General features: G+C 32.7%; 1 protein-coding gene across 1 annotated transcript; it reads left to right on the plus strand.

The window, feature by feature from the left end:
• The first annotated feature begins 697 nt into the window (after nt 1–697).
• Nucleotides 698–115,463, plus strand: LOC137925179 (zinc finger protein castor homolog 1-like). Its single transcript, XM_068768575.1, has 27 exons — nt 698–765; nt 80,743–80,823; nt 81,101–82,022; nt 82,094–82,253; nt 82,873–83,011; nt 83,229–83,333; nt 84,034–84,100; nt 102,233–102,317; nt 103,068–103,194; nt 104,200–104,340; nt 104,920–105,121; nt 105,616–105,838; nt 106,486–106,618; nt 106,698–106,840; nt 107,179–107,329; nt 107,737–108,141; nt 108,226–108,327; nt 108,468–108,987; nt 109,462–109,811; nt 110,311–110,424; nt 110,741–110,889; nt 111,409–111,534; nt 111,640–111,759; nt 112,488–112,583; nt 113,312–113,400; nt 113,828–113,977; nt 114,611–115,463. Exons 3-27 carry the CDS (start codon nt 81,149–81,151, stop codon nt 114,766–114,768), a joined length of 4,929 nt encoding a protein of 1,642 aa, XP_068624676.1. The 5' UTR covers nt 698–765; nt 80,743–80,823; nt 81,101–81,148; the 3' UTR covers nt 114,769–115,463.
• Nucleotides 115,464–126,570: the final 11,107 nt, after the last annotated feature.

Genomic DNA, 126,570 nt, shown 5'->3' on the forward strand with positions numbered 1-126,570 from the left:
TGGCGTGCGGTCGCTCCACGAGTAAGCCCGGACGCGTCGCCGAATTTCCTGGAGCGCGGGAAAACTCGACAACTTTTTTCGCACCCGAATTTCATACATAACAAAACGAACGAACGAACGCACCCGCGGATCCGATTATTTTCAATAACACCAGCCGTTGTTTATTATTATGATTCTTACAAATTAAACCGCGTATTGTTTTAAATATTTCGACATTGTCGGAATACTATTGTGCGACTCATTAATTGTTTGATGTTTCGCTGCGTAGGGCCCGGCGGTGCCGAATTGGGTTTGCATATTTGTCGGATATAAACATTACTGATAATTTTCGCGGAGGAGCCGAGCGTGGTTTTTACGAATGTTTTTGCCTGTGCCCAGTGGTGGGGGAAGGGTGGGGCCTCCGCTGACTCGTCCCTCTCTATCGGGTATTTTGATTTAGTTTCCGAGACTTACGTGGATGTGGCAATTTTTTTCAGTCGCGTGTGTTAAGCGCGCGCGGCTGCTATATCTTAAGTGTTCGGATAAATCTTTGACTTTCGTTATTTCTTCCGCGTCTCATTTCCACGAGCTTTATTTTTCAGGCTTAAGCTAGAGCTTAATATTAAAAGAGAACTTTTTGCGTTCGGAAAACTGTGAAAGTGCACTTTGCTGTGAGTGAGAACAAAGTTTGGATTTTGTTTGTGATAAATAGAAAAGAAAAACATTGTGTACTCTAACTTTTTTGGTACCTGAATTTTCGTTCAAATTTGGATGTCTTAGCATAAGGTGAGTTTTAAGAAATATATTTATGTTATTAACATATTATTTATAAGTTTACGCTATACGCTGTCCGCGGAGCATAATTTTTTAAAAGCTTTTCATTGGTTTGCATATAAGATTATTAATTTATCACTTACCACTAAAATATCGTTGAAAGCTTCATTTTTATTTTAGTAGTTATTTTAATTAAATACCGATGTAATTAAAACAGTTTAAAAAATTATTAAACATCGTAAATATTATATTTAAACTTTTATTATATAGTCGGGAGCCAAGTTGCCTTTTTCAAACTAGTCTTCAAGCTTTTGTTAGCTTTGTTTATTTTACTATCATAAAATTTGATTATATCTCGCTCTCCCATACACATGAGCAATAATAACGAAACGATAAAGTGAAATGTCATTTAATAATAAATACGATCGGATACAATGCAAGCTTCCAGTTTTTCAATTGCATTCCGTAAGTACTATCGGAAATCTAGATCCGATAAAGGACTATATCTAGAAATTTTGGGGTCGCAGGTCATTCGGCTGTGAGATCATGCCACTTCAATGGTGCGGGACTGTATTCTTAACATTTAGCTGCTAGAAAATACAGTAGTGTCGAAACGTACACGATTTAAACAAACAAACGTTATAACTTAGTGTTTATATAGTAAGTTAATTTTTATTTATTAAACAATACATATTATAAAGATTAGTTATGTTTTATATGTGAACTATATTATTTTATATAGATACTATTTACGATAGTAAAATTACATTAATATTTTTAATCTGTTAAAATTTTTTAATGATTTTAAATTGATTTAATATCAAAGTACCGGGAATTTAAACATTTTTTACCATAATAATATAACATTTTAGTAACATTCTATTAATATAATTGTATTATAAATGTTAAAACTATTTCTACGTTTAATAAATGTATGGATTACAAATTGTTCTTCCGTCAAGCTTTATTATTATTATTATATTTATTTATACATGGTGTTTCATTATATTATTTTGGTATTAAATAATTAGATCTTTTAAAATAGTTTTAATGGTACTCTTGTTTTTAACAATATTTTTAAATGTTACAAACAGTGTTTTTAGGTATTCAATACGTGTATGTTCAAGAAATGCGCAATGTATTTAATAGTATAAAAACTAATAATTAAATAATTTACGTACTAACTTTTGATATTAATGTTATTATTCTTTATTACATATTGTAATGAAGCAAATAAATGTATAACCTGTATAAAGTAAACTAATATTCAATAGCAATTTAATAGATATTAGTATTGAAATATTAATCAAGATTGAAATGTGCAAGTATATATGACTTCGCTATTAAATTTAGGATAATATTTAGACAATATATCAAAGACCAATTAACTAAAGCTAATATAAGGAGAAGTTTGAAATTATTTTTACATTATATTTCAATTCTTTCATATAGTAATATGTCAGTTTTAAATTAAATGTAATTTGCACATAGTTAATATTGATATATACTGTTCCAAGTCCAAAATATTTAACGGTCGCTCTTTGTAACTACAGACGCATTATTTTCTCGCTGTGACTTTCCCTGTAAATTATTTTTTAGTATTACCAGTTCAAAAACAGTGATTAATTAAAAGACAAACTTGTTTAATTAATTAATTGCAAAAGAAAAAAAAAGCGAACTGCGTATATCGCGATTAATATTCGATAAGAGTCAGGCGTAAGTTATTCCCTTACAATTTTTTTTATTAAAAAATTCATTTCTTTTTAAAATTACAGTTGCTCATGGAATTTAAACGAAGTGTAAATGTGGAATATTTGACCACAAAACATAATTATTTTACAATGTTATAGCTAGAGTTTTGAATACGCGCCAATAGTTTTTGTTTATAAAAATGTTGGTTTATACACACAAATAGAGTTACATCAACCTACATTTTAAATCTTTCCTAAGTAAAGTAAACACCGCATTTTATTAATTAATATAACAGAAATGTTTTATCCACTGTACATCCAAGAACAGATTACAGATGTGATTTTATATGTTTGTTTTTCTTATGTATTGCAAAATATTGTCGCCATCTCCGATACATTTTGGCTACTTTTTATTTACAAGTATATTAACAAGTGTATATACAGTACGAGATACATCCCTTTGTAAATTACATAAACCATTGTATATGTTTTGTTAAATATTCTAATTATATCAACAAATTAATGAAAAAACTGCTGCGAATCTTATAGCTTCTGTAATATATAGATATGTCAATAAGGACCTCTTCACGTTATTGTTCAATAATGCATTTGAATTGTGAAAAAGCCTTAAAATTTATTGTATAAAGTACTTCATAGAAACACACATCATATAAGCTGTCAAATGCAATATATACCTATTGTCCTGTTCATCTGAAGTATGTAAAACGAAGGCATGCATATAATATTTGAACGTTGTATGAATATCGTCGTTTTTAATATTCAAATCAACGCAACGTTTATGAATTTCGTAGAAATATTTCGATATGAGCAGCGGTGGACGCCATCAACGTTTTTCCTTTTAAAATATTGCGTTGCTTTTTGATAATTTTTATTTTTGCGTCTACAACTGTATATGTATATCTTAATATAGTTTCAAAATACAAATTTTGGCTTTACGCCACTTTGCGATCTTACTAATAATAGCCGTAAAACCTATAAAGGGGCATATGTATGGCTCATTTATCTACAAAAAGCTTTCACACCTATTTGCAAACAGGCCGCAAAATTGATCATTCAGAAATTTGTAATATAAATTTTGTTTTTTCTTTTGAAAGATGGGAGACCAATAACTTTTGGGAGCATAAAGTTTAAAGGGACAGAGAGTAAATAATAATTTAAAAAATTAAAATTTTGCTACATTATCATGACGTTATTTATTGTCAAAAATTAAAAAAAGTTTTATACAATTACAGAAGGTATATTCAAAGCTACGTATTAGATGGCTTTATATTTTTTGTTATGTATAACGAATTGATATTGAACAAAAAGATCTATGAATATGGTTGTCCATCTGTTAATCCAAATCAATTTAACATATTGTTTTAATAGCCGTTGTCTCACGTTGCTTATTTTCACCGAGAGAGAGAGAAAATAAGGCGATTAAAAAAGCGAATGATGTATATTTTATATAAAATATTTAAGAAGTTTACGACTATTCTAACGTAAGCACGCGCACAGGCGGCAAATAACTTTATCTCTGATCATAAAGTACAGTTTAATATCTAGTCACTAAATAAAACCTTGTATTTCAAAGTGACAAGGACAAAAATTAGCTGTACTAGCTTTGTAAATGTCGGAAGACGCGGGCCGCTTCTAAAACAATATACTATATATATCTATGCAATTGATATACGAAGCAGGAGATATACGAATAAAACTAACCGATGTAGCCAAGCGGTAAGTGGAAGTAGCAGTGGGAGACATGGTGCGCAGAACAGATAGCCGCCAAGGCCTTAAAGTTCTGCAATGGAGCCCATAGACCAGCATGCGTATTGTAAAATGACCAAGATGAATAGACCAGCTTATTAAGCTGGTGGCTTCTAACTATCAGTCTATCAATGAGTGCTATGTCCAACAGTGGACGTTCTAGTGCTAAAAGGATGACGACGTAATAAACTATAATAGCAGTAGATAGGTTAACGTTTATTGTGTTAGAAACGATATAAATATGGATATTTAAATAAATAAAAAGAGTTTTAGAATCGGTGTAGAAGTATTGTGTATCTATTAGAACTATTAGTGGGCAGCCGTTGAGATATCGTTAATGCTTAAACAACGGGCAGTTCTATCAACAATGTTCAAAAAAAGGGTCCACGGCGTGTCCGGCGAGCGTGTCTTACGCTTGTGACCAATTGATTACGGCACCCGGCTGGCTACACTCGCGCTTTATACAAAGAGAAATTTGAAACGTATTATAAGCGAATTGTATTGGAAAATCAACTAAGTAAATTGTATTAGCTGCTAGAAATTTTTTATGAACATCAATGTATATTTTATAACAATGAACAAGTTTCAATTTAAATCATAATACTTTCGAATAATATGTAGTTTTACCTCAAATATTATCTTCATCATCACCCATAGACCTGGAGATAGGGCTCTCGAATAGATTTACAATAAGACTGATGTGAAGCGGACTGCATCCAGTATCTTCCGACAGCCTTAACAAGGTCGTCTTTTCATGTTATAAGTTGTTATATATGGACGTACTACTGCGCGTGCGCGGGTCTGTGTTCTCAAAAACCCTAAGGCTCCGGCAATTATCTGTTCTGTGCGCTATGTGGTCTTCCCACAGGTTCTTTTTCAACTTAATAATACGATAGGCAATTTTGGTTTTTTTTATTCTTACGGAACTATTCACGTGACAAATGAATTATTTAACACAAGTTTTTACGAAATTTACGCTCATTACAAAAATATATATATATAAAATAGTAGTATAGTATTAGTGTATTCTATTTTTAAACTTTCAATCGGGCTTATTGGAACTTATATGTTAAATTGACAGAAAAACTTTGATGCTTCTAAATAAATTTTCCTATATTCCAATTAGAACAATCTTTAAATGGACAGTAAAAACATAATTGGACGTAATAAAAGCATGTCAGATTTACACAATACCAATCCCGTTAATATAAAAATCGAAGACATAATTGCACATGAAATTTATAATTAACTTTTAATAATATATATTTGTCTAATGATATTGTTTAATAGATAAAGCTGCGTTCCTGAGAGCACCGGAATTGACTCGTTGACCTCTAACTTGACAGATGATGCGCGTACTCCTGAACCGATGCGTCGGTAGACAGACGAACGAACTGTTTAGGTTATTATGTTTATTATTATTAAATGTAAAAAAATAATCGATCGTCCAAGATTCACCTTTCACGAGAGCTAACGGAATATGACGCTTGACAAGAAACGAATATTAGAAGTGTGTAAAATAATAAATAGGTGATTCGTAAATAAATCTTCTAAACTAGAATTATATTTTAGATATTATTTTTTCACTCTTTTTTCTTAAACTCTAGCAACATTTACAGTAATAATCTTTTTCTAATTTTAATTATAGACGTTTTCAAGTTGATCATGGTACTTCCTATTGAAATATATTTCACTCGGTATACAGGGTGATTAGTTATATGTATAAGCTTCAACGGGTGAATGTTCAACTCATTTGTCAATAATAATTTTAAAGCAACTGAACACCTATATCCACTCACTCTGTATAAAGTGATTACTCTGAAATATGATACAATAATATTTTTTTTCTGGAATGCGACAGACTAATAATTAATATAAAGTCTGCAGGGAGAGAAAGATATAGAACGGTTTTCATGCATTAGGTTATTTATTATTTCTAAAACTCTTGTTTTTTCATGGGAATTTCCATACACTAATTGACAGTAAATAAGCTATAAATTCCCTCCTTTAAAGCCTATAACTATACACCATGTATAAACAAGTAATGATGTTTCTAAGAATATATATAAAAAAGTAGATTTTTTACTATTCATCTCATATTATTTTTGGTGTATGGCCAGTAATTTGGGTTTACTGTATGAACATACTTAATGACTGCAATATTATCAACAAAAACGTACAAACTGTTCAATAACTTTAATAATTTTGAGGAAAATCAACACCGCGGTACTCGAAGCTTTTTTATGTTTAAATAAGGAAACGATCAATTGGTTTTAAATTAAAATGGAAACTTAATAATATGAAAAAAAAAACAGCTTCTAAGAATTATAAATGAATTATCTATTTATCGTGACCTTTAAGCCAAATAGAGTCCCTGGAAAATTTCAATGACCTAATGTTATGGTAACATAAAATATTTGTTTATCTTTGTATCTGTATGTGATACAATGTGATTATTTATCTGTGACCTAGCGAATTGTTTCCGATTGTTTATTAAGACTGAGTTTGAATAAAAGGTGACAGTCATTGTGTACCTTTTGAATGTGTAAACGTGAAATCTTCTAAATTAGTATCTATTGAATGTTTCTTCTTGAAAAGGTGTCCACATTCGTATTAGCTTCAAACTTCAACTTTCAAAAACACATATAAATCGATTGTTCATATATAGACCCAAAAACAATATATCATTTCTGGACTACGATGTTTTAAAAGTACGTAAAGAATACGTAATGCTATATCATCATCATTTAAGCTGCCGTACGTCCCCAACCTGAGATAGGCCTCCCTTTCATATTTGGAATAGGAACGGTTTGAAGCGGCTTGCATTCAGCGTCTTCTGGCGACTTCAACAAGATCGTCTTTCCATCTTGTAGGAGCACCTTCTACGCAGCGGTTGCCGGTCTATGGTCTCTTTTTCAGAACCCTGGGGCCCTCTGCCCTCTGTGTGGCTATGTCGGTTATGTTCGTTAGTCTACGAATCTCCTTATTCTGGATTCGACCTTGTGAAGTTATATGTTAGAAAAGTTGATTATTATATGGCCGTGGTTCTACTATCGTATATTATATGCAATATATTACAAGTATTAGCTATATATATATATATTATTTTAGATTTGCAGGCTATGCCAGAAATACGTAGGAAAGAGTCAATTCATTATTGTATTTATGGATTTGTACGTGAATAAAATATACTTACGGTTGAATTGCATTATGTTAAGTGATACATTTGTGTCATAAGTGCGTCATACATAAATACAAAGTATACATTGTCAAGTTGCATGCAGCTCCGCGGTATTTACATCCGATAGTCGACGGAAAAATTCGTCCTCAACGAATCAGATGAGGTCGCCGTTCATTCGGTCATCCATTCACCCATCGGTCAGGATTTCGACCGGAAGCGCCTTATCAGGCGGGCGGAGATGACGTCACATCACTACCAAACAATCAATGTGAGCCGAACGTGATTGTTATATAAATAAAAATTATTATTTTTCCACCGACTTCTCCGTAAAACAATGCAAATGTTTGACTTTTGGTACAATAAACGCGGTTCGTAAACATTAACATGTGCGGACGGCGCTTTAATGAAGGGGCATTAAAAAAAAAAGAAATAAAGTTTCGGAACGCAGGCGCGAGCGGCGAACATCGATAATATTCAAATACTCTCACGGTTCTAACTGGAATCGCGTACGTGTATCATATATTGCTTCCAATTGTAATTCCAAAAGGCTTTCCAATAAAAAATACATTTCCTAATTTACTTGGACTCGGACGAATGTTAGTACGGCGTATTGTGTCGGAACAATGGGATTGACTCACGTCACGTGATTCATTCAAATTTCGAACGCTGTTATATCGAAAATCGACGAGTGCGCCGTGGGGCGCTTTAAGCGCTTTCAGCGCACGTTATTCGATTTTCAACTTTCGATAATTTCCTAGCGCGCTCGTTTCACCTCTCATATTGCAACAATGAAAACATTTATTAGAATAATTTGTTAACACATATTTTTATGTCTCCTTTCTAAGATTAGAGACTAGAGATTATTATATTTAAGTCGTCTTTCCACCATGCTTATATAGATATCCTACGCTGCGCTTGCCCATCCTTGGTCTCCAATTCAAAACTTTAAGACAGCAGCAGCCAACAGTACTGCGCGCTGTGGCCACCTTCCTCCCTATTCCCGATTCAATCTCATAGATTGTACATATATGTATAAATAAGTAAAAACTATTATTATGTATAATAAGTCATGTTAATGTAGCAAAACAACTATAGGGTTGCCAATTCTGATATTTACTAATGTCACTGGTGCAACTATTATGATAATTTAGGTTTTCTTAAGAATTGACTTAAGGACTATGCATTTAATAATTTACACTTTTGAGTTGTATAGTATTATATAAATCGATATACAGGATGATTGGTTATGGGTGTAAAAAGGGTGAATGTATAGCTAGCTAATTTGTCAACTGACCTAACACCTATGTATTTACAATCATCAAGTACAGTGTGATTATTCTTAAAAAATTATTTTTACTACTAGAATGCGACTTGCAAATACTCTCTTCCAGTAGAGTCTACATAGAAAGAATGTCAACCATTATCAATTTTAATAATTATTAAATCGATTTTTTTTTTACTATACTATCAATACATGATGTATTAATTCAGAAACCATTGATTTTTTTAATAGGTCGTAACATATATTACTTAAAAGTACATGCTCTACACATTAGCTCCTTTTAAATTGGTACACCTTCTACCAATCACCCTGTAGATATATCTTAGTTTAACATAATATAGTCAGTTATTTTCAAAAGACACAAAAATACATTGAAGGTTAGATTATGGTTCGAAACGAGCGGCCCTTGATACTAAAGGCGAGTTGATTTCACAAAAAGTTGGCGTTTCTTTATGGTCATCAAGGCATAGAGAGACAGTTCCAATGAGTTTCTTACATTTTTAATGATCTTTATTATGCCGTAAACCAATAAGAAGCTAGCTGTCAGTTGGTATGTTTGTAGAAACGAGTAAATCATTTTGAAAATACTAACGCCCGCTCTAATAAGCGTTTTGCTTTTGATTGCGTTTTAAAATACCGTTAAATGTCTATTAATTTGATTTGTGTGCTTTGAGCTAGGATTGCAAAACTGATCGAGATACATACAACAACGTCGTTTTGAGTTGAAAGCTTTTGACCAGATTTTATTATACTCGTATACGTACTATCTGTTAGAAAGTGTTTGTTATTATTGTATCCCGGATATTTGGCCGAAGGATATTTTGCCGACAGACACATCGCGGAAATGCGATAGAGATTTACAACAATAATAATGGTCTGTTTATTTAAAATATTTATGTATAGTCTGGAGGGACAGCTAGTATACAATATATATGAAAGAAGTACATAGTAATTTTTATTATTGTATGTATATCAAGGGTACATTTATATCGAAGTGACTTAGGCGATGAACATCAAATGGAAGTTTGATTTAATTGTAATAATCAATCCTTATGTTAAAAATTAATTTTGAATTAACCAGTAATAACAAACTGCTTTATTTATGCTTTATATCGGACAAATTTCCGTTCTATATTAGTACCTGTAAAGTATGTTAATATTTCATTATGGAATGAATGCAATATTTATAATCAAATATTTATACCGCGAAGCAGCTTATAGTGAAGGAATATTATACAGGAATTAAAAGCTGGTGACACACTGAGCCCTAACTCGCACCTGACTCGTGTCAGGAACCGACCCGACACTACATTCCCAGTTAGGACCGTTAGCGCTTTCCTGCCATTGTCTATGGTGTAGTCCTCCCTAGTCGTGTTGTCATTAACAATGCTTCACTAACAAGGATATTTTATACCTGACATCTATATCATTAAGGATGCGTTGAGTCATTTAAAATATATAACTTCAGAACGGGCTCGAATTCAACTAATGTATATAAATCTTTGTCGAGACACTCAGAAATTTTTTATAGACAGTAAAAAACGTAAAGAATGCGTGGAAAATAGTAAAAACAACGCTTTTCTTTAGTACTAACTCAACAGTTTATTAAAAAACTGATCCCTAATCGTCAAATATATGACGTCACCCAAAAAATTTAATAATTATAAAGGTTATTAATTAATCAAGTAATTATAATTAAAGTCTTGCAATTGTTAAATTACGTATTTACATATATAATCATATTTTCCTTTTTTTTTAATGGCCTGCAACAGGATAATGTCTTTTGACAGTACGAAACCTATTAGAGTAACTGGTTAAATATAAAAGTGTATTTCAATACTTTCGAAAGTTAAGAGAAATTGCCGTAATCTCCTTTTTGGGTTATTGCAATTCTTAACTACTTTGAACTGACTTATTTGTCACATTACAGTATCATTGTACGTTTATAGGCACTTTTTGCTGTCTAGGGACATAAGTTTCGATTTCTCATATACGAAGTGAATGACTTTAGACGTAAAGCTTCTGAGTGGAGAACGTAAAGCTCATTTGTTATCAAAAGGCTTTAAAGCCTTTATATATATTTACAATCAACTTTTATATGTTATCACTGTTATATATGCATTAATCTCTTTTGTAGATTTGTATGCGACTGTTAAACAATGATTAATTTTATATGTGGTCCGAAATGGTTGAAATTCGTGGAAAACTAATTTTCTTAATATGTTATCATTGAGAAAATGTTATTTGTAAAGATATTGATTCCTGGATAAATAGATAAATAAACTTGAAATGAACTATAATTTGTTCTCTCAAATTATTTTACACCCCTTTAAATATATTTACAGTTAACCTTTTTAGAATGATGACTTACTTAACATACCTACAATATTTTTTTTTTCGATTAGTATGGGACTGGTCAATAACTCCTGGCTGTACAAAGTTTGTACTGACAGACAGAAATCACTTATTAATTTTAATATTTAGTAATACGATTTAAGAAAACACTTTTTCTGAATATCCCAAATTCTTATTAAGTTAAGTTAACTATTATTATTTATAATTTCTGAAAACATTGATTATTGGATAGGGTGCGTCATACATTGATTGACAGTATATATATATATATATATATATATATATATATATGTATATATATATATATATATATATATATATATATATATATATATTTTAAGCTTCCACAGACTATATGCCAATCACCATGAATAGACATTAATAAAAAAAAATAATTTTTAAACATAAATTTTAATATGTTAATATATATGCACATATGTATAGTGGGACTAATTTAGCGTATATGTAATTTTTTATCCTTTCTAAGGTAAACAGAAGAATTGCTGCTTAGTAACGAACCCGTCTATAAAGCGAATTCAGCGCTCCGTCCATAAGCGGCCTAATGCCCAGTCCAGGCCATCTATCATGTCCGAAGTACAGGCCCATGTAAGGCCTATTAATTGTTAGTTACAATTGTAAATTGGAGATTTATATGGCTGTAAGATGTATACATTGCTAGTTACAGTGAATTTTGGAATTACTTTTTATTACATTCGTGATTATTCAAGTCAACTATTACTTTTATTTCCGTGATAATAATATTCATCTATTACCATTACTATCCACATAGGATTATTTAGACCACTAAGCGTCATGAGAAGAATGCTGGAAGAGTCCAATTTGATAAAAAACTAGAATCAGATTGACCTCCCCGATAATGGCATCTTTGAACTTACAACTAGGCTTTCAAATCTGAGAAGGGTCCACAGCAAACTCGGATTTTTTGTGGTCACTTTTACAATATTAATGTAGTAGCAGGGCATTTCATTCTCAAGCTTTAATATAAGTACTAAACCAGGCAATTTATTTAAAACTTAGTAAATAATTATTATTACATAAAAGATTTTAACCACGGCAAGTTATAAATAAGAACCCCCCTAGTTATTCAACGAAAATATGAAAAAAATGGCCTGACATTGACATTTATGACATTTACCGATTCAATCTTATGTAAAGAACAATTATTGTTTTTGTGTCAAATTAATTTAAGGTTTGATTCTAAAGCCCTTGTAGACTAGCGAAGATAACAGATTTATTACCTGATCTCGTGTATGTATTTTGCCGAATATCTTTCGAAAATTTTATACGAAAGTATTTATTAACATTAATGTAAGTAAATTTTCGAATGTCATATTAATCGTACAGATGTTGTAATTAAATGCTCGGCATAAATTATAATAAAATACGTGTAAGTAATAAAACATAAAAATTATAACATTACATCATAATAACGCAGGCAAAGTTTTTACGATATTGGAATACATTTATTTACGTTATATCATTATTCGCAAGTGCATGATATATTTTTTGCAAACAGTAAATTTTGTTTTTGGTAAAAATTAATGTTAAACAATAATTCAATTTTGTCATCGTATAATAATTATCATAATAAACAGACACATCGACGACTCGTGAGTCCGACTCGTCCCTTTCTTGTAGTATCGCCGTCCCACACTTCCACACATGCACCCGTTGTTAACCAAATATCAGACAGTTTTCAATCCTTTTTCAATGATATACGTTCTATTTTCCTTTATGCGGGTGTCAAGAAAAGAATTCAGCTGCTCTAACGCAGCCAAGTTAAAATTATAAATAATACAATCAGGATAAGGTTGCAATTTCCATGTATATGGTCCCTTTTCGGATGAAACGCGAAATGGATTATTTTTTTTTAAAAATGGAATTAAGAAGAGACAATAACGTTCATTGTTATTAAAAATGGCGGGCGTGACTCGTTCATATATGATTACATTATACCAATGTTTTATAATTTTTAATTTATTCAAGCTGTTTTAAAAAACGAAATTTATTAAATAGAAATGTATTCGCTAATGAAAGGCAATAAAATATTTCTGATAAAAACAGGAAGCGACACATAGATCTTTCTGCGGCGAATTTGATTAAAAGGAATTGTCAATAAAAACCACGTACTTTGCAGTTTATTTCCTGATTAACAAGTTTGTTTTAGAATAAAAAAACTTAACGGTAATTACGCAATATGCCAAAAATCTACTTTTCTATTCGGCGTCTATTGGCCTTTAATTGTGTCACTTTTTAATTACGCATTCCAAGGTTGAATTGCGATGTATAAAATGTTATAGTTCCTATTAATTCAGTCTATTACGTTACGACTATTTGTTACTGTTTTAAATATAAAGACAACCGTTAGGCCTGGGTTTTAGTTTCGACATACTTATTAAAGTGTATGTCGAAATCTTGTTGTGTTTTATTTTTAAATGTTATAATGGCGACGTGTATTTTAATATTCAATTTAAATTACCTGTTTATGTTGTATAGTAACATGTTTAGCAAAAATAAAATATTATGCTATGCAAATATATAAATCATGTTTATAAAAGCAGTTTTTTTATTGATGGAATTTGACATGACAGTTGAAATATTTTTTGGCGCGAAAAATGACATTTGGAAATAGTTAATGTTTTGATTTAATAAGAACGTTTAAAAGCGTTTAAATATTAATACACGAATATAGTTCTAGTTACTGTAAATACTGCCTATTACGTTAATATTAGTTACTGTTTTAAATATAAAATATAACCATTAGGTGTTTTAATTTTGACATACTAATTAAAATTGTATATCGAAACCTAAAACATAAACGTTACATACATTTACTCGCATGTAATTAAATGCTACAATTGTAATTTATTTTTATGTTTAATTTATGATACCTGTTGTATAGTAACATGTTTGGCAGAATTAAAATATTATGTTATCGAAATATAAAGCTGTCTTAAAGCAAGATTTTTAATTTAGAAAAATTAAATATTTTTTGTGAAAAAAATGATATTTGGAATTGATTTAAAAAATGAATAGACGAATGTTGTTTTACTTCCTATTTATTTTGACTAATACGTTGCTACTATCATTTTTTTTAAATAAAAACATTTAAATTGAAATTTTAAGTTTTATTATCTATATATTGTGTATGCTATGAAAAAATGTTAGGCGTATTTATAAAAGTAGTATTTTTATTTGAAAAAAAAATTGACACGTCACTTCAAATATTTTTGGCGCGTAAATTGACATTAGGATTTTAATCTGTTGACATAAGAAAAAATGTTGAATAAGTTAATAGATGAATGTAGTTCGGTCGTAAATCGTCTCATCATACACAGATTAAAAGTGATTCCGTTAAACGGCGGCAAGGAGGCCGTGGAATGTATTAAGCGCCCAGCATCTCATCTGTCACGGGGACACATAGATTAAAGTGACGTGTCACACGCTTCCACAAAGTTGTGTAGTACGTTGGGAGTAATTTAAATAGAACGATCCCTCAATTGAGGTTAATTCTCGTGTTTAAGGAATATGTGGGGTATAATTAAGACGGCTGACGTATGCTGGAGATGGAACACAATATTATTAGTAAAAATATGATAATTGTTCTAATTCTAGCAATAAGTGACGTCAATTAGATTCATGCATTTTTTATAATCAACTTAATGTTCTATTAAGAATATATTCTCTTGTATTAAGAAGTATATTTTAAATTACCGTAAGGTTTATGAGTTATTTAGGTCTTCTTGATCATCATTTCAGCCATAGGATGTTCACTGTTGAACATGGGACTCCTCATATCTTTCCAAAAGGTCTACATCTAGCCTCTTCCGACGAACTTAACAACGACATCTGTTCGTCCACCTCGTGGTCAGACGTCCTACGCTGCGTTTGACGGTCTCCACACTGTAATCTTAAGGTTAATTACTCGAAGACTTTCGTCTTGAGGCACTGAGGAATATTCGACGAGATGATTCTTAGTTACGTACGCACATAAAATTCTCAAAAAATTCCCCAATACTGCAATTTGATTCATGCGGATTCATTTTCAGTTTCAGATGAATCATGTACCACCGTATCCTCTACAGCCCTATCTATGATAAAGCAACGTGTGAAACTTCATGTAATAAAATGCAAATATGTGTAATAAATATTCATAACCATTAATATATTAATCATCCACCTAAAATTAGATTCATACTGTTCTTGTTACACGATTAACATTTTATAACCATTTAATTGATGCCTATTCAGGTAGATATGCCAAAAAAGCTCATAAGATAAATAAATTTTCATAAGCGTATTCAGAATCCATTAATTCTTCATATAAAACATTTATAGCAAGTTCTTCTTATTATTTTCAAATTTAAAAATACTTTTGCATTTTTAAAGATATTGTTTTAAATGGAACGATACTTCTAGATGTGTATTAACTGTTTAACCAGCCTATTGGTCGTTCATTAAAAGTAAAAAAATCTAAATATGAATTTCGAAATCAACTTGCCGCGTCGCGTTCTAAAACTTTCGAATCGATCCGGAAATTTCAAATTTTAACAGCATAAAGAGCACGTTTGCCGGTTACTTACGTCGGGTGCCGTTCGAAGTTTTTACATGAGCGTGATCCGTCTTTTTGTGAGCATATTCAGATGTGTAATGACCAATCTCCGGGCGTTGAATAAAAAAAAAAGAAAGACATTCGAAGCATTAATGCATCGTTCACTAAACCGTCGGACGCATGCTCTCGCGCATCCTTAGCGCATTAATAAGAAGAATATGAAAGAAGGAATTACAAATACTGGCAGCCCGTAGCTGTGCACTCGCTGTGTCTCACAAAGGGCGAAGTACGTTAAAGCGTTTTATTTCATTTGTCTTTTATTATTCGGAAACAAAGTCGTAAGTACTTTCGTGTAGTTCTGATGAGTAGTATTTTTAAACTTATTTTTAGTGGATTTTATCGCATTTTTTAGCACCGATAATAACTTATAACGAAATGTCGGAAATATTCAAATAAAATATACCGATTTTTTTAAATAACTTTATCGACAAAAACTTTATAAATAAATAAATAAAAGCAGTTTTATATATTTTTCATACAAAATTATTACGTATTTCTTGTAAAAACATTTCGTTAATCAAATCATGTACAAGTATCGTAAAAAAAATGTGAACCAATTGAAATTTACAATTTATCGATAAAACATCTGGACATCGTTAACATCACTAGTACCGCAAGAACAGATACGTTTGACTTTTTGACACATCCCATAGCTTAATTCAACGCGAACAGGAAATTAGGCGGACGCTCACTTTATTCCAAATATGAAATTGAACGGTTTCGGCGTTTAATTTCAATCGCTATCTATTAGTTTTAATTAAATATTCAGCTCGACAAACACGGAGGCGTCCGTGACGCGCAATAAATTCTTTATACATTTTTAATTAAGTTCAAAATATGGTACAGTCTAGTCTGCGCCACACACTCGGGGTCAACACACTTAAAGAATATTAAGACTGACTTAATAAGCCCTCTAGCGAGGAGTACCGCTGTAGGACGCAGATGTCTATTTAAATTGGTCCTATTGAAACCACTCGCAGCGTGGTCACCCATCAATCAATGGGATCATATCTCTACGCCGAAACGAAACCAGCCACGTTTAACATTATGATTTTATAAGTTTGAGTAATATTTTATTCAAATCTTTGGTTGATTGAATGTTTTAGTTAAGACATTGTGCCTTCGTGGCTATTGGTCACCTTTCTAATAAGAAAAATAAACTTGAAGTTACAATTTTTCTATGTAAATGTTTTAAAATATCTATCGAGTAAAAAAGAACGTAATATGATTTGTGGCGTTATCAAGATCTATTCCGACATTCCGCCATCTCCCCACACGCCCGTCATAATCCATCTCGCTGCGTTCGATATTTGAATACACTTGAATTTGGAGCGCGCCCGTAATATGAACTTAGTTCGGTTCGTTTTTCAATTGCTTCACTTATATTTTGAATTTAGAACGACGCGCTTGAGATAAGAATTTAGACTTGTTCCTTTTTTACTTTTCTGACGTCTGAAAATTCGAAATGTTTGTACGCTTTAAATTTTAGATCAACTTTATTAATATTTATGTTTGAACTGCTTGGCCCATTTGTCTTCTATCATCTTTATGTATATTGAAATAAGAAAGTATATTTAGAATGTAACCAACAATGCGCTTAAATTTTGAGTAACTTATATATAACTAGCTTTCTTAGCGTAGCTTGACTTGAGTTTGAACATTAAAAAAAGATTGAGAAAATAAGTATATACAGGCTGTTTGGATTTATCTGTAATAGCTTAAAGCCGTTTTGCTAACGAATGAGCTATCTAAAAATTTTACACTTATAACTAAATAAATTGAATAAAAAAAATCTGGTCAAAAGTTTACAACTGCGTTGTCAGTTTTCTCTCCAATTCCAGCTCAAAGTAAACAATTCAATGTAATAGACATTTAACGGCATTTTAAATCGCAGTCAAAGCCCAAACGCTCGATGTTACGATTTACCATTACATTCAATTAAAGCTTTTTCAGTTTAGAAGCTATTTCAATGTTTATTAAATTATGTAATTTTAAATTATTTAAAAATAGTGTCTTTTATCTTCACATAGACAAGACATATAAATCTATCGTAAGTCGAATAAAGAATTTTTCAATTTGGATTTGAAATTTACATTTATGACTAGGGGAAATCCTGTAAAGTATTTCAATTGTAATTTAGTAGTACAAGTCGCGCTATCGGTGAATGGGGCATCTATTGTATCATTCCACGGCGTATAAAAGGCGATAGAGAAATCGTCGTTTCGCGAATTCCACGCGCGTGTTCCTTACGTAAGCCTTGTGCATGCGAGAGCCGGCACGCGCCATTTTCACGTATTCGCAATAACGCTCGGGGTGGCCGACGCATTCTTTTACGAACGCGGCCGATAGTTAAAAATTGAATTCCATTTACAAAACTCGCCATCTATCGAACGTTATTTGTTTTTTTTTTGTCGATATTGGCATTTTAACGGCCTGCAAATTGAGTTTCTTTGTCACTGGCAACTAATTTTGATTGCAACCGATGTATGTTTACGAAGTATCAAATCATTTTTTTTTAATTATTTAAATTTTATTTTTATAAAATATTAGTAAATCAAATCAACGTTTACTTAATATACACTATTTCCCACAAATCAACGTCAAGCCGTGCGAATTTTATCGTATATAAAAATCTGTCTTTTGTTTATTTAATGAATTTAGAGGACTCAATGATTTATGAACCCTGTAGTGTTCCGTAACTATGATTATGAATCCATACTTTTCAAATTTATATACCCTTTTTTAACGGTTTAACGGTCAAATAAAATTTTATGTATTCATTTTTAAATTTAAGAAATCATGACACAACTGCTTGTTTTTTATACACTTTAAAGAAAAAAAAAAGCTAGTTTTTGTCAATCCGTACACCCATAAATATCAATATATTTAGCTTTAACTGACTGTAAAAATACATCACATTGATTCTTTTAATTAATCTTCTAGGATTAGTAGTCATTATTTGTCTTAATGCACGATTTTGGTTTGACGTTGATTTATAGAATCACTATATTATAATAAAATATTACTATTATGCTAGTCCATATAAGTGTAACTATGAAACAATATAACAAGTAATTATTTTTAAATCACTTTCCATTTATATGAAATATGATTTATGTAAATACATGTTAACATTTCTTATTATAAATTGTGCATCTTGTTGCCGGATATTAAATTGATTCCAAAAATAATAAAACACTACAAAAATAAAACCAGGCGTTTAAAATATAATATAATTAAATAAATATTAATAGAGCGGCAATATTCAACATGGCATTTTACGGCCAGATGCATTTGTCACTTCGCTCGACTCAAAACTCGTAAATCTATGCCGTTTGACACATCAATGTTTTAAATGCGGAAAAATCGATTAATCTTTAAATATCAATGTCGGTAAAATATAAAACCAATCATAAACTTTTTGCAGGCCATGTAATACATCGCTAAGTTCGTTAATTATTCCAAGAAAGGTATTAAAATAAAGAAATACAAAATCCTTCTTTTGATTTACACGTATGTAATATAGAACAGTGGTAGCCCAGTGGTAAAAGACTGAGAATTGCGATAGTAGGTCGCGGGTTATAATCCCGGGATACAATATTATATAATTCATGCTTTGTGCTTTAATTATCTAGGAATGACTCTCTCTCACAAAAAAGTTTCCAGAGGATATGCAGCAGCGTCTTCTGCATACCATAATACCACACTGTTCGATCGCCATCCCGCCTGCAAAGCGTAGAAATTATAGTTTTTCCCTCCTATATATATATATTGGGAGGATGCTATGCCTAGCACTGAGCGTCTATGGGCTGAAACTACGACAATGTCGACGATGTCACGAAGAACTTTGGTTGGCTTGATTATTTATTTAGTCTTTATTGTACTTTAATATGATGTAAAAAAAATGACGAATAAAGCAAAAAATCAAGTACCAAAGTATTGTTCAATAAATTTTAAAAATAACTACATATTGTTTACGTGAATTAAAATTGATTGTTTAAATTACTGTATCTACTCGTTTCTAAATACATTGAACTTTGTAGATGCATTTGTTATGCAGCCAACGCCACGTGTCGGGCGTGCTAACACGTCAAGGGTCACATCTCAAGACAATGCTTATGATGGCTCTGCGGCTCTCAGCGTGGGGGGAGTAATTATTCCCCGCTAGACCTCAGGCCACGCCCGCTATTGTGGCGCTAAATACGAGCTTTCATGGTGACTCTAAAGCTGCATATTTGATACGAACAACCGTAATATATCTTTGGGATCCGTACCATAAAGTCGCAAGCTTTTTGTCGTACTGTATATAAAATTATACTTTATTGGCTGGAGAAAATAGTACGTTCAATATTTCGACACCCACTGTTTATAAAGAACAAAATAAAAACAGTAGTTCATTTCTGAACTGAGATATGTTTATGGAGCTTGACCGTAAAAGCCTCCTCAAATAGGAGCGGTTGGAAGGGACCTGCATCTTGCCTTTTCCAAGGAACTTAACAAAGTCTGTTCACCTTGCGGGTGGACGTTCTTCGCTGCCCGCTTCGTCGTCTCTACTCCACAATTTTAAGGCCCTAGTAGCGATCTGTTCTACATTCTATGTGGCCTGTCGACTGCTACTTCAACTCGTCTATACGCTGGTCAGTGGCGGTAAGTTCCGTTCCTCTACGGTTCTCCTCATTTCTGAGTCGAACTCATAAACAAATTCACAGCATATCTCTCTTTAGGTCGTTGAGGAAGTGTGATCTTGTCAATGAATCCAGGACAGACAGAAGTAAGTCATCCCGTCTTAGACACCAAGGGATATAATAAACCTTTACCTTAAACTAATTGTGTCTTTTCATACATCATTACTTTTATTGATTGTAAAATGAAGCCAGCAAACGTCTTATTATACTTTATAATTCAAATTGTCGAGATCGCGTATGAGAATTGTTAAAAAAAAACAAACAGAAGTTGAGAAATATTATTGCTCATTGTTTTCTTATTCTGTTGCATCTCCATCGACTTCCCGTATATAGAATTCCTTCCATAATCCAATACAGAGATGTATTATAGGCGGTTCGCCATAAAATATTACAAACGGATAACGTTAAAAAAGTGAAATGTTCTAATTTTAAAATTCCACTCGAAACTTTTTAGGCGATTACCTTTCAAACACGCCTGTTCAAAGTCAAACAAATTTAGAGGATTAGAATGAAATTATTGTACACGTGATGCATGAAGCAGATATGGATCAAAAAGTACTGAGAATTTATCTCGTAAGTTAAAACACGGCATCCATCTAACTTATCTCGAGCACTCAAAATGTCTATTTTTAAGCGAAAACTGAAGCAAGTAGCTTCGTCGGACGCCGGTAGGGTTACCATTTTTTAATTTACGAAATGCCAGACATTTTATTACGAATGCCTGTTTCAGAGAAAAAAGCTTTAAAAACTTTATTCATGGCTACATGGAAACAATAAAACGTTTTATTTGTCGCTTGTGCGTAAGCTAGCTACCGCCGACCTGGCTACGTTTACTCATTTATATTACATCGAACTTATAAAAAAACTCATTCTTACAGTTTACTATTTTACCATTTCATGTTATGTAATGGAGAAAGTATTTGACATTATCAACTTGGATCGACTTACACGGTAAAATGATAATTGTTTGGTAAACATTTGTTTTATAGATGTAAAATTTGATGAATTAAAACACGATTAATATTATTTATTTATTTCTTATGTACGTATATATATTAATGTACACAAAATGTAACCATTATAGTTTAAATTTCAAAGGTAATGCTAAACTTTATATCTGATTTTTATTACAGGTACACATGATATCCTGTGAGGTGGTATGGTATGCGAAGCTCAAATATACCTTTAAAGGGTTACCAAAAGATAACATATTTATACTTATAGAACAAAACAGAGAGATAATGAAATTGGACAAAACGATGCTTGCAACAGGTCTTATAAAAAATCTATGGAAAGGTCTACGTCCAGCTGTGGGCATCTTATGGCTGAAATGATGATGTTGGATGTAACTGTATTTTTTGAGTAATGAATTGATAAGTAAAACATTGTAAGTATTTTAAAGTATAATAGCTAATAGAACATAATAAAAAATAATAACGTATTCTGATAAATATTTTTTTGAATAAACTAAACATTTTTATATTATAAATATAAAATTGAAGAGCATAGTAAATTGCAATAATAATATTTAATTAAAAATATCTAATCTTTAGCAACGGATGGTTACTCGTATATTAAAAAGATGGCTGCACGCTTAAATGACATAACATATGTATACAATATACATCCGTAAATCAACTGAGTTTATTATAATTTTCCATTTTCATTAGTTACTAACTAATTTACATAAATTTAACATTCGTAGTCAACTTAAAATGTTCATAATGTTTGGCTTATTATTGAAATAAGAATAAAATAAACATGAAGGATATCTTAGTCAAAGATGTGCGATTGATATGGGTAATCAGGGACATTACCGCATACAAACTGTTATTGAACTAAATTTGTTTCCAGATCTAGGTTTCAGAACCCTACCCAGCTGTCATGTCTAATGTTAAAAAAGTTAAAACTGTCTGAATTATTCTAGGTAGGTAGTATATGCAAAGGTTTAATATATATGATAAAATCAAAATAAAATATTGAAGTAATCGGTAAATTCAGTCTAGCATGGTAACCCTGGGATGCGAGCAAATGTAAAAATTTCATATCTCGAACGGCCGTTACTCGCGGAATGATTGATTTTATTGCTACGAGTTCCTGAATTGATGTTTCGGAATCTCGCATCGGCTTTTTGCCCGTCCGTGTAAATATTCGGCGAATCGGTCCGTGTTCGAGTGATATTGATATAATTACTTGAAAACTTTTTAGTCTCGTCATCGTTTCAGTTGAAAATCGCACTGACTAATCTGTTGGCTGGTGTTTTAATAGAGTTCGTTATGAATTTTATGCAGCGCTAATGTAATTGGTTAACTGCTGGGAGATTGGTGCGGGGTGTAAATCTCAATCAAATCGTCACAGGCTCTTTATTAAAGGATTTACTTACGGGTATTTCTTGTTTCACGCCTCTGACGGTATATAACAAGGATTTTTAACGTGTATTTTTTGTGTAGTATAGTATATATAATATATATCTTATTTGTAGCTTTCGTAGCTTTCTGTCCACGCCGTGTCGGTAAAAAGCTCTTATACTATAGTAAATAATGTTAACTTTAGCGAACATTAATGAACACTATCCAGCACTATTTAAATTATTTTCGAGCTGTGTGGCTTTTTACTAACATTTGAAACTGTATGATAATACTTGAGATAATGTACAGGGTGATTGGTTATTGGTGTAAAAGCTTTAAAAGGGTAAATGTATACCTTATTTACCAACAAAGAGCTTAAAACTCTCGCACCTATTTCCAACCATCCTGTATAAAGGGATCACTCTGAAATGTTCCACATTATTTATTTTTATATTGCAATAACGCAATAAAAAAATGCGACGGGACCATAAATTCGGGCAGAACAAGGCCTGCAAGAACACATAGTAAACAAAAATTAATTTTTATACGTGATAATCCGAATTTTGAAAACGCTAAGCTAGCCAATGTATGGTTTTTGGTATGGGGTTGACCATATATTCGATGACAATAAATGAGATATACATTCATCCCTCTAAAACTTTTACAATCAACACTCTGTATATGATATTTATCATTTAAGTTTATAAATACTAATGATAAATATTTTGATGTATTATTTTAATTTCCTGAAACGAGCCGCCCTTGATTCATATCTGTAAGTTATTTTCCAATAACAGAGGGAAAGTGTGTTATTATTCTAGCACGGTAATCAGTGGACACGTAAATTTTCGATACATTACAAGAAAGTAAATAATGACAGTGTAATCGCTGTGGCGATTGTAACATTTATTTTTAATAGACATTTTCATTAATTAGATAAAAAAAATTATCTGGATTATGTTACTTATCTATATATTTCGTAGTTGTCAATCTAAAATATAAAATTATAGATTGACAATGTCGAACAAGTATAACTTTGTGCGATTGAATAAAAAGGTTCTGGTTAATAAAAAAAACATTTCTGACGTACACGCCTACCACAGTTCGTACTCTTAGCAATGCAGTCTTTTCATTTCAAAATTTTATTAAAACAGCATAATTTATCTAGATTTACTGTAATTATATATAAACTATTGTATTCAACAACTTCTTCGGGTGATTCTGTTTTTAAAATTCAATTGTGGTCAACTGATTTTAAAGGTTTTTAACAATACACTAAAGACGCATAATTGTAATGCTTGCTTTATTGCTACAATATGACAAATGTAAATAAATGGTGATAGGTGTCAAAACTGTGGCTAATGGCTTTAAATATATCATAGTTAACACTAGTCATTTCGCTTCAGCTCTTACTGACAAGCTCATAGACACTTCATGAGTCATAGAAAGTCTAATGCTTGGAATTTCTTTGGGTGGACCTGATCAGAAATGAACAGTTACGTAGAAGAACAAAAGTAATCGTCATAGATCTGTGGATTGGCAAGTTGAAGTGGCAGTGGGCAGCTCATAGCTCACAGAACAGATCACCGCTGAGTCCTCAAGGTTCTGATGATGAGAAGGCATTGTTAATATCGTAGGAAGACCCTGGATGCAGGCCGCTTTCAACTGGTCCCATTGAAAATCTAAGGGCATGGCCTTTGTCAGGCTACGGAAATCTGGAGTGGTGATGATGATGAACGCTTATCATAAACGTCAGATTCAAAATTATCAAACGGCTAAACAAAGGCGATGTTTTTCTTTTACAATAGAAATAGACATAAGTTATCATAAGTAAATTTTGATTTGTTGCGATTCTTCCCGAAATATAATGTTTATTACGTTTTATACTGTAATTTATGAATAACAAACAAATGTAAGGGAAGAATTCTCACACAGCTCACGCAGGCGTACCAGATGTGATACCAATATTGAGACGAAACAGCCGCCACGGACCGGGATGCTGTCGATATGATTTTTTTATTTATTTTCTTAAACGCTTTATGAGTATAGACTGGCAATTGACTGCTTTAGACTGTAATTAATTTCACGTTGATTACCAACAGACATCGATTAATGTAGCGTAAATAAATAGACACTGACTAGGCTCATTGTAATTTGTTTTGAATATTTATAACCAGGGACTGGAAATTCGAAATATTCGCTTAAACTCTGTGTAGTCTTGTTATGAAAAGCACTTCTGTACCAAAGTATATAGATAGATTAGGAGATATGTACATTTTTAATTGTTATTTATATAATTTATTGTACATTTATGTCTGGAAGATAGTCTTACGTGTTAGATAATATGAAATAAACATTGATCAAAATAGATTTGAGTTTCTATTACAGAAATTAATAACAAAAATTTGAATTAAAGAATTGAGAACCCGTCTCCATAATGGCTGAGGAATTTAATTAAAAAAATATATCTAAATAATCTGGTCTGTGTTAATGACAATTATTTTTTTATTAAAAATAATTATAAAAATGAAAAGGTTTTTGAGTAATTTTTTCTACATGATATTGATATTTAATCTGTTATTTTAAGCTGATTATACTCTATCATAATTCACATTGGTATTCGAAATTTAAAATTTTGGATGCGTTTTTAAGAAATCTCATTCGTAATCGTCAAAATATTTCGATAACGTCTATTCGCCAGCGCGTACCGTCTCGTAGAGAACACTTATGCTTTAGTAAATAATGTTAACTTCAGCGAAGTAGACTCGTTGGCGGTGCACGGATAGATCAATCACTCGTTTATATTTAGATCTAGTGAACATTGCATTTCTAAACGCATCTTACGAGCGGATAATAGTCTAGGTGTATTGGCATGAAATATTTTCACAAAAGCAATGATTTAAAAAAAAAACATCCGGAGTTGAAATTTGAATCTATGAACACGTTGTTCAGGAAGATTGATTTATACAGGGAAAATTTATAAAAGTTTGAATAACGTAATGATAATATAGTAACAAAAAGCGTTTTTAAAATGCAAGAAGTAATCCACTATATATTAAAATAAATTATTGTTCACTATCTGCCTGTCCTATTCCAAGAGTTTTAGATACATATATGTAAGCTTTACATTGGTAAATTATAAAGTTCATTAAATTTATAAAAGCAGTAAATATTTTTCGAATTTCAAAAACGCTCTTTATGCAATAAATTTATTTATTTAATTGAAACACCATGTATTAATTGGCAGCAAATGAGCATATACATTTATCACTTTAAAACTTTTACACCTATAATTAATCTCTCTATGTTATACTATTAATTTTTGACATCTTTAAATAAGTCAAATTTTAAATTTTATATTTGTTCATATGGAAGTATGCGATTGAGCTAAGTATGCGGCTTTTATAGCAAAAAGAGCTTGTTGTTGGGCAGGATACTTTTCTAATCCTAACTTTAGAATAGCTCCTTGCTGGTAGTATGTTACGGGGCCTTAACAATAGTTCACGGATTCCGGATCCACGAGTCCTGAGCCCGACGAAGCTGTAGCCAGAAAGGCTAACAGCTAGTAACACCAATCGAATATAGCTTAGGGACCTCGGCGTGGAGGATCGCGAGCGCGTCCAATCACCAGCCGGCTTATGAATTCGGAATTTGCCCGTTTTTAGCCCCGCTCTCATTCCGCGGCGGCAAATTAAAAATGTAAGAATTCTCGCTTGCAGAAGGAATTTATATTTTATTTCATTTCATTAAAATCCGCCATCTTTTGTTTCCCCGGGGCCGTCCCGATCGGAATTCATATTTTTCTGTGTTTTGTTTCAGTTCGCGAGCGGCGTATTGTTTTATTGTTGCGTCCTAAACGCTCCGTTTCGCGTCCCGGGGGGAGTATTAATTATTTTCTTATTTTTGATGAATGCGCCCGTCGAATTTTAAGACGTCTTTTAGTGTCGATTAAGAGCGCAGTTATTATTCTGTTTTAGGGGCTCTATTATGGTTTTCATTTGTCTACGGGGATTGAAAAAACAGTGCGCTGTCAAAGTGACGTTTCGTCTCTGATTACTTTCGTCGAAACTTTTTGATATGCGCTACTATTAAATATTACGTCGTCGTTTAACGGGTGATGGGTATCTCAGTTGAAATAATGGTGGGACTACGTCGTGTGAGTGGCGGGGACTTACGCAAGAGCTTTCCGTCTCCCGGCAACTTCGAAGATTATACATTACTCATCAATCTCAAATAGACTGGGCCAATCTATTGTTACCGTGACATTTAAACGAATTTATAAATGCGGCGTCGTCTAATAAATCCTCTATCTATTTCTATGCTTAATACCGTTTTGCAGTTCATATAAAACGTAAGACCAAGCATAAAAAAAAATATCTACGACTTTGAGGGATATCTAATATCCACCCTCTTGGTGTATAACTTAACCATGTTCATAAACATACTTGATAGTCAAACTTTTAATTATAAGCAACCAACTAGGTAATTACGGAACAGGCTATTATTGCTGGAACTCGCAACATTGCAAAATTATTAATGACATAGAGTTGAATATTGCATTATCCGGCGCGGCGTTGCACCTACTCGTATTTTGAATTTGGAATAGAACGCATTCCTAATTGTTTGTGTCGCGCGTTGGCATTTTGGCATACGCTCTAGCGCTATTGGTCGATGCGTTTTCGTATTTCGAACGTCGCTTTGTATTCGAATTTAGAAAAGCGGATTATTTTGTTTTCTTTATGTCGTTGCACTTCATTGTGTGCTAATGTAATTGTTGCTGGCTGGTTATTGTAGTAAATATGAGCGCTAGGGACGTTACGAATGCCGTTCGGTATCCATACCAACTATCGATCATGTAAGCGGTTCGCCGTACAACATTCTTTTTACATGATAAATGCTTATAAAAATAACTGATAACCATACATAAGCAATAATTACTACTTTTAATCGACTCGAGTTTTCTATTACCCCTTAATGACCACACTAATTATTTTTGGAAATATAAAATATTTTTTGAAGAATTTTAGATATAATTGTTTATAATGAAACAAATATTAATTCTTTCGAATAAGATCTGCTAAGCATGTTTTAAATGAATAGACATTAACATAACAAACTTTTAAATGTATATCTTTACATAGACCACAGCCAGTTTCGGGTTGATTTTACGTAAAAGAGACTGGATAGTTTTTTTTTACAATTTTTACCACAACAATATTAAGCTCAGGTACGTTTATTTTGTATATAATCTTTAATAAAATATTTTTGCTGATATTAAACCAACCGTACGTGTGTATAGCGGGTGTGGTTTTGTTTCCCCGTCTCGCATCGCATCCATAAAGATTACGATGTTGAATTCGTGTTCCCGATGACGTACGGCGCCTTACCAGAGTTGTTTATTAACGTACACCGCTGACGTTTTTCATTATTTTATTACCAATATTCGTGATATATTATGTAAAGAGCTAAATGCTAAATTGTTTTGTCCGACATCTAGATATGATGTACATATATGACGTCGTGTCGATATACTGAAAGAATTTTTATTTTATAGATTACCTGTAAGTTATACACTACATCTCTATGTGCTTTTAAACAAAAATCTACGACCAATGTTAGTTTTTCTTGGCTGTATAATTCCCATGCTATCTCAACAATTTGAACACAAACATCTTATATAAGTTTAATAGGATATATGCTGAGATCATTTCACAATAAATATAATATTGTAGTAAAAACACAATTAATATTAGTTAAGGTTTTAATTTATCCTTTGGTGCTTACATACGAAGGTCTACAACCTATGTTTGTTACCAATGGTAGCATATTGAAACGCGGTCTCTCGTATCGAGTCGCATTGGCGACGTATAAAGGCTACGCTCGGGAATTCTCTATGGGATCGTATCAGAAATGAAGAGATTCAATGAATGAAAGTGACCAACACAGCCTTGGATATGGGCAAGTTAGAATGGTTGTGGCAGGCCACGTGGGACCTAAAGATTTGGGAATGGAGAATATAAACCAGCAAGCGCAGCGTTTAACGTCCACCAACAACGTGGACAGACGACTTTGTTACGTTCGTCGGATAACACTGAATGCAGGCCGATTCAAACCGGTCTTATTGAAAACCTATGGTGGAGGCAAAAGCAAGCTGACATTATACTATTGAAATACCTATGATGATGTACGTAAAGTTTATTTTATTATTTTATCTATTAATACACAAGAAACGAAATACCATACATATGTTTATTATAGATGACGTTAATATTATTGACTCTTATCGTACGTTATTTCATAGAATCGACAATAAAAAGTAATTTTTCTTTACGAGAAAAATGTTTGCGGCATTACAAAGTCAAAACTAAATTCCAATGAATGTGCAAAATAGTCTCCGACTAGTCCTATCTGATACGTCTTTAGCCTGTTTGTCTAGTAAAACAAGTAATTACGATCCCTCACTGTCGCTTGTTGTGGTATTTATTGATAAGGCAAAAACTTAAAAGATCGAAACGTTTTAAAATTGGTTCATTATACGTGTTCCTTATTGTTTCATATTTATATCGGTGTATTGAACATCAATATTATACGCACAATTTTAGTTCTTAATACGAAAAAAAAATGTCAATTAAAATAGAGAAACGTTATTACTGGTTAACGAGGAGGAAAAAAAAACTAAACGGGTTCCTAATTCAAATATCATTCATGCATACGTTTTTAATAAAACAAATTACTTCGTTCCGTTCCATCAATTTAATAAATTGCATTGTATGTTTAAATTAGTACTACAGTGAAGCTTAAATTAATAAATAGCTGTATCATAAAACGGGAAAGATGATTCAGAGTTGCTTCATCGGGAAAACAAAACACAGAATACTTTAGCAAAATTATGTCATGTTGTATATTATACTTATTTGAAACTTTCACAAAGATCCTATACTGGTAATAAAACTTTTCATTTATGAATTTTTTAATCGTTCCTCATGTGTTTATCATCATAATTTCAGTCGTAAGACGTTCACAACTGTACATAGGCCTGTCCTATAGATTTCCAAAAGAATCGGATGCAGCTTACACCTAGTGTCTTTCGACTACCTTAACAGGAAAGTCTGGCTACCTTGTCTGGTAGTTCTATGCTGCATTTGTCGGTTCGTAGTCATCTCTCCAGAATCTTAACACTCCAGGTGTTATTTGTTCTGCGCTATGTGCCACAATGGTTACTTTCGGTTATCTAAGATATCTCATTTCAGATTCGATCTCCTAGAGAAATATATAGCTCTCCTTCATGACTACTTTTTCTGCTGTGAACTTACTAATAAGGCCTGAAGTACGAGACCACGTTTATTGCTAAAACATATTTGTTATGCACTACAAGGAATAGGCCTCCACCAAAGATATATTAAGTTATTATTGAATATCGATAATATTGTTAAATATAACACGTAACAACCCTATAAATTCTTGACGGCTGTGAATCAGAATAATTAATTTTTGCGTTGATATTTGCGTCACATCCATAATTCATTAGGGTTGCTAACTAATTGTAAACTAATGATATATTATTTATGTTTAGGGATTTTAAATAATTTTTTATATGTTTAAGCGAGTGATGACATAGTCAGGACTGAGACCGGTCATAATGGCAATTTATGGGGATGATATTTGCTGTGGGAGTATTTCGGCCGATCAAAACTTATGTACAAGATAATGATTACTTAGCTGACTCGTCTTCAATTATTTTTAATATAATATCTATTTACACGATGTGAATACAATTTGCATAAATATTTATTTATTTAATATTTTCTTTAACAGTACATAACACAGTTTTTTTTAAATTCGTTCCAAATTACTTTATTACGTTTTTATTTTCATTGAGGCGACTGACGCAAAATAATGTGTCAAAGTGTAAAATTCAGACGTGGTATGACGCACTCAATATTTTGTACATGCAACTAGGACATAATAATGCAAGTAAACACAAATTGCATTCGGAACGCATTGTAACGATGCCAAGTAACATATTGCCAAAATTCGGATCCCGTACGGATTTATAGGCTATTTGCGTTTGATATGATTGTCACAGTTATTTTGTTTCGTTTATTTTAATGCGACGTTTATTGCGGGCGTATTTCGGATTAGAAGCTATTGTAATTGACAAATGCTACGTAGATTTATCTGTTCGACATTAATTATACAAAGCTAACCAATGTCCGCGTTCATAGAAGTGAATATCCATCAATATTTATCTTGTTTTAGGAATATAATATTTAGAATACATGTTTTTCTGATTATGGTTTTAATTTATTTTTAATATAATTCCGTAGAGTGCTACCGTAACCGCTTTACCGTGCTTTAGGTAAGTGCGAATCGAGTAGGGACCAAAAAAAGATACTTACCCCCATCTTACCGCGCGCCTAATTTACGTGCGGTATAGAGGTATCGGTTTATCGTCGTTTTCTTATTACTCGTTACATTAATGCTTCCAGACGTACCCACAACTTAGTACTGAAAAAAATTTTTTTAAACTTATTTTCTGGAGTATAATTTTCTGATAAATAATGCCGATTAATAAATAAAAAGTATGAGATAATTTATAGAAAAATGCGTGTTTTTAATCATATAAACATGTTCCAGCAGTATATTTATTCATCTTTACTCAGTGTTATCTCAAGCTTCATTATTGTTTTTTTTTTATTAACAGAAGTATCTTATTCTGAGAAAATTTACAAAATAGTTTATATCGTTATTTTTATACATACTACTACTATATATGAAAGTAACAAAATTATAAAATGATTTCCAAAATATCCTGTACTGGTTTTATTTAAGAAGATGTTCATGATATATTGTTATGCCATTAATGTTTGTCCAAGGATTACTTCGCAGTTATTTGAATTGTCTTTTTCTATTTTTTTAAATAAAAATATATGTTCTAGAATTAAACCTATTCGTCGTGTACGTCAGCTCGAAATAGGGCGCGTTTGCAGCAATTATTTTAGCTCTGTCTTTCTGAAAATTGGCAGCCGTGTGAGATCTTTTGCGAATGGTATTCGGTTGAGAAACCGTTGTGAAGGCGGCCAGCATAAGATGGACCGTGTTGCGCCCCCGAAGCGTCACTCTTTTTATACAATGGAGACAAGGGAGATGTGTCTAGTTTAAATGAACACGATATATAAATAAAGTGCTCTGATATGCGAATAATAGTAAGTTCATCCGTCTCGGTGCGTTCAATGTGGACTTGTGTATTTCATTCTCTCTTATATTAATTAAAATTGCGTCAATTATACAATAGTTTTCGTCGTTATGCTAAAATTATATACAAGTTATTTGAGAATTGATTAGTTTTATACAAACGCTTTTATAAAGCAATTAAAACAATAATAAGATTTCATTAAAACTTTAAAATCTCTTAACATTAGCTTTAAGGTGTAAAATAATGAAAGAGGCACATAAGAAAGCTTCGCTATCGCAAATAATTCCTCTGCGATTTAATACCATAAAGAGAAATCGAACAGAAAAAAGCTGACCAACGCCGTCGCTGGCTGAAAATTTACATTTGTAATCAAAGCCATTAGCGTCTACAATAAACTGCATTGACATGTGGAGGAAAGGGACGGAGCTAGCGCGAGGGAAAGAGGCCGGTAGCGTTAACATAGCCTCGGCAGACACAATAGTGGCGCGTGCGCGGGTCGAGCGAGAGAAATGTATACAGATAGAGTGAGATGTATGTACTTTTGTTTCTTTCGTTAATTTTCAATAAAAGGTGCGTTCAGATATTATGCGTTCGCGAAAAATGCGCGCAGATTTATAGTTTCGCTTTCCGCGTAGTCTATTACTGTGCGTAGCTGAGCCGAATGTTGTGCTCGTTGATTTTCGATGTTGCGATGATATGCAAATGAACGTTATTTATTGATCCTTTTTAACGTTTATTATTTGCATTTTTCATAAAAGTCGTTAACGGCACTCGAGAAAGCTTTTGTTCCTAGCATGCAAATGCACCGGCATGTTCCTCATATGCATTGATTTAAATCTTTTTATTTTACGATTCGTTTAGTATACATAACTTTAAGTTTTAACTTTAGATTACATTCGATTTGTTATCTCTTTAATAACGTAAATATGAACACTAAAATGAAGAATTTATAAGGGATTTAGTTTTACACATTTTGTGCTTGTTTCTGTTTATCATGATAAATATGAACAATTTTATAAATTTATTCATGTTACGATTCACATTGGATCATTTATTCCTTTATTTATGTACATAAGCAGTAAAAATACGTTAAAAGTTGCCGTATCAATAGAGGTTTTGTAAGTGTTCCTTTATAGGTAGCACAACATTTGAAATTTACTATTTACATTATGAAAAAAAAATACAAATTCGGAGAAAAAAGTGATCATACGTAAGAGGAAACACGTGGCTTACGACTTTTAACACCAATAGAGCTTTTAATATGAAAATGTTTTCTCCAGTGCTTCTTCAAGTGAAGTGTTTAAAACTTATCAATTAGCAGTTTTTTTAAGGATACAGTAAATTATTAACATGGATAATACGAAAAGACTTAGAGTCGCGAAAGATTTTAGGCAGGCAACGGTTAAAATATTGTTATAAGAACTGCACTTTCTTTAAGAGAGTGTAATCCACCAATTGTCCGATAATAGTTTCCACGCAGGCTTTCACCATTAATAATGACCACTTGTAAAAAAGTTAATGGAAACTAGAATCAGATTGAGTTTAAATCTACGAGGATTCCCAATATGCTTTGACTCGAGAAGAGTCCACGTCGAATTTGGACAGTTTTTTTTATAATCACTTTAAGAATATTCTTGATAGAGCAATGCATATCCAAGCTTTATTATTACTTAAAATATCCTTCACAGTATAATAGGTTTTTGTTAAATTTATTTAATGATAATTCAGAAACATTACATGTGTGCGTATTGTAATACCTTACATATGTTCCCACAAAAGAGTTAATAATTTTATAAAGCTTAAAGTTATATTTTATTTTTATTTATAGTGCTAAACTTATGAACATCGCTCGTTTTTGTTAATATTTCTATCAACTATGTACAGTCATAGTGGCCAATACGCGTTTTATTTAATGTCACTAAAAAAAAAAAAACTCGACGTAATGTGTAACAAAGTGGTCGGCAGGTGTGCGTGCCCGCCCGCGAATGCAAGAAACTCCGATTAATATGAAATATACAGTACGCGTGCATTAAATTAATATATTATTTTCAATTCAATATATTGTTCGTTGCTAATAATTCGCCTGCTGGCTGTTCGACGTTTGGCACGATGATTCTTCTTTATCCTTGCGTCATTCTCGTCAACTTTGAGGGTTGAAATCTTCACTCGAAAACTGGCTTTTGTTCGTATGATGTTACACCATCAATCTATTAGTCCACGTGTATGGGGCTAGTGGTATCGAGTGGATTTAATCAGACTACCGTATTGGGCTACATTTCAAGGAAGTTGCTACAAGAATATTCATATATCCTCGTTTGTAAAGTTTCATAGGATATATTGTACCGAGCATTTGATTTGAAACATCATATAAAAGAGTATTGATGGCAAAAAACGCCTGAGTTCGATTTTCAGAGCGTGATCTTTTTCGCAGAATGCTCCGACAGCTTGGTATAAGTTCGTAAAATAATATTATAGTACTAAATGCAGTGTTTAGAGTAGCATAATTCGTAATGAACGTCATATTTTTAGCTTTTTTTTAGTTTTCTACTGATGTAGTAATCATCTATTTGATAAATGTACAAAAATATTCTGACAGGACCCACACAATTATGTTAATAACATCTTTAACCTTTACGACTTGTATGTGTTAATGGTACTTAGAGATCCTCACAACCTATCTATCACATTCTTAACTCGTAATTAGTGTTTGAGTCCTATTGAAGACAGGTGACTTGTACAGGAGGAAATACTTCAAAGAAGTTTATTGAAATAATTGAACAATAAATAGTTTTAAAGAATTTTTATTACATTTATTGAAATAGAACCGCCAGTAGTAATTTTTACATTTACTAATAAATATGAATTGTTAAAAATTTTATGATACTATATGTAAAAGTCAGGAATAACTTATATCGTTGTGATACTCTTTTCACTATATTATAACAAAAATTTAAGCAGAAAAAGAGAGAAGCCGTTTTACAGCTTGTTGTGGACTTATAAGTAATTTAGAAATGAAGATCTTTAAAAAAGACAATGCACCGCGCCCTGATATGTTATCGAAAGAATTTTGCTCGACACATAAATTGTGGGATAAATATATCGAAAAATTTTAAATATATTAGGATAGATTATAGTTTGCTTTACTCTAAAATTTCCAGGCACCAGGTCATCGCCATTAAAACTATAGTATGCGAAGGTAAAGGTATTCCTGTAGTTTTAACACAAGGCTATGAAGAAGATTGTAGGGGTTTAGTCGGTAGATGTCTGTTATAATTTCACGGGATTACAAAAGACTACTTCCACGTGGCAAAAAAAAATTACCGCTTATGTACTAATAATCGGGATATTTTCTGTAATATTTGCTATGAGCAGAAATGAAAAATTCAAGATGTTAAATATAAAGTTTCAAAATATCCGGCGTAGTATTTTCTTAAGGTGGCAATTTATTTATTCTAAAATTTGATTAATAAACAATTTAGTAATAGTTAAAATGTTGGGGTAAATTGTACACAAATTTGGTTAGTCAGCAATGACGAAATTGACGAAATAAAAATCATGAAAGCACAATATAAAGTACCGTGTACCTATAAAATAGAAAAAGCAAAACTTGTTATCTCGCGTGAACAGCAAATAACGTAACACGGTGAATTATTCGCAGCACTTAAAACAACAAAACCTTACTACGCAAATAGCCAGACGTCTGCCGCGTGCAATCTACAGACTAGGATACCAAGCGGTGTCCATAGTCTACTGGAAACTCTGGATAAATAAAGAAATCAAAAATGGAACACGACAAAACAGCAATGAAAAAGGAAAAAGAACGAACTAATGTCAATCGTGGTACTTTTTGTAACTTCATATCTCAATTAAATGTAACTATTTGCGTATAAGAGATTTCTACCTTTTGATTCATCATGATATCTATGATACCATAAGGCGTAAAGAATCCTTTTACCGACAATGGGTTTAGGCGGTTTTTTCAAAAATAAGTATTTACTACTGATTTTTAAACTATAGCTCTTACTGGTATAAGACTTGATCAGATATTTTCTATTGACCTGTTAGATATTAACAAAAAAATGTTTTATGCAATTACACGAAAGACCAGTGCGGGAGTAGTCGGTGATATTCTTAACTTTTATAATGAAATCTCTGTAGGTGTTTTTTTTTGTTACAGATAATGTTATTTTCTCTTTGGTAGCTTCAAACGATTTGGAAATCTAAGAGTTTAAATTAAACTTCTTTACATTATTTAATTTAACGCATTGGGCGATCCCTGCATTTCTTGGGTAGTTTAGGTGATCGCTACAGGAAGTAGCTAGGCTCAAGAGCTCTAGAGAGACTTTGGCTCGGACAATCACTTGTATCTCGTTTAGCGTTCCTTTTCTAAAATACGATAGGACCGAATCTCATCTCGATTGCTGACTATTAATTGATTATTCATTACAAACCATAAATTTAATTTATAAATTTTCTTGTACAACTTAATTAATTGTAGGATAGAGGTTAGGGGATTTATGAATAAGTGCTAGAACTTTATATATCTTGCAGAAAGTCAAGATAAAAATTAATAATTTCATCTTAAAGATTCATTATTGCATTAGGTATGTTATGGGAAGATGTTTTATTTCGTTCAATTGATTTATGAATTAAAAAAAAAACTTTCAAATTACGTATCAACATAACAGTAATTTAAAATTTTTTATGTTATAAATATTTTAATAAAACAAATAGTTCCAAATTTCATTCGGAAAGAACAATATTACAAGTATTGATTGAACGCTAACTTCTATATAATCTGTATACAAAGTTTCATGAGCACTATGATAAATCTGTCTTCTATCGATTTGAATTAGGAACGAACGCTTTACTTGTATTTGGAATACGTTTCGCGCCAATTCCGAGACGTGTAAAGTTGACTTAGATTTCAAATATACTAGTTCTATGAGTTAAATGGAATGTGATTTATTGTCACCGTTTATTATATTCCTTGAAATATTTACACATAATACGAACGTATAATGATATAATATTTATTTGATTAATGATTGTCGTGTGGTTTTATGTGAGTCGAGTATGATACTGTCTGGCGAGAATAATATCCACCTAATACTGGTACATAACAAATTGGTTTTATACTGTCATTAAAAAAAAAACAATTGTGAGCGTTTAATTTTCTTTTTTCAAAATGAAAGAAGTTCGTATCTTTTTATTAGGGTTTAACGCTGTTTGCCTTTTTGCTTTTACAGCTTCACCTATTTTAACCTTAACCTTTTTGGAGTAACCATGACATTGTCTTCTTTATTTTTCATTTTTTGGTAGGATTAAGTAATGAACCTTTGAAAAGAAACCTGTCGGTTCAAAGGCTCTAGAAATGGCCGAATTATGATCCAATGAACAGTAGTACATGTAGCGATTTTTTTTCATAACTTGGTTGTTGGTGATTACATTTGGCAAACGAAGTTCATCATCATTTCAGCCGTAAGACGTCCACTACTGGACATATCTAGTCTTCTCTATAGATTTCCATAAAAACCGATTGAAAGCTGATCGAATTCAAAGCCTTCCAACGATGACAAATTCACTTTATGGACGAACGTAACTCGATTATTAATTTATTTTCGTCACTCTATAGTATTAAAAAATCTACAAGTAAAAGACATTATTAAATTTTAAGCATCTGATTTTTATTATTCACAGTTTTTACAACACTTTGATATGCTTTGTATGTTTATAGTCTGTAATACGCACAATGCCGTTGACATCGCAGCCCGTCCAATTTGTGTACAAAAGAGAAAAAATCATCAATTTAAATAATTAATTATAATGACATAAAAGTACAATCACCAATAAAACATCGTAATCTGTTCTCGGCGTTATTTATACATTCACCGAGCGCAGTACACGTAGAAACGTTAGCCGTTAAAGAGCCGCGGTAATCCATACACTTTACTACACGAGTGTCCATAAAATCGTCGTAAACGATTCTCACTGTAATAAACACTGTAGTTTCCCCACTTTGTAACATTCGGTTAGTGTGTAGAGTAGATTTAAACCGGATAAAATTTAATGAAGCTCTATTGTAGTTAATAGTTATCTGAATAATCGTTTTGGTGTATAAAGTGTAGTATAAATAACAAAGGCCTCTGGATTTGTATTAAAATTTTTGATTACATTACAGCCACAATGTGTAAGATCAGCTGATGATAAAGTAAGGCTTGGTCAAGATATGAAAATTGATTTTATATGTCATTGACTAATTCTATCGGTCGTTCGTATGAAGCCACATAACACAGAAGTCACAGTAACTAAACTAGGTAAATAAGGGCTTAGATATTTTAAAGATGTTCGTTCGTTTGTTCTAAATATCTTCAGTGTTCTGTCCATCTCGAACTTAAACGAAATACTTACTAGTAAAGAAGATTTGTGAACGTAGGCTGATAATATCCTTACAGTCATCATCACCATTATCATTTCAGCCGTATTAAATCTATGGCCATCAAGCCTGCAAACGCTGCGAGGGAAGTCCACTCACTAGATGGACAGACGAACCTGCCAATATCGTATGAAGGCGCGGGATGCAGGTTTCTTTCAATCGGCCTTATAGGTATATACCTTCTTCATAGATTTACATTAGAGCCAGTGAGGGCGACCTTTCTTTACCGACCTTAATAAAGTTGTCCGTCCACTTTGAAGACGTTCTATGTCAGGAAGATTCTAAAAATCTTCTTGACCTATAGGAAACTTAATAAATGAAGCGTCTCATTGACTAGAATAAAAATATTGTAGTTACGTAAAGTAATGCGAAGCAAATGTTAAATCCGAGTTGAGAGCGGTCAATTTCAAACGCACCGACACGACTTCGAATCTTAACGAAATCAATATTTGTGACCGTCAACCCCTTTGTCTTTAACAATGGGTTCGCGACTTCCTTCGATCTTATCGGATTAACTTTAAACTCGACATAAGAATGTTCGAGTGAAAAATATTACTCACATATTAATTAATGTATCAATTTTAATGTGTTCATTAAAAAATAATGTCTTCGCGCAAAGTATTTATTGCGGATAACAGGTAGAATATAACTTTGAGTACTTCTTAAAATTTAAGTTATTAACCTATTACGAGTATTTTGCTGAAAGAAATTTCATAAAAGCTTGTTAAGGTATTTTAGTTGTAATACAGATAAAAATAGCGATGTACATTTCTCCTAGTATTCCTAACGCTCCCTTCATCTTTTCACAAATCGAGTTGATGCAAAAATTTTTGAAAATCAAATTTTGATTCAGATTTAAACTGTCTCATTACATATGTATTTGTATAAATAATTATTGCCAAGTACTTTGGATGATTCCATGACCAAGTCCCATGATTCTTGTAAAATATGTTGTATTTAACCGCATTAAACTAATTTAAGATCAAATTTAATTCAAATATTACTTTCGAAAGAATTTGAAACATTCATAATTAAATATGAAACAAAAATGTCAAATATTTAAAAAAAAATGTTTTAAGTACTAACATATAAACGGACACCGAAAATAAATGAATCGTGTTCTAGGACAATGAAAATACCAGAATTATGTAATAAAACACTTTAAAAATATATGTATAGGGAAGAAACGATGTCAATAAATATTTCTCGAGTAAATAACGTTCATCTTACTGCATTCAAGTTTATAAGATGAACATCGGTGAACTTTTTATAAATCATTTGAAGGTTAAACTTAATTCGATTACAGATTTCTTTCAAGCTTCATGATGGAATAGATTGAAAATGACATTTTTATGCTGTTTACATAATTCAAGCAGTTATCGATCTAAATACACGACATTAACAATTAAAGTCGTGTGACATTATCACCTGGCACTTTTTGAACGTGGTCGCTGAGCTAATACGAATCTAACTGCATTGCTTTAAATTTTAAAATTGCGTATAAATTTACCAATGTACTATTTATAATAATATCATTCGTAAACAAATCTAAACTTTAAGCTGTTTGTTTTAAAATATAATTTTAAATGTGTGTTTCTGTGAGAAATACGCTTACGATGTTACAGCTGGTCGAATTTCCCAACTTTTTTAAACTGTCGCTTCTAATGCGTAAGATTATGATCCCGGATCGACGTAACGAATTTATTCAACTGCACATCCTGTAAGTTGACGAGAATACGATGCATTTTATCATCCATTACTCGTTCCGTTAGCATTTCTTGTGGTGTTATTTTTGAGAAGAGCAATTTATAATAAACAATGCGGTTTGGTTGTTCCTAACCACATGTTTCCCTTATTCCTGTGTAAGGGCGTTAACCCGAATTTTTTTCCACGTAACCGATCCTTAATTTTTTTGTTCCGGCGTTTTTATTCTCTTATATAATTGTAAAGGGTTTTGTAGAGATAATGTTGACAAGTCATTTTGATTAATTGTGATATTGGTTTCATAATCTTATTGGAATGTTTTAAGCCAGTATATTTATGCGCGTCTTTATCTTGGTCTGTACACGTTTTAATTATTTTACATAGATGTTAGTATTAGTTATTTACGGGTATACAGGGCTAGTTAACAATATATATTACTTGAAATTAGTTACTACTCAGAAGTTAAAAAAATTATGATTATTTTTACGTCAGGTTTGTTTTTCTTTTCTGTTTTGTCTCTATTTTACAATCCTTAAAACACCAACCACCAACAATTGAAAAATTATCTACAACAAACTTACATGGGCTCTTTTAATTTTTTTGCAACGATATTAATTTTTTTCAAATGTATAAAATTACCTTTTGCATTTATAATTTAAGACACGATTACTTAATAGTAAATGTAACAACAATGTACAACAGAATCTCGTATTGTAAGGTTGAAAGGACTATTGAATGACATACTAATATCATATACATGTTATATACAAGGCGATTGATTATTGATGTACCACCTAGTATCTACATTCATTCTGCGTGAAATGATCACTCTGAAATGTTACATTAATTTTTTTATTGGATTTTAAGAGGCCAGTAACTTCTGACAGGATAAAGTCTGCATGGATAGTAAACGATAATGTGTCGTAGCCTGAAAATTGAAAACGCTTTTTCTTAAGTTATTATGATCACGTATTCATTATTTATTGAAATTTTTTTTGGATAAGATATACCCTACATTAATTGGCAGCAAATGAAAATACGTTTGGTAAAAAAAATAAACTCTTTATAATCTTTCTATTTGTAATATTGATCCACGTTTACTTTTAAACAAACCTTAATGCCTTTTAAATCGCGTCGAACGTTTTATTAAACCCCTTTTTTTAAATTATAAAACACGCTTTGATCAATTCAAATACATAACGACACCCGCATACATATTCTTACTAAAGTAACCCTTTGTCCCGAAATACACCCACATTACCCTCGCCCCAAGTTAAAAATTGTTCCAGAAATATTAAAATAGTCAAAAGAGTTAAAATTAAAAAGGGAGAGTAGAACTAAAAAAAAGTATAATCCCAAAACCAACACAGCTGAACGGATCTTACAATGACTTGTTTGAATTGAATTCTCAAGCAACTTAGCGCTTTGAATCGCTTGATGTTAAACTGACATTTGTTATTCCATTTTTTATGAGATTTTTGGGTCTTATGTGATTTATATCCTTAGACATTGATCTAAAATTATATAAAGATTTAATTTACATCATCATTTATTATTTCAATAGTAAGACATGCACTGGTGGTTAAAGAGCTCCTCTATTCATTTCCAACAGGATCGATCGGAAGCAGTTGGCATCAAGCTTCTTCCGAAGACCTTATCAAAGTCGTTTGTCCACCTTATGCGAGGACGTTCTACCGTCCGTGGTCACCAATCCGGAATATTAAGGCCCCAGCGGCCATTTGGTCTGCGTGATATTTGGGCCACTGCTACTTTGACAAAGTGTGCAAACAAATAAATAAAATAATCAACAAGACAGATGTGTTTGCAATTATAAAAAAATCTGCAAATAGCGTGTAATAATTTCGAGTATGTGTTTATTTAAAATAAGTAAACATTTTAAATCTTTCAAAACGTTCCGCAGTTCGTTACATAGTCAATATAAAAATTAATGCTACGAATGTAATTGCTTTGTTCAAATTCAAATTTCAATTTTTTTTTCCGTATTGAAACATTTTATTGAATTCGATCGAAAAGCATTGGCAACAAAGGAAGCCGCATGACGAGAGCAATTTAAAAATGGTGGGGTTTCGCTTTTAGTTCCAATTTTAAAAAATGAGCCTGCGACGAGTGATTTGACGATTCAAACGGATTGGAGGATATAATACAAGAGAGCGCTATTTAAATTTAAAGGGTTAACATTGTACGCATCCATATTTACGAAATATTCATATTATTTTTGATGTTATATCCGAAATTTATACAAGTTTTAATTTATTGATACCTCACACCTCGATATGTACATATACTTTATACAGATACCATCAGTCAAAACATTATATTATATTTATTGATATATAAATATTTGAATTTGTTTTTATGAATTGATTATTATATTTATATAGTTATTGGTCATGGATGTTAAAAAAATTACGTATTATTAATATAGTAAGTGAAAGCGTTTTTAAAATTAGATTTTCTAAACATTAATATTATTAATGTTTACTGTACCAAAAATAAATTAATGTAAATTACTTTAGAGTAATTTCTTCAGAGAGCTTTTACACCTATAACCAATCACTCTGTGTATTAGAAATTCACTTACCGAAGCTTATTTTATATCACCATAGTTTCATATTAGGCAATAGTGATAATATTACTATCAAATATTTCAATATTTAATTTAACTTGCTCGTCATTTTAAAGATTATCTATCAATATATAGCCGATTTTAACAATTAACCAAGTTGTTACAGTACACATAGAGCCACATGTAAAATGAAATTTGAGCTACCCTCAGTGCACAAACAGATTATAATTGAATAAAAGAATGCGCTCTCGATTCTAAATTTAACAGCGTGAGTGAAAACAGAATTTGTAATGTTCCCATCCACTTGAAAGTATATTACTTTTAAGTAATTTCTCTTGTGTACATAAACCCCTCGTACGCGCACCAAAATAATGCCAACGCACACATCGCACCGGCCGCAGATGTTGATTCCATAAAATAATATTTCATGTAAAGCACTAAACCGTCGAGGGCGGAAGGATTGAGTTCTATTTTTAAAATTTTATAATTCGAAGCTATACTCGCATCGACAAACGGACTCCTGGTACCCTAGCCTTATAATATTTTTACGGCCGCATTCAATTAATTTTTAAAATGGCTTTAAAAATAATTTCTATGTTCATATGCATGTAACAACAAACACCAAGTATACTAAAGTCGTTCAAAGCCGAGTAAAAATTGACCTTTATTCACATACGTGCACATCCCTCGTGGCCATTCATCAATTAAATTTGACGCAGGACCTTGTTACGAAAGGGAATAAAAAAGAAATAAATCTCGGAGCGAGTTTAAAAAGCTTCGTTTCGAAGTAAAGAATGTTGTGTACAATCTCGGTTCGGACAAAAAAGTGACAACGGATAAAAAGAAAACACAACACGGCCAAAGAACAGATTATCAGCGCTAAAAGGGTTGCTCCCGCGCTCTCCTTTTGTTCCTTCCAAATTCAAACTCGGCCTCCGTACAAGGCGCGTTCGAATGCGGATTCTATTTTTGAATATTCTACCGAGAATTTTTAATTAATGCCGCTCGGCTTCGCCTGCATTCGATACTACCAATTTCTTGCGACTTTGCTTGTAAAATATTTTCGATTTATTGTTAAACTTAGGAATTCGCCTGTAAATTAATTAATTTAATTTTTTTAAAACTGATCTCAAATAAATAAAGGAGAACGGTTAGTTTAATTAGTGTTAATTGTCATAGATTGTGTATTTCATTTGTTCAAAATTTGTCACGTAGCCATAAATAGAAATACAAAACGAAATGTCGGACAATGACAAAAAGACGTTGCAGTTTCAATATATCTGTATCGGTTCGCAATTCTTTTTAAATCGACTGCGATACACAATTTTCGCGTTCGATTTCTGCGCTTTTTTTATTTATGCTGTGCGATAATGACGTTTCGCTTTAAGTGCTTTATTTCGATTGCTGATTTTATTTCGATGTTCTCCTTGAAGGTCGGTAGTTTTAGTGATTAATGGTCGAGATATGTGGTGTGCTTTTTAAACGAAATATTGAATTTAATGATTTTTTGTGGAACTCTCCACGATTTGTTCCATCAGTATGCGTCTTTCTGTGTGTACGACGATAGCTTATTTAAAGATACCTCGTGTCTCTCATTGATTATTTTATTCATCGTCACCGTCTTCGTGGATAAATGCCCATTGCAAGTCATGGGCTTCCCCCAAAAATCGCCACGATGACTTTCGCAGATCCAGCGACTTCCCGTGATCTTGATTATTTCATCAGTTCACCTAGTGGGTTTAGCTTGTGGCCACTCTAGAACTTTCTGGGCACAACAGCCGTCACGAGCACGAGCCATGTACTTGCCCACTGCCACTTCCGACGAGCAATTGTTCAATTTTTTTTAAATGCAATTATTTAAATAATATTTACAAAGTTGTTAAGCCCAATGTCATAATCGATTTAGCCATAGACGTCCACTGTTGGGCAAAGGCTTCTTCTATAGATTTTCTACCGGACTGGTTAGAAGCAGCCTGCTTTAAGCGTCTGATAAGAGAGATACATCATACTAAATAAAGTTTTGCCGTACATATACATTTATCATCGATCATCTGTTTTTCTTACAGAACAAGGTTAGACAATCATAATTATAAATGTAGATATATACATAAAAATATCGGGATAAAGTTTAAAATTATTAAAATCATATCAAAATTATTTAAAATTGACATTATTCATGGATCTCGTACATCGACTCTTACGTCTTTAGGCATGATTATCTAGACTTATACAGGATGATTGGATATAAGTGCTAAAGCTTTAAAGTGTAACCAAATATCAACAATTTCAGAAAGTATAAATATTGTAATAATGAGCTTTCGCATACCAATAGAAAAAATAATTAATGTAACTTATTTCAGAGTGATCAGTTTATACAGAGTGATTAGAAATAGGTGTAAAAGCTTTTAAGTTTTGGCTGACCAATGAGTTTAACGGGCGAATTCCCTTTAAATCATTTACACTTATTAGCAATCATACTGCATATTTGTCAACAATACATTTTTAATATAAAATTCACATCGAACATATCATTTGAAACTTCTTGATTAATAAGCAATTTCGTGTTTATTGCCTCAGTCATACTTCAATGAGCCCTTATGAGACCAATAAGTGTTTGATTGTCACAGCTTAGCGGCAAGTTTTGATTACGTGTGACAAAGGACAGTATCTGAGGAGGACCTATGCATGACACACTGTTACACTGTGGCAACTCGTGCACTTATGAGTAACCAATAAGTCGCATTAAGAGGTCACTTAACGCATAGCGTCGACGCAGCCAGCATACGCAAGTCGTTGACCCCGATACGCAAATAGGGACTTCTTATTATGACACCTATAATGGAAAATATAAGTTGAATTTAAAAAAAAAAGGAACAATAACTATATTTATCATGTATAGTGTACGAAATAAAGATTTTTAATAATGGGCTACGGTTGCTATACGTCATTTTGAAGCAATAGTAATCATTCGGCCGTATAATGGCCTCACTTAATATTCCATTTTCGAAAATATTTGAATCGTCATGCTCGTTCTATTCCTTTGTATCGGAACCAATACGGCTGCCGTCGAACGGCTATCAGATTTTAAATTTGGAAGCGATCGATCGGACATTCTTATTTCGTTCTAAATTCAACTTAATTGTTGCGTTCGTTATTTAATAACTCAATCGGGCTTGTCCCCTCATTTCGGTCATTTTAAATGATGACGGGAACATGTTACATGTACATATTTTTATTGCATTTTTAGATTAAGAATAAAATTAAAACATATGAAGACAAATTTAAATTTTGACCCCAAATATAATTAAGAACTTTATTTTTTTTTTACTTATCTTGTTCTTTCTTATTTCCAGGTATTTCGTTCAATCTACACCATGTTTAGAAATTGGACCACAAAAGGTACAAAGAAACGTAAGAATTGTCACGAACTCTTCTGAGAAATGATTTCGATTCCTTATTTGAATTACATTCGCATATATTCATTTACTTGTACTATATTTATAGTATGTATCCGAGAGGTCCCCACATGTAATTTTATTACATTCCCCTTCTTGCGCCATTGAAGTTTATTTTAAAAAATGGAAAGCTGAAAGCGCTCACAAAAATAATTGATGATAGTACCGGACTCACCCCCTTCGTAATCTCATTGCACTCAGGGGTCATGGCGCACACATGGAACTTACAGATAGACTGATAAATGAATCTGTGTGCGACTCACACATAGAAAACAGATAAAAATTTTCAATTTATTAATTTTGTTCTTTAATTTCATTAATCGGCTTAACAAAAAAACATACGGCTATTCATATATTTATATCCAAATAAGATCATTTAATGTGACCTCTTGTGTACATCATGAGAATAAATATGGAAGAGCACAATATCATAGAAACTAGTATCAGATTCAATCTTCTTATGAAACATCCCTCATTTTGAAGCTACGAGAGCTCCAAGAGCGCTTAGATTTGAGAAGTGCCCACTGTAAACTCAATTATATCTATTTATTCAATAATTCACCGTAAATAAATACGTCTTATCATTAGCGTTGACTACAGAATAAGTGTCGTGTGCAATGTCTAATGAATTTGAATTCAGAATTCTTCTCGCACATTCTTTTAAGGTCGTAATATTAAATAGATGCAGTGTGGCCAGCATTAACACATTAATGAGAACGCTGTTACAGGACAGACTAATCGTCACACCTGGCAACAGGCTGACATCTGCACGGTCTCTTATAAGAACAAATCTTGCTTTAATATTCAACAATGTAAGCCAACCATACAATTACATTCGTGAATCGATAGCGATGGGTATTGATATTAAAAACGGTGTTTTTGTTCGAGCGTTGAAACAAAGCGGTCGGTAATTCGTATGAGGTGACTTGCATTTGGTTGGTTCTCTTTGTCCGTCTGTACGTATTCAAGAAACGATGTATCTGTTTAAACTCGTTTTATTCTCATTGGATTATTTCATAATTGTGTACGAGAGATTAGAGTATAGATGTATTCTATGGATGTTTAATTTGGAAATGGATTATTCGATTGGGCAACACGGTTTACACGCCTTAAAGCGTTTAAGTGGTTTCATATTAATGATCACCATATGAAGCTGTGGACGTGGACTGCTCAAGACCGGCGATCTTTAGTAAAGGCCTTGTAGTGGCAATTTATTGTTTGATACGATGCTATATGAAGCTCAATGAAAACGTACGTTGCGTCCCGAATCGAATGCAAGCGGGATTTAAAAAAATATATTTTATAAAAATCTCTACAAAGTGGTGAATAAGTTCCGAAAGTATACCGCATGAATTATTTATAAACAACTTTATACATCTCGGTTAGTTTCGCCGCAAAAGCGTGCGTTTTCGCGGGTGCATTCGTCAAAAAACGCCTTTTATATGAAATTAACATTATTTATGTCGCAGTCTCGAACGGTCGACATCGAAATATGATTGTCAGAGTCTCGAATCACAATTATATTACAGTCTGTGAAAATACATTTTCGTATTTTTTCTCTAAATACGATCAGCGCTGCATTCGCGATCGTTCAAAAACAATATGAAGTTTTCTCACAATTCTTACCAATATTCGGAGTGAATTTAAAGTTTTTTTTTTTAAATCGAAATATTTTGTTGTATCTTTACTTAAAACTTTACATTTGTCAGCAAAAAAGCTTTATTACAGCTTTTGCCAACTACCCCATACAAAGTGATCATTCTGAAAATTTTTACATAAATTTATTTTTCTATTGGAATGCGACAAGTTATTATCTTCTGTTAGTATAAAATCTGCAGGAACAGATAATAAATAATATTTAATTTTAATATGTAGTAATCAGAATTTTGAAAACGATTTTTCTAATTATGTTACATTAATGTTGTTTAATATTTTAAAAATATTGATATTTGGACAGCGTGTATCATACATTATGTACATATATCCTTTTAAAGCTTTTGTACCTATAACGACGCTGAGATACATTTAAGTCACTTTTAAGAACTTGCGTTTAATTTCATCTTATCTCGACGATCGGAATGTGAATAACGAAAAAATGTAATCGATTCTCCATTGGATGCTCACAAAAGTATTTCCACGGAATCACAAGCTATTTATGAATACCATATGCAGTTTGGTAAAAACAGATATTTCCAGCTCAATCCAAAATTTCTCGATGATCGAATCGTGAGATACTTCACAACAATGCCATTATTGTGTTGTTAAAATAACCGACGTCGGGTGTGCTTAGCTTCGGAACCGTTTACGCGGGTTTTTCCTTCCGCCGAGAGTCCTTTTCGTACGAAATAAACGCTGCCTTGACTTAAAATTAACTCATTAACGATCTCCTGAACTGCGCATTCCTAAGAAAATCAAAAGTTAAAACAACGATATGATTGAATTTGAAAATTAATTAACTCATTATTTTGCTCAATACATGCAGTATCATTATTGCGACGCAAGTATGGTTTAATTATTAAAACAGGATTTTAAAATAAAGGAAACATATATGTTACTATACACAGGGTTATTGATTATATATGTAAACTTTACAGGAGTATAGCTCATTTGATGTGATATAATAGTTAGAAGAAACTTTTTCAAAATTCGAATACTACGTATTAAAATTAATATTTTTTTACTATCTACCCCTGCAGAAGCCAGAAGTTATTAACCTGTCGCAAAGGTAAAACAAAGTTATGGAACATATTTCTGAATGTCACGACAGGGTGATTAAAAATTGGTGTAAAAGCTTTCAACCTTTTCGCTGAGAAATTAGTAAATTATTTACAATTTTATAGCTTTCCTTCCTATAACCAAACAGACTGTATATTGAATAGTATATTTTAAACACGTACTGTAGCAGTCACTGTTTTTATAATTTGTATTCTTAATATTGACACAAAAAATATAATGTTAAAGGATGCTATTGTTCGAGCAATATAATATTTTGCCTATCGTACATTGGTATCTGAATTTTTTGTATGTGTTTCCTGGGCCTATGAGTGTTACCGTCCTAAGCCAATAAGCGGATATCGTCACAGCGTTCCAATTATGAATTAAAAAAAAGAACAATCGGGAAATGGCGGCACGTCGCGGCGATAACGCAACGGATTCTAAATTTTAAATAGTTCCATATTCAAACACCGATTTCAAATATGGCGCAAGGCGATTGTTTCCCGTTTTCGCTCGTACTTTAGCTCGGGCGATAGTTTTTAATATGCGGGTTACGCGTGCGTTATTGAAGTTTCACAATGGATCCAAGTGGCAATATGGCGGCTAGAATTGCTGTCCATATAATTGTGATTTCTTTTTTTATGAGCATATTTTATGCTCTACGCGACGACACTTTGAAATATATTTATTACTGCCGTATCGCCAAAAGCGGTAGTTACGACTCTTATACTGTTACAAGGCTTGTTCCCGACGTTTTTCATTGCATGAGGCGCTTATGTTTTTCCTATAAATTAAACTTATATAAAAGACTTCTCTGATATAATGTAACGCATATTATAGATAGCAAACCATCAAGTCCTTTCTTGCCCGTCTTATTATCAAGCATTTAGATCTCCACAAAATGTTGCTAAACAGTTATAAGTAATTTTGGCCACATCGCAGACAACCAAATAACATGGATAAACTACTAGTTGTAGGCAAAATAGGCGGTGAAGAACCTCATGAACGATCACCTATCCGCTAGCCTGGTCAAGACACTATGTACTACTGCCCCGAGGAAAACAGAAGATAGGATCATATGAAAACAACACATACAAATTCGCTAAGGCGACAATCACTAATGAAGAATACGCCAAAATACAGAAGATTCTCTTCAACTGAACTAAGCATACTATTGATCTAATATAAGAAGCTATGGTGTTAACGAGAAAAGTTATCTAGTCACTTCATTAACCACTTTATACATCACTATTTATAATATATCCATTATAATGGTAATCTTAATCTTAAAATACTCGATTATGGGTGTTCCAAACACACTCTGTTATAACAAACTCAACCGATTATTTTAAGTGATGAGTCAAAGATTGACTTTAACAGTTTTACGTTTACATTTTAAACTTATTGCATGATAATTCAGAGCCATTATACTTAAGTTAATTTTAATAATAAAAAAATCTATGTTACTAGTTATTGAATGATAGCAATAGCGATATGCTTTATTATCACTAGAAATTCTTACATCTCTAATAAGATGTTTGTACTAAATTTTGTTTCGTAGTTTGCCCATAGACGCCCGTTACTGTGATTGCTGTGTGGCAATCCTATATAATTAATGTACAAAATGTGAATTATATAAGATTGTTTCCTAGGTATCGAACCCGCTACCTACTATCAAATATCAGTCCTCTGCCGTTTAAATACTACTGTTCAAGATTTGATGATTAAACTCTTTTTTATTAATTTAAAACTTATTAGAAAGTGTTACATAAATTTATTTTAATTATAAAAGCTATATTATTTTTAATTGAACAATAGAAACAACGTTATTATAGTGTAATTTGCCTAGTCATAGTTATTTGTCTAATTTATTTATGAGTAAAAAGTAACTATGTATGTATGCATATTTTGTCATCAAATGAGAGCAAAATTGGCTTTTTTTGACCAGATTCATTTCTGCCTGCCCTAATGGCATTTGCAGGTTCTGCAGTTTCAAGGCGTGGGGGGGAAAAGTAAGCCTATTTTAAGGCAGCGAAGCTCATGGTGCTTAGGCCGCTACATGCTACAGTTGGATTACTAACAATTTCGTAAATAAAATTAAATATTACGTTATACACAATTATTTGACATTGATCTCCTTCGATCAATTTGCACAATAAACTATAATTTCGAAACATATTGAATCTAGTTCGTATGCTGTGGTTAAATTAATTTTCACAACAGCAACACTTGCACAAAGCGCGGTTTCATAGGAAACGTGTCTCATTCTGACTTTGCCGCTAAAGAGTGCACTGTTCGCATACAGCTCACGTACAGTGAAATTTTTCATACAGACAAATATTTTATTACGGCTTTCTATACCGTTAGTAATTTATTCAATATTCATTTATCGACATATGGCTGTTATGTGACATCACTAATTTCTCGGAAATTAATATTAATTTTATTTTGATTTTGGAATCTTTGATAGAATATTTTTAAACTAGCTGCTTCAATAAACTTTATACTGCTAAAATTATTAGCTTGTTGCAGTCTAAATAAAAAAAAAAACTATTAGACGTTTTAATAAAAGAATTATTAAGAACAATAACATAGGTATATTTTATTTGAACCTAAAATCCTTTGTTAAGTTTTGACAGACGTCAAATATTTGACAACTATGGACATGTGTTCCAATTTACTCAAGGGTCTGTAAGAAAAATAAAGTATTCTTTTTTTGTTATTTTCCTCGCATTTTTTAAATTTTTCCGTGACTACTACGAAATATAAAAAGTAATGATTATAAAGGTGCTTATAAAAACATTTGGCGTATCATTTTAGTTTATATATAGGTACGCGTAATTTGATTACTTTGTATAAAGTATATTTAAGAAATACAGTTTAATTTTCATATAAGGAAACGTAAAAAATACAAATTTGTATGTTCCAATGTAAACGCAGTCCCTACAAGCCCTTTACGATACATAATGACCAATTTAATTGCTAACGAAACTTGTAACCCTCCTATCTGAATAAAATTGAACTTAATCCCTATGATAATAAAATTTATTTCCGCGTGTAACGTCCGCGTCCCGCCAGACGTCGCAGCAAATTGCTGACTTCCTCGAAGATTTTTATTTTTATTGATAAAGCGTCTCGGGACAACAATTGGTACGGATTTGGTCGTGAATTGGCTGAATCAGGAACAGGCCACGTGTTGTACCATCGAATTTGTACCCGTACTAAAGAAGCACAGATACGTAGTACATTTGACTTTACTCTGAACAAGTAAACAGAATAAAATAAATAAAAATGATTTTCCTCTTGCATACGCGTCGAGTTTTTATTTCCATTAATTTTCAATGTAAATTGATTTCATATTTAATCATGACATGAATTATTTAGTATTTAGAAAGTTAATTTATACATTACGTATATTTATCTGATAAAACACTTTTGTTATACTTTATACGTGTCTAAAAATCTCTTACTATGTATGTGTATTTAGTTATTGATTCTTTTTAGACTTAGTGCAATGGCTTAAAGACATTCTTTATCAGTCAACCTAAACTGGTGCAGAGAGGAGTTAGTTAGCTGATGTGTGATATCTAAATAATAATACAAAACATACAATACTCTATAGCATATGTATATAATAAATATTACAGTAATATAATTTGTAAATCATATAAAAGACGGAGATATGATATTTAGGCAATACACTAGAGAAAAAGCCTGCACTCAAAGAAACTAACATCTAAGAAACACAACATTATCAACATTTGAAATATATTTTTTATGAACTGTGAATAAATGGCTTCATTCATTCATTTATTCACAATACAAATATATATTACACATTACATATATACCATATTATATTTAATTGAGGAGAAGTTACGTCAATTTTTCTGCAAATAAATATTGAACCTTCTTTTTAAAGATATAACTGTTTGCTATATTAAAAATATAACCTAATGCTTTCATAAATCGAACTTCTCAAATAAAATGATATCTACATTGATAGGCAATGTGGTTAAGTTATATACCGTCTCATAAATTTTATTAGTCGAACCCTCCTTCTGGTGTTTTAATGAACTTCTATTAAGTGTTCTATAAATGGAAACACAAAGATTTATGGCACCGTTAGGCTTCGGTGGTAAATATACGCGTGAGTCTATGGTGTCCAAAAATTAAATATTTAATTATTTCTTTCCGTTTTTGCTTCATATTAAAACTAATTATTATTTCTTATCGCTTATCTCCCTGTAAGGTTGAATGACAGCATAGTTCAAGGTCGCGGTAAATCACTGGATAAGTGAATCGCAAGACCGATTTAAGGGAGGCTTTGAGGGAGGTTTCTTAAGCATCATATGTTATATTTATAAACACACAATTAAATAATCTTATGTTTGAATTATAGCACTTTCTGCATTCATTATTTAAAATTACCACTGCTTACGAAACAAGTTCAGTGGATGGGCAGCAGCATCCTAGTACCACACTGCGAAGCATGGTGCTTATGGTATATCCCCATATAAATATCTTTGGATAAGACCCATGCATTATAGTGGGCATCTATAGCCTGAAACGACGACGACGAAGAAGAATGATTGCTTGTGTGAACTACTCTAGACGAAAACCTGCCATAGAGTTATAAAAAATATCACTAAGTATCTGGATACCTCTAAAATTAATGCATGAAGATGTCTAACCGCCAGCCTGCTTTGATGAGTCATTATCACCATTATTACAGCCGTAGAAAGTCCGTTCATCATCGCTTTTGAAAAACAAATATGCACCAAAAAAAACCGGAAAATTTTAAAAAAGCAAAGAACATTACATTCATTTTCATTGCCTGTTTATTATGGTATATATCGTAAAAAGTGGAAGCTAAATCGATTGTCCCCAAGAATCTTTCAGCAAAACATAATTATTTTTATTGATATTACATGATTGTTAACAAAATTGTTAAACTTTAGCGAAAAGAATAGATTTCAGAATTAAGTTATAAAAGCGTAAACTCAACTCCACAAAGGATTTCTGAACACAGAGTTCAGCAGGCAGTGAGATTTATCAATTAATACGGTATACATTATTAATTGAAAAATCTGTTTCTAAAATCAACTCTTGAATATTGATTTATTTAAAGTAAAAACCTGATAGATCGTAATCCTCCGATCAAAACTATTTTGGGGCTTAGAGTGTCACCCCATTTTTTGAAATAGTGTGCGCGTCAAATTATTCCATCGGATACTGCGTCCACTTATGCAACCCTTCAAAAAAATACAAAATAAAAAAAAGAAAAAACTAAAAAATATTTCACGAAGGGGACTTTTAAAATCGTTATTATAATCTCGGACGCCATTTTGCCTATCGCGTTGGGGACGCGCCCTTCAGTTTTAAATCCTTTTTTCAACAAAAACCCCTTTGATGTTTATGCATTTTGGCAATATCTCCCGCTCGGCTAGATACGCGACATTTGGCCGTTTTGAGGATTTTACAGATGCATATTTTAGATTAAAACTTTAATCGGGGTTGTGATGTTGAATATATGATGATATTAAGTATTTCACTCTTGTGTGTTGTGCGTACATCTGTACTCGGCGTGGGCAATTATTTAGTACTTATTTTGTTCGGCGCGATGACGGGCGACACAGCTCTCCGTTGTCGCTGTAGACTGCAGGACCACAACTTACATCACCACTCGAGCGCCGAGACATAATAACAATCGGCGCTTAACCGACCCCCTATTAATCAACTCATTTGAAAGACAAACATCAAGAAAAAAGACGTGTGGGAAAATGGACGTATCCGTCTCACGCATTCCAAATTCGAATGAATCTGAAAGGCGGGCGAGATATGAAAAGAGAATGAGATTTGAAAATAGAACGCGCCATTAGGAGCGAACACAATGGTCTCATTGGTCGATTTGAAAAAGGAACAATTTGTTAAACGTCAAATATGAAGTTTTTTATTTACGCTGTAATGAAACGCCGCTCGCTATGATGCCTAGTACACATCTTAAAGGTTTTTGTCGGATCATGTCGGTCGTTTTTCATTTGTTTTGTATGTCCGCGTCCGTTACACTTATTAATGTCGAAATTAAAACAAGAATCCGACTAACAGATTGAAATGCCAGAGGCGACAAGATTATTATGTTACTTAAGACGTTCAGTCATGAGCGATGTACTAATTAATAACAGTTCTTTCATGAAAATAGCAACACTTACTTATCCGTAACTAACTGTTCAAATGCAATCAGCCGAAAAAATAATATAATATACAATTTCATATGTAAGATGTGGAGATAGAACACATCGTGAGCCTTTTTTGTGCTCGCTGCCTACGTATTGTCTATACGCTCGTGTATTTAATTTTGTTCCCCGACAGACTTTCTATCTACCAATCGTTTATCGGAGATCAAAAACACAAGCAATGACATGGAACTATCAATATTTCTAATAACTTTTAAAAACAAAGTATTAGTTTCGTATACCGGTGCGGACGCCATATTAATCATTGGAACGAATTTCCGTACATCATGTCATACGGAGTTCGTTTATTAAAAATGTGACGTATCAAGATCAACATCTCGTAGAACGCGATAGATAGTTGCAGGAACTTAACGTGAGAGTGAGACAGATGTGCTGACATTTCAACGGGTCATCAACCCTACGGGCGTCCTGCTCTAACGAGAATTCGAACATTTGATTTGAATTGTTCTTAATTTGAAATATTGGCTCGTTTGATCCGGGCTATGAAGTTTTAAAACGATTCTTTTTTTTTCCAATTCACGAAGTTTGTTAAAATATCTATCGAATCGTATGTTGATATCACGCTTCCGTTTGATGTTCTTAATAGCTCCGGCTATCCATAAAAGAAGAATAAATGGTGGAATAACGTTAAGTAATTTTATATCTTCACAAAGATTAATAATAGCAATCGTTTTCAAATAAAAAGCCCCGCCGCTAAATCGAGATTAAAGAATTCTTTTTTTTTTCTTGCTCGTCGGTTTTATATTTCGAATTGTTGTAACTGGAAAGTTATTTGTTATGAATTATGATGAATATGTTCGCTGGCCACACTGGAAGGTTTCGTGTTTTCTTGCGTATTGAATATTTTATACGGCGCCGTTAAAAGTATGTTTTATGGCTTATAAAAATGTTTATGTTATTTCAGTGTTTGTCGTTGACAATGAGTCGGGGAATAAAAAGCGCTCAGTTATAGATGCGCCCCTAAGCCTCTATTAAAATGCACGGACACAATTCTATTCGAAACAAAAGCTACAAAAATGTTAAGCAGCAAGTATAGGAGAATCATAAGAGGTCATAACTGGTTATTTCGATCCATTTATGGCGATGTAATCCTATTGTGAGATTCAGCTTTTGTACGTGTGCGTGCGCGTGTGTCTGTCCGTTTGTGTGAATACACACGGTTGCGTTAAAATGTGTTCAATCATTAATTTCGCCTGTAATTGAACGAGTTGCGATCTGCGCCCACAAAAAGCCGATGTTTCTGCGAATCCGGGCGAAGTATTAAAGTGTACCGATCGGATGACGGGCCCCGGGCATTGCGAATTTATACGTTCATAAAATACTTTTGTCAAATTTACGCCGGAGTTCCGAATAAAGTGGACGCGGTCGGTGAACGTTGAATTCTTTAACGAAATCATCGTCTACGCTGTTTTTCTGTCGGTTATTATGTCCGAAGTCGAAATACGCGAAAGATATTCTCGCTTTCCATTAACAAGGCGCTACGGCCTCGGGATTCTCACGCCCGTATACGCGCTCCCCGGAGAAAAACTCTGCCGATCGATAAGAAAGCGCGTAGGTACATTGAATGCCGTCGATAATTACTTTAAAAGTGAGCCTCTACCGAAAACGCATTCATCATTTATCTAAACCCGACATCGGGCTACTTGGGGCGACCACTTTTCTATTATTCATTAGCTCATTGTTGTGCGCGGATGGGGGGAGGGGGGGGGGGGAGCGCTGCAGCGACCTGAAATTCGGTAACTGACTTTACATTAATAATTACTTCTCAAAATAATGCTAACTTTGATGCACGACTCCGATAAAAGACCAGTACGGTTGGCATAGCTACCACGATACGAGTTTGTGACACAGAGTAGCGATGTCAGTTAGACAACTTCGTGCGAGTTACGTTTCAAATCACTTGATACGTTATCACTAAGAGATGTATTCATTTTAAAAAGATTTTTAATAATGTTAAAAAAGAAAATTTTTTAAAATTTTAACTTATTCATATTACCTATACTTATCGTACTTTATTCCATCATTTCATAATTTCAGCCGTAAGACGTCCACTGCTAGATTTAAGCCTTAGGTTTCAAATAGGACCGGTTGGTAGCGACCCGCGTTCAGCATCTGCTGACAACTGCAACGTTGTTTATATTAACATCATATTTATATTTAGTGGAGCTTTAACACACGTCTTTATCATTATATACATCTTTCATATTTTTAATTCATATAAGGGCATCTATCAAAAGTCAACGATAAAGAACCAGAAATTGTATTTTTATGTCAACGTTATTGCAATTAAAATCCTCAAATTTGAAGTTTAAAAATAAAGCCACATATACACTAGAGCGCAACACGTTACACCACTTAATCGATATCGTACGATGTCAGAATCGATCACGTAGGATTTACAGGCGGGCGTAGATTAAACAGTTGTTTATTGACGTGACGGGACATCTGTAGACGGCGTGACGCAATGCGTCTTGCTTTAACGAAGTCCGATATCCGATGATTAATGACGCAGTCCGGATAAGACAATATTCGGTCACATTCGGTAATAGCTACTGTCTCGTCTATAAATTTGCGTTAAAAAAATAGTGACTTACTGCAATAAAGTTGCATCAACTAAGTAATCTTAAGAAAAATAAACATAAATATTGTTTTTAAATTTATTTTTTTAAATACACTTATGTTAACAAATTCAAATAGCCAATGGATAATTACAGATAAAGTTACAGGATTGTAGAAGTGTAGTATTGACTTAGTGTATATAATTTAACGAAGGCATCAAAAATCAAATACAAGAACTTTTAGTTATTAAAGCTAAATTACAGCAATATGTAATAAACATATTAATTTATATTTATTTAAGAACATATTTATTAATACTGCATTGTAGTAAGACTTCCACCAAAGTCCGCAGAAGGTGGACAGGTGGAATTTTTCAAGGTCGTCGGGAGACACTGGATGAAGGCTGCTTTGAACCGAAATTATTGGAAATCTATGCGTAAAGCCTAGAATTTTCTAGTCCTTCCCATGAGAATCTTAGCAAGTACTGCGATAATTATTTAAAAAAAAAGGTTTAATTTTTTAATTATTTATAGCCAGTCTACGTTGCTTTTCGTTGCTAACGGTACGGCACGCGTTCTGAGAACACTTTAGTCACGGCCATTGCAAATATAACGATTTTTGTCAACCATATCTTACGATAATTAGACAATCGCGAAGTTAGATATAATCTATGCGAAATAGCAAAACACTGTCACATTTACATAGAAAATATAGACTGTATGGTTATAAGATTTGATATATCTTATTATATCAGGTACTGTTACACTGTAAGGAAACAAGATAGACTTTTTACTTACTGCACATATATTAAAACTTGTTATATTAATTGCTTGTATTGACCGCAAGTTAATAGGAAAGCGTGAGTGTACTAGAATTAGCGGATATAGAATTAGGCAATGATTTAAAAACTTTCAAAAATTGATTATATGTCTAGATTTTAATTACCTGGATTTTTTTTTGTGTGTCCAAAATTGCTATGTTACTGTTGCTAAAAACAAAGAAACAGTCAATTATTTACCGACAGAGATCGTGCGGGGTTTCAAAATGTCATATGATTCGTAGTCGAACGGAAGTAATAGTGGGCAGATAGTGGGCAGGCCAAAGCGCGCAGGACAGATGGTCGCTGGGACGTTTAGGTTCTGGAATGGAGGGCACAGATCAACCAGTAAAGGAGGTTCACTATTAAGGAGGAAAGATTAGTTAATGTCGCCGGAACTAGAAAGCTATGGGTGAAGTATATATTCAGTGGACGATCTATAGCCAAAAGTGTTAAATGTCACGGTGAAAAGGATCCTTCAACAATTGTTTATAATACAAAGCATACATTACAATATGAATTAGTGTAATCAAGCTTACCAAATATTGATTAATAATAATTTTGTAAACCATTAACTGTTCAATGTTAAACAAGCCAACACTGGCATTTAATACAATAGACAATATTAAAGTCATTACTAGTAAATCTAACGAGCAATTGGTTTTAATTATCACAAGTAAATTTTAACGAATCGTGACAATTCATTAATGTAAAGACGTTGGAGGTGTTATAAAATATTTTACAATTAAAGCTATATTCATTAACGTATCATTTTCAAATAAGCTTTGCCTAGTTTCAACAAATTGTAAAAAGCTGTCAAAAGCAACTACTTACCGTAAAAATATATAGACCAATAAAAAAACTATTAAAAGGCGTTTCAGAGTGATCACTTTATTTATTCATTCAATATCATATTAAAAATTTGGTTACCAAGATTTTTTAATAAAACCTTTGTTCGAGAACCTTAATCTTGCTGTAAAGAAAATAGTCTAATTGGTTCTTGAATTTTCCGCTTAGTAACACATTTGACCACTAATTTTTTTTACTATTGTTTAGGCTTCATACCCATTGACAGGAGTGGGAGGGAACACGCTGAACAGATGTTCGCAAGGGTCTAAAAGAGAAACCAATATCTGGCAATGAAAGACCTAGATGATATTGTATCTGTTTATGTTAATGCTATTAGCCAGAAGGCTCTGGAAGCTTCATTGGAACTGAGTTCGCGACACTGAAACTGAACTGACCAAGACCTGAAATAATGATGATAATGATGAGGCTTCAATTATAAGAACAATAAAAACGCTTTTTCTTGAGTAACTATTATCGACGTTAATATTAGATAAATGCTTAATATCTAACGGTATGGCTCATTTGTATTTGTTATTTAATCATCTTCTCAATTAATTTATAACAAATATACTACTTTGTATGTATTCAGCGTGGATGATCATGACCTTATTTGCTAATATACTTATAATTGAATAAATAGCGGTCGCACTGTAAATATAGCAGTTATTCCGTTATTTATTAAGCTATAATCACATCGGTTAAGTCGTTAAATGTTTCGTTAAATAATCATCTGAGTAGGCAATGACTGATCGTATTCTACTAAAAGAAAAAATTGAAATAAGCTCGTGTAACTCGGAGCAGTTGCGTTTGGAATTGTACGCAATAGAGAGTTGATTGAAGCGACTTTTGTATCTAGAAGCATGTGAATAAAGAATAAAATACGTTGTCACAATGTCGTGGAATCGCCTCGGGCGTCTACAGTACACAACTGTGCTCCACATACCTTGCCTGTCAGATTCCGATTAGAAATTTGGCTTTGATGGAAAACTGTTATTGCACGCCCATTACTGGCCATTCGACCGTTTCGTGTGTGAAAGATTACAGATTAAACTTGTTTGCGTTGTGTACAACGTCTTCTTTCACTTTTGTAAACCGATCATTATTTTCTGTTGCGGTAAAATCTCGATAGATTTTTTTTTATTTCTATTGTACCAGTGTTACCATTTCAACTATACACCTTACAACTTTTTACATCAAATGTGTTATATATAATATTTACTTTTACTTCTGCAATTTATTTACTTATTTAATGTTACTGATATTAGAATTCTACTAAAATATCGAAATAATTAAATGACATATTCAAATGTAACATAAACAACAAGAATTTTGTTTTGACCTGACGTAGACAGCTGCCCAAGAGGCATTTGCAGATTGCACGAGTTTGAGGTGGCAGGTCGCCTAGCCAAAACCTCTTTTAAGATAGCAAGGCTCTAGGGCTTCCGGGGAAGCTTTTTAAGTGTGTGTGCCAGTGCGTATGTAACTTATATTTGGTGATGTAAGCAAAAATTGACGAAATTTATCATTGCGAACAGAAATTAATTGTTCATAGTGCCAAAATTATATACTTAAAATGTAGTCAATTATATTAAATAGCGGACGACTACGTTTTTTTTATTGAAAACCATTTTGCGTGGGTGGCTAACAACAGGGCACTAGACGGGCGCTGTTTGCGTTTCTTATAAATCTTTATGTCAATACTCAGAAAATGAGAAAATGTAAATTTTTAAGCTGCCATCGGCGACTAGTGTTTGCCTCTTTCGTGTTCCTACTTGTTCTCGAGAACGGAAACAAACACACGAACTTTGATTTTTAAAAACAACAATTGTTACATGACAATATAAATTGCCAGTGTTTTTAATTTAATATTTATATTCAAATTTATACAGAATGATAGATCATATGAAATGAATTCTTTTTAATTTAATTTTATAGATGCGAGATATTTATACACAACCGACCGTATAAAACTTACTGGCAATCGTGTTCCTGATCTGATCATGCCTCGCGTATGCCGAGGAATTCGAATTTCAAAAACTATAATGATTGATTGTCAACCAATGACAATCGCGTATTCAAATTCCTATACCAATTTGAATGTGAAACGAGTTCTTTTTCCTGTTGAGCCGCTACGCCAGTGTCGCCATGTACAATAATACAATAACCAATTATTATTATACGATAATTTGTACATTGCCTTTTATATTTATATAAATGATCTATACGGCTGAAAAATATGTTTGTGCTGTAAATTTTTACCATTTTTTTTATCGAGGGACTCGTTATGTCACAGGAAAGTAATTTGATAATAACACAAGCACATTGTACACAGCTTAAACCGCTCGTTCGCTTAAAAAGCCATATGCTTATCTTATAATTACAGACGCGGCTGTGTGCGTGAGCCGCGTCCGTGTGGGTGTCTAAGCATGTAATTAAAGTATGGAAATAGTAATATACGTTTTGAAGTGTTTTCTCTATAAAAGCGTCGAGTGTCTGGGAACACTTTAGTGTCGATGAACTCCCCGATTTTTTTCCCTTCCATTATAATAACAGCTCTGTTTACTAACTTGCGTCTGTAACAGACGTTCCTTTTCGAGGATTCTCGAAATATGGACTTTATGAACGCATCTATAAAAAGTATTAAAAGGAATTTTATGCTTACGGATGTTTCTCGGAACCTCTGTATATTTCAGTAATGCGTGTAATTTTTTAAAATATAAACGGACATAAACATAAAGGTGAAAGCAGATAAATAGAACATTAAATTGTTAATTACTAGTAACGGGTTGGGCAAGTAATTTGGTAAGATGTTGCGAAATTTGATTCGCAGAGTCCGTGAGGTCGTTAATCTCGTTTGAACCGAAAATGTCGGTTTGTTTGAAAAATGTTCGCGGTTTTCGAAACTAGATCGAGCTGCTATGTCCGACCTTAAAAATTGGTAACTCGTAATAACATTTTAATAAAATACTGATCGAACTTTCTACCATTTCGAAATACTTACATTTAGTTGTCGCACGTATCATAGACTATTTTGCACAACTCTTGTTTTTACGTCTCTAAATTTTTAGTAAATATATATATGAGTGTGAGTCGATAGTCGTCCACTAATAATCTCCATCCGCAAAGATCGTTACGGTGACTGGTTTTGCGCTGCTCGTGTCCAGCAACATCCCGGCTCCATCCCGATCTGTCATGCGAAAAGCAGACGACAAATCACTTGGATGATCACCTACCTGATGATTTCATTATTTCAGGCGCAGAAATTAGTGACCCCGGCGGCAAGTGCTGAACGCTAAATGGCTTACAAACTGCCACTTCGGTTTGCTTAATTTGATCTAAGGCAAGTCAATAATAAGATTTTTTATTACTGCTGTAATCAGGAAAGCAAAATGTACGAGAGCATTAAAACAGTCCGTCATCAATTCTTTCAAGGCTTTACAAGTGAAACACGATCTTTACAAATTTAAGTGGTTTTTTTTTGGGTTATTTTCATTATATCCTTAATACAGTTCTATTATTATATCCAAAAGCTTTATTATCGCTTTAAAAACTCGATACAGTTATAAAATTTTTAACAACTTTTTATTGAATATACTATTTAAAATTACAACACGAAAATTCAAACATATTACCCGTGAGTTTATTTTAAAACCTTACATAAAAGACCACAAAAAGATTTACTTATTTTTTATGCCTAGAGAGCGTATCTTTATGTTTAAAAACATATAGCAATAAGGCGTAACGTATCGGTCTATATATGTGCTTCTTCTTTTTAGAATTTATAATTGATTTTCCGCCACTACATACCAAACAGCGTGATTGCATCTCGACGTTGATTTATGGGACATCAGTATATACCAGGGGTGGTCAAACTGCGGCTCGCAAGTCACATGCGGCTCTTTGAACTTTTGAATTTTTGCCTCCGATTGCTTGTCGAATTATTTCAATATTTAAATTTTTATTATTTATATTAACTCTTGGGAAATCGAAACAAATTACTGGTGTGAATAATAATTATTATTACTCCATCAAATATTAGCGAAATAATAATACCGATCATAATTAACTAATCGACATCTTAAGTATTATTAGGAGTGCTGTTATATAATTTTTGCTAAAAAAATATTCGTGTGCGTTTTTTAAATATAGCTCGCAAAAAATTTCAAATTTCGAACAATGACTCGGACAATCAAGGAGCTTGGCCACTTCTGGTATATACGATACAATTTATATCGTTGTATTAGTAGAAATAATCTTTTCTGAAATCGTATTAACATTGATTTACACGTTTACGTTCTGTCAGTCCTTCCCTTTAACGTACATTTGATGTATTACGTTCGTCAAACTGACGTTAGCTCATCACGTTGATAAGTAGTGGCCGAAATAAAGAGGAGAAATAAATAAAACGAAATGTTTTATATTATGCCATTAGTCTTCGTTGTTTTAAACGTGTGTTGATCTAGTACGTCTTTAGGCGTGCATATAGATATTGCTTATGGGTGTTTGGCTATTATTTTAGTTTTAATAAACTTTATTATAAAATGAAAAAATAACAGGTCTAAGTTTACTACCCGCCTGACAAAACTATTTTTATGTTGACTAATGTCAACGGATAAATAGTTGAGACTTATTTAGAATTAAAAAGCTCTAAAATTCTCTCGGGCACCACGGTTCAGGCTCTTTAATTATATTTTCTTCTAGATTTAATGGCCGCCAAATTTATAGGTCCATTATGCAGATGCTCCATGGTATAGTGCTACCGATACCGCTGTACCTCGCCTTAGAAAGCACTACAGGAGAAGCCAAAAACTTTTTAATATAAATATCTAGGTAAAAACACTTTACAGAAGCAAAAGTAAACAAAGTAAAGATATACATTCGACCTCCCAGATTTATGAAGGAGACAAATATAAAATCGTAAAATATCGATAAAGATAAAATCCATTTATTCAACATTGAAACTATTAACGGGACTCTTACTGATTGTCAATTTTCTTGTTGGTTTTTGACTCTGCTTCGCAAGGTGTTATAGTTGTGGAGAGGAACTAGGAAGAAATTGCACAACACATCTATTAAAAAAGTTTAATATTACCGACCGAAAATGCCCAACCAGTGGTCCCCCGAAGGGAGCCATGGTGTGTTCGCCTAAGCGATCTAAGAGCACGACAGTCTCCCAAGCGGTGGAATTGCAGCATGTTGTGACGGAACAGAGGCTTCCCAGGTAACCCTTGATCTATGCTCCCTTGAACCAACGGAATCTGCAAATCCTACTTAGGCAGCAGTGTAATCCAGGTCAGAAGATAACTATGGAAAATTTAAAGCGAACTAAATATGTATTCCCATTGGTAATTTAATTAAAGAGTTGTCATAGGTTTACTTACCCATCCAGGTACCATGTCGTGTCTCGTAAAAGACCTTCTATAATTTAAACTGCCATAAAAATAAATAAATATTATAATTAGAAATAAAAATTTGCCGTCATTTTCAATATTAAAGGAAATACTAAATCAACAAACGACTTCTATTTCATTAAAATGAAGCTTTTTACCGTAATATTTAAGCATGAGTTATGACTGTTTAAAATAGTTTTTGTTACAAAATGTATCAACAAATATTTATGCTCCAAAATTGATCGTTAAAGTAATATAACGAGATTTTAACAAGTTATATTGCTTTTTCGTGCAAGTTCTGTATTTTGTACTAAATAAAAAAAAAAACTAGGACAATGGTACGCCGCTCGCCTCACGACCGCACCACGGTAATTGAAAATAATAATTGAATTCGAATTAAGAATACGAAATCAGAATAGAATAGGGTTACCATTGCCAGGATTTTACATTATTTATTCGTATTTCATTACAACCGACTCGCTAGTTTTGACGTATCTACTAATACATTAACTGAAGTTATTATTACAAGTTAACTTATATATTTGCTGTATTCAATACTTGTTTATTCAAGTATATTGAATATAAAATCAAGTAACAGAGTTTAATAAAAATGTCATGGTAACCCTGAACACGAGCCATATTTAAAAAATCCGCGTGGTTGCGTTCCTACGCGTTGTTTTTTTTTTTAATTGAAATTTGAATTTGGAATCGTGTGTGCTCTATTGTGCGGCAAATGGAATTCATGTTGCGTATATTGCTACATTAATGTAATGTCCAACTCTCATTGGTACTATTTAGCTTACGTTTTGTTTATGCTGGAAGGCCTTATTAAAGTGGATTCTCAATAATATACAATTCATTTTGCAAAATTTTAAATAGAGATCTTTGGCGATAAAGATCATTTTGAACATTAGCTGTTACGCAATTCTTTTACGTAAATGCCTATTGCCTGGGTTTGACCTAGAAATAGTTATAATAAGCAAAAAAAAGTTATAGCACCTCAGTCAATTGGATAGTCCGATTGTAGCAGCTTTCGCGTTCATATTTATCGAATGGACAGTGCGCAACAGAATGTGTGTCTCTAGGAATGTGTGTGTGCAATCGGTCGAGCGTGAGGCGCGTAGCAATCACAATTCACTTACACCGGAAATTTATGAATTTAAATGAGAAAAGTGTTAGGAATTTAATGACGGGCTTCGAAGTAAACCGCGCTATGTCTTCCTGGTGCCCTATTACATAAATATTGAGTAGCTCCATTGTTTACTAGCTAGCAACTGTGCCGTGACTTTGTTGGCGACTAATTTTAAAATTAGAATATTATTGTTGTGTCCAAGTTGATTTTGTTTGCGACAAATTTATTATACCATAGTCTGTTATTGATTTCACTAGCGAAAAATTTAAAAAAAAGAATTGTCATTATAGTTACGAAGGTGAGAATTTTTAAAATTCGAATGTTATTGTTACATTCAACATCGATTAATTATAAAATTGGAATCTTATACTTACCGTAATGTTACTAATTTTGTTACAGTATATAGAATTGTTTGCGTGTTTTGAAGACATATAGACATGTCGAAGCGTTAATTAGTCATCGATTCACACCCATGCACGATGTTAATGTGTAGTTTTCTAACAATATTAAATAGTTGAGCAACACAAGCGAAGCTCATACCTAATTAGGTTACATATGACAGCTACAAGGCGTGGCCTCTTATAATATAAGTACTATGACACACGGACGCACAGCGAGACGGTAATTCTCCTTTGTATGCTAATACAGAATTATCTAGCCTCTCGAAATTGTAATCTTAAAACTTGCTTCGAATTTCTTCATCCGTTGTTTGAGAATTGTAAGTAGCGACGCACATGACTCTGTTTTTTTTTTTAATTGATCAGCTTTCTTACCTGCCAGGGACGTGAACAAATTTTTCTTAAGTCTTATTTTTTAAATGGTTGTTTCACCTTTTATGTTATATTTGTGCGATATTTTTAAAAATAACTAAATTAATATTGTGGACGCAACTGTCACCAACTAATAACCAACAATATTTAATTTCTTTTAAAGATTTCGGTGTGAGGGTTTGGAGGAGATGAGACTTCTGGATGTCCAAAATACTTTTTGGGTTGTTCAGTGGCCTTGCTTTCCCTCGTGGTGCATCACGATGGTTCAAGACCGCGATGATTCATCGTTCTTCTCTAGAGTCACTGAAGCTATTGGATGTTTTGGTTCACCTTATTTCCATTCCTACCTTCTTGATAACGCTACGCCCCTTTTTTTGATTTAGAAGGGAGGAAGGGAGTTCAACCCACTAATACTCCTTAAGTAGTTTCACGCACCGCGATGTGAGGGACGGACATGGCCTTCCCAAATGTACTGTAATCAACAAATATTTAATGTCATTGTATATTTGTCGTAGCTACGTTCGCTTTTGATTTTTCGCCTGTGTCCGGCTAACGAAAATGTACAAAAATAACTCTGAAGATAAATTGATAAATTATGACCTTATAAAGATCAGTTGTTCGAATTTATATTACGGCAGGGAAATTTGGAAATCCGGATGTTTGATAATCCGACTGGCGTGAGACAGTTCGTGATCGTTGACTTATGGCTAATGCCGGGTCCATTGTCCATCTGCGCTCTTTGAAAACTGGATTAGATGCTTATTTGTTATATCGAAACTGGTAAATTGGCGTTTGAAAAGATCCAAAGATATTCTATAATCCAGTGGTTCTCAACTTCTTGTTGACGAAGGACCACTTCGATTTATTTTAACTGGTACTACGATGTAGAAGAAAATAATAACGAATTAATCTGAATAAAAAAGTGCGTGGACAATATTATTAGAATAGAAAACTTAATGCTTTGATATAAAAATCAATAATGCTTGACGTTAAAATGGGTGGCGTGTTCCATCACTTACTTTTTTTAATCTGGCATACTCTACTTCCCAAGTGGCATTTCTAGATTCCGCAGGGTTTCGAGTAGTATGCGGAAGGCGCTTAGCCTAAAACCTCGTCCAAGATAACGAAGTTCGAAGACTCCCTGTGTAGCCTCGGCCGACGATTTCTTAGATATCTAAGACGAAGTCATCTGCAACAATTTCTAGCAATGTTTTCAAGTGATAACAAAGTATAGAGTTCTTGTTTGTATAAATAACTTGTCAACATGTTTTTCAAATTTCGGTGTAAAAAATGACATCAAAACTTTAGATACAGACAAATTTAGCACATAAGATTTATATGCATTCAAGATTTTTACAATTTTCAAATTCAATCAGTCTTTCGTGCACGCATGAGTATGACATCGAAATTTTATTGCTACTTTTTGAATGTCATAACTAATGAATTGGCGGGAAAAAGACGTCACAGGTGTGGAAAAATAGATGCATCGACTCTGAATATGAATGAGACAATAATGACGCATTCAATTCACAGAATAACTTGTATAAATAATCAATACATTTGATACTTGCACGTAAACAGGATGCAAAGATAAACATTTTTGTCATATTCGAAGCAAATACTTGGGTACTCTTTCAATGTTAATAGCATTCAACAATAAATAAATATTCACGTTAATATACTTAAGACTACGTCTTTTAAGTTTAAGAACTTAGACTAAAAACAAAGACAAGTTGTGAAACTAACATTCTACGCGTAGATTTCGGAGATTTCGTAATAATGTTGTGTATTAAATATAAATAATTGAACTTTTATTTTAAATAATAATCAAAAAATTAAATACATTAAAAATATTTTCTTGTAACAAATTTACGAATATATTATTAAGAAAAAAATAATCAGAAATAAGCGCTATGAAAAAATATTAAAGTTAAAAAATAAGACTTCAAATTACAACGGGTAATACTAATACTAATCAAGTTTCTTAAAAAATTCTAATAATTAAACTAGAATTATAAGCTTAACTGTGCTTTCAAAACGTGTGCTACGTAAATAAGAAACTTTTTAAATGTATAGTTACATCTCAAAAATTATACTTTTAACAGGTAAATTTGGTTTGACAGCGGCAAAAATAAATACGTCTAAATCTGTCAATGAAAACATCGTAAGTTTTGACTTATTATATTTTAAATTAAAATCTGTTTGTATATTATTAGTTTTCGTCTATACATTATAATGAACATGTTTTCTATTCGTCTTATCTGTTGCTCTTGTCTATTCGTACTGGTTTTAAAATGGTTAAGAATAAAACGAAAGAATTACATTGTGGAGTCAACGTTCGAATTTAGAAAAAAATCCCGCACGAATTATGATTTAAAACACGTTCGGGAGAAACTCGACGTTTCTAAAAATGATCATCTAGCGGTGACCGCCATCATTATACATACGGGTAATGAGGAATTGACTATGGAGTAAATCGGACTTTATAAATGTAGAACATTGGATAAAATTAATTTAATCACAATATTTCCAAAGTATTGTTTTTTGGCAAAAACCTCATCTAAATAACTCCAACGTCCTCATCTAAAAAAATCAAACGTTCATAATATTAAAAGTTTAAAAATATGTTTAGATAATGGTAATAATATGTCCTTAATGTAAAAGTTATTTTCTTGAGATTTTAATATATACATTAATAAGGAAAAGTTTAGAACAATTAAGCGCTATGAAAGTATGTTAAATGAAAAAAAATTAAAACCCCAATTTATAAAGCGTAATAAAAAATATGAGTAAAGAATTTGATAGAAAATTAAAGTCAATAATTGTCTTCAATTTCTTTAATGACCGCTGTGCTCTTGTGTTGAATGAAGATAGTGTACTTTATAATAATATAATGTTTCAAATATTTCAAGGCTAACCGTTCTCAGCTGTCAATCATAATAAGATATCCATCTTTGTCGGATTTACAAGTTTTCTTGTACACCCATCTCGTTCCCCCACATACACTCGATCGTCCGCGTCCAGTTCTTTATTTGAAAATTTGATTTTAAATGTGGAATGAATAAGCATTATCTCAAGGAATCCGTTCTTTTATTTGAATTTTTAATTCCTTTTTTCGGCCTGACTACCGCTTAACTCATTTTTTTCTTTTTTAATCATTTGGGTATGAATTTTTGTTTTCGGTTTTTAGATTTATTAGGCGATGTAAATGTATTCAGCGAGTTGAAGAACTCGCTTTTAAATTTATGTTTAATTTGTTTTGGTTGTGAAACGTTATTAATGAATGATAAAAATAAACAAGATTTTTCGCGGGTTTGATTATTGTTTGTTTATAATAGATATTTTTTAAGTTAAGAATGGCATATGTTGCATTCTTATTGCTAATGTAAATAATCGCATTGCGGTCGTGTAATATGATGCTTTTCGCTCCGGATGCCGATAAGAATTTCTGCAAGAAGAATTTGTTGAGTTTGTTATTGTAAGATAACTCCGTTGCATTTCTAGACATTAATGATTGCAGAATAAGCGTCTGGCCCGATCCCTAACATTCATTTATCCGGAAATATATCTTAGGTCTTTCGTATAGGGGTTAAATTAGCATGTAATTTTTTTATAATTACATCCCTTGATTGGATGACTGAGAGATTTTTAAACGCCATTGTTTGTACTGCCGCAATACTGCACACGCAATGGTAATAAGATAGGTTTGATTGCTTAGGCATTTATTTAAGTTTAATATAAAGAAGACCACCGTGCAATGGCTAGACCTACCGCGTTTCTCGATAACACGCCCTACGCACAAATCTGCGAATCAACCTCGGCAATCATCGGTAACGTTATACCCATGATATAAACAAACGCAAAACTGTTATTGTTAAACCTAAGAGGACCTGAAGTTTCTTCTGAGAAACATTCGCCGTATCAAAACATGACGGTTCATTTTTATTTGCCACTCTTACATTGATTGCTGTGCTAAAATAGTTTGTATCTCATTGCAATAGAGTGCATAACTAAATCATATAACATTTATTGTCAATTGTCATTATAAACATTTGAATTTAAGTGGAAACGTTTGAAACTGGAACGTGTGCGTTGACGAGAATTTTTATTTGCTGTTCTTGAAAACGTATTTAGATCTTATTTGTAATATTATAGGTTTTATATTTCAGCGGACCGTTGTATTGGTAATCGTATTAATTTCTTTATATTTAATTGCTACTTTGTAACCATATGAAAGTAAGAATTGTGTTAGGAAAAAAAATATTAATTATAATTTAATTTGGTTGTATACACTTATTACGTTTGTTATAATGAAAGCTGTATGAAGCGTGTGAAGGAATTTTGATACTGTTTGATTTTTTATCACTTTATTTGTCATTTTGAAGTTAATATTATATACCCGTGAAGTAACCTAGCGGTAATCTTCAAAGGCGTCGATTGGGTTAGTTTTTTCACATAGTACATTGCGATACAATGCGATTAAATCCATACATAACCTGGGTTATCGTATGGATTTAATCGCGTTAAACGAATCAAAGCACATCTGTTGCTAGACATAGGCTATCTTTATTGATTTCCAATCGACTTTATTATAAGCGGCATCCAGCGTTCTTAACTTTAACAAAATCATTTATCCATCCTATAAGTGGATTTTACTCCAGAAGCATACGGCTCCAAGAGCCGTCTGCTCTGGCCTATCTACTGACAATTCAACTTGCCAGTCTACTGGGCTATTTTTGTTACTCTTATTTCATCATCAAAGAATTTATTAATTCCTAATTTGATATCGTAGAAAAATCCTAGGCCTCTCTGTGTTGGGGAATTGTGAATTTGTCAATGGGACCTGAAGTTAGAGACGTATTTGTATCATAAGTTGTAAAAATGACCTTAGAAAATATAATAAAAGACTTTTTGTTAAACGCTTGTACGACACATTTAAAATCTTCATTAAAAATTCATTTAAACTACACCGTTATTATCTACCCTACCTAATGATGTAGGTATAGATTGATATACATACACTAAAGCCTGTAGACGTTAATATAAACTGCAACTTATTAACTAATACACGTTATAAATATTAAAATGTAAATTTTCCGTCTAATGATCGCCATTTTCCTGCCAGCGAAGGACGGCCTGACAGACGGACATTTCGAATGCGTTTGACTATTGTCAAGTTGCGTATGGAATATCTAATTGTGATGAATTATTGCAATAATGGACGATAGGTGTAAACCGATTAATTATAATTCATACCGCTAGCAGTTTAAACAATGACTTTATTGCTAGTACCTTGAGCTATCCAATGGTGGTAATTACTAATTATTAGTTGACATATTAAAAATGGGACTTGAATATTGCGAGGTTATTCTACAAAAACATTAATATATACATAGTTCAATAAATTCAACTATAAATTCGACATTGACGAAAAAAATATCATTTCTTTTCAAACTATATCTTTAAGTACTAAAATATTTAAAATTAATATGAAGCTTTCTTTAAAATTTTACTACTTCTCGCCACAAATATGTAAAGATTTCTTTCATTGTCATAGAACAATATTTATCAATGTTAACTGTACATTTTTTTTGGACTACCGAAATGTATTCAAAAAATAACAAAAAAATTATTCTTTTTTTATTTTAAATTGTCATTTGTTCATGACATAGAATATATTTTTAAAAATAGAACAGCGATATCAAAAAAAATGCACCTGCCAGCATAATTTGGTCTCTTATTAGCAGGTCACAAATTTGACTTGTTCGCGTATGTTTATAGGCGGGCGTTCGTGTTTGTCATTTGAATATTCAAATGCGGCGCTAATCTGTTTTATCGACGACTTTACGGCCTATAATGATCACCTGTAGAATAAGCAGGAGTTATTCGCTCGGTTCAGACGACAGAGTTTAAAATTTATGTCATACATACGCCCGTTTTCTATCTTCCTATGTTTTGCTTTACTAAACTATTTTTTATCTGTATCATAATAACCATACATGACATTAAATATAAATTTATAATAAAGATGGTATATTTGTGTTTATTTTATTTTATCAATAACAAGGAAATGTATAAAATTTGATTATTATTATAAATATTACTAGTTTTCCACTATGCTGCCTTTAGTAATTAGTGTAATTTCTACTGTGTAATGTACTAGTGTAATTTCATAAAATCCATTCTAAATAATCTCCAAGGTGACAATAAAAATGAGTTCAAAGTAACTTTTAATAATGAAAATCAATATTTTTGCCCCTCTCGTGGATGGAAATTCGTAAAATTCTTTCTTATGGCTCCACAATTGTCGTGACAAACCACTCTACTAATTTCTCTCGCCGAGTAAATTACATTGAAATACCCTTGACTTGTGTGCTTTTTTCTTCGTAAATGACGTGAAAGTTTGTGGTGCACTATGTTACATGTGATGGTTTTTATTGGATCGATCTGGATGGACCTGATCGAACGAACACTCTTCACTTTTCAGCACAATAAGTACATTAAAGCTTACTAAATAAACATAACATATTTGACGATTTACAGTTTGCCGTGTCTTAATGTATAATAAAGATTTAAATTTATAAATAATTTCATCGAAGATAATTTAAATTTAACTAGTGCGCTATCGAAGCGGTTACTAGTAAACTATCTTTCAACAATGCGAGCATAGCATGTACGGTGAGCGTAATCGAGTGCTTTCCATATATAATCGAGACATCGAATTGTTCAGCCCGCTATCGATTCCGAGCGGTCGACATAATTAAATTAGATCAAGTTAGCCGCGTGGGTGTAAACTGTGTAACATGTCTTATCTGTTTTCTATACGAATTAATTTAAAATCGGCGAGTTTCTGTCAATAATTTATTAGTTGCTAGAGGCGATAGATCTTTTTTATTAACTCCCAACAAAACGTTAACGATCCATTCGCTATAGTAAGCGTGTAGGCAATAATTAGTTCGCTTATACCGAAATAGTAAAAATTTATTAATTTTAAATTGTTACCTGTTATTTCTGACTGGTTTAGACTTTTAGGGAATTCATTGATATATGACTTATTGCTTGCTCAGTATACTATATCATTATTGCTTCAAATTTACATTCAAATTCAAAAATTATTTATTCAGCCTAAAATGGATTATATTTCTTATTGACGTCAACACGAATCTCCCGCCTGTTCGGATGATAAATCAGACCCGCGAATGAAAATCAGCAGGAATAAATATTTTTTTTTAAATACATGCATTTACACAATTAAAAATGTAATAGTCTGGACAAGAACATAACATTCCCAAGGTTTGCTGTGCTTTGCTTTGCTTTGTTTGCTTCTGTGAAAAGACGAGGTGTCATATTGTCTTTAAAATGGTTCAGTAGCGTAAGTTTAAAAATGTTTTAGATTATTTTCTTTGGTAAAGGAAGTTATAACGGCCATTTTATTTATTTTGTTTTATGGTTTACATAAGGAGCGACCACAGATATCAAGTTTACACGGACAGCTAACATCGAACCATATCAAAGGGCGTCGTTCATTATCCTCCACACGTATGAGCCTCAAGTAAATCCATCAATGCGTTAACAGTCGCCTTAAATGTAAAACTGGCCTTTTTCGCGGCAGCCTTGCGAGGAACAATATCCAATAATAACAATAAAACAGTCACAATTACATGCGCCGCCGCATTATTAATATTGATCGGGGACCAACATGGCGGACTCAAGATGGCGGCGGTACACGAAGGACGACGGAAGTGGCTTAACTGTTGTGATTGGTTATTGAAATTTTCATAAATATATTGTTAACTCATACAACGATATATTCTCACGATTAATTCACTTCAAGTGTTAATATTACTGAACATTTATGTACAGTACTGAAGTAGATATATATAATACACTCTGGCACATATACATAGGTTACAATCTATGTTATATTACATACACAAGTTATTGTAGACTTTACTATTCGCGTTATTAAAATTGTGTTTCATAGTTTTTTAATTCTCGCTCCTTGACTAAATAAATGACAAAATCGAGTTATATTTATTTATTATTATATTTTAAACCAATATATTCTCACTATAATACTAACATGCACATAATATAACAACAAACTAAATTGTTACTTGATGTAACTATTATGAATTTTATTTTTATGTCGTTTGAAAAAGTACATGTTTATTGTCTAACTTTATGGTCACCATATATCATTTTTGTTAATTATTAAGACGATTTACCAATAAATATATAACCGAATACGACCTGTGTGGTGGATTATTACTCGCACGTTCTGACTTTACCAAAAGCGGTAACAGTTATATTAAATTAATCACAAACATAATAAAATTAATATCTTTAAGTCCAAATTTGTTATAGAGCAATGAACACATAATTATTCGTGCTTTTACGTCCTTTTTAAAGTATGTAAACCCTAATCAGCGGTATTGACTTTCCTTTGTTTTAATTGTATCTCCTTTAGAATATAATTAACATTGATTAAAGGTACTTGGGAAGATATTCATCTTGCACTGTGGGTGTGGGCGCTGCACTATGCTATTTGCCAGATTAGTTTCTCAGCGATGCTAATACAACAACATTCTCGTTTTAAATAATTTACTAAAACAATATTATATTTTTTATTCGTAATTAACTAATGCACTAAAAACGCGATGGACTGCGACTATGAGGGGCAGTCTATTGCGTTGGTCCAATCAGGTCTGAACTACAGTAACAGAGTCAAGATAACAATCCTAAGTAGTGAAGAAGGAGGAATCAAATCAGGGAATAAAATAGCCCAAATGCGGAATTATACTACTTAACACTTTTCAAAAACGATCCTCAATAAATCTCTAGATTATTTTCGGTACCAAAAATTCAGATTTCACAAACATTTTACAACCAAATTAAAATCATTTACGGGAACTACTTGCGTAAGTCATAAGAGCTTCATATGACAGAATCTTAATCTGATCGCAGAAATCACCAAAAATAATTAATTTATTCATGTTATTATTATCCACCTAAGAGCATTAATAGTGACCACTTATGAAGAATACTATACGTTTAATCGCCTAGTTCAACTTAAAGCTACGGGGGTTACACACGCGCCTTTATCTGAAGAGAGCCTACAATAAACTCGAAAAAGTTTTTTCATATAGTGCATCTCTAGAAATATTATATAAAATTGTAAGACGTAATCTCTCAACTAGGCTAGCCATGAACGTTTGTCTTAAATATGCCAGCTCATTGCGTGTATTACATAATAAAATATGGATTAGTAATAACTAAAATTATCGAAACAAAAAAGTTGCAAAAACGATTAGATTGCTATCATATTACGTCTGCAAACGCTCGCAATGTACCGCGAGCTCTCACCTACAATGTACAGCTTTAACAAAGGAATAACTCAAAAAGTATCCAATTGCCAAATCCTTTTATATCTGTTTATTCACGTCAGCCAAACTCTACATAAAGGTGTTAACAAACTATTGCGAATTGGATACAATTGAGAATATTTAACTTTTTTTATTGTTTGTACATGTTTATACAGGATGATTGGTTAGAGGTGTACACGCTTAATGGGGTGAATGTGTAGCTCATTTGCAGTTAATTAATATATAGTAGACTACCATGTCCAAAAATTAATAAATTCATAATATTATAATGATATAGTCAAAAAGCGTTTTCTAAATTCGAATTGCAACATATTAAAATAAATTATAGTTTACTATATGTTACTACAGACTTTGAACTACCAGATATTATAGGCCTGTCGCATTACAAAAGAAAAAAAAATAATCGTAACACATCGACTGATCACTTAAGCAGGGTGATTGGAAATAGGTGAAAAAGCTGTAAACCTTTTTACTGATAAATGATTTGTATATACCCAAAAATATTTTACCTGCAACCAATCATTCTGTACATCTCTTAAAAGTTTTATAAGTTTTAATTAATAGTAACAAATATTTTAAATGTATATCGGTCAACAAATATTTTTTTTTAAACCTACTAGGGTTCGAAGGTCTTGCAAATAAACATTAAAATGTGTTGCTTATATATAAATTCATTATTATAAAAAATTATGCTCTTATACAATGAAGCAGAGCAAGAATTTGTAAGTTACGTATAGTAAACGCATTAGTGTGAATCACCTTTATGAGTTAATTACGAACAGTTGACCTTTGCCTCTTACATAACAAAAAAAAAATTGTTTCTAATGCTTCATTAAAAGTTTGATTATTAAACAATACGCTCTCTATTACAGTTTCGTTAGCAAACAACAATAGCGTGTTTTCATTGAGCCGCATTCTTTAGATTTATCGAACCAAGGCTAGAATTAGGTGGTTTGAACATTCCGAAAGTGTCTTATGTTTATTAAAGTTTACGCTTGTTTTGTAAACAACTACTTTTGATTAGAATTATATAAATGAATTAATAAGATTTAATTTTTTCTTGTGCTATTTCCTTCTTCCGTAGGTGTCACAAAATTAATTTTGACAAGTATACTGAACTTAATTTTAAGCTGACGATTTTAAACGATTGTGTTAATGTTATATATTTAAGCTATTTTGACTTTGAGTTACTATAAGAATGCAACATGTATTAGGAGTGATGATTTACGGCATCAAAACGTGGTCTGTCTTTTTGGTCGCATAAGCAAGTCCACAACCGATTAATGAGCAATGAAGAGAGCTACTCTCGGGATTTCTCTTTGAGAAAGAATCAGAAATAGGGAGATCCGTAGAAGAACGAAGTTAATCCACGGAGACCAGTGGGTAGACAAGTGGTAGCCTTAAAGTTCTGAAGTGAAAACCACGGACTGTCAGGCGCTGCGTGGGACCTCCAGTTACAAAGTGGACATATGACCTTGTGAAAGTCGCCTGGAGGCTGTGAATGCTGGCCACTTCCTACTGGTTCTGGAAATTTATATCAAAGGCTTATATGTTCAGAAATGGAGGGGTTACGATTGAAACTATGATAGAAATGAGTGCGCATGATAAAATGGAACAGTATTAATAAAAATATACGATGACATAATAAAAATAACGACATAAAAACCAAATTTTAAACATTGACATTTAAATGTGGATTGCACAAGTACAAAAAATGCATACTAAGTATTGTTTCTAAGAAAATAAGATCAAATTAATACACGTAGCATTAACGGCGTCTCTCGTCGATGTCGACATGCGAGTGGTTGCAGTGACATCTGTTGACGGAATTTATCTATATGTCGATCGACAAAATTTCGAGGCTGCTCTAATTTGAAATAATTAATTGGACAATTTAAATTAAATCATACAATCTCTATTTAACCAAGGCTAGTAAGGTTAGGGAGTATGGAAATGTTTTTAAATATGAATGTGTTTTATTCTTTCTTATATTTTGTAATTAATAGAATAGTGTCTTATAAGAGACCAGATAGCTGCCTATGTGGTTTTTGGCAAACTCACCACCACAAAACCGAATTAACCCCTATATTCTCATTCTAATTCAGTAACAAAAAACTTCATCAAATTAATAATTCTTTTGTGGACAACTCTATACTCGTAGTTTTACAATACACTTCCATATAATGTCTTTGAATTATCAAGTAATAAATTTAAGAATCGTAGTCATAATCTTGTAAATATAATGGCATAAGCGACTATTAAGTAATAATAACGCTTAGAAGCAGGAGTAGCCCAGTAATGGAGCACTGAGATTTGCGATTGTAGGTCACGGGTTCGTTTCCCTGGATACATTCGTATATAATTCGCACTTACATTGATTTATTAGGATTGCCACTGCTCACAAATTAATTTGCAGCGTCCTCTATGTACCACAACACTGAACTGCAACCCGCCTACCAATCGTGGAGATATTGGTAAATACCCCCATAGATATCTTGGGGGAGGCCTATCCCTTGGAGTGCTAACGACGAGACGAAGCTTAGAAACAATTGCTCTACTACTGCTTTAAAGGAGTTGTGAAAGTGTCTACAAAAAAATTGTCTGAATTTGTTGTGAACTGTTTTCAGGTAGGAGCGTAATTTTAAGTTGAATGATGCTATTATAAGAGTGCTCAAATCTCGGGCATTTTTCTCAAGACATACATCAGGTCAATGTAAATGATCCCATGTGGATAATAAAATCGCATAAATTATTATTAAATTTATATGATACTGTACCGTAAACGGTAATTTATATTAGCATCTAATATAGATACAAATGTTTCGCAAGATCAGTCACGAGTACTCGTTGTCTGCCACTTATGTTACGCGAGCTGTTATGATAAACCACTGCCTACACCGAATCACATTAAGCGTTGTCGAAAGGTTTTAGAGATCCGCACATATTTCGTAAATTGCGACATTAAAAAATAATATAACCAAAATCAAAATTAAGTCTAATAAACTCCGCGTATTATATTTCAAAGACAATAAAACAATGACGAACTAATCAATTGGTTGCGGTACAATCATATAACATCAACATAGTGTGTCAATGGATTTCTTACAGTAAATTAAAAAAAAATTAAGTGCGAGACTTACGAAAGACATGGTAATCTCTTAAACCTTTTGACCTAATGCCTCCACTACAGACATACGTTAACGTAGTTGTTGAACGTGTTCAATGTAAAAATAAATAAATAATAGTTTTCTGATCACCTTTTGTACAATATCTGACATTATTTGTTTTTAATCAAAAAAATAAACTTTACGGAACCCGACTAAAACAGTTCGTTTCGCACTTATTCACATTTTTAATTCTCTACATCGCGCAGATCATTCAAGTGTAATGTCAAAATAGAATTCATAACCGGATACAGGCGTTGATATAATTACCTCAACTTAAAATAACAGTATAAAGGTCAACGAATAACAAATTATAATTAAAAGAGATAACGTACAAATCTATAACAGGATGGATTGACTGAATATGTAGTTACTTTAGCTTAGACCGATTTAAAATGAAAAAAAAAACACAATTATAGTTCATTCCTCTGATTGCGGATACGCGTCCGGCTATATTCGAGTTTATTTTACTTTCATACGTCATTATATTTCTTTTGTATAGAATACACATTTGTTGTGTTATCTAAAGGATCTCGTTCTAGAATAGAGATTCTGATAAAGAAGGATTCACTGTTTTGTTTATGTAAAGTGTTAACGATGATCGTGCAGCCCCCATGCCCATACTTACAAAGAAATAAAGAAGTACGAGAGAAAATTTTAAAAAATTGTTAAAGATGAGGTAATGGCCTTTCAGATAATGAATGGAAAGTTGTTCATATTATCCAAAATATTTTCTTGAATTATATTATTTTTTCATAAATTCGCTGCTTACGTTATTAAACAACCTCTTGATTATCAGACAGTAAATATTTTACAACTCAGCCATTAAAAGCACGGTTTAAGCTTTAATTGGTTAATGGGAAATCTTTATGTTTTCGATTTTCAAATCTAAAGTAATTACATCTGACGACAAAGTCGCTCAGGCACGCATTTTACTTGTTTTTATTAAGCCATCAAATTTGAATGTAATCCTTAAAATTACTTCCTTGGAGTTTTGTATTAAATTGTAATAATACGTAATTCAAAACATCGCCAGTTCAAGACTTAAAGCTTTACGTCCATAACACGACATTCTCGATAACGAGGCTCGAGCAGAACCACCGAGCGAGCGAGCCGAAGGCCGAATCATTGTATTAGATTATAATAAGTAATTGTACACTAAAAACATGCCACCAATTTCGACATGAATACACGTTATTTTTTCCACGTCGAGCCGCTCTAAGCATTCTCGTATTCTCGAAAATAGATCTTATATGTTGAACATAATTAATCTCATACAGATTTGATCGATGCGTGTTACACGGCGAGGTAGTTTTTTAGTCCGTTTTTAAATTGCCGTATTGCGTCAATTCGTCTAGAAAACCGACTGCTTTTTTTGCCGACAATCGCTTTACGCCAAATTCGCATGTTTGTTCGTTTTTTTTTACGGCACCAAATGCCGTGTCTGCGAAGTTTTAACGTCAATTTCGTTATAAAAGTAATCTCGGCCATAATGATACATTATTACATCTTGTGTTGTAGAAATTGGACTAGATATGTTATTTACGCGTATAAATTAAAGTTCAGTTATGTAATTTTAGATTAAATATATCAATTATTAATGATTTAAGACGTTCTCTTTTTGTTTCAGATGGTGAATTTGGCTGATTTAGAAGACTGATAGCTATTATATCAAAGCCAATTAGAATGTACTCATGAAGAGAATCCTACGGTGAGTATATTCGACGTTATCAAATACTGCAACGTACGGCGATCGATACAAATTCATTATTTTCAAACAACGGAGAGAAAATTTAAAAACGAATTCAAAAACATTCCACAGTATTCAGCTAATCTCATTGTCAACAAAAGACTATTGTTACCTCCCGATACATTGTTTCAATTTAAATTGAACGAAAATGAATCACTGTTATGATTGGACACTAAAATGTGTTGAATTAAGTTTGATTGTTTGTATAAAACTAAAGTTAGGCGTATTGTTTTCGCAGGACGGGCTCGTTTCAGGTTGTGGTCCTCGAAAGAGTCCAAATACTGCAATGACTACTGCGATGGCAGCTCACCAAGATTCTATACACGAGAGGCTTCAGCCGGCGTCGGAAGAGCCTTTGTACCTTCACCATGGAGCGGCATCGTGGGCAACAGAGGCATCGGATAACCAGGAAGATCATAGTACGGATATGTCACCATATTATAACATGCCTAAGAGGAACAAGCGAAAGAATTTCAAGCCCAGATGTGCTCCCAATGCTACAACCTTCTCAGATGACTCTAACGGTGAAAACTGTAATGCTGAAAGCCCCGTTAATGGGAATGACAGAACAACACCGGATCAAATGAACGAGGATGAAACGGAAGACGGAGGCTTCGGGAAAATTGGAGTTAAAAATTTCAGTTTACTCAAAGGAGGCGCAGTCGATCTCAGTAGGAGGTTAAGTACTGATTCAAACGAGAATATAGATTCAAATTATCAAAATAGTATAATCGATGACAAAAAAGTTGATTCATTTCAACGCTCTTATATACATAGTCTACAAATTAATCAAGAAGCAGAAAGGGACCGGACCATGTTAAACTTTAGTAATTTACAAAACAAAACCTTTTGTGCCAAAAATCCTTTTGCTATATCGCAGTTAATCAAAACTAACTCGCCTCCAAGAAGAAGGGAATCTGATTCCGACGAGGATAATAAGGAACAAGACATAGACGCCAACGAGAGGTTGGTTGATGACCAGGAACAAATGGAAGCTGGGGAAGCGCAACAAAATGGAGACGTTTCTAGTACTGCGAACAGAATCTTAAGAGATTACGCCATGAATACAATGAAGGAGCTTCTTGGAATATACGGTTTATCTTCGAATGAAGTAGCGGATGCTATTAGCGGGCAAATACGCGCTTTAGAAGCGCTACAAGGTGAGCCCGGTTTCTTTTTGTATATATTTACTAAAGAGTCAATTAGATATTATAAAAACTTTTTTTAACAGGTAAACCTATAACACAACTGCCTTTGGGTTTAAAGCGTAGACACGATTCTGGAGATGGTATTGACAGAACTTTAAGAAGGTCCTCGTCCGCGACTGAAGATGAAGGGTCTACGAATATTACTCCGCCAAAAACACCTGACAATGATATAGAAGCACAGAGGTAACTTTAGATGCGATTTAAAATAATTACGTCGAATAAACTCACTAATAACATAAGTAATTGTTTAAAATTATACTAAGTTTTTGCTGATGTTACCTAAAACAATTGATATTTATACAATAAGAAAAAATAAGTTCTCGATGTATTAATAAAACTAGAATTACTGTTGGTATTTTAATTTTGAGTTAGATTTAAATGAAAGTAATAGCAATAATTCAAGCCAGCTAAGAGCAGTGGTAGAAAAAAGTTAGTAAAATTTGAACACCGGTAGCCCAGCATTAGAGGACTGTGACTTATGATCGGAGGTCGCTAGTTCGAATCCCGGGATACCGTCTTACATAATTTACACTTTATCTATTAACTATATGGAATTATCACTGCCCATAAACAAGTTTTTAAAGGATAGCATAGTATAGGATACCATAATACCACACTGCAATCGGTAGCCTGCCTACCAAGCGTGGTAGTTATGGTATATCGCCCCATAGATATCTTTGAGTGTCGTCTATGCCTTGAAGTGAGCTTCTTTGTGGTGAAACCTCGTCGATAACAGTAATTGATCATTTTTACGTAAACTTAAATTACTTATTTCTAATGTTCATTATTTAAAATTTCACAGGCAAAGAGCATTACAAATAATCAACCAACAATCTATGAGGTTGTTTGGTAGATCACAATGTCAAGAAGACGATGGTAGCGGTTCAGATGATGGTGACCAGACCCTCGATCTTAGTGTTTCGAGAGATACAGATGGACAGGTAAAATAATTGTAAACTTCCCAAACATACGTATAGTAATTTTGAAAATTACATCTGAGTAATAATTACAAGTATTTACACTTTAACAAGTGTCAAAAGAATCATAATACCTACACTTTTGGGTCTAATATTGGAAAAGACGATAAATTTCTTGATAATCGATAAACAAGTCAGGGTTTATTCATTAATAGTTGAATAAATACGTAATTTTATACAGGAACAGTCCACAACTTCTAGCACCGGCAACAGCGTGTCGGAATTTGAACAGCAAAACTTACTGATGAGAAAAAATTTGGAAGACTTGGCTAACTTGCAAATGCAGGTGGGTTGTTATCTTTACTAATTAAAGTAACGGATTTGTTTACGTTATTGTATTTACAGTGGCAGTTGCCATGGCTATACGGCCCGTAGAACTGACAGCCGTTATGGCCTTAAGGTTCTGGATTGGAGACTACAGTAATCGCTAAGTATATCTTCGAAGACCGTGGATACTGGACGCCTCCTACCGGTTCTAATGGACATCTCTTGAAGAGGTCTAAGTTCAATACTGTACGCCATACTACAGAAATGATGACGATAGTGATTGCAAAAAAAGATATTTCTTTTACATACTCATATTTCTTAGGCCATTCAAAGTTTGCACGAAAATTATAGAACGTTCAGTTTAAAAAAAAAAACGTTAGTTGAAATTTAATTTTCAATAAATTTGTTGATGGATTTGTTGTACGACTGAAGGTTTGTTTTATTTGTCGTTTTGCATATAATCAGAAATCAAATGTACGGACGCGTTTTTAAAATTGAAGTGTTAACTTAATATAAAAAGCATAAGTATCCAGAAATTCCTCAGATGTGAATGGGTTCGAATAACTACGAAAGCAGTACTCTTTATATATAAGTATTTATATAATAAAAAAATACCTTACCAAATAAGATTACCAGACCTATGTTTATGATTGATACAGATAAGATACATACTATATACTTAATATAAATAACATTTATAATTAAATTTAACTTTACAGGGCTTTTTTCAAAAGCAATCCATGATGGACGCTGATGATTCTCAGGAAAGAAAATTACAGGCCAGCGGTAAGTGTTAAACATAGTCAAAATAAATTATATCAATATGTTATATAAAATACTAGATGGCCCCGTTCGCACATTTTATACCCTCCCTTCTACAACTTAAAGGATTTTGTAAAACCTGTCTATAGCTGACCTCTGTTCGATAAAAGGTATATTTCGATTAAATTTTAAATCTCTATGCCTTACAGTTTTAGTGATGTCATGATGAGTCAGTACATAGGTAGACATCTCTTAGATTTCTTAGACTTCTTAGATTACATGCATCGACAATTCATGTTTTTATGGTTACCCTTAAAAACCATAGTGAAACATCTAAACAGTGTTACTAACATTGATTTCGAAGTGTCGCAAATGTATGTGGGTAGTTTCACGGCATCGCTAGCACATTTCAGTTGCTTCGCTAAATGCGACATTTCTCAGCGTCTGCCTAATTAGGTGCACTTAGTATGTAACAGATGCACGCGCCTTGAAACTTCTGTACGTAATACTGGATGTTGTCTTAGAATTCAGAATGTGTCGGTGTTAATTCGTATGTCCTTTGTGAAACACGTATAAGCAATATGCAATAGTATATTGGCCTATCGTCCCTTATGTTTATTTTATATATATTTTATATCTTTATATCTTTAAAGTATCCAGATAATAATTTTATGCATAGTGATTTTGTTTTATTACGGCTCATCTCAGCAGATTCCATTGCGACATCTATTTTGCTAGACAAACATTAAAATCTAGATACTACTTTTGTTTCTTCCCATTCCCTATTACGATTGTCTATAAGAAATTTCCTCCAACGATAAGGCTGGCAATTGTACTTTTTATGTTTATTATCCCTCTATGTTTATCTTTCTGATATTGACTGTATAATCACCATAATCATCATCCTGTCAGCAGACAGATGTCCACTGTAAGTTCTTGGCCTCCTGCACAGATTGTCACAATGAAAATCTGTCCAAATAACAATATTATAAAATACTCTTTTCTTATTTGAGATTTTGGATCTCTGTTTGCATTTACAGCATCACAAAGTTATTGACAGACCCCTGAAGGTACAAAACCAAGACCACTCAACGGTGAATTAGTTGAAGCCTGCCTACCTGACCTAGTTGAAGGCCTCTCTTAGTGGCCTCGACGCAGGTTTACATTTTCTATTTCACCATATAGATCTCCAAGTCGAATAGGTATTTCTATCGTAGGAGATCTTATGTTGAAAATATACTTTACCTCCCCCATAGATCACTTATAGGAACGATTGGAAGCGACTTGCAGCCAGGAGTCGAATATACAGTAAGTCGTGGAAGCGGGTCTCCCAAAACCCGCTATCTGAATATCTCATCTTTAAGTAGTCATGTAAAGGGTAATAATAAAATGGACCTTGGCTTGTCAGTGAATTCGCGATAAGCATTATGATTTTAGTATTTCGGATAGGATTAAATCTCGCTTAATACTTACGACTTACTGTTGTCGGTCTTAAACTGTTGACGTTCGATATTGTTTTACAATAGGCATTGGTCGACACTTAATAGGGTTTGTTTTATGTAATTTTCTTACATAAATAGAGTCAACAGCTCCACTCAAGACGTGGAAAAGTGTCATTGTTCATTGTATCTTCAAACTCTCATAAACTATTCTCTCAATATAATAAAGTAAATAAGTAGAAAACACTTGTACGATGAAATGATCACTTAATGAAATATAAATAAACAACCAGTTAGGCCGTAAAAAGAATAATTAACATTTTTTTTATTTCCTTCAAAAAAATTTAAAGAAAAATAAAACTACGCGCCATGTTTACCCTGTCAACGGTAACTAGCTGTTAGAATAATGAGGCGCGTTCAATTTAAACAATCATTTAAATAACGACCGCAGACTAAAAATGTTTCACCAAAAACGCGTGCATTTTTTACATGTCTCCGTGAAAAATGACATGCCACTAATTTATGCTGTGATCGGCCATTTGGGATGTTTCCGTCTTAATTATCGATTCCACACAAATATTTAGACTGTTGTTCATTGAACTTTCAGCGAAAGACACTTGAGAGTGTCGTGAGAGTTTTGACATAAGCCATTGAACATTATGCCGCTATAAAACACACTTCTTATTTGTTCTTAATCAATGATGTGGAAACGACCGACGTCCGTTCGGGCCGCTTCATCATAAAAATATACGTGAATTTACTCTCAACGATTCATTACATGAAAAGATATCGTAAAATAATAAATAGCTGTTAAATTTGTTTGTATGGTGCCATAAATGTTGATTTAACGACTTTTTACAAAGCAAGAGAATACAAAAAATTTAATAGAAAATATGTCATCGTCTGTGGTTGGTTCCTTTGGTATGCTTGCCACATTTTGTAAATTACATAACATGTCTTCTATACAAATCTATGTACGATAACTTAGAGAGATGGATACCAATATCAATCTATTTCTTTTTCTGAAAAGAACCCTGTGGCTCAACATAGGAACACTCATCATTATTAGTCCTGCTGAATATGGGCCTCCTTCATAGATTTATAAATAACCCGTTTGGAAGCAGCCTGCACCCAGAGTCTTTAAAATCTTAACAAGACCGTTTGTCCACCTTGTGGAAGAACAATAAAATTCAGAACCTTAAAATCTCATCGGCTATCATTTTTCTGTCTGCCTACTGTTACTTCAACTTGCCGATTCATTAAGCTATGCCGGTTACCTTCGATCATTTGTTTTTATAGGAAGATTTCGTTAAAACTTTATTTTAGTTTTAGTAAATTGGAGCTTTTCACTATATAGATTTAAAATGATAAACATGTATGAATAAATCAGTAAATAAATCATCCAGGTGTAAAGAAATCTAAACAAATCATCGTCTCGCGTAACACTAGTCTCAAAATATGTTCGTATCATCCGGCCGGTTCATTAAATTCGGTCGGGCTTGAGGTAACGCTGTTTCCTGAGCGGGCCCCCAGCGGTAATTGTAAAAACCTCGGCAGCTCTAATCCACTTCAATAGAAGCAAATTCACTCAATTGAGCTCTGTTGAGCGTTGGGAGAGGTCCCGCTCGTTAATGCCCCGTACGTACTCCAATGATACCGTAATGTATGTATGTGTAGGTAGGGAATTGTGCGTAATTTAATCTACACAGATTCATATGTATCGTGTTCTGAGCGAATATTTTACTTGTTTGAATGTACGACACATGGTTCTCTACATTACGAATTCATACGTCACGTCAATAAGATTAGATGAGCTGTTTTTAATCATTAATTATAACAAAAGAACTGATTGATTTTATTCAGACTAATTTTTTCTCCAAGCTTCTAAACAAAATCTTAGAATTAAGATATTCATTTTCGACATCTTTGTCAAAGGCCTCTAAACCTTTGCTTTCTTTTTTATTTAATGATATCCTGTGCCATTTTTATTCTTCTATTACTTTTAATTTTCTGTCCATCTTTGATTTTATCCTTTTTGTTTTTTTTTCTATTTTGTATAATAAATAAATAAGCTATAACCACTCGGTTTCATTAACCAGCTGTATCCAATGGCTAGATTTCTTCTCTTAATGTACTCTATCTCTTAACCACCTGATAACCCCGTCTCCTGTCACGCCTCAGTTAAGAATTTTGGCTTCTCTCTCTTTAAAATACTTAAATTAAATTATGTATAAATTATAATAATGTTCGGAGAGAAAGTGAATATTCACGGACAAAGTTGTAGAGATAACTTACCGATTTAAGATCTTTGCTAGTTTGACTTACAATATAAATAGTATCTCGTCCAATATTTCTGGTAAAATCGCTGATCAGTGATGACAATGGCTTCCGTAGACACATACCAGACCTAAATTGGTTCGTAGAATTGCTGACGGGCGATGGGGACCGCGTGCTGGGGATCAGCGGGGATAAATAGGCAAATAGCGTTTCCCATTTACTGTATAATAGAGCAGCTTCAGCGCGTCCGTCCGGTGGGCGACGATTTATTCTTGATTGCCGTGTGAGTGCTCCCGTTACGACACGCTTCTATTGAGCCGATCTGTTGCGTTGTTAATAAAGGACTTTTCTGATTTTTTTTTAAATAACACATTTTGATCAAAGTATCAAGTTTTTTCTGTATTTATTGGTTTTCTAATGTTGTTAATGTTAGATCTCCTCACAGACGATCTTTCAGATGTTCGGTCCTTGGATTTCTTCACAATACTTTACTTTACCACTTGTAAGCAGTGACGTTACTATATAATTCGAGAAAAAAGCAGAGATTCGCGATACTAAATCGAAAGTAACATCTCTTAACCACTAAGCTATAATCAAAGTCCTATAAACTGTGATAAATATACATCTGTGATGCAAACAACTAAATAACTTGAGCTATAATAAAATAAGAATAGACAGTGATACATTAGATATAGGTCTATAGACTGATAGTTGAGGAGAGGATGAAAGTCTAAGAAGAGAAGGTAATTTAGAATAAATGAGAATGTTAGAATATGTGATATACGAGTATGTAAGAGGAGTGAATGAACGATTATTTGAAGACTGAAAGAAGTAAAAAAAGGACACATGAAAAATTTATCAAAATGAAAAAGTTTCCTTCCCACAAAATGCTAGAGGTATACGAGAACCTTCCAAAAATAGATCACCAAGCTATAACTGATGTATCTTTTCATTGTTTATTTGTTCTTAAAAATCTTTGAAAATGATAGTTATCAAAATCATCACAAACATATTCAGCGTTGTAAAGATAAATTAATGAATTAAAGAATTGATGAATCCCGTAGATCGCCTACGTGCAACAGACGGACAACAACAAAAACACAACAGGGGAGATTCTAAAGTCATTATAATTCAGAGTATTATACCAACAGACAGTACGAGTTGTAAAGTAAAAGTCATTAGCTCTCTAACAATCGTATTAGCATTTGAAACATCTATGGAGCCGCCTACGGATCATTCGCGTGTTGCTTTCCTAGAAATTAATGCCGAGTCACATGGTATCATGAAATCGTCGAGACAATGAGAAATTAAACTATATTCTTACTGTATCCGCTTGGTGTAATTATTCATTTGTGTACTGTATTGTTTTTACTTTTAAGAAATTTTCTATACGCTAAATTTTAGTATGTAAATAAGACAAGTTTATGGTGGATCTACTTAACCTGAAACAGTCTTAATATTTAACGTATGCTATGCAGTGCTAAGGAAATTAATGTTCTACAATAAGAAAGTGATAATTCATTTGTTAAAGCGAAAGTAAGTCAATGTTATTTTATAGAAAAACAAAATGGGAAAACAGGTTCAAAAATAAAAAAACGTAACAAATGCCTATCTATTCTAGAAGTAGCTCCTTATTCGACATTTATGAGTAATATACGATAGACATATATAAGAAACTGCAAAAAGTACCTGAGGACTTTTATATATTAATAAGACTTACTATTACCTGGGCAACAAATAAACTCAGTGACCATACAACAAAGGTGAATAAATTCGTAAATAATTTGTTTGCGGTGAAAGTATAGCAGCGAAATTACTATAACCCGGTGAAGGATAAAGGCTAGCCAAGCACGAACATCAGCTAATTTGGGGAGAGAGAAACCTGGACGGTAAAGGTGAACGCCAACCCATTGTGAGGAGGCCTATATGAACCTACATAGGTCGTCAACACTAAGCACCGTATCCGACCCATACTCTTTATGGCATACAGTTCATGAAAAATATGTTTAAATTAATAACTTATCAAAACGTACACCGGATACCTGTAAATTAAATCTGTTTATTTAAATAAGATTATTATTACCTATATATATTCTCATCAAATCGGTTAGTTCTCTCGTTTGGTGCTGTCGACCTTATCGGTTTTACAGCTTCGTCGAACTCAGGTCGATGTTGATTCTTTTAAAATTAAATTCACGTTATGTTCGATTTACCTAATTTAGGTATTTGGAAATGACTAATCGAGGTTAAATGAGTCTTAATTTTTCAAATTCCTTTGTTAGGTTGTAGACTCCGTCGACGGGCCACATGTTTATTTAACATGTAATTTCTTAGTTAAACGTCATAATCTTCGCCATAGGATGCCCACTGCTGGACATAAGATTTCCAATAAGACCGGTTAGAAGCGGCCTGCATCCAGCTCCTTCCGACGCCCTTTCCTTTTTTCTGAGTAACGTATATCATTTTTCAAACCTTTACGAGACGGTCAGCGGTCGTAATATTATTGTCAAAGATAAAAATTAAATTACACCAGTCAAAGGAATGAAAGAAAATGATGCATCGATTATTGGATTCGATCATCGATTATCCAACTTCCTACTTATTAATATTCATATGGTAACATCGCCCGTCCTTGTTTAACCTTAGAGGAAAACCATGCCCGTTTCACTTCAACCGGCTTTATTAGTCCGTGCACTCCTAAGGCGATAAAGTTATAATTTATTTAGTAAAAACTGTTAATTATAGTCATTAAAACACGGCTTCTAACATATTTCTGATTATTACATGTTTGTGAATGTATATTCTTAATTTGTATTTTGGGTAACCACATCTATAAGCACAACAGGGTTCTTTAGATATTGAATGCTCTTATAAATCTATGCTCCTTTATCGTTCATTCCTCATATAAATGTGTTTTATTGTTTAATAATATTATAAAGAACAAACTGTTGCTAACTATCTTTCATTGTTGCTTGCCAACCCTCATGTCAGCCGTAGCGAGTATTGGCACATATCCTTATGATGATAAACAAAAAAAATAGGACCCAAGTCCCTGATATCCCCAACATCATATCCTGGTGGGTACAGCAGCCATGGTAACGGCGGCTTTACCCCCCGAGTAGGCAAGCTTAAGTAGTTATGGACAGGCCACATAGCCCACAGAACGGGTGCCACTGGAAGTTTAAAGTTTTGGAGTATATAGACCAGTAGGATGTCCGTCTACGAGGTGGACAGACTTTGTAAAGGTTGTTACAAGACGCTGGATGTAAGCCGCTTTCAACTGGTCTTAAAGGAAGTCTTTGTAGGAAGTTTATGTCCAGCCGTGGACATATTACAGCTGAATGATAATTAAAAAATGGATTTTTAGTGACGACTTTTGCCAAACCATTCAAATCAAAACTTATCTAGTAAAGGACGTTAATATATGTAGTAACAATATCTTTGTGTGTAATAAAACGATGTTTAATTTTATATTACTGTTTACGAGTAATCTTGATACCATATTAGGTGCTTTTCAATCAAGGCTTGATGGAGCAAAATAGTCTTCTATTTGTTCAATTATCCTAGCTTCGTAAAATGTACGGAACGATTCTGTCTATTGAATACATTTTATAATTGCGTTCAATATTTGATATGCTCTCGACGAACGTAACACATGATCCGTATCTTGATATTAATAATGTTGTTGAACTCTTAATTCCGTTGGTGTGAAATCTCTAGATTAATTTTGTTAACAGTATTGCTGTACTAATTTTGTATCTTGTTAAGATAAAATTCCGGGAATTATAGAGTTATTAAAGGTAATCTAAGATTAATAGTTCTTATTACGTAGGTATGTCAAATTACGACGGTATTTTATTGATTCTTCGAAGGAAAGAAAGAAAGAGAGAAAGAGTTTTGCTTTATATTTCTATTAAGGAACTTAATGAAGAGAGGTCAGTAGTCATGAAAATGATCACTAAGAATATAAATATCCGTACGCTTGAATCGGAATGCCAAATTCATATTGAGGGCCTGGCCACGGAGCGTCTGCCCAAGCAACCTAGAGTATCGTGAACAACCAGAATTCCTCCGAAACCTAAAAAAATTGCATCAAATGTTTCGTGAACATAGTGAAATTTGCAACCTGCTAAAAGAAAAGTGCAGAGAAACTGTAGATAGAAGGTTTGATTGCTGGGACACAATCTTATATAGTTCACGCTGTTTATTAATTACATAGGATTGCTACTCCTCATAGACAAGTTTCCGGAGGATGTGCAGCAGCGTCCTATACGTGCTATAATACAATATCGATCGACTGCAAAATGTGGGGATTATGGCGTGTATTCCCATAATCTTAGAGAGGAGAGGTGGCTATGTCTTGCTGTGGTATCTGTGGGCTGAAATGACGATAATAATAGTGCCAAAATGTATGTTCAGTAGAATCTGGTTTCAGATGCCTAAAAACCTATTTCTCTAGGAACTGCTAACATGTTTTGTAAGATTTTATATTTGATTTATGTTTACAAAGGCTTAACGTTTTTTTTTATAGTTTTGATAACAGCGGTGTTCTATCGCGTTGGTGGATGTAAGCATGTGTAGCTCTCCTCTCCATTCTTTCGTTAATTAACCCCTGCCCGGCTCGCATATCCTTGCGAGTGGAACAGAGACGTGAATAGAGTCGACCTTATTCTATCTTCATCAATTATTACAAAAAAGTACAAAATGTTTACTAGAAAGTTGACTAAGCGGTAAATCATATTTTTTTTATAAATGTAGTTAGTGTAAATTTCGTCAATAAAATGGCTTAAATTCTTTATTACTAAACCACAGAAACTCCAGTATAATAATTTACGTTATTGCTATACGTTAAAGTAATTATATGCAATGCACTTCGTTGCTTTTTCTATTACTACGCCTACATATCTCTTCTTTTTTATTTATTTTTACCTTAAACTAACATTGAGTAGCCCTTCTGTAAACAACTGACTAAAAGTCATTCTAGAATGTTCCGATCTTGAAACAAAATAACACTTTAGTCAACAAGTACTCCCTATTACTATTTCCCTATTCCTATTTCATCCAAATTTAACTGTTCGTTTTACTACTTCCTGCCTGTCACGTGATTTCAGTATGACGTTGATTTATAGGCCTTCTTGTATATATGTAGTAGATATCGTGATACTAGAAGTCACTTATATGATACATTAAACGTTTGCAAGAAGTTTCGCTTAAGTTTATTTTTACAATTATTATCAAAATCCTTGAAATGGAATATTTCACTATTGCATTAAACATGCCAGTTCACCTTTTTAATCTACGCGAAGTTCCCGAGCACAAAATAATTCGTTATCTATACTAAGTTATATCGGTATAACAAAAAAAAATTACACCTCCACGGATTTAATGCGCGTATAATTTCTTTGTGGCACCGCGCAGAATGTGAGCAGACGTCATAAAATATGCATTTCTTCGGATGCTCGCGCGCACCACGCACACCAGCAGAAGCTATACACACATGTACAGCTCACGCACATGCCTCTATACGTATACACGCACACCGACACGAAACGTATGCGAACATAAAGCTCGGTTCACACAAGTAAACGGTCACAATAACTCAATCGCAATACATGCGCAACGCTTTTGCATATTCATTTGAGTCTTGCAGTTTGTATCTTTGTATAAAATTATAATGCATTATGTGACCCCGGTAAAGCGTCTTGCTCGTTTTTACTTTATAAAAGGCACTAGCGAGCGCGCGTTGCGTCGAGTTTTTTCGCTGTTCATACGGAATTGCAACATCGAAGATGAATACATTCCGAGAAATCTTATTTAACACCTCATTAACATTTTTAAAGACCTTTTTACGAAAAATTCTGCGATGTTTTGTATTCTTTCCAAATCTATATAATCGCCAAATGTGTTGCTAAGTGATTCCAATTCGAATCGATCAATTCGGATAAACAATTTTTTTTTATAACTTTATTACAACATTCAAACTGATGCTATTTTATATCAAATTGAACTCTTCTAGCCCACTTCTCTAGATGGACAAGTAGTCATTATAAATCGTCTTGCGTGGATAATCATTACCTTATCATCTGATGTACACCCACTGCAAGGCATAAGCTTTCTCCAAAGATCACCACAACTTCTCGCGATCTTAACTACACCTGGATATGAATAAATGTAAATAAATAACACGAGTTACAATTTTTAAAAGAAGATAGCATAAGAAACCACCAATTTTAGTTTATATTTGTACTAACAGACGTGGCATAGGAAAAAAAAACACACAAAAAATTAAATTATTAAAAATGAAGTAAAAGTATAGCAATACGTAAAAGAAGACAAGTCTCTATTTAAAGTGGCATTAGGAGTCAAGAGTATATACATTTATGTTCGTTGTACGTTAGATTAATTAACAAGTTATATATTCATATATAAATGAGAAAAGGTACTTATGGAAAGAAAAAATAGAACGCTTATGAGAAAAACAGTGAAAATAACACTAGGTTTTTAATACAAACCGAGTAAATAAAAATATCAGAACATAGTGGTAAAATTTCACGTCAATTAAAAGTATAAAAAGGAGTGTTAGAATGTAATCTTATAAAAAGATCGTGTACCTTTAAACATTATCAGAAAAATATAATCACATTAGTATAAAGTCGTATATTAATTAGATAGAAAAATTCAATTTTCATCTAAAAATATTTATGTAAATTTTCTTTTATTATTAACAGTTAAGTTAATAAAAATAGTAATTAATCATCTTAAAACACTTTTTATTTATATTAACGAATATCTTTTGATATGCTTTCTTTTTTTCTTTCTCCTTGGTTATAGGTGCAAAAAGGTGCCTCAAAGGAACGTATTGTATTTGAATGTATAGGTCTTTTTCAACAAAAAAGTTTAACGTTTTACGCCTATTTTTAAATGAATAAAGTTCCAGTAACTCTAGGAATACGACAAGCCTATAACTTCTAGCAAAATGTTTGCAGGAACAGATAGTAAACAATAATTAATTTTAATATGTAAAAATCCGAACTTTGAAAACATATTTTCTTAGTATACTATCATTACGTAATTTATTATTTTTGAAACTTGCAGTAAATGAGCTATGCATTCATTTTTAAAGCTTTTAGACTTATCCATACCAATAATCCTGTATAGTAAAAAGTCTCTCAGGACAGCGAGTACATAGAAGAATTAAAAAAAATCTCCCTATGTTATCAATCTGTGTGCTTTCGTGTTCAATTAAATAAAGATTCTCGCGCAATGTTATCACATCATCTAATAACAATTAAATAATAAAAAGTTTTATAACCAAACAAAGATAAATTCAAATTCAACGGAAATTGTGTTGTTTTTTTATCGCACGCTAATCGAACGGAAGTTGATTTAGGTCTGTGTGCAGGATTACGTAAAGGGCTTACGTCGAGGAATTCGCGTGTCCTTTGAATCCTAATCGTGTGTATTATGCAGATTTTATATTTCGTACGTGTTCAAGATACCTCCAACCGTATGGTCTGTGATTGCGTGCATGAATTACAACGCTGTTGTGATTCTTTATTAAACCACAGAAGACTTATATTATATCAAATATTTCTTTCGATTTAAAACGATTCTCTTTTTTATAGTTACCCTAAAATATTACAACTAAGATTAAAAATTACTCTTTTTTTGATGTAATCTAAACTTAAAAAAATATGATATGAAATATGCTACATGTGCGATTAAAAATATTGAAAAATATATTAATACAATAAACCTCGGGAAATGTCTTTAATTCTACATACGGAGCTACTTTTCTTTGGTAAATACGTCCATACTGTAAGCACCGTTTACCATAAGACTGCAGTTTGTAATGCAGTTATAATATTTTTTTACCTATTTTAAATTATTCCTTTTCTTCTGTTCTTGTACAATAAAGAGCGAAAAACAATATTGATTTGAAAAAGTATTATGTCAAGTTTAGTCACTTAATCGCAAACTTTTTCTATTTTATACAAAATCCTATCTTGTTTTATTTTTGTTCATATCAACGGAATTTTAAAGAAATTGGGCTATGTGGGTGAGGTGTTAGTTTATTTCGGTAAAGGAACTTGCCGAAAATAATATCGGCATCCCTGATGTATGATTCTATTCATGTAGGAGATTGGAAAAACTATGGATGAGAGACCATGACAATCGCAGCGTAGAACGTCCATCTGAAGGGTGGACAGACGACTACAGGCCGTTTGCAAAGGATCTATATATATCTATATCTATATCTATATATATTATTAATCTTTGGGGGGAGCCTATGGTCAGCAGTTGACGTCATATGGCTAAAATGATAATTAATATTTCGCGATTAAACCAGAGAATACACCATTTGTGTATCCAATGAGATGATTTATCGCCACAAACTATATAAAATAGTTAACTTCAAGACGTGACAGAGTTTATCTGCAAAGAATCTTGATGATACTAAAACAAGTTTTAAGTTAGAATCACTGTAATTAGAGATAAATTAAGCAGAGATTTGCATCGCGTATTGTCACCTGCTTGATTGTAATCGATTCACGATAAATCGTTCCAGGGACGAATAAAAAGAATCGATTACTTGGCAATCGATATATGAATGCTGTTCTTGAAAGTATCGATCTTTATGTTTGTATAGGAGTTTTTTTATTAAGATTTTATAACAACATTTTAAACTCCTTTAGGACCTTATTTCATACTATCTAGACATATAATAATGCTGTGAAATTTCTCTTCATAATTTAATTGATTATCAATCTCTAGGATATTGATAATAAAAAAGTAGAAATTGAATACTTTTGTTTGAATTCTACAATAAAAAATGACACTACATCTTATCGATTTTGTTAAAAAAATGAATCTATGATAACATCTTTGTCGTTGTTCAGTCCACGACAGCCGTAGATAATAAATTAACTAAAAAAAAGCATCAGTCTTAGCGAACAAACCTCTAATTGACTACCAGGCATCACTCGTTCGAAAAACAAACTAAAAAGCAGCAGCTAACCGTCAAGTACGACAGGGTAAACAGAGCAAAAACCGAACAAGATCATGCGGAATCATTTACTCCAATCACCGCTTGCGGAGCGTCTACAGGGGAGAGGGGGGAGGACGGAGACGGCCGAACAAAGCCGAAGATGTACAGACATCGTCCCGATTACCGATCTTAATAGCGATTAGATTTACTTAAAGAAACTGAGAGATATATTAGAATTCCACTAAAATAATAAGTTTACTAACAATAATGTATACATTGTTAAATAATAAGTCGTTATTTTTAATTTAAATTTAGACTACAGAGATGTGGGACCCAGATTTATTTTTTAATTACATTAGGTCGTTGTCAGTCCCAATACAGCGAGGTTTGACAACTCATTTTTTTATTTACTAACAAAATTTTTGTACAAAAGACTGGGTTGCCAAAAGTATTCCAAACCTTATATTTTTTATTATAACAGGAGAATACATTCAGTGTCTTAAAATTACAGGTATTAAAATTTATCATTTCCAATTGGTTACGTACTCGTTCAAAATAATTTATGTATAGTATAGTTTTGATAGTAACTTAATTAACCTATGTTTATAAATACAAAATTACTTAGATTGAAAATATACCAAGGTTTTGCATAGTCAGTTGCTATCACGACACCTAATATAGTTCTCGGATACCGCTGCAACACATCTAGATCCTTTATCGATCGATGGATCTCGATTTGATCTACGCATGCGTACGTTAATAATTATTTGCGCTCTTTCATCCGCCGACTTGACTTTATGACCGCCCGCGCCGTGTAAACGTCTCAAATCATATTGCCAAGTAATTAATGGACATTGCGATGCGTAATATGGACAATTAAGTGTACATTACAATGAGATGTAATTATCGTATGACTAATGTGCTTAATGAGGTGATTTGAGAATGCTACGAGCTTTTTCATAACATACACTTTTTACATAAAACAATTAGTGTGCATTGATATTATTAGTGAGAAATCTATCTGTTTGTATTCTGAAATACGTAATTACGTATTTGAACATTAAATCAAGTACATTAGATTCTAACTTAAAACTTATATTAGTATAAAATGGTTAATAAATAAGTGGTTTTTAACTTTTAAATTACATATGCAAGTAAAAAAGCAGATAATATTTAAAAATGAAAAATTACGTATAACAGTGTATTCAACAAAAAGATCCCACGCCGCTGATCGTATGCAACAAAAGAATATTTATCTTAAGCGGAAAACGCTTATAACATTATTCCCAATCTCTGTACAACAATACCTAATCGATCGCATGATACATTCTTAGACATATTCTTTATCGTCGCATCTCTACGAAATAACGCAATAAAAAGTACTTAGCAACCAAAAAATGTTTTGCCGTTGTTAAAACTGTTAACTTGCTAATATGTCCTTTATATATGAAGCAATAAAGGCGAGTACAGTTTGAAATATATTTCATAAAACGCTATATGATTGAAACCGACGTAACGCTACAAGGAATGATGTGATTCATCTCGTGTCGTACAAATCGGGTATGATATTGTATTTTGATTCAATTAGTTACACAGGAACTTCCATATTGGAGCAAGCATTCAAGAATCTTTAGATCCTCGCTTACTCTGAATACGTGATCCGTTGTGACATTTGCGGGCTGGATTTTATTGTAACTGAAGTTTAAACCACTTTCAAACTTGACACGGATTCTTTTACACATCCTTATTGTCTTATTACTGTTCTGTATAATAGTGTTGTGTCAGTGATAATAAGTAAGCCTTTTAATTTAATACGTCAACAATTTTAAAAAAAAATTACGAATTTACGTATTAAAATTACATTATATAAATTATTAAAAATTAATAATTAAATAAGGTATTAATATACCAACATATAGATAGAAATGAATTTTATATTGAATATAAATCATTGTTATGGTTTATATGTACGAGGTCATCAGTTATAGGAGTGTAATGTTTAAAATGGTGAATATATAAATTTGTTAACAAAATACTTTACAACTTTTATCTATTGTCAATCACACGATGTATAGTAATTAATCTGAAATATGTTACATTTTAAATGCTACTAGCCCATAAATCCTCACAATTAAAGTCTGCTGGTAATAACAGTAATAGTTAAAAAAAATTAAAATGTAGCAAAAACCATTTTCTTACTATATCATCATCACATTATTTATTAATTCTTAAACCAATTATTGCTTATGGCCTTTACATTCACCCCTTTAAAGATATCACACCTGCAACCAATTGCCTCTATACGTATATGAATATACAAAAGTGATATAAATAAAAGTGAATTCAATATGTCCATTAAAATGTCAATCGATATTAAAAAAGTCATTCAAACATTTTATATTTCCTTAGATTGGTGCACCAATTAATTAACATACATAATTAATTAATTAGTGTAAATGAATCTTCTAGTTAATTTTACGTTAGATTAAAATCTTATATCAAAGCCGATACATGAGATGTACGGATAGTTGAAGGCATACATTATATGTACGTCTGTCCATACATACGAATACACCCATCGCCCCGCCTCATTACCTCCTCTACGCGATATACTATGAAACGTACTAGTATCCCAAACAAGACACCAGAATACCTAGATCTCTCGATTGAATAAAATACTCTATAACACCAATCGGTGTTATATATCAAGTTACATTGGACGTTCACGACTAGAGTCTTCATTCGTGCATTTGCAATGAGCTGACTAGTTTCTTATAGCCGAACGATACAGTCCATAATATGAGGCCACGTTACACACCGACGGTATATCTAAGCGTGCTGTAACACTATGAATTGGTGTGTGTAGTAACCGCATTTACATTTTAAAGATACTTGCGGGGAATAAATGTCAATTGAGAGGAGCGAGTCACAGATGCAGTTGCCATTGCAGTTATTGAACTCTTATTCGATGACAATCTGATCGGAGATGCACTTGATGGAGACCTGATTGAACTATTCGAACTTAATTGATGTCTCATTGTCCGTATTTGTGATTTTAAAACGTGATAATTGGCCATGAAATGAATACGATTTAAGAATTAACAAGGACAGCTGTTAAAGCAATTAGAAATCTTATTAATTAGATTTATGTTACTAATTAACACAGTTTGATAATAAAAAATTAGGTATAATTATCTTCAACGTTATACATTATGGATTAATTCAGAGGAAAGTAACTACGGATTGCAAAGCCAACAAGATGGCGCTGACATTTGCTTATTTTAACAGATCCAAATGTCAGTTAAGGATTATGAGATAATGAAACACTTCGGGTATTAGTGACTGCGATTGTCTTATTAAATAACCGTTATATCGTGGGAAGCAATTTACGAAATTATTTTATAATAGCGTCTTAATAAAACTTTTATCACTGTATTTAGAAAATTTTAACTTTAAAACAAGAACATCATGGACTTACTATTTTAGCTAACAAACAAGTAACAATAGTATTGAATCGACTAAATGATTAATCAGACTTTTTAATGTAAGTATATGAAACATGACATTTGAATATACAGAAGTAACAGAAGTCACGATAGCAAGAAGCAACGGAGCAAAAAATTGACAAATTATCTCAATACGATACCGTGAGGTATTGTAAGTTATCTGTCTTGTAAAATTTCAACTGATAGCATCTGCCGCGCTCGGTATTCAGAATCTAACGTACAGTCAGTAGGTATTAGGTTAGAAATAAAATTTAACTTTAGATAGACAGCAAATTAAATGTTCAATTGCCAAGATGACGTCATTGCACACATTTAAAACTAGTCCGGTACAAATATTAGTTAAAAAACATGCGCTCTTATTACTTAAATATATTTGCGATATTTGATTTACTGTACCAATCAATATAGTTCAAAAACCTCGCCAAAGGAAGTAACACACCCATTTTTTTTTCTGAATCATAACTCAATGCGCGAAGAACTTTCGTCGATCACAACGCAAGGTTCCATTGAGTGAATTCAAAAACCCATTATGTAGAACATTATGAGGACCCCATTGTTTCGGCTGAATGAGCCGGCACAATATCTTACGAAATTTCCTAAAAAACCACCTTCGTATTATAAATGTGTATTATGTCGAACGAACATTATCTGATGCGGTTTTGCCGGGTGAGCCTTTGTCTTTTTGTTTTCTTCATCTTCGCGTTTTATATTGCGTCGTCAAAATCAACATTCGTTATAATCGTGTTAAAATATAAGCGAAGCTTTCTGCTAGTTTCACGGACTGCCGTTCTTATTCCACTATCTCCAATCTACCTAAATTAAAGGCAATAAATTCGCCTCTCGCATAGTTTATTGACGTCTAACAATACTCATTTTTCGATATCATTTTCGCACAATCGCTTACAAAATCGTGAGCCATTAACGCGGCCAGCGACGTACGGTGCAAGTGATCTCTCTAGTTCATTAATAATAACCTGCTCTCACTAAAACCTCGGTTATAATCACGAGCATTCATGCACGACTTACGTAACATACCAAATTATCAAGCTGTATGTTAACGTCCATTGTGTTGTGAGCGCTAATCTACATAAGTATAGGTATTAATTCGTCTTTCAAAAATGATTTTGTAAAAAAAGGCGCAGAGGTGGTATTTCGTCAGCGAGCGGTGTCTAACAAATACACAGGTTTTAATCTTCCAACGACGGTGAACACAAAACCAAGTATTCAATACAATACGATGTTCGTACAGGTTTGGTACGGGCGTTTCGTTTTTGGAAGGCGTAGTGGCGAGCGCAGAAGTGCCTTTGTGTTCTTATTTGTTCAGAATTATCAACTATCTATAAATAAATCTTTTAAAATTCTTTAAAAGTTCCCGCTTAAACTCAAAACCAGGACAAGCTATTTTATTTTTAAGTTGAACAGTCATCTGGATGTAGTAGATAAGTAACCGACGTTACATCTTATTATTATCTGATAAAATGGAGGCGATGTTAAAATGAGTTGATTTACAAAAACACTTTCGTGATGTAATGTACGCGGTCGGAGAGTCAACGATCACTCACAATAGCGAGCGCTCTAGAGTGACTAGGAGAAAACATTGATTAATTACCATAATAATTTATTTGATACTCCAAAACTTGATACGAGGAGGGGCCGGTTACACAAGCGGCGGGACGTTTAAGTTCATTTTGTACTAAAAACTTTGGACGAACGAGATGCAAACGCAAACGCGGCTCATGCCGCCGTCAGTGACTTGAAAGTTATTAAATGTTTCCTACATGATGAAAACAGTACATTGTTCATTTGAATATGATGCATGGAGGTGATTTAGCTGTTCCAAACAAAAGAATAAGTTTCGTGGATGAAATGGAATGTCTAGGCGTATCGTTAGAGAATATTAGCATATATATATGTTTTTGATTATATAACTTTTCTTTTGTTACAGGCCTCCTATCGGCGTTGAATCACTTGGATCAAGTGCGCAAGAATACTCTGCAAACAACAGTTGATTACTCTAGATATGTCAAAAGGTAAATTCATGTGTTATACAAACTAAACTAAATAATTTTATAACTATGTTTACCATAACTTTAAAATGCAAGTGTTCAAGTGTAATAAATTTTACTAGAGGAATTGATCACTTCAGCCGTCGGACTTTCACCGTTGAACAGAAGCCTTTCTCATAGATTTTCAATAACACTGGTATACACAACTTTTACACGACCATCCGTTCACCTTATGGATTAATGTCCTACGTTGCGCTTGCCTGTGTGATTTCTGGTTATTTAAGAATTTAAATTTGGTTTATTTTGGCCTATTACTTTGGAGCAGATATATTTCTAATAGATAGACATTGTATGATATTTTAATAACACACAAAACCGAAGCTTTAATAAATATTGCAAAGTTTATTTTTAAATCAGATTCCTATATTAAACCGACACGGTTTGAATTTTTTTTGTTATTCAAGCAATGCCATTAGTCATAACCAACATCTGGCGAAATCGTTTCTATTGCTATGAGTTACGCGTTGTTTTTTCCATCGACGATATTAACATAAGTCATGAATTTATCCGTTCAAAGTTTTTACGACCATTCTTATATCTCAACGCTTTTAACAATGAGTTCTTATATTCTTAACATGTGTGTTTTCAATTCTTTTTTTGCGTGTAAATCTAATATCCGTGTCGTTTGTGGTTAGATATATTCGCTAATAAATTGTTGTATTTATTTTTCGATATCAATTCAATGTCTTTACTTTTGTCACTTTTGGCAAACAGATATAGTTCGACGCTGGAATGCGGATCGTCCTATTGCAAAGATCTCGGGTATCGAGAACATTTTCATTGCATGGATTGCACTGCGAGAGTGTTTTGCAAGAAAGAAGAAATGATCAGACACTTCAAGGTACGTTCATAAACTTTCCAAAACAATGTTTCATTTTTAAAACCTTAATTATTCACACTTTTTATGAAGTTTAATATAGCGAGCGTGAGTAAATAGCCTAAATGCTTGAAAAGTAATACAAACATAGCTTAGTTTTTGCGCTATAGTAACCTACTTATATTTTTTATTTATTGATATAAAAGACTCACAGCTGTGCACATGATTTGAAGTTCATGAGAACCCAGTATGGTATAAAAAGAATTGGGGAAAAATAAAATGTAAAATATAGAGACGAAGAAAGTAAAATATATCCTATATTGTAAATAAAATATAGAAGTATAAGAAGTGTAACGAAGGATAGAAAGTGATGCAAGGATGGTATGTAACTAAAGGAGAGAGAGAGATAAAGTAAAGAGTGCAAGATAAAGATAAACAAAACAAAAACTGAAAAAAACTAATTAAAAAAAGTCCACTTTTTAATTTATGAGACAGAAAGTAAGGTTTTTAAAGTGATATAAGAAAGTAGAGAGTCAATTACAGCTTTTCATTTATAGTACCATATTGCAAAAAAGTGCCGCAACAAAAATGTTTAACACTTTTAAAGTCATTTAAAAGTCGCTTAATTTATAATTTCTGCACTAATTCAATAATGTAAAATTTACAACTCACTTATTTTGGTTGGCCAAGATACAGGCTTCGCCTAGTTTGGATACCTCTGGAAGTTTCAATGCATTTTCTTAAGTTTCCCATTATTTTATTAACTTAACATTTTTTGAATTCGATTGTTCCGGTAAACGAGAAAATCAATAAGATCTTAGGTCGGTTAAATGTATGATCCATCGAAAGTCCAGACACATGGGTTTTCGTGAATGGACAACGGCTTTGGTCGTTGATGCGTTTAGCCTGGGTGACTCTAAAAGGTTCAAACCTCAGTTTAGTAGGTTGCTATATCGGTTTATTGTTATAAATAAGTAACGTTAATAGATTTTATTGGTTCGTGGTTGGAATAATAAACTTTGTTTACAGTGGCACAAGAAGCGTGACGAATCGCTGGCGCATGGTTTCATGCGTTACTCTCCCTTGGACGACTGCTCCGAGCGTTTTAGTGACTGTCCGCATAACAGAAGCCAGACGCACTACCATTGCATTCAGGATGGCTGTGATAAGGTAAGTAAAAATGTAGAGTCACAAGGCTTAGAGGTTTGAAACTTTTTAATAATATTCCTTTCCCCGACTAAAATAGATTAGAATAGATTTTACGATAAAAAATATTTTGTTTACACCTTTTAATGAATCACCCATCTGTAAACGTATTTTTAAACTTATTTATATACATTACTGTCAATTTTCATTAAAGAAGAACAGTATGCGAACAGTATACGTTACTATATTTGTACTAAATACTTAAAAGGATACTCTAGACACGTTTTCATTATGTGTTGTAAACCATCTGTGGCTTTCACTCGCTAATGAAAGTGCGTTTGAAATAGCGCTATGCTAAGTTTATTCGAAATAAAAATATATTTATATTTAATGTTCAAAAGCTTACAGACTATCTGAAATTGGGCAAGGTTAGATAAAACGTAAAATAAAATAATTCGTTGATAATGAAATAAGGTTTAATAAATAAATATGAAAATGTAAATTTAATAAATAATATTAGGAATTATTAAAAAGTGTAGAAATGTAACTACGTATTTTCTCTTATAATTCATAAGTTCTTACTTATTGAAATATTGTTACTAGGTGTACATTTCAACATCGGACGTTCAAATGCACGCGAATTATCATCGCAAAGACTCTGCTATACTTCAAGAGGGCTTCCAAAGATTCAGAGCTACGGAAAGCTGCGCTGCCCCTCATTGTGTGTTCGCGGGTCAAAGGACTACGCATTTCCACTGCCGCCGACCCGGTTGCACTTATACATTCAAAAATAAGGCTGATATGGGTAAGTACGCCAAAGGATAAAACAATCCTTTTTCCACAAAAAAACGTTATCATTGAAAATTTGATTTAGATTTCGAATTTGTTATAGATTTAAAAGCTTTAAAAAGGCGAATGTATAGCTTATTGGCCTACAATTAATCCAAAAATCCATGATTGGAGAAATAATAAATAGCGTAATAAAATCATATTAGTAAGAATACTGCAAATTAATATTATTTTTTTACTATTATTGTTTACTATCTGTCCCTACACTGTACTGCCAAAAAATGATGATGATTTGAAATTGGTGTGAAAGTTTTAAAACTTACTGCTGCTGACCTACATGTACCATGTAGGCTGCTGAATAAGCTATATGTTCACTTCATTAATTTACTTATTAGTAATTCAATAATACCGCAAAATTTCTCAGCAACAAAATCACTCGGTAAATAGATATCTGAATATTCAATCATTATGAAAATCCTTTAAAAATTTTATAAATATTTAATTATACAGAAAAACACAAAACCTACCACATAAAAGACGAGGCCCTGTCAAAGGATGGATTTAAGAAATACATGAAGAACGAAGCCTGTCCCTACCGCGACTGCAGATTCAGTAGAACATGCAACCACATCCACTGCATTCGACCACACTGCAACTACGTTCTGCATTCGAGCAGTCAGATATTTACACATAAGAGGAAGCATGAGAGAAAGGAACAAGAGATGAGTTTCGGGTAAGTTTCAAGTTCATTATTAACATCTCTTTAAAGTTCTTATGGAATACCACAAGACAAGCTGCTAGGACATAAACTATATTAAATGCATTTTCAGCCAGAATCACGGATGTACATTTAAAATTACATCTTATGTTTCTACAAATAGAATATGAATATTAGATTAATTACTAGCGTAAGATAATGACCATGTCGATTGTAAAAAGCGGGATTATTTCTCAAAAAAACCTACATTTTAATTTAATCATACGGTTTCCTTTCAACCTATGATTATTCCGTGCTTGTTTCCTAGCAATATGGGTACATAACAAGTGTCAAATAACCCGTTTTGTCCTTAAACAATATTTTATTTATTTATTCACACCCTTTTGTACACCATAGATAATAACTAAATTAAAAAAGAAACTATAAATATAGAGGTACAAGAGGCGGTCTTATCGGTCAATGTTAATTCTATCAGACATCTTTAGAATGGACATCAGAGATATGAAGGAGCGGGCAGTTTATAGTGCATATACAAACAAATACGTACATTATTACACACATTAATATATACGATATACTTATATATACACATATAGATATCTATTTTCATATACCGAAATTTATATCTAATTTTTTAGTTAATTTATTTGTCTTCATTTTAGGCTACCTACTTCGGTAATCCAAAGCGCTCTAATGCATCAAGGAGCTGATCTGAGCATGTATTCCCCTGGGGGTAACCTCCACGGAGATGACGATCTATCAGGCTCCATGCTGGATGATTATTCCAATCCATTCGTAAGTATTATTTATAATAGTACAGCGGCAAAATTAATTAAAAGGGAATATATCGTTAACATGATGTTAACTATTGCAGAACCCCGCCTTAGTGGAGGAAGTTTCTAGAAAGTACATCGAAGTATTCAACGGTAGCAAGGAGGCTGAAGACAAATGTAACAAATGTAGCGCACTCAATAAACATTATCATTGCTTATTCGAATCATGCAAAATGGCGCATAGGTGAGAAATAAATAAATTAATAACCACAGTTTATCATAAAAAAATTATATTGTGACCTACATGGTATTAGAAAGTATTAGTTGAAAATAACCTATTGTTATTGGTTATAGTAGTAAAAGCTTTATGTATGGGAATAAATAGGTCATTTGCTGTCAATTGATTAATGGTACATCCTATCTGAAACCAATGATTTTTAAAAAAAAATAATAACTTTTCTGGAGACTTTAAAGTGCCAGAAGTAATTGGCTGGTCACATTTGAGTAAAAAAACAACGTTACATTAAAAAATCATGGTATTTAAAAAAAAAGAATAATTCTAACGCCGTATCACACTTCCAGCTGTCACAGCACAATGGTCAAGCATGTGTTGGAACACGAGCAACAGAACCAAGTTACGGATGCTTACTTCATTACATTCTCGAGGAATAATCCTTGCGGTAACTCGGCATGCCAGCACATCAGAGACATCACACATTACCACTGTACTTGGGTAAGATTTAATTATATTTAAGACACAACAAGAGATATTTTTCAAGATGTTTACTTTTAAATAATATATCGTCGTGTGATTTGCAAAAAGTGTTAGTATTTCCAATAAAATAATTTTACTGTACAATTTGTAAAACTTCTAGTACTGATAGATGATTTCGTATGTAACCATAAACCGTATAGTAGTTGGAGTCAAATTGTTCTTTATTTTAATATTTGGTTAGTAAATTTTAAAGTATAATCGAAACGAATCTATTTTCTCTCTAATGACCGAAATACTTAGTCTTTTGTGATATCTGTGAAAAATAAATTAGAATGTAACTAAAAATAAGTAAACATCTTTTTTAAATAGTGACGTAAAAGGTTTATATTGAAATTTGATTAAAGTTTGTATTTCTTTTATCTCAGGAGAACTGTGGTGCTGTCATTTTATCATCAGAAGAACACCCATTCAGAAGATTGGAGCACCATCGCCAGCACGCAATCCTTAGCCCTATGTCACCAAACTTAGCAGCTAGATTCGCACCAAACTTCACTCCACAACTTTCGGCACAATTACACCCAAATATGGCGGCCCAATTAGGTCAAGTGCCAAATTTACCAAATCTCCCGCCAAATCTTGCTCAATTGGCTCAAATGGCGCCAAGCCTCTCTTCTCAATTAACGCCTAATCTTCAAGCGCAATTAAATCTCGGACCTAATCCGAGTATAGTTCCACAGCAAGTGAATCCTTCCAGTTCATTGGATGAAATGTTTAGTCGAAAAAGAGGAAGGCCTCCAAAGAACAGAGTGGTAGAAGTTTGGACCGACAATGTAAGTATACCGAAGTCAGTCGTGTAAACATTAGCGAAGGATAGGGCATCTCAAAATATTAAATAATAACAATAGGTTTTACAGGTAACACCGCAAGCTATATTTACGTCATTTAAACTACCAAAAAGCAATCAACTGCCACCAATAGTGCACTCTCCAGTTATTACTACTGTTGAAGAATTTCCTGTGAGTATCATTATTTATTTGAACGTATTCGTTTTGTTATTCAGCTGACATGTTCGCAAAAATATGAATTAGATTTTTTTCGAAACACCTTCCAAATAACTTCGTGTGATTTTATTGACAAGTAGTAATTTTTTTTTCAGCGTATAAAATTCCAACACTTCGAAGTGTTCACATCACCAGACACTTGTAGTCAATATTACCCTAATTGTCAATTAAGAATGACCCGACTCCATCTCCACTGCTTCAACTGTAGCTTTACGGGAGAAACGCACGTCATAATGGAAACCCACATGAGAGAATCTCATTCGATCTCACCTCTCCTCGAAGGGTTCGACCATTTCTCTTCATACGAACAATGCGGAGGAAAGAGTTGCTTTAAAAATCAACTGAGATTTCACTTCCACTGTGCGCAGGGTAATAACTGCCCGGCAATTTTAGCTCAATACTCAGCCATAGCTACTCATAAACATGGGAGAGGAACCCCTGTTATAAAAAGCGAGGCTGATCAAGAGAAAATATTTGACGAGGCCAAAGACTACTCTATTAAAGAAAGAGCATCTGCCGATAGTGTTAGCTCCCTTAAAGACCAGAACGAACAATATAATCCAACTAATTTCACAATAAAGAGCGAATTTGAACGAGAACAGGATAACGTTTCGGGTGAGTGTTAGTTTATTATAAAACTATTTGATATTTTTGACCACGGTGGTGATGAATCCATCTTATGTCTTATATATGCAGCTCAAATTTCTAGATCTTGCACTAGTAGCACACAGCTTAACCTTAGGCGTAACGCTTGCCATTAGGCAAGCACTTTTATATCGAATTTACGAATTTACGTCATAGAAAAAATAATTAAAAGCATCGCAGACAAACAATAACATTGTATAGCTTTGCTTAGAGTAATTTAATCTGTTATTAATTTTAATATATCAGAAACTGCTGCTATTAGCTAACAAATAGAGAACCACATAACAGTCTGAAGACGCTAGATGCAGGCCGCTTCCTTTCCTATTTGAAATCAAAACGTAAGGCCTATGTTCAGTAGTGGATGTGTTTCGTCTAAAACGGCGATCACATATATACGCTGTATTTTTTACGCAAATGGAACTTGACAAATTGTATTAATTTCAGTAGTAAAAGCGACGGGAACCTTCTATCCGTCGTCACATCTCAGAAGCAACGCTTCGTCACCCTCGCCTAGAAGCATTTACGACGCCTCACCTTCAAAAGACATGAAACTTCGCATGGACTTCGACCAAAAGCGAAATTTTGAACCTCCCAAACTCTCCGGACCGACGATTCCTCCCTCTTGTCACGACCAGTCGTGTCCCTTGAACAAGAACGCCGGAGGAATGAACCTACATTATCATTGTCCACATTGCTTACAAGCTTATGTTGATCTGAAGTTATTATTTAGTCACATGGTCAAGAAACATAGTAATACTATGGAACCGGGGCCGGTGGGGCTTCAAGCGACTAAGGTAATATTATCATACTATTTTCGTCATAACAGTTAACTGTGCTTAAAATACTATTCTAAGCTTATAAGATTAGTTTTGAATATTAAAATAAATCGTGTCATCGAGAATCGCCTGGAAAAAGAGAGAAGAATCGTGTTTCCGTTAGAACTGAATAGTTAGCTAAAAAGTAATAGATGAACTATAAAAGCTTAAACTTTGAAATACATTGATTGAAACAAGTAAATATCGAAAGATCTAAAAATCAAAGTTCCAATTGTGGGACGATGATGTTATATCATAAATACGGTAAGACTGTATCGCTCTAGGCATAAAATTATTCAGGTTTGCTGTAGAAAATTATGGAAGATCTCCTTCCCCATGCCTCTACCTACGGGTAATACCCAAATAAAAATTTGAAACTAAGACAAGATACTAGGGACACTAATAATAGATTTTAGTGGACACTTTAACACTAATAAATATTTTTAAAAAATAATTTCATCACCAAAATATTTTTTAGGAAACATTGGAAAGAGAATATCCGGAAATTTCTATACTACCATCCACCGCTTCTTCGTCATCGGTTGGTCAAGTACCATCTCCGAGTCAAAGACCACCTAACCCAGCGGAACAAGTAAGGAAATTATATAAATTAAATTTTATTTTTATTAAATTAAGCAAGCATTGTCAAAGATCATTATTTCGAAGTTCTTAAACAGTTTTTATTTATTTATATTTTGTATGTTATTACATTAAATCTGTTTAAAGTTGTTACAATTTATTAAAATTCGCACACTATTTTAAACCAAATTGAATAACCTCTTATAAAGAAATAGAAAGCATATAATAGGAACTGCAAGCAAAAGCGTGGCAGAAGAATATTAGTGTACTTTATGTAAGAATATAAATTGTTTGTTACTTTTTTATGAAAACATGTTTATGATTCGCAGGTCCAGGCAGTACAAAGTTTACTCCTGCAGCAGTATCTGGCCGGTGGACGCAAGGGAAGCCTGCAGGATCAGTTGAAAATGCAGCAACAATACACTGCATCTCTGGCCGGATTGCCAGGGTTGGCACAAGTCGCTTTGTTTTCGCAAGGGTTAGTCCACAAAGATTATTATGCAAAATTATAAGTGATTTTTCTGAATAAATTTTGCACTTTTTCATCATATTATTAAATACTTCTCAGCACCCTCTGCTCAGAACAAATGACCACTGAGGCCTTAAGTTTCCACCCACATGGAAAGTTGTCTTTGTAGAGGTCAATAAATATAGCTGGATGCAGGCCGCTTCTAATGATAATTGAACATTTAACGATAATAACGATATTCATAATCTGTAGACTATCATGTTGCACAAAAAAGATTTTGTGTATGAAAAAACTTGACATTTAATTAGGTTTATTTGACTATACGTGAAGAGTACTTTTAATAGTCCTACTAAGAGAAAAATTATAAATAAATTTACGTGGAATATATTATGTCAAAAACGACAGAGAATGAGTTTCCCTATTTATTATTAGATATAAATTTACAGACCACGAAAGCATTTATTATTTAAAATGCTATAACTATTAAATTTATTAAATTTTAATTAAATAATATTAAATTTTTTACAGAGGTTCGCCGTTCCCTCTTTATCCAACTATGCTGTATCCACCTGAACTTTTATTAGAGCAGAGCCTTTTGCAAGGTCATGGACTGCCTCCTGGATTGGACAAGGAAGCGGAAATGATTGCTAAATCGTGAGTGTATAACCTTAACTTTGCCACCTGTTATTAATCTGTTCTAATATAAAACACTCGTACATTTAAATGTAATGTAATCTTAATTTCGTTAAACTTTGTTAGCAGGCGCACACACGCAACACGGGGACCTCATATGAGAGTCATGAAAGACGAACCCATCCCCGAAGGATACCTAAGGTTCAGGTTTAATGAAGATTGCGCGTACCAACATTGCGGATATAGGTAAGCTTATTTTATTTGTTTCTAATACAGTATTGGTGCATGCTAAGTATGTTTCGAGTAGCAGCACAACGCGAGCTTTCTTCTCAATAAGAGATGCATGGTTCCCCCCGTGCATGGAGATTCCCCTAAACAACCTAAAGTGTCGGCGTCAGAATTTTGTTAAATAAAAATTGTAACATTCCGTGCAAAAATTGTAGCTTTCCGAAGGACTGGTTAAGCTAAGGTACGATATACTATATACCTATACGATACGCTCTGCCTCAACGCGGAATCTGTAAATGGCAACAACGTAGGTTTAGATTAAGACAATCATTACACTAGAAACTGGTTAATGCATGATAACAAGTTAGAAATAATTTGTATTGGCATAGGCCTCTCCTAAAGATATCCATGGAGGCACATATGATAATTGTTACACTTGGTAGGCGAATACACAAAGGTCGCTGAACAGTGGCAATCCTTTATAACTAATGCACAAAGTACGAATTATATAAGATTGCATTCCAATAGTCGAACTTGCGACCTTCCATCGCAAGTCAGCCCTCTGCCGCTGGATAACCACTTGTCATTTTTTTATTACAGTATTTTAATTTTTAGTTTGTAGTTTTATTTCTTTACATACTGCTATATTTAAAGGCTGCCATTTTGTTCTAAAGTATCAGATTCTAAATTATTTTATAGTATACAATTAATTGGATTTATTAACATTGTTTTTTTTTTTTCGGCAGAGAACATCAAACGCATTTCCATTGCACTCGCAAAGATTGTGGTTACTCGTTTTGCGACAAGACACGTTTCGTCCAACACACTGCCAGGCACGAGAGGTACGTTTGCTATATAACATAAAACTACAGGATTCGCTCTATCACGTAACATGTATCCATGTTTAAAATTCTTGTCATTAAATTTTTCAAGATTAAATTGAAATTTTGTAATTGTCAAATCAATGCCATCTGTCATGTTTGAAAAGTATTAAAACGTCGTTCTGCAAAATTTAGATACCGATACGTGTGACATCTGCTAGCTAAAATAATACAATGTCAAAATATTCAGTCAAGTCTTATTCTTTTAAGTTGTATCTTGCAGATATTAGACTCACCATATTGACATTTATTCTTGAAAATTTTTCACGTACTAAAGAAATTTAATATTGATTACACAATTTGTAGTTATTTGTCTTCGTTTTTTGTGATTAGTATAATATTGCCATCTATGAATTTGTATTGGTACTAGTCAGGACTTAAAAAGCTTTGGAGATCAACTAATGTCTTTAGGAATACTGTTATATTATTCGATAGATGGCGCGAAATTTCAATTCCTGAGGTTGTTGACATTCATATAAAATTTTTATATAATCAAATTTAATATGATTCTATGTTGTTTCATCTTAATTTTGTCAACACTATATACACAAAATAAGAGTTAACCTCACCTTTAATGGTATAAATATTTAATGAAATTGCATATGAAATGTGAATTTAATTTTACAATAACTTCAATTTAATAGGCTTAGTTAAAAATATCAAAATACTAATTAATATATTATTTTCAGACTGGACACGCTTATGGGTGGAGACTTCCAACAATACAGAGCTAATGTTTACTGCCAGAGACCCGAATGTCCCCATGCTTCTACGTTTGGTAGGTTTCATAAAGACACATTGAATTAAAAAGAATTGATATTAACGCTGAAATTGTAAGAAGTTTAATTATATATTTATATCAAAAGAATTAACAGTAAAATATTATTTTAATTGTCGTAAATTATTAAAACCAGATTTTTTTAATATCAATATCGATTTATAATATATAATTTCATCACTAACCTTAGATTTATAAATAGATTTAATTGTAGTAACTAATTAGATTTACGGAGCCAATTAACATGTAACATATAACTCATTTTCAAATATCTACAATAATTAAAACATGAACGTGAGTAATGTCGTTCGTTCGTGAATGGATAGGAAAAACTCAACTTAATGTCGGTCATCATTTTGTACTTTATTTGTTATAAATATTTATCCTAGTCTCTATTTAATGTTCTATATAATCTGGTTGTTTTTAGGAACAGGACAGAACAAAGCGTCTCACTTCCACTGCCTTAAGTGTGACTTCGTCTGCACCGACACCAACAAAGTGGTTGCTCATCGTAGACAACATCAAAAGCTTGATTCCATACAGGCGGCCGGCTTCGAAAAGTTTCCGCCCAGCAAAGGTAACATTTCAGTACTATTTATAGCTTTGTAATATTTACATGGCTGAAATAAATGCCCCTGTAATGCTTTTTCGTTATGAATGAGACAGACGCCTTGAATCATGTTTTCCCGTTTGGACTATGATCCAGATTTCTCAGCGAGATCGAATCAAGGCAGGCCATATGGCGCGTAAAACGGCTGACCACTGGGACCTTAAAACTCTTGAGTGGAAACCACAGACCAACAAGTGTAGTATATGACGTCCACTGACAAGCTTACACGGCATTGTTAAGGCTTTCGGAAGTCGTTAGATGTGTGCCGTTCCTAACGAGCCCTATTGGAAATTTACGGGGGTGGCCTATGTCCAAGAGTGGTCATGCTACGTCTGAAATGCCGATGATGACGACTTAAATTTCTATATAACTAGGTACACCCCTTACCTTTCCTTCTCATCTACATCCAAAGTTTGTCTGGTATTATTTTTTCAAGATATATATAAGCATTTATAAATAAAGTATAAATAAATAAAGATTATTTTTTCTGTATTAAAAAAACTGTTTTGAACTTTTTTGCATATTAAAAAAAATGTTTATGTTTCAATAACGTAAAAACTTCAACTAAACAGTGTTTAATAAAAAAAAAATTGTTTTCAGGTTGCGGCTATGAACCCCAGTGCATGCATAGCAAGAAACAGACACATTACCACTGCTTACAATGCGGATTTGCAGTGCTAGGTCTGTCGCAGATGACTTCTCACAAGTACAAACATCAAGAAGCTAATCTGGGACCATCCACCAGCGCCACGAACTGACGCGACAAACTCAAAAACTACCAGATTCTACATGTTATGGTGTTAATACAAAGTGTGCATTGAAAATGACTCAATATGTCTTAAAGAATTAAACAAATAATACGAGGAAATAAAAATATTTAGATTGTTTTGAGAAAACGCTTATATAGTACGCAAGAATATAAAGTGTCCATCTCTGTGCCTTAGACGCAAGTATAACTGATATTTAGGAGCCACAGTTGGCAGGTCGTGCCAAATACATTATACAAATACGAATTAACAATAACGGTGTGTTCAAATTGCGAAAATTGCATTTTGCATATGAAATTGTAATGTATCTAGGTTTACGGATAGTGCATGTCAATGTGTGTATTTTTCCTAAATCCCGACCAATTTTTAGGTGATAGTTAAATAAAAAAAAGTATTTATATTTATTACTTCCCCATGAGAAAAGACATTTTTACGAATAGTATTATTAATTTAGATTTTCGTAAAATGAAGGCAATAATTGTGTTTAAAACGCCATTTTGTGCCTGCACGAACCTTTGAGACAATACTCGCTCGCCTTAGTTTCCGATTCGCAATTTTAAAAGTCATTTTAAAACAGTAGAAGAATTGTTATAGCGGTTATCGGAAACTATTTCGAGTAACATAGATTAAAAAAATTAAATATATTAAAAAATATTTAACAAAAAAAAATGTCAATTTTATAAACATTGTACATAAGAATAGATTATATATCGAAAATTAAAAATCATGTTAATAATTGTTGCAGAGTTTGGTACTAAAGAGTGATGTATAAAAACAATTGGATTCGATAACTAGTGTACAGAAAAATGAGTGCTAATATTTGTGATTCATGAGGTAGCCATAAAATGCCATATAACTTCATACATATTTTTAGAAGTAATGTTAAAATCTCTCTAAATTCTTCATTGAATATCGATAGAGTGGTTGGTTTTGATTAGCTATGAGTTTATCATTTACGGTGACATTAAATAATTAAAATAGATTACTAAACAAATCGAATGTTTACCAGGCAGATCAACACAGTTAGACATGACCTTTGCATTCCCGTTATTTGATTCCCGGCAACCGACACTGTCCATTCCCAATGTTAGTTTTAGCAGCCAAGTCAATGACTTATTTCGTGACCAAACCGTTTTGTGTCCTATTCCTAGCTTATATCAGTATTTTTGTAGAATAAGCCCTCCCTATTGTTCCTATTATATGACACTTCATTTCTTTCACATGTCGATTTTTAATGTAACCTTTACTCTTGTAATTGTAAAATTAATTATTAAGTGATTTTGTATTGCGTCGCACGCTGTCCTTTTTTTATTGATTTTTTTTGCTAAACTTCTCGAATATTTAAAATAGTCCGTGCCATAAAGTGTTTAGTCATGATTCTGAGGTTAATTTTACGTATTCACTTAAGCACCGTCATAGCGTTCGTCTTTTTTTTTTATTTTTAAATTGATAACTTTCTTCTAAATTTTACAGTTTTAGTATGCGTATATGAATGTCACGCGAAGACAGTTAAGCTAGCATTTCCATAGACACAGATGAGCATTTTTAAAAAGTTATGACTTTTGTGTAATTATTGGTTGTTACGGTTCTTTGTTTTGTTATGTAATTTTACGTTTTATGTTTTATTCCACGCTCTCTTTACGTTTTCCTCTTTCGCAATTTTTTTTTAATTATTAATCAAGTATTTATGTATTTTAGTGTAGCGTAAATTTTTAGTAATTTAAAATTTAATTAAAACTCACTCTTTAAGACGGTATTTCGTGCGCAGAGCATTATATCCTATGGAGTGTTGACTGTGAAACGGTTTAAATGAAATACAGGAGTGTGTCGTACAAAATTGTTCAATTTTATTCACTCACTGTAATATGTATCAGAGCATATACGAATTATAATTTTAGCTGTTTCTTATATTTTTATTTCTTTATGAGATTAAAATGATTGGTTTAAAATAGTCTAGCGTTGTTTACCTCATGAGTTCTAGAAATTAAATGTGAATATCTAAAACTTTCTGTGGTTTCATTCACTTTTCCTTATTTTCTTATTTTTGTATGACATAGGATCATTTACAGTGACAACGTTGAAGAATGCTAGAAGAGCTCAATTTGTAAGAACCTAAAATCAGATTAAGCTATAATGACAGCTACAATCTACGAAAGTTCCAAACGCCCTGCTCTGAGAAAAGCGTACAAAAACCTGGACCGGTTTTTTTTTGTGATTACTTTAACATATCCTTAATACAATAGCAGAGTAATTCATTCACAACCGCTATTAACTCTTAAAAATATTATACAAAAAGGTTTTTTTACAAATTTTTATTTAATAGCTTTCTTAATATTATTACACGATTATCAAAACACAGTAGTGTATTATATAAACCACATTTGCCCATATAAGAGTTATTAAATATATGAAGAATAGAAAAAAATATAATTCGATCTTCATTTGTCAAGGGATTATGTGAGAATATATTCTTACTATAACATATGACGATTTCAATAAATAATCCTATATGGATTTTTTTTATAAAATTGTCATAGATAAGATATACTCGAATATATATACTCACAAAATCTGTTATCTTTTTAGATCCATAGTATGCATTTCATTTGCATTCCGTTCTAATAGACGTGAGTCTCACTATCCTAGTTATATCTCTAATGATGATGACATTGAAACCGGTCATGATTTGGTGTGCAGGTGAATAGCAAAGTAGAACTAACAGTCTGTAGTAAGAAACCATTCGCCTTTAATTTAATCCGCCATACTACTTAGTTTTGATTCGGTACCGGTTGATTTCTTCTTGTCCTATAAAATGAAAAACCAGCCTAGTGGAATATAACTTTATTTGCCGTAATATACATTCAAGTAGGCCGTAGAGGAGTACATGTTGGAGACTTAAAGACTAATTCTGACACGTAAAAATTCATTTAGAGCATCTATTGAAGGGATTTTTTGAAAATAGATATATTATATAAAAATTTTACCTTTTTTTTCGATAACAGTTTCCCTCGTAAATACGAAATAAAGAATATCAACACAGTCAAATTTATTTCAAGTATATCAGGTGTGAATAAATGATTGCATTCTAAGTATTTTATGATATATCGTGGGCCATAATAAAATTTAATTTTGACAATAATATAAATAAAATCATGTTGTGGGTTAGAAAAAACAATTTTTTATAAGAATATCACTGCTCCTGAAGTCCCGTATGCTTTTTGAAGGAACAATAGTTACCTATATAAATTAATGCATCGTTTCTACTATTGTAAAAACTGTATTTTTATATAATAGACTTTGAAAAAGCTGTTCGTGCAATATATAAAATGAGACCTTCTCTCACTTTTCAAGAGGTTTCGTGAAGAAAAGAAATATGACAGTTCATAGATAATATCATTGGTAATCTGATCTATATACATAAGAATAATAGCAATGTATATAAGGCAACAAAAGAAATAGAAATTAAATCGTTGAACATTTCTCAAGGCTTCAAGAAATTAAAAAGAACTTTATTTTTTTGAAGGCAACTGTTTACGGTATTTGCAAATCACTCATACACATGTGAATTATCATGTAATTGTTAAGAAGTTTATTATTTAACAAAAACTAACTACAAGTCTCATGACTTTATAAAAGATGTTTATGTGAATCAATTGCTCTACTATTGAATTTATAATATTGTGAAAGTAAAAAATCGACCTTGTTACGGGTTTTTCACAGAACAAGGCGAGTTTAGGACCCTCTAATTTTTGCTTCTATCAAATTGAAGTTGTCAAACATTCGTCTCAGAAGGTGTGATAATAATCTATTCATATATTTATTTATTTACACAACATAAAAACAATTCATATAACGGTGCAAAAGGTGGTATAATTGCTTGAGGCGTTCTCTACCAGTCAACCTTTGGACGGATATGAGAGACACGAAGGAGAGGGCAGTTTAGCGTGTACATACATAAAAATACTGGTATATACATATCTATATATAAAAATTTAAGAGGAAAAGGTAATACGAATAAATATGAATATATAATAATAACAAGTACAAATGCTGTACAATATTCTGTCTTATAGATCATGGAAGTGCTTTGTTACCATTTTTTTAAGTGCTGACATGGATTTAGCGTATCTTGTTGGTTCTGGTAACTCTTTCCATAATCTAACAGCGACAACAGTAAAAAAATTCGCCATAAATATAGTAGAACGAGCAGGCATAGTCAATTTTAAGTTCTTCGATGATTTAAGTAACTTTTCATGTAAGTCACGCAAGAAAAGAAACCTAGATTTAATGTAAGACGCAGTAAGCGAGCTATACAAAATAATATAGAGAAGGGAAAAGATCCGGGCATTCCAGCGAAGTCGACTAAACAACTAATTGAATATTATATAGGTATAAGCAATGATGCTGATCGTCGATGCCTACTGGAGCTTAAAAATCTTGAAACAGAAAATAACAGATAGAAGAGAATTAAAAAAACAAGGTTGCTTCAGAGCGATGTAAACGTAACATAACATACAGATGTTCATTGTAAGGTATTACACTGTCTACTCGATAATATTTCATCTGCTGGGTGAAAAGGCACACAAAACAATTGTCTGAACTTTTATATTAACTGATAATCATACAGTTCAGTCAATAGATATTTATCTATCAATACATATTAACATTTATTTCACAACATTATAACACACACTTTCACGGAATTACAAATTCAAAAATATGTAAACTGAAGACAAGAAAACTAGGCTAAGGCTGGCTTACACTAGAATGTAACAAAATAAAGATTAATAATTAAAAGCGATTGCAAGTATTGATGTGTGTCTTAATAGTATGAAATAAATCATAATTCGGTGACCAAGATCACCTAGTGGGCAAAACACTGATTTCCAATCATAACTAAGCAGACCATCACTGGCTGATCAGTTGTAAGAGCAGTTTGTTGCTAAACGCGCATTAAGCGCAAATAGGTAAACGTATCGCTTTTAGTGAATATGTACCTAGTTAAGTCTAAAAATAGCTACAAGCTCTACCGAACCCTGCTTCGATTGTTGCGATCCCTGCTGCATTACATGGTAGGGACCAAAGTAATCGTAGCATTTTTATTAAACATCTGTTCAATTTAGGTGTTATGGACAGTTCTTTGGGAAGGCCTTTGTTCACCGGCGGGCCTGCCCGAGATCGCTGGCGATATCAAGTGTCTGCTGAGATTTCTCAAGAAGTCGGATTAGCCAACAGCCAAGACTAAAAATGTTATTTTTTTAAATAACTGTTAAAAATTTGTCAACGTTTTTTCATATAGCTGTTGAATCAGGATTTTAGCAACCTTTAAGTGATAAAACAGGTTAAACTACTACTTTAAAATATTTTAATAACTACAACAGACCATAACAGGCATCGAAAAACGACAATGCAAATCGTGTATGGATTTTTGACAGCTTTTGCTGATCCCTTACAAAACGTTTAGAGCACGATAGAAAAATAATTTAGAAACTTAAAACTCATTAAACTAATTCAAGGAAAAGGGGTTCAAATTAAATATTAAAATATATTACAAAATGAATCTACGTGATATAAGTTTTATGAAGGTTTTTGCGACTAAAATAATTTCCTTTAATATATTTATACAGAAGCACGTTTGCGTTAGCAAATATGACTCTTTGACTTTTAATTTCGTATATAATAATGCCGGAATAATAGTACGATTCCGTCTGCTATCCATGACCATCAAATCATCTTTTACTACTTTGTCTTTCTCACAAATCTGCCTTCGTTCATTTTTTTCTCCAGTCAAAAGCATTTAGCTTTGGAATGGACTCCACCCTGATGGAATTAGAGTCAGCCACCGGTAATAAAATTCAAAAGATGGTTTAATAACTATTGGCGGAAGAATCGTATTCTCTCTTAATGCTAATTATATGTTACTTTCGCGTAAAGCTAAAAGTAACATATAAGTATGTTTGTATAATGCCGACTTGTTATTTCTGCAACACCTAAAGTTGAGTGGTAGAGAAAGTCAGTACAAGGCATTAAGTTCGCCATAACTCAACGTGCAAAAACAGTGAATAAAATGAAATATAAAAGACATTTTCGCCTATCCATTCAAGTCAATATCATGTAATGAAATTACGTAGATTCCATAGATGTAAATGGATGCATGCATGTACATTATACACACACAACCACAGCAGCAAACACACGTTCAGAGCTAACGTAGCATTCCGGTCAATGGCGAACACCGCACTCCTCTTTCCCCTGGTTTAAGCCGGCAATACGTACATCGGTACTAATCGCAGGCATGAGTATAGAGAGGATATTATAGGATTGTGGGATTCGATGATTTTTGTATAAGGATTTTTCAAAAGCTCAATTCGTTCTTTTGTTCAAGAGCTTAAAATATATATCTCTAATTTAACTATTTTCTTACTGCACAGTAAGAAAGACATCAGGCAGTAAATTAAATATAAAGTAAATAAGTTATAATCAGTAACACTCAAAATAAAGTTTGTATTTAATACATTTTTAGAGCAGTAACTATTACTTTTAAAATATTTAAATATAATGTGAATCTACTGTGTAAAATTACAAAGAAAAAAATTCATCTGAAAATAAAACTTTTTTAATTGCGTAAAAACATTAAAATAAATAAAAAACAGTATTCTTTAATTTTTTATTTACTACTATAATAAATACATTTTATTTATTACGATGAAATTTTTAATCCATTCCTTTTATCATTCCTTTTATTATTATTAAAGCTTTAATCTAATCATTTTCTTAGAATAAAAAATAATTAATTTAAAATGAAATAAAAGTTACTAGTCTTGATTTATAATGTACCATAAATTAAGATTACGTAAAAAACATAACTTTAAATACATATGTATATATTTTTATAGGAGTATATTTGCGTTAATATTTTCTATTAATTTAAAATTACGATATGTAACTTTATTAAGCTATGGTATATTGCTAATAAATTATAAAAGGTTATTTTCGTGAAGAGAAAGGTTAATAAGTTTACGTAGCCCATGCCATATTTCGTTAAGTTCGAATTAATAATAATTTCGGTAGGCCAAGATTGCACAATTGGTAATAACACACGGCCCCACCTCCCGAGACGCCGGATCGATGCGACGCATGCGCCCGGCCGCGAACAGTATTGAATGGAACCATTCATCGTATGTTCAGAATGAAGTGTATACATCTACATACTCGTAGCGCACGCGTAGCGCCTGCTACTCCGCTCCGTAGCAGCTCACTACGAACAAAATTGTCTTTGCAAATGAATCGCCAGACTAACTCTGGTAGACTAAACATTGTATAATAATATCGCACCTTGTTTTATTAAATCTTGATATAATAATTTTATAATAATTCATTAAGTATATTAGACTGCCAAATTTTTATTGTAGAGTAATTGTCAGTCAAAAAATAGAAAAAAAGAAAGAACACCAAACTAAGTAATTTGCGACATTTAGTCAAAATAGCATTAAAAATTTCGCGATCTGTTGGAGCATAGCACATAGAACTCGTAGCAGGGTTGTCTCAGGGGGCTCGACACAGTGGGCTGTGTATTACTTTCATTACCGAACTAGAAATTTATATTTTTAATTTTTTCCAAAGACAATACCTTTTTATAAAAGTATAACTTTTCTTGTATCACTCAGACTCATTGACCTATTTTTTTCTGCCAAACCATTGCCAGCATTAATTCAAATTGTATGCCCTTTCCTTTAACTTACAATTTACTCGTACTATCTATACTTCTTTCCTTAAATATTACCGAATTCAACATGCAATCAAAGTAACTGCTGTCCTTTTTGTGATCTAAAAGACAATACGGTACATTAACTAGTAGCGTTTATCAAGGAATACAATAGTTTCATATTATGTATCTAAAATATTTTTACTTCAACTTATGATATTTTCATAGCGCTCTCTTACAGATATTTACTACGAGTCAGTGCCGTCAATATTAATTCTATATTTATTTTAAAGAAAATAGCTGTACGAGAGCTGAAAGAGAATCGCAGAGAGATGTTTTTATAGAAATTGGTATTCTAACGGATGCCCCGCAATACATTTTTAATAACATTAATGCGCCATAATTTTAAGTCTTATATTAAAAATAATGACGGAGATATTATAAATACAAGAAATAAAAACCATACATTTTGATTTCAAAAAGTTCACAAATCTAATGGGATTGGGTGTACGCATATTTAATAAAATTTCACAAAATATAATTGAACTTAGTTTTCTTAGTTTCAAATTTATAATTAAAAGTATTAATAAATTTCTCTTCTATCTTATTATTAAATCTATCATAAAAATATTTAATCTTATAACAGCATTCAAGACTTTTCAGTTAATCGAAATGTGAAGAATTTCTTTTATTGACTCATTTACATAATTGATATTATGTAAAACTCAATTTTTTTTTAATTTCATATAGAAATAACAACTGTTGAGTTTCTGGAAGGCTCCTCTCTACAGATCAGCGTTTCGAGTCGGTGGTCTCTTACTACTTACGTGTATTATGTTAAAATAATTGACAGCTAAATATCTATTTGAATAAAGATAATTTGAATTTGAAGTCAACGAACCTTGTAGTATACCAGATTTGATAAAATGAATCTACAATGAATTCAAAAAAAATTATGAGTTGGACATTTTTGGAGAGTCAATCGGCTATATACCGCAGAACAGTTGGCTGCTGGGGCGTTAAGGTTCTGAAATGGAGATCACCAAATACCGGCAAACACAGCGTAGTACTTCCACTCTCAAGGTGGTTAGATAACCTTGTCAAGCTCGTAGAAAGACACCTAATGAAGGCCAGCATCGAATATTTAAGCAGCTAGAGCAAGTTACAGCTGATAATGACGATGATGAGTATAGTAATTATATCTTCGATTAAAAAAAATGGAGAAATGTTATCCGATAAAAATAAATTAATGAATTTTATGACCCTATTTACAAAATTTAATACAACAACCTATACAAAAAAGTATTTCTCTCGGACTAACAGTTTATGACGTAGTAATCATTCCCGTAGCACCTGCACGTAGCTCCTTCCCGTCGCTTTTGTGTGAATTGTGTTCAGTAAATTTATTGTTAACTCTTTATGAGCAAGAATAACTTATCCGGCTTCTAAGAAGCTTTGCGGTCTTTTAAATTTTCCATTGTATGTAACTCTAAATACCTCATTTAATATTCGATTTATAATATCTTTAAGGTTTTTATATATTATGGGTCATAGAATATATTCAAGCCAGAAAATTTAAAATATTACGTGTTCTTTTGACGATTTTCATTTTTTAATATGCTCCAAACTAATACTACTTATTCTTGTATCGCAGTCTTTTAGATCACAAAACTAATAACAATACACAGTTATTTTTATGACGGTTTGCAATATTTTAGATAAGATTTTTTTATCGAGTTACATTAAGATTTTCTTCTGCATGGTCTGATATAGTAGTGAAAATAATAAACCAATATTTTGCATTCGTTTGATAAAGAATTCTCTTTTTACACAGCACGCTGGAGTGGAAACATGACGTTGTTAAGGCCGTCTGAAAACAACCATTTTATTTAAAAACTATGTAGGTGACCTATGCTCAGCGGTGAACGTCTTTGTGTAAATGAAATAATAATGATGATGATATTTTATATCTCTTAAAGTTAAAATATGATGTATTTCAATACTAAACTGGTACTTGAACTTTAAGAATCATTGCAACAGAAGCGTGCTTCTTTTTTAAAACGTCTTCAATAAATCAATAATTTATGTAGATATTGACAAATGAACATGGAGATATTATGTTAGTGAGATGTATGACAATGACAATGCTAAGCGATGTTATGTACGTACAAAATTTTTTGTTTTTGTTAAAACTTGATATATTTGGAAATTTACATATGCGGTTGATTCCTGGTCATAGAATATATTGTATTTTTGTCCAAATACTTTCGAAGTTGATAATTACGATTACAGCTTTTTGAAGGTAACCGCTTAGTTGATGCACCAGACTTGCTTGCCTAATGATGTCTGTATATGTCGCGGATTAGATTACTCTTGGAAATCACATTAGGAATTTCGCTTTTATCGAAAAAAATAGAACTAATTCAATATTAACTGCGATGATGAAACATAAAAAAATTGAAATATTGAGTTCGTTGGTTTGGTTATTATTGTTAAAGCTCGTTTGTCAGCTAAAAGCTTTAAATACTTTCGCCTATTTTCAATCACTCTGTACAAGTGATTAGCCGGGTACAATTTCGGTATTGTTAGACGATTACTTTAAAGTCATTTTTAAGGTTTTTTTTTTATAATATATATTTGACTATCTTTGGTGTACTTAAAAAATAAGTTATTAATAGTCACCTTTTGCAAATTAAAAAGATCGATAGCATTGGGTACAATCTAAAATAAATCGGCGCGAATCACCTCGTTTTCGTTTTGGATACGGTCCCATCAATCATTTCAATTTTGATGTATCGGTGTATGAGTAAACACAAAAATATTTTTGTTATAAATAAAGCAACTCTCTTTATATAATTTACGTATGAGTTTGAATTATACATAAATTTGTGTAGCGCTATTTTCCCAACTCTTTGCATCGTTTTCTCAGCTCTAAGGATCATAACGTCCTCTCCTTAGCTTCTGTAGTAAAATTGCATGCCATGTCTGCCACTTGTACGGTATGTAATTACTCTGTGTTCGGCACTAATCGGTGTAACATAACTCCAGAAGATGCCCCGTGGAGCGGTGAAACACGTGTTTAGTAATTTGGTGGTGGCGGTTGTGTGATTCGCATTGTTTGCTGCATTCGCATTTATCAGCGGGCTGGCGGGAGGTGCATTTCGTTGCACGACTACCACTGTATGTGCTGAAGTGGCTAAATATTGGTCCTTTTCTTACTTAGGATGGATTTCCGCAAAATAACGCCTGAATCCATTAGAGAGGAACCAACTTAACTATTTTTAAAACCGGACAGTTGCATGCTTAATAAACTAAAGCATGCACGTATCTTTTTTAAGTTTGTTTTTAAATATAACAATATCTATTTTTTTTCAAATCTTCTGACAATATCTATAACAATATCTATTTTTTTCAAATCTTTCTGACTTCCGCGAGGTAACGCCTGATTCCATTAAATATAAAAGTAATTAGTAGTGTCAAGTGCCTTACGGATCCTGATTAGACCATCGTACTGTGCTACGTCCATGTGCTATTGTGTCATTAAATTAGCCGGTGGCTATCATTTTCTGTAATTTGCTGTATCGTTTGTGGCATTATATTTAAGACTTTCAAATTCTCGTTAAAGATTTGTTGTTGCTTTAGTACAGAGATAATAGTTCTTCGCGATATTCGGATAATGTACAAGCTCATAATGATGTGCTTATTATTATTTTCTACTGTATGTATAAGGCAAAGTGAAGCTAATATAACTAACAAAAAGGTAAGAGGTAGTTCCATTCGAACCTTTGCCAACAGAGGAAAGGAGTAACTGGACCCTACAAGTCACATAGTTAACTCTCAGTTAATATACGAGTGTCCCACACATTTAATGTAAGTAAGTATGCACTTAAAGATTAGAGCGGCACCAGAAACAACGATCTTGCGGATGAACAGGCCAGGAAAGATTCCAACTTGGTGCTTTAAGACCCGGAGCTCATTATGTCATTTCTTATCAGCTAGATATTTCTTACGGAGCGCCAATTCAACACATCAACCATTCAGAAAATCATGAGGATTGTAATAAGCCATAAGTTGCCGAGCATACATTG

This window comes from Battus philenor, unplaced genomic scaffold, assembly GCF_028537555.1.
Source record: "Battus philenor isolate CCGP_79_NKW_IND1 unplaced genomic scaffold, ilBatPhil1.0.hap1 SCAF_26, whole genome shotgun sequence".
NCBI classification, from domain to species: domain Eukaryota; kingdom Metazoa; phylum Arthropoda; class Insecta; order Lepidoptera; family Papilionidae; genus Battus; species Battus philenor.

Coding starts and splice junctions, on each gene's coding strand:
- LOC137925179 (XM_068768575.1), top strand. CDS start 81,149: ATGACTACTGCGATGGCAGCTCACCAAGATTCTATACACGAGAGGCTT. Junction 82,023..82,093: donor CGCTTTAGAAGCGCTACAAG/GTGAGCCCGGTT, acceptor TTTTTTTAACAG/GTAAACCTATAACACAACTG. Junction 107,330..107,736: donor CACATTACCACTGTACTTGG/GTAAGATTTAAT, acceptor CTTTTATCTCAG/GAGAACTGTGGTGCTGTCAT.